At 49.2% G+C, this 116017-nt stretch overlaps 2 protein-coding genes across 2 annotated transcripts; one reads left to right on the forward strand and one right to left on the reverse strand.

The window, feature by feature from the left end:
- The first annotated feature begins 483 nt into the window (after positions 1-483).
- On the forward strand, positions 484-95208 carry ERN1 (endoplasmic reticulum to nucleus signaling 1). The gene is made up of 22 exons (XM_062215423.1): positions 484-595; positions 36166-36286; positions 50912-50945; positions 51923-51995; positions 56763-56835; positions 58981-59103; positions 65681-65782; positions 66539-66800; positions 68014-68092; positions 70145-70310; positions 74272-74390; positions 77769-77960; positions 79687-79954; positions 80651-80741; positions 81046-81235; positions 81858-81957; positions 82271-82470; positions 87398-87545; positions 89537-89664; positions 92236-92359; positions 92723-92790; positions 93802-95208. The coding sequence occupies exons 1-22, from the start codon at positions 542-544 to the stop codon at positions 94012-94014; spliced, it is 2928 nt and encodes a 975-aa protein (XP_062071407.1). The 5' UTR covers positions 484-541; the 3' UTR covers positions 94015-95208.
- A 4255-nt stretch (positions 95209-99463) lies between these two features.
- On the reverse strand, positions 99464-101734 carry LOC133747146 (proline-rich protein 29-like). Its single transcript, XM_062175347.1, has 6 exons — positions 101675-101734; positions 101352-101433; positions 101107-101213; positions 99839-100059; positions 99647-99717; positions 99464-99492 (listed from the first exon to the last, which is right to left on the reverse strand). The coding sequence occupies exons 1-6, from the start codon at positions 101732-101734 to the stop codon at positions 99464-99466; spliced, it is 570 nt and encodes a 189-aa protein (XP_062031331.1).
- Positions 101735-116017: the final 14283 nt, after the last annotated feature.

A 116017-nucleotide genomic window follows, 5' to 3' on the forward strand; every position in this document is an offset into this window, starting at 1 on the left:
CCGATCTCACCTCGGGAGGAAGATGGAGGCGGGGGTCCCGGCCTCTCCCGATCCAGTCACGCGGCGGGTCCCTGGGCGGAGTCAGTGGCGCCGCCTGAACTTGTTGCCGGTCTCCCCCAGTTCTCGGACGAGGCCCTGGAGCCGGCCGTCCAGCGCTCCCAGCCGCCTCAGGCCGCGGCCGGGTCCACCTCTTCAGCCGCCGCGGGCAGCCCGAGGCCCGGAGCATCCAGGCCCCGCCCCCTGGAGGCCTCGCCCAGGGCCCCGCCTTAGGCTCCGCCCCACCCGGCCATAGGTCCCACCCCTCGACAGGGCCCGCCCCGCCCCGCCTCTTAGCCCCGCCCCGACCGGAAGAAGCGGCGGTGCCGGGCGCTTATAGGGCCGGGAATGGGGGTGCCGCCGCCACCTAGTGAGCTGTGCGTCCGCTGAGGCGCCGCCGCCGCCGCCGCTGCCGCGCTGTCGTCTCGGCGCCCGCGCCCGTCCTCCGACCGCGCCGCCCCCGGAGCCGGCCAGCTGGGCCCGGAGCCAGGGCCGCGTCCCCACCATGCCGGCCCGGCGGTTGCTGCTGTTCCTGGCGCTGCTGCTGCCCAGCTCTGGGGTGAGTGACCCGGGAGGGAGAGCGGCGTGGGGGACCGCTCGCGGCGGGCCGGGTCGTGGCCGGGGGAGGGTCGCTGCGGCCGCCGGGGTCGGAGTTCGGGCTGGGAGGCCGTGTGTGTCCCGCCTGGCCGCTGGCGGGGCGTGGGCGGCGGCGCGGGCCGGAGCGCTGCCCCGGAGGAGTCGTGGCCGCCGCCGGCCACGCCGAGCGTCCGCCACCCCAGCGGCCTCGAGGCCGGCGCGGCTGTCACGGGCAGCGGCTCCAGGAGCAACTTCGTGGCGCTGTGGGCGGCACCTCGGTGTCTTCGGGAGGCCGGGGGCCCCCGCGAGGCCGCCCACCTGCCGGACCCTCCCCACACACAGGTGGGCGCCGGCTCTGCCCGGCAGTGGCCGCGGAAGAGGATGTCCTGTTTTCCAGTCCTTGACCGGACTTTGGGAGAGGGGCGCAGCGGGGCTGGGTGCGCATTCGGACTGGCGGACTGGGTCCTGCTGCCTGCCCTGCAGGTTTCTGGGGAGATTTCCTTATGTGCGCCTGGACTTCGGCGAGAGAGTGAAGAACTGGACCCTTTTAGGACCGCATAGGTCCCGGAGGTGAGGCGGCTCACAACTTCAAGTGCAAGAGCTCCGCGGGCCGCCAGAACTCTCTGGAGATAGGGGCCTGAGAGGGGCCTGGTGCGCCTTGATTTAGCTATTTGCGCCCTTCATTCAGGCTGTGCATTTGGGCACCAAGGCTAAGGAGGACATTTTGTGGACAGGTTGCCCCTCCCCACCCCCCTCTCTGGTTAAAGAACCTGGATCAGTGAGTGCCTTTTTAAAAAACCGTATTGTTCAGGATGTGGGTCTGGCACACGCGGACAGGTTCGGTTTAATGAGTTCTTGAAAGGCACTGTGTGCTCTTTAATATGGCATATCACGTACCAGGTGTCCAGGTGGAGAGCTAACATGTGTGTACCTGGGTGCCAGCGCCCCGGCGAACTCTTTGAACTGGTAAATAATTGTGCTCCTGGAGTAGCAAGCATTTGGAAGCAGCCAAAGTAATCCAGGGGAGCTTTTTCAAATTAAGGAATTTTTAAGACAAAAATTTGTAGATGTTTGTTCATAGTCAAACTTTGTAGGTTAAATTTTTTTTTTTTTTTTTAAATCCATTTTCACAGCTGGGTCAGGTTTGCAACTTGAATATTTCACCTTGGTTTGGTTAACTGCTGCCTGGCCTCTATTCACAACATTTGACATGGAAATCGACCATTTCGTGTCATCAGGGTCTACCCGTATGTGGTATTCTTTTCACATCTTTCTGAAATTTGCTGTTTTTCCATTGGATTCTAGTGTTTTAGTGAGCAAATCACTTAAGCCAAAGAGCCAGAAATAACGATTTAACTTTAGTTGGGGCTATAGTTTCTGTTCCTGTAAACATCTCCACATTGTTTTTAGAAATCCAAACTTCTCAGAGTTCATGGTAGAATATTTTTCAGATGCTTATCAAAAGGTTATGTTTTAGTATAGCAGATTTTTAGATAAAAGGTCAGAATTCCAGTGCTAGAATTTTCTCCCAGTGAAAGTTTAAGAATGATTATTTTAAAATGCTGAGTTAAAGCAAAGTTTGCAGTTAAACTAGGCTGCAGTAACGTGGAGAATGCAATTGCTATAGAATAGACAGACCCGAGTTCTACCTGGTCGCTTGCTAGCTGCACCCTCAGGCAAGTTATTTTACTTCTTAGAGACTCGGTTTCCTGATACTTGAAGTGGGAGGCATCTAATACGGGAAGGAAGGTGCCTTTCATATAGTAGATAATAAATATGCAGTCCCTTTCCCCCCGAGAATGCTTTTTACTCTGTCATCATTTTCTTAATGTTATACTAGGCTGCCTCTGGAAGGAATGTTTTTTGATTAAGAAAATTTGTTTTATTGATGTATTTGGGAGGGCAGGAGGACGAGAAGGGGGAGAGAAAGAGAGAGGGGGGAAAAAATGCTCCCATCCTCTAGATCACTCACCAAAGCCCACAGTGGCCTTGCCCAGGCCAAGGTGGGAGCTGGAGACGTAGTCCAGGCCTCCCACAGGAGTGGCAGGGGTCGAATCACTGGAGCCATCACTGCTGCCCCCGAGTCTGCATCAGCAGGAAGCTGGAGTTGGGAGCCAGAGCCAGGGATGGAACCTCAGATGGGTGCAGGTGTCCTAAGTGCTAGGCCAGATGCATGCTACTGATACACACACACACACACATTTTTAAAAGAGGTTTACTTATTTATTTATTTGAAAGGCAGAGTGACACAGAGAGTGAGAGAGAGAGAGAGATAGAGAGAGAGATAGAGAAAGAGAGAGAACCACCATCCACTGATTGACTTCCCAAATGACTGCAACAGCCAGGGCTGGGCCAGGCTGAAACCATGAGCCAGGAACTCCATCCTAGCCTCCCACGTGGGTGGCAGGGACCCAAGCCCTTGGGCCATGCTTCTTGCCTTCCCAGGTGCATTAGCAGGAACCAGGATCAGAAGTGGAGCAGCTGGAACTTGAACCTGCACTCCAGTGCGGACTGCTGGCAGTGTTTTAACTGGCTGGGCCACAGTAGCAGTCCCTGATACTGCTTTCTGATTGAAGTATCTCGTGCTGTGGAGGCAACACTGTGGTTTTCTTTCAGTGTGTATCTGAGCCATTGACTTACTATGGATAGAGGCTTTAGGCTACCAGAAGGTAATAACATCACATGAATATTAAGCACGTGAAGATGCCTTTTGTTAATCCAGAATGTGTTTATTTAATCAGTGTTTTCTCTTTCTTCCCAGGCCTGTATCTTGTTCCTAGTGTGTGTTAGTGCCACATCATCACTGTCATTAGGCTTCATTTTATGGTGGTGAAGTCCCATTTCTCTCAGTTATCAGAGATTGGTAGCATGTCAGGCCAGAGACTGATTTTTGGCTAGAATACATGAACTTGTTTTTATTTGGTCACTATTTTGGTTTTAGAGGAGGGGGAAAACTCACTGAAAACAGATCCTTGTGTGCATTGAAACAGACTGTATCTGACAGATGTGTCTTTCTTTTTTTAAGATTTATTTATTTTATTTGAAAGAGTTACAGAGAGGCTGAGGCAGAAAGTGAGAGAGAGAGAGACACAGAGAGACAGAGAGAGAGAGGTCTTCCATCTGCTGGTTCACTCCCCAGATGGCCACAATGGCTGGAGCTGCGCCAATCCGAAGCCAGGAGCCAGGGGCTTCTTCTGGGTCTCCCACGTGGGTATGTGGGCCCAAGCACTTGGGCCATCTTCTGCTTTCCCAGGCCATAGCAGAGAGCCGGATCAGAAGTGGAGCAGCTGGGACTCGGACTGCGCCCATATGGGATGCCGACACTGCAGGTGGTGGCTTTACCCGCTACACCACCGTGCTGGCCCCAGATGAGTCTTAAGTAGAAATGTCCTTTCTTATCATTTATTCTGGTATTTATCACTGCTTCATGAGTTATCTTAATGGATGATATCAAGCTACTAATACTGAGGCTATGGCTAAAATGTTTCATTATGTTTATGTCATAGGGGCTGCTGGTTGTAAAATTAAACTGTAGTTGTGCACCTGTGTATTGTATCCTTAATTCCTTTGCCAACACAGCTTTTGGCACTAGTATGGCTTCTCAGAGCACAGTAGAAAACATGTATGAGTATTACTCTTGAGTTCAGTGATAGACCATATTCCTGAATGTAGATCCAGTGAACCACGCAAAGCTTTTTTCATATCTGAATAGAATAGTGCCACCTACATGGAATTGCTGGATATAGGTTTGTTTGTTTTTTTTGCCTGCCTCAGGTTTTTCTTTTTCTTTCTTTTAAGATTTTTTGATTTTATTTGAAAAGAATAGTGACAGAGATCTTCCATCCCCTGGATCACTCCCCAAAATGCCTCCAACAGCCAAAGCTGGGCCAAGCTGAAGCTAGAAGCTAGGAACTCCATCTAGGTCTCCATGTAGGTGGCAGGGACCCAAGTACTTGAGCCATCACCTGCTAGATTATGCATTAGCAGGAAACTAGATCAGGAACGTGGAGTAACAGGGACTGGAACCAGGCACTCTGACATGGGATATAGGTGTCCCAAACAGGGGCTTAACCCACTGGGCCACAGCGCCCGCCCCTGCCTCAAGTTTTGACTCCACTTCTCATGTTGAACAATCATTGAATAACTATTCCATTGGAAACCCTTTTGGTTCAAGATCCAAAGTAATCTGTAGGTTTGATGTTTTGTGTGTTTTACTAATTACAAGATCTCCCTGAAGAAATGATAGTGGAGAAAGAACCTAATGTATCATTTTAAGGGATTTGGTTTTTATTATTCTCAAATAACTTGGGGCCTGTAACCTAGCAATGTGATTAGAGTATGATGCTAGCTTAAAAAATAGGAATGATGAATCATAGCCTGTGAATAATGAACCTACTGGGTGAATGTATTTCCCAGGAGCCGGAGATTTTTCCCCTATCCTTATCTTTACCCATATTCCATATTTGGTTTCAAGCTTCCCTGTCTCATTGTAGCGGGTTGTCAGAGATATACAGATGAGCATGATGGACCAGGTACAGACTGGAAAAACTGGGACTTAAACTAATTTTAAGGCTTTTGCATGCATTGCTTTTTAAAATTTTAAGTTAGTTTTGGATGGTCTCCATAACACTTGTTATCTAATGGTCTTTGTTCATGTACAAATACACAGCAATATAAAAGTGTAAAAATAGCTATTCTCTGTTTTGTTTAGTTTTATTCCCCCTAGTATTTCCTACAACCTGTTTGGAAACATTGTGAGAACAGCATCAAATTTGCCACTTTAGTATTGCCTTCATAAACCAGAATCAGTGCAAAAAGCAGTTGAGCTTCTGTGCCCAGCACACTGGGGCTGGAGTCAAAACTGATCAGGGTTGACTTGATAGTAAGTTGTGCTTGTCTAACGATTACCCCACAGGGCCTGTGGTCATGGATATTGTTTCCAGTTTTCAGCTATTATATGGAAAGGTGTATTTCTTTTTTTCAAATCTTTTGCATGTTTTATACTTTGTGTATAATTACATGGAGAGATTTAAAAATTCAAAGTAGTCATAATCATAGTAATTGTTAGGATAGATAAGCCTAAATTTAAAGAAAAAAACTAACCTCCTCTACTATCCAAATATTACCTCTGTTAACATTTTTAACAGCTTTACTGAGATACTGTACCTACAGTTCACACATTTAATGTGTATAATTCAGTAATTTTTAATATATCCACAGAATTTGCAGCATTACCACAGTCAGTTTTAGAATATTTTCATAATCCTACAAAGAAACTCCATACCCAGTACTGTTACTGCCATTTCTCCCACACCACCTAGTTGCTGGCAACCACTGATCCACTTTCTGTCTCTGTAGATTAGCCTATTCTGGACATTTCATATAGATCATATGTATGTGTGTTTTGTATCTGGCTTCTTTAGCATTGTATTGTCACTAGTCATCCATGTGTCAATACCTAATTCCTTTTTATTGTTGAGTAATATCCCGTAATATGGATGTGTCACATTGTGTTTATCCATTCAGCAGTTGATAGACACTTGAGTAATTTCTACTTTTTGACTATTAAGAATAATGCTGCTGTGAACATTTGGGTACAAGTTTTTGAATGGATGTATATTCATTTTTCTTGTGCATATGAGAGTTGTTTTAAAAAGTTCATGGGAGATGGAATTAAATGTTTATTTTGGAAAAAAATTTTGAAATCTGTGAATAATTGTTTGTCATACATGTTTTCCATGATCTTTTTTAATGCCTACATATGTGTGAATTTCAAAACTTTGGAACCAAAATAAACTTAACATTTTAATGTCATTTTCCATAACCTTGTTGTTTTTTTTTTCAAAGATATATTTACTTATGTGAAAGGCAGAGCTACAGAGAGAGAGGGAGAGACATAGGGCTCTTACATCCACTGGTTCATTCCCCAAATGACTACAACAGCTGGGGCTGGGCCGGGCTGGAGCCAGGAACTCCATCTGCATTTCCCACATGGGCGGCAGAGGCACAAGTACCTGGGCCATCTTCGCTGCCTTCCCAGACACACTAGTGGGAAGCTGAATTGGAAGTGAAGTGGCTAGAATTCGAACCAGTATTCCCATATGGGATGTTGGCATTGCAAGTGATGGCGTAACCCACTGCACCACAACACTGGCACCTTCCATGAATTTTTTGATGTAACCTTGTATACCTAGGAATGGGCTGGGTCAGATGGTAACTCTTTGTTTAAACGTTTGAGGAACTGCAAGACTGTTTTCCAAAGAAGCTGCACTATTTTCTATTTACAACACAGTGTATGAGGGCTCAGATTTTTCCATATCCTTAACTACACTTGTTATTATCTTTCTGATTTTATTATTGTCTTTCTTATTTGAGTCAGGCTAATGGGTGTAAACTGATAACTCGTTATGTTTTTTATTTTTCCATTGACTGTAGTAATTGTCCATATTTATGGGGCACAATATGGCATTTCTTTTTTTTTTTTTAATTTATTTATTTGGCACCCACATGGGATGCTGACGCTTCAGGCCAGGGCGTGAACCTGCTGTGCCACAGTGCCAGCCCCGTGACTTTGATTTGAGAGTAACCTACCTCCTAGTATTTAAGATTCTTTGTATGATCAGTTGTGAGGCCATTTGAAATTTTGCCTCAATACTGTTTATAAATCAAAGTTGATGCATGGGGCCCCATGGGAGACCTGGAAGAAGCTCCTAGCTCTTGGCTTCAGGTTGGCACAGCTCTGGCCATTGTGGCCGACTGGGGAGTGAACCATCGGATGGAAGACTCTCTCTGCCTCTCCTCTCTCTGTGTAACACTGACTTCAAATAAATAAATCTTTTAAAAAAAAGTTGATGCAGAGGACAATGTTGTGGTACAACAGGGTAAGTGCCACTTGTGCCACCAGCTTTCTGCGAGTGCTGGTTGGAGTCCCAGCTGTTCCACTTCCCATCTAGCTCCTTGTTAATGAGCCTGGGAAAGCAGCTCACGATGGCTCAGCACTTGGAGCTCTGCCACCCACCTGGGAGACCCAGATGGAGTTCCTGGCTCTTGACTTCCGCCTGGCCAAGTCCCAACTTGTGCTCATTTGGGGAGTGAACCAGTGGTTGTAAAATATCTTCCTCTCTCTCATTCTCCCTCTCAAATGAATGAATGAATAAATAAATAAGTAAATTTTAAAGCAAAAGAGTTGATGCGTTGTTTGTCTCTTTTGGAGGCTGTAGTTCTTAAAACATGTCACTTACCCATCATATTGCTATTTTTCCTAGGAATATTAAAGTAGCACCTGACGATAAGGTAATGCCTTTGGTGTTTTGTTTTGCTTTTGCCACAAACATGTCTGAATTTATTTTCCCAAAAGAATGTGTCCCTTTCAAAATAATTACCCCTTCAGGGTCAATTTAAATGTTATAAAAATAAGTCTTTTTAAAGTAGCTTTTCAGTTACTATTTAACCCACTTAAGGGCCCAGCGCTGTGGCCCAGTGGGTTGAGCCATCAGATACAGTGCCAGCATCCCATATAGTCACCGGTTCAAGTCCTGGCTGCTCTACTTCCAATCCAGCTCCCTGCTGATGTGCCTGGAAAAGCAGTGGAGGATGGTCTAAATCCTTGGGCCCCTGCACCCAAGTGGAAGACCCAGAAGAAGCTCCTGACTCTTGGCTTTGGCCTGGCCAGCCCAAGGTGTTGCTGCCATTTGGGGAATGAACCAGCAGATGAAAGATTCATTCTCTCTCTCTCTCCCCCCTCCCCCTTCTCTCTCTAACTCTGCCTTTCAAATAAATAAATAAATAAATAAAGTCTTAAAAATGAAACTTTTAAAAAATATTTATTCATAAGCCAATTGTCATACTACTTAAAACATTTCCCAATTCCTTCCAATCTTTGCTTCACTCTGCAGTTTTGATCAAAAATTACTCAGTTTAATTACATGATATATTGAGGGCAGTTGGATTTGATTTTCAGTTGTTTATTAAATGATCCATGCTGGGGCTGGCACTGTGGCATAGTGGGTAAAACTACTGCCTGCAGTGCTGGGATCCCATATGGGTGCTGGTTTGAGTTCTGGCTGCTCCACTTCCAATCCAGGTCTCTGCTATGGCCTGGGAAAGCAGTAGAAGATGGCTCAAGTCATTGGGCCCCTACATCTGTGTGGGAGGCCCAGAAGAAGCTCCTGGCTCCTGGCTTTGAATCGGCGCAGCTCCAGTTGTTGTGGCCATTTGGGGAATGAACCAGTGGATAGAAGACTTCTCTTTTTCTGCCTCTGCCTCTCTGTAACTCTGCCTTTCAAATAAATAAATATTAAAAAAAAAAAAAAAGAATTCATCCTCAAATGAGTGGGACTTTTTTTTTTAACCTCTTAGGGAATTCAAAAATATATTTTTTCAAGGGAATTAAAAAAAAAAAATCCAGAACAGTTTTAGCCATGGGGGCATATATAAATAAAGGTAAAGCTTCCCAAGGTAACTCTGGAGTGTTTTAGACTGAGATGGGGGCTTGGCCGTCTAGTCCAACAAGTCTCAAGTTTCCCCAGCAAAGTGCAAGAAAATACAGTGCACCTCCCTGGGTAACCCTGGTAGTGCACTAGAGCCTTGGAGGGTGATGTTTGGGGCATGTACCCCCTCGTGACCCTTCCCTCCCAAGATGGAGAAAGTCACTGTCCTGCCCTGCCACCCAGGGTAGACAGATGAGGAAGCTGAGCTGAGAGATGGCTGTGGCGTATCCCAGGTCATACATGAGGAACAGGACTGGACCTGGAGCGCAATTCTCCCGGTTCCCTCAGAAGAGCAGCCCCTGCAGTGCCTGTGTTCTGGTGCATTTGTTAGAACAAGTCAGTGCAGCTCTTCCAGTTGTACTGAGGGGCTGACCAAGCCAGATTGCCAAGAGGCGTGGAGTCTCAGGACCAGCCAGTGGGTTTCCTGTGAGTTCAGGGCAGTGCTCAGCCAATGCTCTGCCTCCGTCCACAGAAGCTGTGGTCTCCTCCCTTTGTGGCAGGACGATGACGATGCTGCTGCCTTCCTCTGAGAAGCTCTAGCAGAAACTGATCATTTTCAACTTTGAGGCCAACTCTTGAGAAAGGGGGGATTAAGAGGCCACCAAACCTAATTCACAGTTTGTTTGTTTCTTTGCCTGAGGTCTAATAATATCCAGGCAGGTGCGTGTTTTCCAGTAACTTCTCACCAGCTAGTATGTCTAAAACAGCAAAACTGAAAGTTCCTGTCTAGAAGCCTTTAACCAAAGTTACTGTTTCTTAGTACAGTCAGCCTTCACCAAGACGTCCTGAAAAGACAGAACTCTCTAGTTGTCAAGCTGCTTCCAGGTGTTGGCTTTTTGCTGGGCCAAGCATTTCTGGTACCAGGAGGGAGTCTGTGATGAAGAGAGAGGGACAGTCACGATAGAGGGATTCAGATGAACTTAAGTGGGTCTCAGAAGCAGAGTACAATGTGCTGGGTATGTGTCTCACTTCCCTTGCTGGTCTGTCCTGGAGGATGGGGACCTCCTTGCTTATCTTTGCACTATTGGTGCCATTTAGCGCAGTATGTTGGCCACACTCACTGTAGTGGGCACTTAGTAAATTCTTACTCAGTTCTTCTTTGTGGCCTCATTAAGACTAATAAAACAAGGTGTTTTTAATCGTCAAGCAAGTGGCCCGTAGGGTTGTTTTTTTGGGGGGGTGTGGCGGGGGGAGGGCAGTGTTACTTCAGCTGTATTCTATATTCTTTTATGGAGAATCTCACCAGGAGCATTTATTTCTGCAGGATTAGAGGAGCTTCTGGAATACTTGCTTGGGTGGACATGACCCTCTGGGTCATGTGTGATGTCATTTTGATGGTGCCTCATGTCCGTAATGAGATTATTTTTCCCATTGCCAGTCCCTGTGAGATAAATGGTTTGTGATCATTCCGTGTCAGTTTCATTTTTCACTCAGCATGATGTTTCACTGTTAAAAAATGAACCTTGATCCAGCGTTGTCCTCTTATGTATTAAACATGATTTCCTTAGTAGACTAATTTATAATCAATTCAAAAGCATCCTGTTCAACAGTGGATTATTCCCCACCTGCCACCTCATTTCACATGAGGGAATAATTGTTTGTCTAGGCCACAGGCGTATTTGTCATGGAAACTGAATTTTTTCATACATTTTTGAACCAACAGTGCTGTCAGATCCCTAGAACCTGACGTAGTCACTGATCTCTGGTTGAATTAGAGGAGTTTGTTGACTAAGATAAATCAGAGGTCTTTTCTCTTAAATGGGCCATGGCTTCTGGGGGTACCTCTGGGAGAGAGAGAAACACCTGTACAGAGGCCACCTCTGCAAGTCCCATTGATCACGGGGGCGCTGCCTCCTGGCTGGTAACCCGGAGTCACATGGGCGGCCTTTTACAGGCCCAGACTCCATCCAGTGAGTAAACTCAGAATCACTGCACTTGAGGCTCATGTCTTTTTTTTTTTTTTTTTTTTCTATTTAAAAAACGTTTTAAGCCCCAGGTAAAAAGAAAACCTGTCATTTGTGGCAACATGGATGAAACTAGGGGATGTTATGTTAGTGAAATAAGCCAGTCACAGAAAGACAAATATCACATATTCTCACTCATATGTGGAAGCTACATAAATTGATCTCATAGACGTAGAGAGTAGAATAGTGGTTACTAGAGGCTGAGAAGGGGTGGACTGAGAGCTGCCAGTGGTTGGGTACAAACGTACACTTAGGAGGAGAAAGTTCTAGTGTTCTGTAGCACAGATGGGTGACTATAGTTAACAATAATTGTAGATTTCAAAATTATCGGAAAGGCTTTTAAATGTTCCCAATGGAAAAATATTTGAGATGATGGAAATACTGATCACCCTGATTTGATCATTACATGTTGTATGCATGCATGTATTGAAATAACACACTGTATCCCTTAAATATGTACAATTATGTGTCTGTTTTTAAAAAAGGAACTTTCCTATCAGGGTGGGAATGTATGTGTTGGAAGCAAATGGTGGGAAGGTAGAGTTGGTGGCACTCCCTTCCGCTTTCCAAGTGACAGCTGCATAGCTGGGTGTTTACCAGTCAGCCAGAGCCCGGCAGCCTCCCTCCATGAGTACGTCCAGCCAAGGCAGAGTGGAGGGGCCTGAGCAGATTGTGGGAAATGACTGGTCAGTTGTCTCAGCACCTGGACTAATCCCAGTTGTTACTCAGAGAATCCAATTAGCTGATTTAGAAGCAAGAGGAAACTCAGTGCTAAGTATCACAGTGACTGAGCTAGACCAGATCTAAAGCTGTGCTGGGCCCAGGTAGACCAACGTCAGTAGAATTGAGAGCCCAGTGTTTGAGGACAGCCTGGGAACGGAGCCTGGCACCTGCCTTAAGACAGCTGTGTGTGTTCCAGCACCAAGGGTTTCCTGATAGAACTTTGTGGTGAAGGGGAATCCCAGCGGCAGCTCCAGGTCTGCACTCCTTGAGAGACCGGTAGACATAGCGGATCATCGTCATGGTTTTAAAATGTAATTTATAGGCACAGTCTCATGTAGACATGTGTAGACCCTGTCAAGGCAGTGTATTCTTTCAGTGAGGGGGAGTGGGGAGGTGAGGGGTTCTGTGCTAGCTGTGAGACTTTGGGCAAATAAATTGTTCTGACCACCCCTGCCTCATCTGTAAAACAAAGTGATGGATTGCACCAAAATAAACTTACCTTCTAATTCTGTTTTTCCTTGACTTTTCTGAAGTATGCTATTATAATACAAAGCATCATTATATGTTAATGAGCTACACAATGACCCTAGCCATATGGGGAGTGAACCAGCATTGGAAGTTCTGTATCTCTCTCTCTCTCTCTCCATTTCTGTACCTTTTAAATAAATAAATCTTAAAAAACAAAAACAAAAACCTACACTCCCCTTCACTTTAGGAGATGGTTAGTTTCAGAGCCTATAGCATGTATGTGTACTTGAAGTCAGCCTTCTGGTCCCATATACCATTAGTTTATTTCTGTGGTATTTCTTTTCCCTGCCCTGAATACAAAGTGAATCAGATTATTGCCAATACACAGTGTTACAGTATTTTGAGATAAGTGGAAACATTGGGATCTTGAAAGATGGGAATTGGAAATGACAGTATTCAAAGGCATCAAGACTTACAGACTCTCTCAAGCTCAGATGTGGATTTCGGACATGTTTTGATTGGTTGGAGCTAGAAGACTCCTCAGGATAGGCTGAGAGTAGATGAGGGCCTGATAAATTGTGGGCCATCAGACTGTAAGGCATCATCCAACTCAGTCTTCTTTATAGAACCAGAAACTGATGCCCAGACACACTTAACGACCCAGAGCCCAAACCAGGACACGTGTCGGTGTGCCTCACTCAGTCTTCTCTCAGCGTTATTCACCCCCCGCAAAGAAATCTATTGTATGTGCCAGGCTTGTGAGGATATCCAGGGACTTTGATATTTTTAAAAAACTTTGAGTTTCGAGTTTTGTGTACGTGGGCTAAGCCAAGGAATGAGAAAAGTTGACCTGAACAGGGAGGGTGCTGTGCGCTCAGAATCAGGGAATTTGGCTAGGCAGGGTGTGGGAATGCTGTCAAGGCAGGTTCAGGAGGTGTGGCTGCGGTCTTGCTGACCTTCCCCTGCCTGTATTTTCATAGTCCTCTACCAGATAGTAAACCCCATGGAGGCAGGCATTTTATAGGCCTTGGGGCTCCAGTGCCCATACTTTACAGGACCCTTCTTTCTGTATCTACACAGTCCAGTCTGTGGGTGGGGTCAAAGTCAGTGAACCTTAAGAAAGAGTTGGAACTGGAGGAGTCAGCCAACAAGAAGTGTGAGACAGGGAATGCCTGGAAGAGATTGAGAAATGGTTCCAGCCCTTGCCGGTCTGCCTGGGGAATGTGCAGCTGTGATCCAGTGACTGACTTCTCCGAAATGGTTCGTGCTCCCTGGATGCTGCAGCAAAATGGCGCAGGAACTGACTGCCGTTGTGGTGCCGATGGGGCACTTGGGAGATAAAGGGCTGGTTTGATTGCTTGAGCCTCAGAGGGAGCATTCTGATGCCAGGTGGATGTTTGGCCAAAGAAGGCCATTGACAGGGGCTCTGGGGAAGCAAGAGACCTCGCATTGGGTTTGTCCTGAAGTCCAGCTTTCGTCACAAAACAGTCTCTTTGTTAGCCTTTCCCATGGACTTTAGGTGTGCTGTGCTCTTTATTTCACTGTAAACCAGCTGAGTAACATCAGTCTAATGTTAGTATAAATTAAAACACTAGTGACAGCTCACCTAGGGTGTTAACACAGCGTCTGTGGTGCGTATGTCAAATGCTTCACCTTAAAGAAGTGGTTTTTTTTCCTTCCAGATTTGCTTTACAGTGTTAGGAGCAGCACACCTTCCATAAGCTGCATAGGAAACAAGAAGTGGCCGGCGCTGTGGCTCAACAGGCTAATCCTCTGCCTTGCGGCGCCGGCACACTGGGTTCTAGTCCTGGTCGGGGCACCGGATTCTGTCCCAGTTGCCCCTCTTCCAGGCCAGCTCTCTGCTATGGCCCGGGAAGGCAGTGGAGGATGGCCCAAGTGCTTGGGCCCTGCACCCCATGGGAGACCAGGAGAAGCACCTGGCTCCTGCCTTCGGATCAGCGCAGCGCGCCGGCTGTGCTGGCCATTGGAGGGTGAACCAATGGCAAAGGAAGACCTTTCTCTCTGTCTCTCTCTCTCACTGTCCACTCTGCCTGTCAAAAAAAAAAAAAAAAAAAAAAAAAAAAAAGGAAACAAGAAGTGTAAAACAAGATTCTGATTTTCAGGCCCACTCTGTCTCAGTGAACACTTGGGCTTTTGCCTGGTTCCCCAGGCTCTTGTTCCCTTCCCTCTCTGCTTTCACTCTGGCCAGTTTTGCTAAATCCTCAAACGTAGTCTTAGGGCCTTTGTGCAGGCTGTTCCCTCTGCCCAGGAAATTCTTCTCTACTTCCTAGAGATCTTAACTCAGTTGTTACTGTTTCAGGAAAAGCTTCTTCCATACTGTGAGTACTCTTCACTCCCAACACACACACATGTCATGAGACCAAATTATCTTCTCCTGGTATGCCCATGTTATTTTTTTAATGATTTATTTATTTGAAAAGCAGAGTGAAAGATTTTCTATCCATTGGTTTACTCTCCAGGTGGCCTCAACAGCCAGATCTGGGCCAGGCCAGAGCAAGGAGCCAGGAACTCAATTCTGATCTCCACATGGGTGGCGGGGGCCCAAGTGCTTGGACCACCATGCACTGCCTTCCTAGGTGTATTATCAGGAAGCTGCTTTGTAAAAGGAGTCGTTGGGATTGAACAGGTGCTCTGGTGTGGAATGCTGGCGTCACAAGTGCAGCTTAACTCTCTGAGGCAGAACACCTGCTCCATACTCACGGTTCCAATGTCTTTATAATATCTACTGCAGATTTTTCAGTCTGTGTTTGTGTGATTATTTGATTGCTGTGTTCTCTCTCAGACTATAAGCTCCGTGATGGTATTCAGATCTCTTGTGATTAAATGCTACTCCTCATAGAGTTCTTGATTGTTAATAGTGGTGTTCACTGTAAGCTAGGCACTATTCCCAGTGCTACTTGTGTTTTAACTCTTTCAGTAACCTTCTAAAGATTTATTTATTTATTTGAAAGGCAGCATGATGGAGAGAAGGAGAGAGAGTGAGAGAGAGAGAGAGAGATATCGAGAGATCTTCCATCCACTGGTTCACTCCCCAAATGTCTGCAATGGCTGGGGCTGGGCCAGGCTGAAACCAGGAGTCAGGAGCTACTTCTGAGTCTCCCAAGTGGGTACAGGGCCCCAAGGACTTGGGCCATCTTCCACTGTTTTCTCAGGTGCCTCAGCAGAGAGCTGGATTGGAAGTGGAGCAGCGAGGACTTGAACCAGTGCCCACATGGGATGCCAGTCTTGCAGGTGGTATCTTAATCTAGTATGCCACAATGCCAACCTCAAGATTTTTTTTTAATTTACTTGAAAGGCATAGTGACACACAGAGAGAGGGAGATGTAACAAGAGATATCCCATCTATTAGTTCACTCCTTGAATGGTCACAATAGCCAGGACTGGGCCAGGCTGAAGCCAGGAGCTAGGAGCTTCATCTGGGTCTCCTAAGTGGATGCAGGGATCCAAGGACTTGGGCCATCCTCTGCTGCTTTCCTAGCCACATCAGCAGGAAGCCGGATCAGAAGTGGAGCAGCCAGGGCTCTTCACTGGCACCCATATGGGATGCTGGCACTGCAGGGGGCAGCTTAACCCACCAAGCCACAGCACCACCCCCAGCACTGAGTCTGTTCTGTCTGCCCAGGGGAGTAACAGATAGGGAACAATTGAGATTTGAGACAGAGTAGATAATCAGGTTTTTGAGTTTTATTTACTTTCGATGATATCTTTGGCTGTCACTAGTTTCTTTTATTAAATGATCTTTGTTGATATTTATATAACTCTTGCTTTTGAAATTCTTAACATTTATTTTGCTTTCTTACTATGTAGAGAGATATTCCTGTTCTTTAGTTTTCAAAAGAAAAAACAGATTTGGGAGCTTAGCCCCCTTCCCCTCCAATCCAGATACCCACATAATTCACTTTTTGGACCCCAAAAAGTTGGCAGTAAGCCTGGATAGCCTGCAGAGTACAGAAGCTGACCAGGACGGTGCCTTCAGCAAGGAAGATTCTTGGGAAAATTGAGCCTGTTGTAGACTAAGTCCTGTAAAAATGCCCCCTGAGCTGTGCCTACCCTGGACAGCCGATTTTCCTTTTTCAGGAGGGAGTTATGTTTTCTGATGGCTTCTTCCTTGAGCCCAAACGTTTGCTATCTCCTTGTTGGTAATTCTTTCCTGCTCTGTTTCCTGCAGTCCCTTGATAAGCTGGAGAAAGCAGCGTTCTTTGATCTGGACCAGTTCCTCGTGCTTTCTCCCCACTTCTCAGTCTCGGTTTGTGAGTTGCGGCTCTGTCGAGGTAGTTTTGCCAGCAGTCTTCTAAGCAGTTTCTCATGCTTTCCTATCTCTTTCCAAATGTGTGAGAATTGAGTAAATATCACTTCTCAGTTGAGCCTAAAAACAGAAACCCTTGCTGAAGTTACGGAACTCTTTTCCACCTGAAGAAGTTGATAACTAAGCCTCCTTTTTTTGTGAGCATCTTATTCCTACGAAATAAAGCAATCGTAGTTTACTGTGTGAGGCCTGTTGATGGATGGTTGTTAAAATGGTCCTTGCCGTCCAAAGGTGTTTTTCCATGCTAATCAGTAATGTGTGCTTTCTTGGCACTGGCTTCATCATCATCATCATCATCTTTACCACAGAGCATCTTTTAAACCATTAGAACTGGTCTGTTTAGGACATTTATTGTACAACAGTTGACTATAGTTAATAAAAATGTATACTTGAGACTTGCTAAGCGATTTTAAATGTTCTCACCACACAAAAAATGTTTGTTAAATCATGATTTGTTTGTTTTAGCCACTCCATGGTGCTTCCGTCTATCAAAGCATCATGTTGTATACCATCAGTGTGTACACCTTTTGTATGCCAATTAAAAAATAGACTAAAAATTAAAAAAAGAGAGAACTGGGTTGGATGAATGTATATTGTAAGTTGTTGTTTTTTTTTTTTTTTTTTTTTTTTTTTTTTTTTTTTTTATGGTGGTTAAAATTGTGACCTTGAACTTTGAGGTGTTATTCCCTCCACTTAGATCTATAGTGGGATCTCAGAAATTTTCATCCAGAATATTTTAATTTTTTTAACCTTTTTTTTTTTTTTAAATTTATATGGAAGACAGATCTTCCAGTCACTGGTTTACTTCCCAAATGCCTGCAACAGCCAGAGCTGGACCAAGCTTCAGCTAGGAGCTAGGAACTCAGTCAAAGTTTCCTACATGAGTGATAGGAACCCAAGTACTTTTAGCTGTCACCTGCTGCCTTCCAGGATTCACATTAATAGGAAGCTGAAATCAGAAGTGGAAATGGGGCCTGGCATTGTGGCATAGTGGGCAAAGCTGCTACCTGCAATGCCAGCATCCCATATGGATGCCAGTTTGAGTCCCAGCTGCTCCACTTCTGATCCAGTCCCCTGCTAATGGCCTTGGAAAACATTGGAAGATGGCCTAAGTGTTTGGGCCCCTGCCACCCATGTGGGAGACCCGGGTGAAGCTCCTGGCTCCTAGCTTCAGTCTGGCTCAGTCCTGGCCATCTGGGGAATGAACCAACAGATGGAAGATCTCCCTCCCCCTCTCCCTCCCTCCCTCCCTCCCTCCCTCCTTCCCTCTCTGTCTCCTGTAGCTCTGTCAAATAAATAAATCAATCTTTAAAAAAAAAAAAGTAGAACTGGAACTCAAACCAAACACTCTGATGTGGGATGCAGGAGTTTCAAGTGGCATTTTATTTTATTTTAAAGATTTGTTTATTTATTTGAAAGGCAGAGTTACAGAGAAGCAGAGGCAGAGAGAGGTCTTCCATCTGCCGATTCACTCCCTAGATGGCCACAACGGCCGGAGCTGCGCCAATCCAAATCCAGGAGCCAGGAGCTTCTTCCAGGTCTCCTACAGGGGTGCAGGGACCCAAGGACTTGGCCCATAGCAGAGTTGGATCAGAAGTGGAGCAGCTGGGACTAGAACCAGCACCCATACGGGATGCTAGCACTGAGGTAGCGGCTCTACCTGCTACGCCACTGCGCAGGCCCCTCAAGTGGCATTTTAACCATTGCACCAAATACTTGCCCCCAAAACATTTTTAAAAGACTCCATTTTATGTAATTTACAAGGCCATTTGGTATATTGGGTATCTGTAGGTACTCTGCAAATTACATTTGGATCTCATCCAGAAGAGCCAACCCTCAAATCAGAACAGCGTGCTGATCTTCATCTACCTGCAGAGGGACTCAAAGGGGAGTGTCAGGCCTAAAATTATTTAAGCTTATGACTCTCAGAGAACCGTGATTTAAAGCAGTGAAATTATAGTGTGGTGTCCTGGGCAAAGAACCAGACTGGGAGGTGGAGACCTTTGTTCCAGCCCTGTGTCTATGGTTAACTATTTGTGATGCTTTGGGCAAGTCACTTCACCTCTCTGGGCCTTGCTTTTCTCTCCTGTGAAATGAGAGGGTTGGGGAAAGTGATCTTTTTGGCCCTTTTCATCTTGAAAATTACATATCCCAGAAGCTGCAAACAGTATCTCCTGTTTGATCTGTGTTATGTGGAGCCACATGGCCTTAACTTACTACCCAACTAATTGGAGAGGAGGAGGGGTGGACTGGGCCACTGGGGAAGTAGGTTATCTTCCAATGTACTTTAAACCACAGGGGTTCTGGCTAGGCTAGGAAGTCAGTCTGACTTCCCAACCAGACATGTGTGTTTCATGGTGTTTAACTTTTATCATAAAGCTTGGCAACATTTGGCAAGTGTAGGTGGCAATTATGTCATAAATACAGTTGTTTGTAGATAATTTTAATTTAACTGGCGCATTTATCCACTTTCTACTTGATCCCTTTGCTTTTTTTTTTTAACTTTGTATTATATCATTTCTGATTATTTTATTTATTTGAAAGACAGAGTGACACATACAGAGAGAGGAAAAGACAGATCTTCCATCTGCTGGTTCACTTGCCACATGGCTGCAATGGCTGGAGCTGGGCTGAAGCCAGGAACCAGGAACTCCATCTGGGTCTGCTGTGTGGGTGGCAAGGGCCTAAGTACTTAGGCCACCTTGCACTGCCTTTTCAAGCACATTAGCAGGGAGCTAGATCGGAAGCAGAGCAACCGGTGTTTTGATATGGATGCAGGGTCTCAGCAGTGACTTAACCCACTGTGCCTCGCCACCCCACCCACTTCCCTTTCCACTCTTTCTACACCTCCTCTGTTTCTCAGAGAAACTCTAAACAAGTGTAAAGAGAAAAGTGGACTGCTTCAGATTAATTGCTATTATCAGGATTAAAGCATTTGGTATCTTACTGAGTCTTTTCCCCCCTTAGGAATTCCACATAAGGACTTACTGATAATAGGTTTAACCATGCCTGTGTTAATGTACAATTTCAAATGAATGAAATTAGGGTTTTCGTAATTCTGCCAGTGTCCTTATGCATTTACAGTCTAAGTCGGACCTTTCTTCAAGATGTTCGTAAGTGAGCCTGGTAGGTTTCTCAGTTATGACTAGCTCTAAGTGGTTATTTTGCTTCAGTGAAGATAACAACATACAGTGGCAATACCTACATTCTAAAACTCAACTACTAGCTGGCTTTGTGGTGCAGTGGGTTATGCCACTGCCTGTGACGCTGGCATACCATGTGGTTCGAGTTCCAGCTGTTTCGATTCTAATCCAGCTCCCTGCTAATAGGCCTATGAAGGCAGCGCAAGATGGCCAGAGTACTTGGACCCCTGCCACCCATGTGGGAGACCTGGAAGGAGTTCAGCCTTCTGGCTTCAGCCTGGCCCAGCTCAGGCCATTATATCCATTTGGGGAGTGAACCAGCAGATGGAAGATCTCTTTCTCTCTTTCTGGGTCTTCCTCTCTCTTGGCAACTCTGCCTTTCAAACAAAATAAAATAAGTCATTAAATAAATAAAACTCAGCTACTACATGATTGTGTAACCTTGGTTTTTAGTTTTCGTTTCTATGGAACGTGGGACTTGGCCCAGCTCCCCGAGCATCCTCAGGGAGCTTAGGGACTTGATACCACCCCACAGACAAGGGCTTTTTTCTTCACTGGGGCATGGTAAAGGGTTTCACGTAGCAGCTTTCATGCCCAGATGTATTTCTGCCTCCTGTGGTGGCAGAGGATCATGAAGACAAACAGAACTGCAGTAGACCGAATTTAGACACTTAGCCTGGGGCCCCAGAACCAGTTTGGGGGGAATTAGATTCCACTTAGTGTGAAAATAACATAAACTTTTCACTCAAGAATAAAGTAGATTTAGGAAGTACCTTTTATCAGATCCATAAAAGAAGAGTAGCCTAAACTGAAGAATTGTAACTGTCTTGGTTGGTGGTTAATTACACCATACCCCAGAATTGCCACAAATACTAGTTTAACTCTCTCAGCTGCTTAGTTTAGAAACCACATGGTACTGTTCAGTTAGGCCTTGCCCTTTACTGTATCCCAAAAAGATACTTGACTCCCATCCAAAGCAAATGTCATGGTTACTTTTATTGACTTAATATCAGGAAACAACAGCCAGTAGACTGGTGGGAAGGAACTGTATGGTTGATGGATTATTGCTGACCTACACACAGGTAAACAAGGTAGAACAGAATTTGGAATGATTTAGAAGTAGACTGAAATCCTTAAAACATAGACCCAGTTAAGCAAGAAAAGCCCCTTCCTGTTGCCAGTGTTTTAATTCTATTCTTTATTCTAATTCAGTAGACCAAAGACTAAAAGCAATGACTGTTTACAGGCCTGCGCATTTGGAAATGAGTATTTTGATGTGTGATTGTGTGTACAGATGAGATGGGGTTTAGAGAGCAGGGTTTGAATAGAATAAAAATCTTTATTGTTTGGTATCTGTCTAATCAGGTCTTTCCTTAAGATACCTTCAAATGGGAACAGGCGTTTGGTGCAGCAGTTAGACACTGCCTGGAACAGCTACATCCCGTATCTGAGTGCTTGAATTTGAGTTCCAGTTTCGCCTCATCCAACTTCCTACTAATGTACCCTGGAAGGTAGCCAGTGATTTCTCAAGGACTTGGGTCTTTGACCCCACCCCACGTAGAAGACTCTGATGTCTGGGCTCTTGGCTTCAGCCTGGCCTAGCCCGTGGCTGTTACCATGGAATGAACCAAGGGGATGAAAGGCCTCACTCTATCTCTCCTCTGCCTTTCAAAAAAGAAGAGGAGGAGGAATTAGATACTTCAAGGCTTTATTTGTCTGGGCTTGCTTTACCCCTGAGAGACTTTGTATAATGGGCCTATGCTTATGTGCACTGGTTTTAGTATTATGTTGGTTTGGTGAGTCTTTGAGGTTCTCTGTCCTCATTGGGCACAGATTCCTACCATGTGATCAGATGCCATTAGAATAACAGTTTTGGGGCTGGCGCTGTGGTATAGCAGGTAAAGCCACCGTCTACAGTGCCAGCATCCCATATGGGCACCGGTTCAAGTCCAAACTGCTCTTCTTCTGATCCAGCTTTCTATTATGGCCTGGGAAAGCAGTGAAAGATGGCCCAAGTCCTTGGGCTCCTGCACCTGGGTGGGAGACCTGGAAGAAGCTCCTGGCTCTGGCTTCGGATTGGCGTAGTTCTGGTTGTTGTGGCCACCTGGGGAGTGAACGAGCAGATGGAAGACCTTTCTCTCTTCCTTTGCCTCTCTGTAACTCTGCCTTTCAAATACATAATGTACATATGTGCGAGAGTACATAATATGATTACAAAGAGATGACTTGTAGACACAGATGACTTTTTTTTTTTAAGGGGTATATTTTATTAGGGGAAACCTGACAAACAGGAGGGTAGGGTCGAAGAAGTAAAAGAGGAAGAAAGATAGCATAAGAGAGAGATCAAGAGAGAGAGAGATCGATAGAGACAGAGAGATGGAGAGAAAGAGAGCCACATGTTCAGGAACAGGTCCTCTTAAAACTTTGCCAGGGGCGGGCAGGGAGGTAGGAGCAGTGAATCCCATTAGGGGTGGGGGTGTGTGTAGCTGACACTGGTGGTTGGGCCATGTGGTCACCTGGCTTCCAGCAATGGCAATGGGAGCTAGAGCCTAGGATGGTGTCAGGGTGTAGATAGCACCATAGATAAGACTGTGCCATTTTACTAACATTCCCCCCTTTTGTTTTGATAAAGCAGGCATTGTATGGGATTTCATTAGTCCCAAAAGTCCAGGAGGGGTAGAGGGATGATGATCTTTCTTTAGAGCTACTTCCTGTTGACATGGGGCGACGAGGTACTCTCTGCTGGCATGAGGTGACGTCCCAAGCCGCTGTCTCCTGGGTGGGGAGCAGAGTATATTCCTGTAGCAGTGTTTAGTTGATTGCCTGGTTGGTGAAGGCCTTGGTTCGTTCCGTTATCACCTCCTGTAAACACTTAAACAGACACGGTAGTATAAAAGATAGGGTGAGAATAGCAACCAATGGTCCTAAGAATGACATTAACCAGGTAATGAGAGGATTTCATAGAGGAGAGGAAATGAGGGGCGGGGTGGGGGGTGTCTCTGGACCCTTGTGAAGATTGTTTGATGGATGTGGTTTAAAGTTGATCTCAACCAAGACTGGGAGAAAGGTCACTCATCTTTTGTGGGTAGAGGGGTTTGTCTGTAGAGAAATTCTGAACAATCTTACAACGTTAAGTAGGGGAGAGGACCATCAATACACACGGGTCGGGAGTAGAGCCATTGCTGTTAGGGTGGGGGCTATGATTACAAAGGAATGAGGCCCCAGATGGGTAGACAGGGTCTAGAACAAAAGACAGAGTCATTATTGGAGAACCTATGAGAGCTGCTGTCTAAACCACGACTAAGTTCTCTGAGAGGCAAATAGAAACTGACAGAAGGGCCCGATAATAATCAGGTGGGCTTTAAGGCCTTGTCAGTTATGAGAGCCAGACTTATCTCTTCACATGTGGTACATTTTAAGGAAGGTGTGACTCTCTTTGGGGAAGGCACTCTGTTGACATCCATTACCTAGCTGGCCTGGCAGGAGAGCTGGCCAGGTAAAGACAGGTGACATCTCTGGCTGGCGCCACGGCTCACTAGGCTAATCCTCCGCCTGCAGCGCCTGCACACCAGGTTCTTAGTCCCGGTCCGGGCGCCGGATTCTGTCCTGGTTGCCCCTCTTTCAGGCAAGCTCTCTGCTGAGGCTCGGGAGTGCAGTGGAGGATGGCCCAAGTGCTTGGGCCTTGCACCCGGTGGGAGACCAGGATAAGCACTTGGCTCCTGCCTTTGGTTCAGCGCAGCCCGCCGGAGGATGAACCAACGGCAAAGGAAGACCTTTCTCTTTGTCTCTCTCTCTTACTGTGCACTCTGCCGGTCAAAAAAAAAAAAAGACAGGTGACATCTCTAACAGAAAATTTATAGTTCTGCCTGCAATGTTACTGACCATACTTGGCTGTCCCCTCAACAGCAGTGGTCACTTTGGAAGCTGGGCCGAGTGAAGGGCTTTTCAGCTTAAGAGCTAGCAAGATCTGTGGCTTCGACCTGGGCGTCCTTCGACTCCAGGGCAGTTCCACTTCCGGTGATCCACCTCTTGACTGGCATAGCTGCCAGGGCTCTTCATAAGCTGACTACAGATGACATTTTAAAAAGAACATAATTTAATAAGGCCAGCATTGTGGTATAGTGGATAAAGCAGCCACCTGTGATGCCTGCATCCTATATGGGCGCCGGTTTGAATCCCAGCTGCTCCATTTCCAATCCAGCTCCATGCTGATATACCTAGGAAAACAGCAGAAAATGGCCCAAGCTCTTGGACTCCTGCACCCAAGTGCTTGGGCCCCTGCACCCATGGGAGACCCAGAGGAAGCTCTTGGCTTCTGCTTTCTCCTGGCCCAGCCTTGGCCTTTTCGGCCATCTGGGGAGTGAGCCATTGGAAGGAAGATCTCTCTCTCTGTGTGTCTCTCCCTTTCTTCCTCTTTCCGTAACTCTGACTTTCAAATAAATAAATCTTTAAAAAAATATAGGGGCCAGCACTGTGGCGTAGCAGGTTAAAGCCCTGGCCTGCAGTGCCAGCATCCCATATGGCACCAATTTGAGTGCCGGCTGCTCCACTTCTGATCTGGCTCTCTGCTATGGCATGGGAAAGCAGTGGAAGATGGCCCAAGTGCTTGGGCCCCTGCACCTGCGTGGGAGACCTGGAAGAAGTTCCTGGCTCCTGGCTTCGGATTGGTGCAGCTCCGGCCATTGTGGCCAATTGGGGAGTGAACCAGCGGATGGAAGACCAGATCTCGCACGTGCGCTCGCTCGCGCACTCTCTCTCTCTCTCTCTGCCTCTCCTTCTCTCTCTGTGTAACTCTGACTTTCAAATAAATAAATACATCTTTAAAAAAAATATATATATATATAATTTAATGCCTGCCAAGGGTCTCTATTAAAGAATATTAGTTTTTTAAATATTTTAAATCACATAGTCTTTTTAAATTTTATTTATTCATTTGAGAGGTAGAGTTACAGACAGAGAAAAGGAGAGACAGACAGAAAGATCTTCCCTCTGCTGGTTCATTCCCTAAATGGCTGCAACGGTCAGAGCTGGGCCAGTCCAAAGCCAGGAGCCAAGAACCTCCTCTGGGTCTCACATGGGTGCAGGGGTCCAAGCACTTGGACCATCATCTACTGCCCTTCCAGGCCATAAGAAGAGAACTGGATCGGAAGAGGAGCAGCCAGGACTTGAACTGGGTGCCCATATGGGATGCCAGCGCTGCAGGTGGAAACTTAGCCCACATAGTGCCAGCCCTATAGAATATTATGTTTGAGGAACTTCTTCCTGCTGGATTGACATTATTGTACTGGTTGATTTTTTTTTTTTCTTTTGATGAGAAACCCTGTAGGACTGATGCCGTGTTGAGACATACCAGCAAACATCTTTCTGATGTCTCCTAAGATCAGCTGATCTCTCCTGTGTCTTTCAGCCATTTATAGGAAACAGAAAAATCCAGTTTGTTTGTAGTACTTCTTACTAACCTTTATTTTTTTAAAATATTTTTGTGCCAAGTCATCTTTTAATACATTTCCATGAAATTTTTATTAAGATTTATTTATTTGAAAGAGTTACAGAGACAGATTTTTTTTTTAACGATTTATTTATTTCTTGGAAAGGTAGAGTTACAGAGAGGCAAAGGCAGAGAGAGAGAGGGGGCTTCCATCCACTAGTTCATTCCCCAAATGGCCACAACAGCCAGAGCTGGGCTGATCCGAATCCTGGAACCAGGAGCTTCATCCAGGGTTTCCACGGGGTGCAGGGGCCCAAGAACTGGATCAGAAGTGGAGCAGCCAGGTCTCAAACCAGCACCCATATGGAATGCTGGTGCTGCTGGCGGTGGCTTTAGCTGCTATGCCACAGCGCCAGCCCCCTAACCTTTTCTTTTAAAAGTTTGTTTATTTTTATATGAGAGGCAGAGACAGCAAGAGAGAGAGAGAGAAAGTTCTTTCATTTGCTGGTTCACTCCCCAAATGCCCACAGCAGCTGGGTCTGGGCCAGGCCAAAGCCAGGAATCAGGAACTCTTTGCATATCTCTAGTGTGGGTGGCAGGGTCCCAAGCACTTGGGTCATCATCTGTTGCCTCTCATTGTGTACATTAGCAGGAAGCTGGGTTGGAAGCAGAGATAGGATTTGATCCCAGTAACTCTGATGTCGGAAGTAGGCACCTTAAGCAGTGGCTTAACTGCTGGGCTCCAACACCTGCCCCATAACCTTTACTTTTTTATCTACACAAATGCATGTGTAGCTTAGCTTGCCTCCTCCCCTTTAGATCCTGTGGCATAGGCACATTCTCTGCAGAGGATGCCCTTCCCACCTCCAGACATTATGGCTAAGGTGAATCACTATGCTCTCTGGTTCCTTAGAACTTTTTAATCCACTTGAAATCTGTTGTTCTGCATTTATCAATATACAACTTTAATGATTCTCAAGATTCCATATGTCCTAAAGAGAAAGTAAAACAATAAAAAAAAAGTACCTTGGAAATCTTTCTTATGTGGCCTTGCCTCACTTGAATACCTGCTTCAGGTCTTACCTGTAAATGCAGTTGATATTCATTGGCCCACCAAAATCAACCCTTAAGTCAGGAAGCCTTCACTTCATCTCTGGCCAGCCTTCCAGTGGGTTCAAGCCGTGGCAAGGAGCCCCTGCGCTGCAAAAGACAGCTTGGTGGTTTTTATTTTTGTTGTTGTTGTTTTTTAATTTGTTTCCAGACCATATTTTTTATTTTATTTTATTTATTTATTTGAGAGGTAAAGTTACAGACAGTGAGAGGGAGAGACAGAGAGAGAGAGAAAGGTCTTCCTTCCGTTGGTTCACTCCCCAAATGGCCGCAAGGCCAGAGCTACGCCTATCCAAAACCAGGAGCCAGGAGCTTCTTCCTGGTCTCCCATGTGGGTGCAGGGGCCCAAGCACTTGGACCAACCTCTGCTGCCTTCCCGGGCCGCAGCAGAAAGCTGGACTGGAAGAGGAGCAGCTGGGACTAGAACTGGCATTCATATGGGATGCTGGCGCTGCATTAACCTACTGCGCCACGGTGCCAGCCCCTGTTGTTGTTTTTAAAGATTTATTTATTTATTTATTTGAATAGCAGAGTGACATCTGCTGATTCACTCCCCAAATGGCAGCAACAACTAGGTCTGGCCAAGTTGAAGCCAGGAGCCAAGAACTCCATCCTGGTTTTCCATATGAGTAACAGGGCCTCAAGATTTTGGGCCATCTCTGCTGCCTTCCCAGGAACATTAATAGGAAGCTGGATTGGAGGTGGAGCTGACAGCCTGGTTGGTGACAGCAGTTTGCTGTTTGCAGGAATCTAGGAGCACACTGGTGTAGTTCATAATGATGTTCTGTTGGTAACACACATGGCAGTGACATTGATAGCATTTTACAAGTATTTTTGGTTTGAAAGGAGTGTTTTCTTAATCCCAAATAAAGTTAAAATTATGCAATGTAAAAGTCATCCAATGAACATAGTAACAAAACAAAAGTACACATAGAGGGGCCAGTGCTGTAGCGTAGTTGGCTAAGCCTTTGCCTATAGCGCTGGCATCCCATATGGGCACTGGTTCTAGTCCTGGCTGCTCTACAGAGACAGATCTTCTTCGTCTTCGTCTTCGTCTTCGTCTTCTTCTTCTTCTTCTTCTTTTTTTTTTAAAGATTTATTTATTTATTTGAAAGGCAGAGTTACAGAGAGGCAGAAGCTGAGGCAGAAGCAGAGAGAGATCTTCCATCTACTGGTTCATTCCCCAAATAGCCACAATGGTCGGAGCTGGGTCGATCTGAAGCCTGGAGCCAGGAGCTTCCTCCAGTGTTTCCACGGGAGTGTAGGGGCCCAGCTCTCTGCTATGGCCTGGGAAAGCAGTAGAAGATGTCCAAGAGCTTGGCCCCTGCACCCACGTGGGAGACCCAGAAGAAGCTGCTGGATCCTGGCTTCAGATCAGCCCAGCTCTGGCTGTTGCAGCCATGTGGGGAGTGAACCAGTGGATGGAAGACCTTTTTCTCTCTCTTGCTCTCTCTTTATCTGTAACACTATCTTGTAAATAAATAAAATCTTTTTTTTTTAAAAAAAGAATAGTTTAATTAAAAAATGCACACAGAAAAAAAACCAAACCAGCCTCTGAACAAATCCTAGAAGTCAGTGTGATATTCCTAAAAGAAAATTGTTAACCAGATTATCGTGTTTTAATATTATTATTTTTTAAGATCTATTTATTTATTTGAAAGTCAGAGTTACATAGAGAAGGAGAGACACACAGAGAGAGAGAGAGAGAGATAAAGAGAGAGAGAGAGAGAGAGGTCTTCCATCCGCTGCTTCATTCCCCAATTGGCTGCAACAGCTGGAGCTGCACTGATCTGAAGCCAGGAGCCAGCAGCTTCTTCTGGGTCTTCCCACGTGGGTGCAGGGGCCCAAGGACCGGACCATATTCTACTGCTTTCCCGGGCCATAGCAGAGAGCTGGATCGGAAGTGGAGCAGCCAGGACCTGAACCAGCGCCTATATGGGATGCCGGCACTGCAGGCGATGGCTTTACCCGCTGTGCCACAGTGCCGGCCCCTTAATATTATTAAATACTGTATTCTGTTAGGGGTAGAGAAAGGAAGGGGAGAAGATTCTTAGAAAAGATTTTTATTTTAACTTTTTACTTATCCTAATAAAAAAAACATTACAGCATTGTCATTTGAATTTAACTTTCAGAGATAGACTGTTGGGTTGGACTTGATTGGTTTCCATGTCACCTGAAATGTAGTGTTGGTCACAGTGGTAGGTCTTCCTGAGTGTGTGTGCACCTTTGCAGGAATGGGATGCACTGGTGTTGTAAACAGAGCAGAGGTCATGGCCCTCATCCAGAGCAGGTCACTTTGGTAACCTGGATGTGAGGTGTTTGTGGGCGTGGCCCTGTTTCCCAGGGGCTTAGAGACGAGCCATCTCTGCTAGCTTTGGTACCCTCACTCCTGACCCTTTTTTATTAGTTAGTCCAGCTAATTCGAACAGTTCTTGAGATGAATGTCTAAAGTTTACGAATGACGTTTCTTTGGAAAACGAAACATTTCTGGCCCCCCTGAGGAGCACTCCGCTTCTGTCGGTTCTGTCTCAGAGGACTGAGTGCCTCCTGCTGCCCTGACGTGGGTGGCTGAGGGCAAGTGGCAAGAAGGCACAACTTCACCCGCAGATGTGGCCTGTGAAACCAAGCCCTGGTCTCCAGCCACTGGTGAGCTGCTCCTTGCCTGACTAGTTCCCAACTGCTTTTAGAAACTTAGATGGATTTTTGTTGGAGGCAATTTCATTTGTTTTGTGCTGTTTAAACACCTACCCACCCCTTGTGAATGTAATTCCCGTCACTTAAGACTCCCTAAACCATAGTTTCAGAAGATGTCTTAGAAAAGATTATTTTCTTTACCTGAAATATAAGTTAATTAATGCAAAAACAACTAATGATTAGCTGAGTTCTGAATGTTGAGAATAATTAAATTGTTGGTGACTTACTTACTTTTAATCATTTCTGCATTGGCAGTTGGTGAATGTCTTTGTAGTGAATGCAGTGAGTGGCATATTTTATGAAATGGTGAGGCCATTGGACTTTATGAAACACTGCTTTATTTTATTTTTAATATTTATTCATTTATTTGAAACGCAGAAATACAGAGAGAGAGAGAGAGAGAGAGAGAGAGAGAGAGACTGATTGATCTTCCATCTGCTTGTTCACTCCCCAAATGGCTGCAATGACCAGGGCTGGGCTGATCCAAAGCCAGGAGCCAGGAGCTTCCTCAGGGTCTCCCACAGGGGCGCAGGGGGCCCAAGTACATGGGCCATCTTCTGTTACTTTCCCCAGGCACATTAGCAGGGAGCTGGATCAGAAGTGGAACATCTGGGACTCAAGCCAGCCCCCAAAACACTGCTTTATAATCAGAACAATGAACATCAAGATCTAGCCCTGGCCTTACATTCATCCTCATGGAAGGGAGACTCTTGTTGAAGTCCTGGCTGAACAGGGCTGTGGTAAGGGGTAAGAGCGCTTTTTTTTTTTAAAGATGTATTTATTTGAAAAGCAGAGTTAGAGAGAGAGAAAGAGAGAATCTTCCATCTGTTGTTACTCCCCAAGTGGTTGCAATGGCTGAGGCTGGGTCAGGCCAAAGCCAGGAGCCAGGAGCTTCATCTGGGTCTCCCAAGTGAATGCAGGGGCCCAAGTACTTGGACCATCTTCTGCTATTTTCCCAGGCACATTAGCAGGGAGCTGGATTGAAAGTGGAACAGCCAGGTCTGTAACTGGTGCTCATTTGGGATGCTGGCACTGTAGGTGGTGGCTTTACCTGCTATGCTATAACCTGGCCCCAAGTGAGGGCTTTTCTGTCACTGAATCTTACTAAGTGAAATATGCTGTTTTATCAGCAGCTGTTTCCCCTGTATCCTCTGCTTTGAGTTACTAGGCTTCATGGTCCTCAGGCTGAACATTTCCAAGAGAATCTCTGGTCACCTCACTTGTGAGAGTTTATGTGGGCAAAGACTGTTCCCAGGAACCGGCCACTTCCATAACAGATGTTTAGTTTTAGGCTAAACTAGATTACCCGGCACTACCATTCTCTCCCTCTACAGTGTTTCTGTAGATTACTTCCTAGAAGTCTCCATCAAAGCTAAGAGTATGTATTTCAGTCGTTTTAACAATGAGTCAGATTCTGTATTGTCACCGTGAAGCGGATGCGCAGAATCAACATTGCCTTTCTGCTTTCAGACTGGAAACCAGCGTGTGTGGCTGGAGGGCCTGTTTCTCTGTCTCTTAGGGAAAGGTGAGCGCCGAGGAATGCAGTGAGTGAGCGCAGGCCATGTGCACGCTTGTTACCATGAAGCAGCATGGTTTTGATGTTCTCAACTGCGCGCATATCACAAAAAACATCTAGAAGCATATGCATGCACTTCACGTTGGTTATAGCATCCATATTTGAAAGACAAGCCTTCTCATGCTTTAAGAAATGCTGGAGCGAAGACCAGAGAATTAGTAATATTTACTTGCCTTACAAGAGAATAACACAGTTCAGAGGAGCTCCTCAGGCATTCTGATTTCAAACAGCCAAGAACCTTAAAAGGAAGCTTACCAGTTATGAGAGGATCAGCGCCATCGTCTTGGACACTGTGACTAGCCCTCAGGGCCCTCAGTTGCAGAATTCAACTTCTGTCTAATCCAGGGGTGGGGAACATCCAGCCCCTGGGCCCGGTAGGCTGAGAAATCATTTGCTGTGGCTGGCCCTGCCAAGACAACTGCAGGCAGGACTCGACAAACCCAGAGCAGGCTAATTTTTAAGTTGATAATTTTGTTTAGCGTGAGAATGATATTATAAACATCCCTTTGGTCCCTGGCAGAAAAAGGTTCCCCACCCCTATGTCTAACTAAACCTTTACAAGATTTTTAGAAAACTCTTAGTTTCATGAGTAGTTTCATAGATTTCATGGTTTCTTAGTTTCATAGTTGCTTTTCCTGTGGTTTCCAAGATGCTCAGACAAAGCAGGTGGCTTTTGTTTCTGAACTAGTAGTGAAGGAATACTGATGTTTTAGTAAATACTGACTCATTTAAATGTTAATATTGTAATAAAATAGATTTGGGGGACATTCATTAGAGTTATACCACAGGCTTTAATAATAGCACAAATTCTTGTATTCTTGGATGCATATGATCTTATTGGGATACCCCTGTGCCTTAAGTCTTTGTCCTGGAGCTGGCGTTGTGCTGCAGTGGGTTAAGCCATGGCTTACCATGCTGGCATCCCATATTGGAGTGCTTGTTCAAGTCCTAAATGCTTTGCTTCCAATCCAGCTCCTTGCTAATGTGCCCGAGAAGGCAGCAGAAATGTCTCAAGTACTTGAGCCCCTGCCACCCATGTGGGAGACCAGGATGGATTTCCTGGCTCCTGGCTTCAGACTGGCTCAGACCTGGCTATTGTGACCACTGGGGAGTGAACTAGCAGATGGAAAATTGATCTCCCTCTCCCTACTCCTTTCCCCTCTTTCTGTCATTCTGACGAAGGGAGGGAGGGAAGCCATCTTGAAAAATAAACCTGAAAAGATAAAATTTTCTCCCTTGCTTGGTGGATATTAATGCTCACAGGTGGTCCAGTTGTCTAATATCCTCAGATTGAAAGTGCTTCATCTGAAACTTGGCATTCATGGGCGATCCTTTAAATTCCAGCTTCTCCTCTACCTGCTCACTTGAGCATCTCCTTTCCATTTTACGAAAAATTCATTGCCGATTACATAATCATTCTACAGAAAATTTCGAGAAGTAAAATGAAAAGTATTGATATAATTTTGCAGTGTTCGTCTTTTCTTTTTGTAGAGGTTTGGGTATACGGGGTTGAGTGTGGGAGTGTGAGTAGTAGGGGTGTGGACAGTTTCAGGGGCAGTGGCAGGCTTAAGTGAAGAGGGGACTGTGTTGCAAGGGTGGTGTCTGAGCCGCAGGGAAGAACGTGGCTGGGCCTCAGGAGAGGTGTGGCCAGGCGCTCTGTCTCTCAGCCATGTTTCTGCTCAGGCTGCCTTCTCCGTTGTTTTTTTTCTTTTCTTTTTTTTTTTTTTTAAGATTTATTTTATTTATTTGAAAGAGTCACAGAGAGAGGTAGAGACAGAGAGAGAGGTCTTCCATCTGCTGGTTCACTCCCCTGATGGCCGCAACGGCTGGAGCTGCGTTGATCCGAAGCCAGGAACCAGAAGCTTCCTCTGGGTCTCCCACACGGGTGCAGGGGCCCAAGGACTTGGGTCATCCTCTACTTCTTTCCCAGGCCATAGCAGAGAGCTGGATCGGAAGAGGAGCAGCTGGGACTAGAACCGGCGCCCATGTGGAATGCCGGTGCTTCAGGCCAGGACGTTAACCTGCTGCGCCACAGTGCCGGCCCCTCTGCAGCTCTTTCCACATGGCAGAAAACACTCATTTTCACAGAAGTATCTCAGCTACCCAGAGAATTCGGCATAGTTCTTGTGTGGCTCCCAAGCTCTGTTGTACCAAATGGTCATCCCTGTGGTAATTATTTGATTGGTGAATAGAGGGGGCTCGGTATGGATTTCCCTGTCCTGGCCTTCAGGTCTGCACACATCTGTCCTTCCCACTGTTCTGTTTCCAGACTGCCCCACCTAACATGACGCACTGCATGTGCCACTGCCCACCCGGTCCCCTCTGTGGGAGGTGGCCCTGTCTCACTGTGCTGCAGGCCAGGGCCTGTAGGTGGGAGCAGGTCCAGATGTGGACCGTCACTCCCAGGACCCATGGGCTATAACAGCTCTAACTACTCCCCAGACAGTGACCTGAGGATGTGTGGTTGCAGCAGACACCACCTTGAGGATTCTGTTTTCCTGACTGGGCCTACTGTGACACTAAATGCCTAGTTCCAGAGGTAGAATTAAAAGCAGGCTCTTCCTCCTCCGACTTAGGGCTTTGCACAGAGAACAGCCCAGCCGGCAGCAGTACAGCTTGCTGTTGCTTCTCCCTTTCTAGTGGAGTGGCCAGGCCCCCGGCAGAAGGGAGAGCTGCTCTGCCTCTAGGCTGGGCACACCAAGACACTGGATGAGTGGAGTTCCACCCCCTCTGCCAGTGGATCCCCACCTTGGAAAATGAAAGCAGAGACGAGAGAGAGTTTGTCCTGCTACCTCGGGCTGTCCTGGAGAGAGCCACTGAGGTCTTCCCTTCTCAGAGAAGGTCTTACTGAGTGTGACCAGGCATTCTGGGGTCAGAGTCCTACGCACAAGTAACTCCCCATCCTTTTGTGTGTAACACTAAAAGCCAGCCATAATGTTATAGTATAAAAACAGCATTTGTGCCAAAATTCAAGCTGTTGCAGTGAAAGCAAGTTGCATTGCCTTGTTTTTATTCAAGACAGCTAATATTCAGCATAGTATTGTGTGACAAAGGAGGAGAAGATCTCATTATGAGGGTGACATTGCTAAATAGGCCCCTACCTCAAAAGGGAAGCCTTAGCGGTTGTCACCTAGAGGTATGTACACACACACACACACACACACACTGTCCCCACGGAAACCACAAATGAGGGAGGGCACAGTTCCTAGAAAAGCCAGAGGATAGTGTCTGTCTAGTGTGATTAATCATAATGTAAACAAAGTTAGGATTCTGTATTTTTCACTTGATAAAGTATGCAGTGTAGGCATTTTTCTGCATTGTAGGTTTTTCTAAGTATATGTGTATTTTAGTTTTTTAAAAAGATGTATTTATTTATTTGAAACAGTTACACAGAAGGAAGGAGAGGCAGAGAAAGAGAGGTCTTCCATCTGCTGGTTCACTCCCCAACTAGCCACAATGGCTGGAGTTGCGCTGATTTGGAGCCAGGAGCCAGGTGCTTCTCCTGGTCTCCCACATGGCTGCCAGGGCTGAAGGACTTGGGCCATCCTCCACTGCTTTCCCAGGTTATAGCAGAGAGCTGGATCGGAAGTGGAGCAGCCGGGACTTGAAGGTGCCCATATGGGATGCAGGCACTGCATGGGGCGGCTTTTCCCATGCTAAGCCACAATGCCAGCCCCAAATATGAGATATTATTGGAAATTTGGTTCTGTCAGGTTTTTTTTGTATGGATGTAGTGAGTATCATTGTGCATGGATCTTTTATCTATGATTCTTTAGGATATGGAAGTAGAATTATAGGATCAAAATGTACTGATATAAGCTATTTCATTGCTGTCTGAGAAGATTAGACTAACATAATTTCTAGTACCAGTAATAAAGGGTGATAAAGCTAATTTCACAGACTTTGGGCTATTTTCTTTTTAAAGATTTATTTATTTATTTGAAAGAGTTACACAGAGAGAAGGAGAGGCAGAGAGAGAGGTCTTCCATCCCATTGGTTCACTCCCCAGATGGCCGCAACAGCCGGAGCTACACTGATCTGAAGCCAGGAGCCAGGAGCTTCTTCCAGGTCTCCCACATGAATGTAGGGGCCCAAGGACTTGGACCATCTTGTACTGCTTTCCCAGGCCACAGCAGAGAGCTGGATCAGAAGTGGAGCAGCCGGGTCTTGAACCAGTGCCCATATAGGGTGCCGGCACTTCAGGCCAGGGCGTTAACTTGCTGCACCACAGTGCTGGCCCCTTGGGCTATTTTCTTTAAAATTTATTTAAAAATTCATTGAGGGAAAAAAAGTATATATTAATTTAAGCTGTGTTTTGTTTCTGAGTGAGGGTAGTCAGTGTTGTGGCAGAGTAAGCCATTGCTTGTGATGCTGGCATCTCATTTCAGAGCCTCTTCCACTTCCAATCCTGCTCCCTGCTAATGCGCCTGGAAAGGCACCAGAAGATGGCCCAATGCTTGAGTCCCTACTGCCCTTGTGGGAGACCTGGTTGGAGTTGCAGGTTCTACTTTAGCCTGGCCCAGCCTGAGTCGTTGCTACCATTTGGGGGAGTGAATCAGTGGATAGAAGATCAGTCTGTTTCTCTCTCTCTCAATCTTGTTGTCTCTCACTCTGAGAGAGAGTGAGACACCCTGTCTTTCAAATACATAAAATAAATATGTACATATAAATACATAAAATAAATAAATATGTACAAATAAGTGCATAAAATAAATATAAATATATATATATAAATAAATACAAATTTTATGTATTTGAAAGGTAGAGTTACAGAGAGAGAGGGAGTGAGAGAGAGAAGTCATCCATCTGCTGGTTCACTCCCCAAATGGCCACACAGCTGGGCCAACCCAGCTGAAGCCAGGAGCTTCTTCTGGGTCTCCCACGTGGGTACAGAGGCCCAAGCACTAGGGCTGTCTTCCTCTGCTTTCCTATGTACATTAACAGTGAGCTGGATCGGAAGTGGAGCAACCGGGACTTGAACCAGTGCCAGCCCCAGCACTGCAGGGGCTGCCAGCACCGCAGGCAGTGGCTGTACCCTCTACACCACAGCGCCAGCCCCAGTAAATCTTTTTAAAAATGAGGAACAGGTGGGGGTTATGCTATTCATTCCTTTTGTTTTATATCATGTCTTTATTGTAATCTTGATGTTTATTATTTAAGTTTTTTATATAATGAAAGCTTGTTTTCCTATTTTACTTTAAATATTTTCCCATAATTCATTGCTTTTTAAAATGTCTCCATAAGTGTGGGTTGTTAGCATTCTTTATCATAAAGACAAGATGATCAGGTTTTAGAGAGTAAAATAGATCCAAGAGAAGGAAGTCAGAAAGCTGAGCATACCATGCCCCTCTGTTTCAGCAGAGGCTGCCCGTGGGTTATTTCAGAATTCCTGGTTTGCCACATTAGATCATGAGCCTGTCTGTCTGCAGGTAGGATCTGTTTAGAGAGAGAAAGGCGACCTGTGTTCTAGGCCTGACTCAGCACTGTCTACACACGTGCCTGCTTGGGAATTTGGGGTCTCCTAAGCGGGAGATTTTCAAAGGATAACTTTGGGGATGGAGGTCTGTGATTGTACATACCCAAGGTGAGCAATCATGTTGATGTGAGGATTCTTCTCACCTCCCATTGCAGATATTTGGAAGTTCCAGCACAGTGACACTTCCTGAAACCTTGTTGTTTGTATCAACCCTGGATGGAAGTTTGCATGCTGTCAGCAAGAGGACAGGCTCAATCAAGTGGACTTTAAAGGAAGGTAAGTTGGGTGGTTGGATAACATGGACATTTGCATCAGCTGTTTACAAGTAAGCACATTCCAGGTAAAGAGAAAAAGGATGGTTCATTAATAAAATTTACAAGGAGAAGGAAATCAGAGAGGAATAGGACTTCTGGGCGGGTGTATTTACAGCGACAGTTGTTGTGATTATCCACTAAGTGCGTTAGTTGAAGAGGCATTATTTTTTCTTTTTTGATTTTGCTTTGGTCAGAATGTCGTGTTTAAATGGCTGTAGGCTGTTGTGTTAATAGCTCTGGTTGGTGGGTCTTTATGAAAGCATGCTACATTATTAAATTTGCTAAATTCTGATGATTAGAATCTTGTAATCATAATCATAAGAGGATATCTTGTCGACACCTCAAATTACTCTTTGTCTTGTAGAAGCTAAAATAATTGAGGGTGGTAAGATCTGGCATTCATCCAAGCCAACCACTTTATTGGGTTATTACAGTAAGAGCAGTAAATGACTGAACTTGTTTCTCATGAACTGCACGCGTCCATCTTATGATCTTACCTTCCTGGTGGTAGTTAGCAGAGTCGAGCCCCACAGCTGGAAAAGTGTATTTGATTTCCAGTGTAATCTTCCCAGATAAATCCATGCAAACCCAAGGGTTTGGGTCATCTCCACCAGAGATGTCTGGTCCGTAGTAATTCTCATTTGACCTTAGGCTTGCATCTGGCTGCCATGTTTTCTCCCATCTCTTACTCTGTGGCCCATTATTTTCATAAGCACACAAAGTGTTTTTCCTTTCTTAATAAAGTGTTCTGAGGCAGTATTCTACCTGGAAAAATATTGGTGTATGTCAGAAGGTCATCTTGTCAGTTCAGTAGCAAACCTGGTTACCACCAGTTGGTGGTAGCAAATGGGGTACCACGGGCATCCTGCCTCACCAATGTGGGCCCTGCCTAGGTCAGCCAGAACCTTAAGGACCAGCTCTCTTCTGGAGCAAGTACCACAAGAAGACTGTAGAGCTGGCTTTGGGCATTGCTTCATGGGCTCCAAGAACATCATCTGTACTGTGTCTCCTTCATGTTTTCTTAAAACACATGGAAGCAGAGTTCCTTAAATTTCAGCAGTTCCTATTTTGATAAAAATCAACAAGTCAGAAAAGGATTGAGAGAAACATTTTAGCTCTTGAATTGTTAGGGCCTGGCTCTTGGTTTCAGCATTCCTAGGCATGACGTCTGCCCCGAGCCACTTCATTCTTCTGCTTTACTTTTCCCTGTATGTTTTTTTTTAAACATTAAATATTTATTTATTTTCATTTACTTGAAAGGCAGAGAGACAAAGACAGAGACAGAGCTTCCATCTGCTGGTTCGTTCCCCAAATGCTCAAAACAGCCAGGAGCGGGCCAGGCTGAAGCCAAGAGCCTGGAACTCAGTCTGGGTTTCACATGTGGGTGGCCAGGTCCCAAGCACTTCAGCTACTTTTTGCTTCCTCCCAGGATGTATTAGCAGGAAGTTGGATCAGAAGTGAGTGTCCGGGGCCAGCGCCATGGTGTAGTGGGCTAAACCTCCACCTGTAGTGCCGGCATCCCATATGGGTGCTGGTTTGAGTCCTGGCTGCTCCTTTTCCTCTCTGCTTATGTCCTGGGAAAGCAGAGGAAGGTGGCCCAAGTGCTTGGGCCCCTGCATTCGTGTGGGAGACCGGAAGAAGCTCCTGGCTTCTGGCTTTGGATCAGCCCAGCTCTGGCTATTGTGGCCATTTAGGGAGTGAACTAGCTGATGGAAGACCTCTCTCTCTGTCTCTCCCTCTCTCTATCTGTAACTCTGCTTCTCAAATAAATAAATTAAAAAAAAAAAATTAAAAAAAGAGTATCCAGGACTCAAACTGGCACTTAGATTTAGAATGCAGGCACCCTACTTGGTAGCTTAATGTGTGCTATGGTGCCCACCCCAGCCTGCATGGTTTTAAGTTAACCTTCTCTTGAATTTTCATTTCTGTGTGTAGCCTCAGCTATATCCAGCAAAACTGTGCTGTCTTGTTTGTTACTTAGTCACACATAAAAATCAATCTGTTCTCTCTTGTAAATTAGAACTGAAAGAATTTGCCCTTTTTCTTCATATGATGTACTGTATGGGACACAAAGAAGAAAAAGGGAGACCATGTCCCCAGGGAGCCACAGGCTGATAGGGAGAGAAGAGAAGTGCACAGAACTCCAGCACAGAGAGATCACCTCAGAGAGGTACTAATACTGTGTGGTGAGCCCACACCCATCTGAAGGCTGTGGTATTGGTGCTGAGCCTTGGTGCTGAGCTGAGTTTCAGTTGGGAGTGAGGCCTAGGAAAGAGCAAAGGAAGCAGCAGTTCTGGGTGCAGGGACTGACCCTGTCAGCAGGAGCCTGGTGATATTTTGGAGGGGGAGAGGGAGGGAGGGAGGACCATGGGGTAGGTGAGCCCTACTGATAGGACAGGAAATTGACAGCCATTAACATGCGTAAGCAGGTGAGTGACTCAACCAGTGCTCCATTTTCAGATGAATCCAGCAGTGTGGGAGATGAGAGACAGCAAAGCAACCTGAGAAGGGGCCGGGGAAGGGCAGGCATGGAAAGGATGAGTGGTGTGCCTGAAGCCGGAGGTAGAATCCAGTGACCTGATTAGGGGCGGGGGTGGGGGTGGCAGTTAAAAGACCCATAGAGTATTCGAGAATTCTGATGTTAAAGTCTAGTAATTCAAGTATTGTTTGTTTATAAGCCTCATTGTTTTTCTTAGCATCAGCTGACTTTTTAAATTTAAATTCAGCCCTTGATACCAATAGCCTCAATTTATATTTCTGTATAAAGATGAGTGATGGTAATGCATGAACACCTGGAGTTTTCAAATTAGTCTTGTGGTTCTAACCAAAGATTTCAAAATCAATATTACTAAACTGTTAATATGTCGATAGATTATAAAGGTATCCAGAGAGACTGTTCTAGACCCTGAGAATACAGCAAGTGAACAAAACAGGCAAAATCCTTGCTCTTACCGATCTTTCATTCTAGTGGGGAAACGGCAGGAAGGAAATTTCTTAGTGGTGATAAGCACTGTGGAGAAGAACGAAGTGGGGAAGTGGAATGGGCAGTACCAGGGTGAGGGTGTGTGTGTGTGTGTGTGGATGTGGATGTGTGTGTGTTTGTGTGTGTGTGTTGGGGCCTGCAGTTTTAAACAAGGAAGGCCTCCGTGAGAAGGTGTCATTTGAGTAAGATCTTAGGGAGGCCAGGACGTCTTTCAGGCCAAAGGCACGGTGGGGGTATCCTTGGCATGGCAGAGGAGAGCAGAGGCTGTGGTTATGGTGGAGTGTCGGAGGCGAGATCAGCTCCAAGAGGTAATGGGACCAGCCAGATAGGGCAGGAGGGAGCCAGGACTCCCTTTGCACAGTATTTATTCTAAAGGTGCCCCTCTTACTGTCCTGAAACAAAATTCATAGACAATAACCTACATATACACACAGTTTCCACAAGAAACCAGTTGTTCCCTAGTAATCTAAAACCGATGCAATAGGAAAGTAATTTTTAATCACACATACATAATTTAATATTTAAATGCCCAGGCACGTGCTAACACTCCACCTGAGAGTGAATGCAGACAGGAACAAATGCAGGCTGGAACACCACCGTACCGATGGTAGTGGGATTCCCAAGCTGGTGAATGATCCTGGTCGTGTTCCAGACAAAAGTACAGCCACACCTGACTTACATGTACTTACATTCCAAGAAAATTCACTGCATGCAGCCATGAAAAGTACTTTTGTGCTTATGTGTAAAACAGGCTGAAGGTTTGGGTAATTTTTAAAGGTTTTTGGCTGTATCCGGCAGAACATCAGAGCAGGTACATATGTGGGATCATCTTCAGTTATGTCTCTGGCCCCCCACACTTAGTGCCTGAATCATACTGCAGTCCCACTGGCCACCAGGAAGTTCTCTCACTTCCTAAGTGCTTTTGCTAGTGAGCTGTGCCCTCCCCAGGGGCCACTGTAAAGATGTTATCAGCCGTTGGAAGAATCTGAGCAGAGGAGAGCTCCATGCCTGGTGTTACAGAATGAGTGTTTGTGTCTCCCTCCCTTCAAACTCCTATGTTGAATCCCTAACCCCTAAATGGTTTTGGAGGTGGGGACCCTTTGGGAGGCAGTCAGGAAGATGGGGTTGCCATGATAGGATTAGTGCCCTTATGAGAGATGCAGGAGAGACCAGATCTGCTCTGCGACTCTACCATGAGAAGGTGCCGTGCCGACAAGCCAGGAAGAGAGCCCTCAGCAGAATGCAGCAGAATGCTGGCGCCCTGAGCTCAGACTTCCCAGGCTCCAGGACCATGAGAAATAAATTTCTGTTGTTTGATCGCCTGTGTCTCCGCCAGGCCTGTGGTATTTCACTGTGGTAATGTGAGCTAGTGCGGATCCCTGGCTTCCAGTGTACAGGATCAGCAGGAACGTGTTGAGACTGAACTGATGGGCCAGGAGGAAGTTGGGAGGCTAGGCAAGAGTCTGCTGCACCCGTCCAGGCAAGGAAGGATCCTGGAGTGTGCCTGAGTTGCAACATGAGGAGTCAGAGTCAAAGGGAAGAAACTTGCTGATGCGAACAGATGACCTTTAATTCACCAAACTGAGGTTCTTCAGAATATACACCTGTGACTTCATTTCATGGTTTCCTAATTTACTTTTTTCAGGAACCAACAAACTAGGACTATTTTTGTTTGCTTGTTTTACTTTCTACCGTGGTTTTGACAGGTTTTTGTTTTTGTTTGTTTTATTCCTCAGCTAACCATGTATTGCTGCTTCCAGAAATGGAGGTTCTTTGTGAGTCAGAGTATGCCTCGTAGAGAAAATGAATCTCGTTTTCCAGGATGGACTTGAATTGTGACGTTTCACGTTAGGTGCAGATCTTTCTAAGCTGTTTTACTGTGATTCTGTAATTCTGGTAACATCACAGCCATTCTTTTCTCTGACGTTTCACCAGTGAATAGGCTTGAGTATGTTTCATGTCTGCAGTGCAAACCAAGAGTGGCACTGTGACGTTTGGTTTTAGATTAGCTTTACAACTCTGGCTGTGGTTTGGTGTGTTGAGAGGATTTTCTTCAGTATTTCTTGAAGGAAATACTAGTTATTGTTGATTTTTGTTTGTTTGTTTGTAATTGACATATAATAATTGTATATATTGGGGCTGGTGCTGTGGCCTAGTTAGTAAAAGCACCACCTGCGTGCTAGCATCCCATATGGGCACCGGTTTGGGTCCTGGCAGTCCCACTTCTAATCCAGCTCTCTACTGTGGCCTGGGAAAGCAGTAGAAGATGGCCCAAGCCTTTGGATCCCTGTACCCATGTGGGAGACCTGGAAGAAGCTCCAGGCTCATGGCTTTGGATCAGCCTACCTCCGGCCATTGCAGCTATTTGGGGAGTGAACGAGCGGATGGAAGACACCTCTCTTTGCCTCTTCTTAGAGTTACAGAGAGGCAGAGAGAGAGAGAGAGAGAGAGAGAGGTAGAGACAGAGAGAGAGGTCTTCCATCCGCTGGTTTACTCCCCAGATGGCTGCATTGGCTGGAGCTGAGCCAATCCGAAGTCAGGAGCCAGGAGCTTCTTCCCTAGACAAGCACTGGCAAACTCATTTTGTTTCCTAAAATTTTACAAATTGAAATCATACAGTAAGTACTCTTTTGTGTCTGCCTTCTTTCTCTTTGAATAATGATTTTGCTGATTATGTTATCACATTTTTCTCTTTTTTTAAATTGTTGAAATGTATTCCCCTGTACAAATATATTACAGTTTGTTTATTTACCTCTTTTTAATAAAAAATTATTTATTTAGTTGAAAGGCAGAGTTATGGGGCGAGGAGGGGAGGAGACAGACAGAGAAATCTTCCATCCACTGATGGAATGGCCGCAATGGTAAGAGCTGGGCCATTCCAAAGCCAGGAATAAGGAGCTTCTTCTGGGTCTCCCATGTGGGTGCTGGGGCCCAAGCAGTTGGGCCATCCTCCACTGCTTTCCCAGGTACATTAGCAGGGAGCTGGATCAGAAGTGGAACAACCAGAACTCAAATCAGTGCCCATAATGGGATGCTGGTGCCACAGGCAGCAGCTTTACCCACTATGCCAGAGCGCCAGCCCCTCTATTTACCTTTTGATAGATAACTGGGTTATTTCCATTTTTTGGCCATCATGAATAAAGCTGCTATCAACATTGTGTTTTTTTTTTCTCTAATTGGACTTGTTTTCATTCCACTTGAGAAAATATCTAAGGAGTAGAATGAATGGCTGAGCCCTACTGGTCACAGGGTAAGGAAGGGAAATCTATACCCAGAGTGAAGGACCCCATCAGAGCTATCACAGGCTTCCTGAAGACAAGTCTGCCCGCGGGCAGGGGAGCCATGGTGTGATAAGTCAGCTACATAGAGAACCATCTGCCAAGAGGTCAACCAAAATTTAACTAACTGCTCTGGGCAGATTGTTTTCCACGTAGGAAGAACTCAGATTCTTTTGATTACAGAAGCACAAGAACAGGTTGCTCACTTGACTGGAGCTCAGAGAGCCTTGTAAGATCATTGTCTTCTCTTCCCCAGATGAGCAATGGGATTTCTGGAACGCACTGCTTCTCCTGTGGAATCTAGATGAGCGCTGGTTTTATTGCCCTCTTCTATTTCACTCTTACTTCCAACCCCCATCTGACACTTACGTGACTGCCACACCCCCAACATTTAAAACCAGCTTCCTCTCTCACTGCAATACTTCTCTGTTCTCTGGCCCAACTAAGATGCCATGGTACAGTTAGAAATTCTCCAGACTGGGCCCTTCTAAATGGTCTGAAGCGTTCTGGGATGGCCCTTTAGAAAGGTATCTAAGGATCAAAGGACCACAGATGAAGTCCCAACTTCTTTTGTGTTCTCTAAGCCTCCCCATATACCAAATACTAACTTTGTTCTCCCTCTCCCTCTGGAGGAGGCAGACAATCCGCTATTGGCAGTTATCTGTTGAGATTTACTGCACTCGTCTCAAAGACATGTGTTGAGCATCTGCTATCAGCATGTTTCACGGTTACGTGCTGTGTGAGATAAAGACAGGAGCTGACACTTTGACTTATAAAGCTACTCTGAGACAAACAGGACACCATGAACTCCTCTAAAACACATGGTGTGAGCCACAGGATTTCCTGGGTGAGGGCTAGAATACTCAAGGCAGAAACGTTTCACACAGGCAGCTGACCCAGAGCAGAGAGAGACTGGACGACCTGAGTGAGGCACCTTCTCCCTGACGGGGGGAATACAGACCCAGGCCTGGCAAGGGTGAAGTGTTCCCACGAGAGAACAACACAAAGGCTGGCCTCGGGGCTGGTGCTGTGGTATAGTGGGTAAAGCTGCCACCTCTAGTGCCGGCATTCCATATGGGCGCTGGTTCAAGTCCTGGCTGCTCCACTTCCAATCCAGCTCTCTGCTATGGCCTGGGATAGCAGTAGAAGATGGCCCAAGTCCTTGGGCCCCTGCACCCATGTGGGAGACCTGGAAGAAGCTCTTCTCTAGAATAAGGAGTCTCCTAATGACGTTGGCCTGGCTGGCCATACCTGTATTACGGATCTACACAGGTGAGCACGGTTGTTTTCAGCAGTGCTCAGAAGCCTGGGTTTTGGAGAAGAGATTGTCAGGTAGAACCTGCATTGAAGGTTGATGGAGCAACACTGCTGGATTATAAACAGTGATCGACAGTGGATATCCAGGCTGGGTGGGATTTAAAGTAGGGAAATTTATTAATTGCTCCTTTGAACAGGTACCTTGAGCACCTCCTATGTGCCAGACATGGTTTTAGATGTTGGGAATGTAGCAGATAACAAAAGATAAACCCCAGAATCATGGAACTCACAGTAGCTGGAGTCAGACATTAAACAATAGGTAATAAAATATACAGTGCTTCCGAGGTGGGAAGTTATATAGAGGAAAATTAAGCAGAGGGACTGGCATTGTGGTGCAGTGGGTTAAAGCCCCGGCCTGTAGCTCTGACATTCCATATGGGCAGCTGCTCCATTTCCAATCCCAGTTCCCTGCTAATGTGCCTGGGAAAGCAGCAGAGGATGGCCCAAGTCCTTGGGCCCTGGCACCCACGTGGGAGACCCAGGAGAAGCTCCTGGCTTTGGATCAGCTCAGCTTCAACCATTGCAGCCATTTAGGGAGTGAACAAGCAGATGGAAGACCTCTCTCTCCCTGTCTCTACCTCTCTCTGTAACTCTTTCAAATAAATAAAATAAATCTTACAAAAAAAAAAAAAAAGAAGAAGAAAAGAAAACTAAGCAGAGAAGATTAGGAAATCCTGGTGGGTAGGAGGTGGCTGTGGAGGACCCCTTTGAGATGGTAACATTTGGTAGGATTGAGGAATACAAGGAGGCCAATGTAACTTTAAAAGAGTGAGCAAGAAATAATGGGAGATTGTTAGAGAATGACAGGGTAAGAGGGAGGGCTCGGGTGGGATTTGTAGGCCACTCTACTGAGTGAGATAGAGAACCACCAAAGGATTCTTCTGAGTGACAGAGAAATATAATCAGATTTTCCTTTAAAAAGATCACTCTTCTCTGTGTCAAGGCAGTGACTTACAGTCTTGACAAAAATTTGGTCCTTGTCTCATGCACACAGAGAGATGCCCCATGGGCTTGATGTCATTATCTCTATTTTTTTTTCTTTAGTGATGAGGACATTGAGGCTCATAGAGATTAAGTAACTTTGGCAAAGCCCCAAAGCCACTCAGATGGCAATTGGTAAAGCCAGGACTTTTTTTTTTTTTTTTTTTTTTTTTTTTTTTTTGAAGGAAAGACAGAGAAAGGGAGCAAGCTCTCACATCTGCTGGTTCATTTCTCAGATGCCCAAAACGGCAGGATCCAGGTCTCCCACGTTGGTGGCAGGAACCTATTACTTGAGCTGTCATCGCCGCCTCCCAAGGTCTGCCTCGGTGGGAAGTGGCATCTGGAATCAGAGCCAGGGATTGAACCCTAGGATGCAGGGATTGCTAGACTCACCGCCTGCTCTCCAGAGCCAGGATTTAGACTTAGGTTTGTCTGATTCCAAAGGCAGTGTTGACTAGGAGAAATGGGAGGGCTTGAAAGACAAAGGATTCCATGATGTTGAGGGGCTACTGGGAGTAGCAAAGAGAATGATAAAGCAGAGTTTGAGAGTTGATGGCATGAGATAGGGAGCCATAGGTGTCAGTACCATTTGAATTTTGGCCATGATTATGGAGAATGGTGGTTCTATTAACAAAATAGGTTAGTAAAGAGCAGATGCCAGTCTGACCGCAAAGATGGAGGGAGTGATGTGGACAAGAAGAGGCTGAGGTGCTGGTAGGAAAGAGTAAAAATGTGCAGTTGATCCAGAGAGAAAAGCTCAAGAGATGGGGCACTTCATATCCCCGCCGTGTGACCAGAGCAGATCCTATAAAATTGGGTGGGCTCTCCAAGAGACAGAAGAGAGGCTGAGAGGTGCTGGAGTAGAGAATGTGGACAAAAACTCGCTTCTTTTGGAGAAGTGTTTACAGTCTTATTCTTGTGTACTTGTCAGTTCTGCCCAGGTCTTACAGGAGGAGTAGATCGGCACAGTACAGTGGCAGTGAGTGTGTGCTAACCTGCGCAGAGTGTTGGCTTTTCCATTTCAGGCCTTGGCTGGCTATGCTAGGGGAAGGTGTGGAGTCCACTGACTCCTCCCAGGGAGCAAAGAGCAGGTTTGTTTCTTCTCCCTGTCAATTCTGGGAGACCAGATGTTGATTTTAGCTGTATTTTTCCCATATCTTTACCTGATAACCTCACCTTTACCTTGAATAATAACCATTTTTAAACTTGTGAAGGAACTCTTCCATCCTTTTTTCCCCCCCGAAAGTCAAATAGCTTGGTGAGTTTGGCTTTTATTCTCCCAGGCTGTGTACAGGCAGAGTGCCCTGTTTTGCAGCAGTATTTGTTCATAGCCTTACAGTTAGGTTGTTGCTTTTCACGTGACTGAAAACTTTTTTTAAAGCAAGAATCTTGCCTGAAACAAGTTCTCATTATTAATAAAAACAACCACCTTTTCATGTTGATCTCAGATGATGCTTTTTGGTTTTATTTTGCTGGCTTTCCGGAGATTTTTATCTTCAACTTTCATGAATGTGGAAAATTTCCATCATATGTGCGGACAATAGATAAAGCATAGATAACCTGTGTCCTCGTTTTCTTTCACAGCTCTCAGCAGTCTGCCACTTCTTCTTTTTTATTTTTTTAACCTGTCCCTCTACATTATTTTCTGTAGCATTTTAAAGTAAATCTTGGATTCGGATGATTCAAGAAGAAAACTGCCTGCAGACTAGATTGTTGTGGGGCCTCAGGCTGAGCAGTCCGTGCTCCTGTCTTGATGGCTGTCCATCTGTCTGGCCTGCACTTGGCAGAGGCTGCTTTACTGAGTGAGTGAGGAACGCAAGGCCAATCTGAGGCCCTCCTGTTGGAGTTTGTCTGCTCTGCAGCCAGGAAAAAGCATGGGTCTTCAATCCTAATGCAGTTGTCTTGGGAATCTTTCCTTGTCTCCTGCCTGTCCTGTGTCTTAACTGGAACCTGTGTGGTGCAGGACACATCTTGGAACCCGAGGCCTCAGTGTCAGGTGACCACCAAATAAACTGGCACACCAAGAAGATCTGCATCTGTAGAGAAGTCCATGACACTGAGTGAATACTGTATGGCAGAGATTAGATTATGGACAGGCATTAAAATCCTGTTGTTCTCTATGTCTGTTCCAGACATGGAGAAATGCAAGGATTGACAGTACCTTTTTTTTTTTTTAAATTTGAAAGGCAGAGTTAGAGCAGAAGAGATAGAGAGATCGTCCATCTGCTGGTTCACTCCCCTAAATGGCCACAATGGCCAGGGCTGGGCCAGGCCAAAGGCAGGAACTTCACCAGGTCTCCCACACGGGTGCAGGGGCCCAAGGACTTGGACCATCTCCTACTGCATTCCCAGGCCCATTAGCAGGGAGCTGGATTGGAAGTGGAGCAGCCAGGACTTGAATTGGTGCTCATTTAGGATGCAGGCATTGCAGGTGGCAGCTTAACCAGTTACACCATAATGCCAGCCCCAGGAGTACCTTCTTCTTCTTTTGTTTTTTTTAAAGATTTATTTTATTTATTTGAGAGAGTTACAGAGAGAGGTCGAGACAGAGAGAGAGGTCTTCCATCCGCTGGTTCACTCCCCAGATGGCTGCAATGGCCGAAGCTGTGCCAATCCGAAGCCAGGAGCCAGGAGTTTTTTCCAGGTCTCTCACGTGGGTGCAAGGGCCCAAGCACTTGGGCCATCTTCTACTGCTTTCCCAGGCCATAGCAGAGAGCCGGATCGGAAGAGGAGCAGCTGGGACTCGAACCGGCGCCCATATGGGATGCCGGTGCATCAGGCCAGGGCTTTAACCTGCTGCGCCACAGCTCTGGCCCCAGCAGTACCTTCTTAATTTGTGTTTAACTGTCATATCTTTAACAAAAAAGGTGCCCTTTTTATTGCTCTGTTTTCTTTAGAATATGGCATTCCTGCTTTTTCTGGCGTGTCTGGCTTCAGGGCTGCACTGAAGGAACTGGGTTATAAGTGCCCCTTGACTAGTTTGTTTCAGTAAAATGAATGTCGTATGCCTTATTTCCTGTCTCTTGCATCAGTCTGTTTGTGAGAGCCTACTGAGAGGTGATTAATGGGAAAGATAAACATATGCTTACTGACTGAAAGTTCATCCTGTTTCCTAAAGCATTTTTGGTTTAGTGGTGTTTGCTGCCCACAGACCACATATGGTGTGTCTGCCTCTATTGTTGTGAACACTGTGTGCCTTTGTGTAGGAGCTGGCTTTTAAAGCAGAGTCAACATATGATAAGGCTTGCACGATTTTCCTTCACCTGAGATCCCAAGTGACTAGAAGGATTGGACAGCTGCCTGTCACCATAAGCAGAGCCCATAGGATCTGGAACTCTATGTACAGAAATCCTCTTAGACTGTTCCGTCTCCCCCCAAGCTGTGAAGTTGTCCAGTGCATGATTGTGTAGTCTGTGAGCTTCAGACTGCTGGGAGTAGCTCAGCTTGAGCAGTCTGGTGCCCGTGGATTCCTGGTCCTGTTACAGCAGTGCTGTCCTGTGCCGGCCCTGTTACCTCCACTGCTGTCCATCCCTGCCAGTCAGGAGCTTTCTCTTGATGTGCCCAGGTGAATCATCTAAGGAGGGAAAAGTCAGCCATTTGTACTTGCTGCAAATACCAAGTTGAATTGGAGGGAGAAAAAAAAAACACCACAACTTTCTCCCAATTTAGAAAGCAACGCTCACGTAGAAATTTTTGGAAATATAGAGAAGGTAGGAGGAGTTGTTTATATTTCCAGCAAAGATAACTTACTACAATTAGCATTTTTGGCCTTTCTGTCTAGTTGTTGTTGTTGTTTTTTAGTGCACTGAAGCTTAGTTGCATTAATAATCCTATCTACAATGGTATCCTTTCCCCTGAACATAGTAGTGTAAAGATTTGTACATGTTTTGAAATTTATTGGTACTTCTAGAAGCCTTAATTTTCTGCTAAGGAGACATTTTATAATTTAACAATAATTAGTTAGACCATTGTTATGCCACTGTGAACATCTTTGTACAAAAAACGTTTTCTGCATATTTACACTAAATTTTACAGAAATGAAATTGATGGATTGAAGGCAGTCAGAGGAAATGAATACTTTGAAGGGTCTGTTGCCACAGACTGCTCCAAAGGGGTGTATCCGTTTACTGTCCAACAAAAATCAGTTTTTTGCTTAAGATTTGTTTATTTATTTGAAAGGCACAGTTACAGAGAGAGAGACAGAGAGACATCTTCCATCTGCTGGTTCATTCCCCAGATGGCCGCAATGGCCAGAGCTTGGTGGATTCAAAGTCAGGAGCCAGGAGCTTCTTCTGGGCCCAAGCACTTGGACCATCTTCCACTGCTTTCTCAGTCACATTAGTAGGGTTGGAAGTGGAGCAGCTGGGACTGGATCCAGCACCCATAAGGGATGCAGGCACCACAGTTGGCAGTTTCTCCAGCTGTGCCACAGCTCTGGCCTCCAAAATCCATTCTTAAGGAACAGTTTTGCTTTTCCTATTGGGGATATATAGTATTCCAGTTATCTGACAAGATACTGATTTAGGTATTAGAAGACATTGAGGGGCCGGTGCTGTGGCTCACTTGGTTATCCTCCGCCTGCATCCCATATGGGTGCCGAGTTCTAGTCCCGGCTGCTCCTCTTCCAGTCCAGCTCTCTACTGTGGCCTGGGAGGGCAGTGGAGGATGGCCCGGGTGCTTGGGCCCCTGCACCCACATGGGAGACCAGGAGGAGGCGCCTGGCTCCTGGCTTTGGATTGGCGTAGCTCCGGCTATAGCAGCCATTTGGAGAGTGAACCAACAGAAAGAAGACCTTTCTCTCTGTCTCTCTCTCTCACTGTCTGTAACTCTACCTGTCAAATAAATAAATAAAAATCTTAAAAAAAAAGAAGACGTTGATATGCCTTTTAGTAAAGTTATGTGCTTGTCCACTGTGAATTGTGACTAGTTTTTCCTTCTGTCTGTTTCCCAGGTTATATACAAGTTTCTTTTTTTTTTTTTCATTTTATTTTAGCATTTATTTATTTTAGGTTGCAGTAAAAATATGAGAAATATCAAATGGTGTGATCATTTTCAGTAAAAGGCACAAACATAAAGAAAATTTGTTATCTTTAGTTTACAATTATACAATATGAGCAAACTTTTTAAAAAACATACTATTTCACATTAATGCCTCAGTAGTGAACAACAAGTTCATTATGACTAAATTTATAGATTATATTATATATTTTATATATTTATATATGATTTTTATATATTTATATATAATTTATATATATTTTTATATATTTATATAATTTATAGATTATATTATATATATAATATATATTATAGTTCATTATGACTAAATTTATGTCACATAAACAAAATCACAGAAATCAAATGTCTTGTCAAACATTCTTAAATGTATGCTAATCTTTTTTCAGGCATATGCAAGTTCCTTCACAGCAGTTCTATGCTGGTCTCAGTGGCAATCATCAATGTTTGCATTTGGTTCTTTGTACATGTGTTTTCTTTTTAAAAAAAATTTTGTTTTTAGTTATTTGTAAGGCAGAATGACAGAGGGAGAAACAGGGAGAGAGAGAGCATGCAAACTGGGAGAGAGAGCACGTGCACAAGAGCAAGAGAGAGCTACCTCCCATCTGCTGGTTCACTCCCCACAAGGTTACAACAGCTGGGGTTGGGCCAGACAGAAACCAAGAGCCAGGAACTCCAACTTGGACTCCCACAGGGATGGCAGAGACCCAAGTACTTGGCCATGTTCCACTGCTTTCCAAGGTGCATTAGCAGGGAGCTGGATCAGAGGTGGAGCAGCCAGTACTTGAACTGGTGCTGTGATATGAGAAGGCCAACATCTCAAGCAGCGGCTCAACCCACTACGCCACAGTGCCGGCCCCTGTGTGTGTGTTTCCTAAAACGCCTTCACATACGTTGTCTCTTGCAGGTCAGCCTCCTTTCTAGGTACATTTCATGACTTGGTACTGGGAAGCCTTTGGGAATTTTGACACTTGAGAATGTCTGATGATGCCTTTGTTGTTCTTTTGCACAGATCCAGTCCTGCAGGTCCCAACACATGTGGAAGAGTAAGTTTTCTGATTTTCTCAATATTTCCCATGAATTCAATGTCTCAGTCATCAAACCAACATTATAGGGGTAGTTACTGGGATTACCTAAATGTGTAACTTAAGGCATCACAGGAATGGGTGAGCCATCTAAAACCTTATGGGTGCTGTGATAGACTCCCATTCAGGGAGGAGGCAGTCAGTTCCTTGGGAGAGGATAGTCATATTGAAAGGCCCTATTTAAGGTGAAACTGAAGTTGACTTTTGAACTTGAACTTCCAAAATCCTCAGGACAACTGGATCTCTCCCTCTTTGCTGTGTAATCATGGGAGGGAAGAGGTGACTGTGACCTGCTACTGGAGTATGTGTATTGGAGTGCACGTGGGACAGCACCAGTTGCAGCCTCAAATGCATCCTAAGGAGAGGCAGCTTTCAGCAGGGGGGTGTGAGGGGCCTGTGGCTGCAGCTCAGCAGGTTAATTGTACAGGATTCCACCTCACATCCACTTTGCAGGCATCTACCGACAGAGACCTTGAGCCTTCTCCTGGGCAGGCTCTCCAGTGCCAAGCTCTCAGCCCACCTTTATTAATAAATCCCATTAAAAAATAAATGTTTGTTGAAACTAAAGGTAATTTATTCTACCTGTTTATGTACTGTGTAATGCTATTAACTGTTGAAGGTCTATACACAATTGACATGGATTGAAAAGTAGACCTGCTGGGTCCTTTCCACTTACTTTGCCTCCATTCATAGTATTTTGAAGCAATAATGATTTATTCTCCCATGGACTTGTATGGTTTTTTCTTTTGGAGCTTGCTTTTCTTTACTCAGGTATAGTATATAGCACCTTAGGATTTTTTATTTATCTGTGACTGAAGCAAATTGTCTTCTAGACCTACACACAACCCACCCTTGCCCCTCCCCTGTCACGGCTTTGATATTTTGTTCTGTGCTCTGGGCTATAGTTTTTCAATGATATTTAACTATTTAATCTCTAGGCCTGCATTCCTCCCAGATCCTAACGATGGCAGCCTGTATACACTTGGAGGCAAGAATAATGAAGGCCTGACAGTGAGTATATTTAGTTCTTGTGGATATTTTAGAGGTCTAGACCAGCAGTCCTTAACTATTTATGTGGTGAGATCACCTTGGAGTTTGAAAAACAGACTTCCTGGGATTCTGGTTCAGCTCTCCTGGAGTAGGGCCTTGGTATGAGTGTCTTCAGAGCTTCCTACTTGAGCTTTTAAATGTCAGCCAGAGCTCGGAAACACAGGCCGAGACCCACAGATTCTCACAGCCCAGGCAGCACACTGAAAGACCCACTCCCTATAGCAGCAGGCTTTGCTGTAACTAGTGACCCTCAATTTGGGAGGGAAGCCGTGGGTTGAAACACCGTCTCCAGGGTGGGTGTTTGGCACAGCAGTTAAGACGCCATTTGGGAAGTCTGCATCTCACATCAGAGTGCTGGGGCTCAGGTGCTGGCTCCACTCCCAACCCCAGCTTCCTGGGAGGCGGCAGATGATGACTCGGGCTGGGTCCCCGTCACCCTTGTGGGAGACCCAGATGGAGTTCCTGGCTTCTGGGTTTGGCCTGGCTCAGCCCTAGCTTTTGTGGGCATTTTGAGGAGAGAACCAGTGGATGGCAAATCTCTCTGTACATTACTTTCTCTATCTCTCAAAAATAAACAAATAAATAAATTTTAAGGAAGAAAAGAAACACCACCTCCAACCCTGCTCCATCAGAGGCTTCCTTAGAGGGGGAGACTTGTGTTCCATCCCCACCTCCACTCAAGAATCTAGACCAGTAGTTTTCAACCTCAGCTACACATTGAAGTAAGCTAGGGGACTCTAAAATAATTCTGAGCATATGTCCCAGTCCCAGAAGGTCCCTATTTCATTGATCTCAGTCACCAGGAATTTTTAAAAGCTCCCCAGATAATTTAGAAATAGGCTCACACCTGCAGTCACCTGATTTATGACAAAGCTGACATTGCAGTTCAGTAAAGGAAGAGTAGTCTTTTCAATAAATGGTATAGGTCAACTTGGGATCTGCATATAGAAAAAAAAAATTGGGGGGCCGGCGCTGTGGCACAGTGGGTTAATGCCCTGGCCTGAAGTGCTGGCATCCCATATGGGTGCTGGTTCGAGTCCTGGCTGCTCCTCTTCTGATCCAGCTCTCTGCTATGGCCTGAGAAAGCAGTAGAAGATGGCCCAAGTGCTTGGGCCCTTGCACCCACTTGGGAGACCCAGAAGAAGCTCCTGGCTCCTGGCTTCAGATTGGTGCAGCTCTGGCTGTTGCAGCCATCTGGGGAGTGAACCAGCGGATGGAAGACCCCCCTCTCTCTCTGCCTCTCCTCTCTCTGTGTAACTCTTTCTTTTTTTTTTTATTATTTATTTATTTATTTATTTTTATTTTTGCCAGGCAGAGTGGACAGTGAGAGAGACACAGAGAGAAAGGTCTTCCTTTTGCCGTTGGTTCACCCTCCAATGGCCGCCGCGGTAGTGCGCTGCGGCTGGCACACGGTGCTGATCCAATGGCAGGAGCCAGGTGCTTCTCCTGGTCTCCCATGGGGTGCAGGGCCCAAGCACTTGGGCCATCCTCCACTGCACTCCCTGGCCACAGCAGAGAGCTGGCCTGGAAGAGGGGCAACCGGGACAGGATCGGTGCCCCGACCGGGACTAGAACCTGGTGTGCCGGCACCGCAAGGCGGAGGATTAGCCTAGTGAGCCGCAGCGCCGGCCAACTCTGACTTTCAAATAACTAAATAAATCTTTAAAAAAAAAATAAGAAAAAGAAAAAAAATTTTGATTCCTACTCTGCACCATACACATGAAAATCAGTTACAGATAGATCGTTTATCTAGATTTTAAATGCAAAATAATAAAAGTTCAAAGAAAAAAGTAGTGGAGGGGCTGGCACTGTAATGTATTGGGGTAAGCCGCTGTCTACAGTGCTGGCATCTCAAACGGGTGCCGGTTTGAGGTCCTGGCTGCTTCACTTCCAGTCTAGCTCCCCTTTAATGTGCCTGGAAAAGCAGCAGAAGATGGCCCAAATACTTGGGCCCCTGCACCCATATGGGAGATCCGGCAGAAGCTCCTGGCTCCTGGCTTTGGATCAGCCCAGCTCCAGCCATTGCAGCCATTTGAGGAATGAACCAACAGATGGAAGATCTCTCTCTCTCTCTGTAGCTCTGCCTTCAAATAAGTAAAAGTAAACCGTAAAAAAAAAATAGTGGGACAGTTTCATGACCTTAGAGTAGGTAAAGATTTCTTAAATAGGATATTTTTAAAAACTTAACACTAACCATAAATTTAGGGAAAAATTGATATAATGATTATATTAAACTTATGACCTTTTCTTCAATAAGAGGCCACAAAGTACTTGCAGTCCAGATATCTAACCAAGGATTCATATTCAGAATATATGAATTTTAAAAAAAAAGACAGCCCAACAGAATAACAGGAGAGGATATCCTGGTGGTCAGTGTACATATGAAAAGGTGCACAGCTTTGTGAATTTCAGAACGGCAAGTTAAAATCACAGTGCCATCCTGCTACCCAGTGTCTCAGGCTGCCAATTGTCAGAATGGTGAACAGAGCAGTAGGAAAAGAAAACCGTGTCGGCAGGGACATGTACCATCTGGGGCTCTCCTTCACTGTGGGTGAAGTACAAATGGGTCCAGCTGGTTTGGAGAACTGTTGGCCGTTTATAGGAAAATCCTCGAGAGCCTGAGCCACCCTTCAAGGTGATTACCCAACAGAAATACATGTCTGAAGAGACTTCAAAAAGTTCATGGAAAAATGGAATTGAAAAAGTTGAGTTAATAATTGTTATACTTAATAGATATTTTGCAATTAAAAGATAATTATACATCTGTAACTATACACATTTTAGATCTGTCTCACAAGCGTAGTGTTAAACAAAACATGATAGACAGAACAGGCTGCCCACTGAATGATTCATTTATATAAAGCGAAAAAACAGGAAAAACTTGTCTATGCTGTTTTGAGCTTAGGATAATAGTTACCCTGGAGAGCTAATGGCTAGAAAAGGAGAAACGAAGGGGCTTCCAGAGTGCTACAAATGCTCTGCTGCTTTATCCAGCTGCTGGCCCGTGGGTACGTTCACTCTGCAGAGATTAGCTGAGCTGTGTGATTCTGAGGGCTTTTCTGTTTGTGTTCTGCTGCCATAGAAAGTTTAAAAAGCCTGCAAGGGACTCTGATGTGCAAACCAAGGATGAGAACCAATGTAAGTGGATTGTGTCCTCTGATGCGGGCATTTTAAAATAATTTTATAAATGTCTAGGACTGAAAGAGATGGGAGAAAGGGCAAGCCTGTGTCGAGCTGTGGCCTCTTCCCCATCAGCCTTTCTCTTCACAGGTTCTTCTCCAGTGGTAGAGTCCATTTCTTAAACACTTTGCTGGAAACTGTTGAGTGACGTGTGTGGGTCATGTCGTTTGGTGTTGTCTGCATCCCAGGTGTGTCAGCCCCATGTTAGTGGTGTGGAGACCGAGCCTGGAGACATCAAGGAATGTGCACATCTGTGCTGGACTTGGGACTTAAGCAGGCCTGACTCCCAAAGGATGTTTGCCCTTAACCACTGCCTGCTCTCCTTCCTTGGTTGTGGTTTAGCTCCAGAAACAACATATTTCTTGGCTTTGGCCTTGAACCTGGAGAGCTGTGGCAGTGCCCAGCCAAGGCCATAGGACTCCAAACCGGAAGAATTTGCAGGGACCTTCTGGTTCTCAGAAACATCTGGCAGAAACCCAGTCCTTACAGCCTCTCTGGCACTTCTCCTCTTCCAAAGCTCAAGTCCGAAGGTTGGGATGATGGAAAAACCCAAATCATTGATTAGCATTAAAATTCTGTTGTGAAAGCTAGAGAAAAATCTTTTCCTTCTTGGAGGAAAGGGTAACAGTATAGTAGAAACCTGGAGTTTCTGTAAAAGCATGTATCTTTAGAACAGTTTCGAGAACACAGAATGTTCCAGAAATAAACTATACTGAAACAAACATTGACCAAAAAGGTCTTGTCAGATGTCAGCTGCAGACGGAGGAGAGTCAGCTTTATGATGAGATGCAGTTGAAACACTTGGATTCCTTTGAGTTTCTTTTCCTGGCATCTACCATAACTTCCTTTTTAAAACCGAAAGCCTCCATTTTCTTCTCTTCTACAGTAGAGAATTATTTACTGAAGAAAGCGTCAAAACTTCTTTTTCCACCTCAAACTTCTGTGTTGTCCATGTCGTGATGACTTCCGCTTTCCCTCAGAGCTCAAGGCTGGGTAGCAAGATGGTTTGTCTTCCGCGTTCGTGTCCTGGCTTCTTCCTCTGTAACAGTTGTGCCATTTTCCTCAGCCTGGCCATCTCTGGGTAGCACGATGGTTTATCTTCCGTGTTTGTCTCTTGGCTTCTTCCCACTCTAACAAGTTGTGTCCTTTTCCTCCACCCAGCCATCTCCGGGCCAGTGCTCACTTCTCTCCCACCTTTAGGGTTTCAAAGACTGTGTAAGTCGCTGTATTTGTTCAGTCTTTCCAGAAAAGGTTTGTGTCACCCCTGGAAAGTGCTCCAGGCCGGAGACCTGGGGAGGCCTCGACATCTCTTGTCAAGTAAACAAATTAGAGTTTAAAGAGCACAGTGACTTGGGAGCTCAGGGCTTGTTGGAATTTGGTGGAAGCCTAGCATAGCCCCCTGCCAAACCTGGTTTCTAATTAGTAAAACTCCCATCTGCCAAAGGCTTCTCTCTTTTTAGCAGAATTTGGTAACGAGAAAGACTTCCCAGTAATTGGAATTATTGCATAAGATTTGGTTAACTCATTTCTCCTTTTTTTTCTTTAAAGAAACTTCCCTTTACCATCCCAGAGTTGGTACAGGCATCCCCATGCCGAAGTTCAGATGGCATCCTATACATGGGTAAGACTCCCTGTTTTCAGCACTGACGCTTGTATCTCTTTGATAATGAATCCTGGAACCTGAGGAAGTGGCCTGTGGTGACGGTCGAATGCCAACACCCTTGCCTGGGGAAGGCCTTTCTTACCGTGGTTGTGCTGCAAGTGCTGCGCATGCTAGGATCAGCTGATCAATTAAGAAGGGGTTCCCCCAGCCTCGGAGAAGAAGTGACACCATTAATATTGTTACTCACTTAGCAAGCTTTCAGCTGCTGTGTTGACCTGCTCCTGTGATTTCGAGATTGTGACATACACAGCTGCAACTGGATGAAATTTAAAGTGAACACAATAGTCTGAGCCAAGAAAGGGAAGCCAGGCTCTGCCTATTAATTATAGAGCTTTCTTAGTATTTCCTGCTATCAGAATATTTGGTAGAAACAGCACTTAACAGCTTGCCTAGATAAGCAGCCTTCATACCTATGGGGTCACAGCTTTCAAAGCGTCAGATCACCTGCTTTTCTTTTACCATGTTGCTGCCAAAATGTCAATAAAAATGCATTTGTAGCACAAAGGAGACCTCTGTTTATCTTGAAATCAGAGGAGTAATAATAGCCTGTATTTATGTAGCAGCTTTTTTAAAGGAACTGAAAGTACTTATTGCCTGTTCACGTCTCAGCAGCTTTATGTGTAGTCTGGGTCTCAGATGCAGGCCGGCTTTTGAGTTTTTGCTAAGGACGTTGGGGCTCTTGCTCCCATCCCCTTCAGAATGAGGAACCCCAGCCTAGAGATTCCGCGGAAGCGGTCAGCACAGGCTTTCTCTTGCCTCTTGGCCGTTCCGTGGGCTCACCCGTGTCCCTGGTTCCTATCTGGTCTTCCAGCTTTTGCTGGTGATTCATCACTTAAAATCTGCTTAGGATATTGTGTTTCCATCATCTGTGTGTGTTGCCCCTGGAGAGAGTTCATTAAGCATATTTAAGAGCGTGACTGTTGCTTGGTCCATCCATTAAAGTGGTAGCTAGGCCGTGCAGGCTGAAATAACCAGGTATGTGTCATGCCAGATAGGAAGGGCTCATGGACCCAGCGGTTTGGGGACATTTCTGCTCTATCTGCAGATCTAATCATGTTAAGGTTTTTATCATTGAGAACAAGATACAGTCCGCGGACAAGTTGTACACATGTGAATAGGCTTGCATGCTGAACCTGTTAGAACTAAGTGTATGTAGCGTTGGCAAATTCTAGTGTCCCGTGACCTTCCCCCAGCATCTCAGTTTTCTGCTTCCAAGAGTCCCTGGAAGTAGGAAACTTTTCCAGTAAGTTAGGAAGACCTGGATGGTGAGAGACCATGCCATACAAAACAGAACTATACACATCACCGTGAGTATGTCAGCCTTCGGGTCAGCGGCCTGCGCTCCTGACTCACCACTACCAGGAAGCTCTGGAGTATATACCATAGATCCATATGCTGTGGGTTTGCCTAATTGTGTTGTTTGGCTGTGTGTCCAGCTGTTCATATCTTTTAATCAGCAGACTGAGGTAAGGGGTATGGCTTGTGACCAGGGAGTAACTTACTGGCTGCAGACAGAGGCTGAGATAACTTTGGCCTCGTTAGCATCAGGTTGCAGTTGACCCCACTGACCAGTCACAGGTACTAGCTAATTATACTTACAAACAGTAAGTGTAGAGCCTATTCACAAGTGGGCTAATTAGTAGGGATGTTGAGAAATATGAATGATGGTTACCAGGGAGATGAAGCTCTGGGTACATTTCTGTTTGTTTGCATTCGAGTCCGTGGGAAAAGGCTTGCCCTTTACAGATAAAACTTCATATTTAGGACCACTAGTCAAAGCAATAAAGTCTAACTTGAAAGTTTAGAGGATCTTTAAAAAAAAAAAGTTGTGATTAGGCTCCTTAGGTCTAGAGAGAGTTTAATACTATGATTAGGTTATTAAATTATTAGAAGACCCAGTAGCCCAAGAAGTTTTATGATCTCCACATTACTGTTTACATTGTGGCTTTCAGAGCATTATAGAAATATCTCCAGTTTCCTAAGAATTGCAGGTCCACCCCTCTCAGAACAGAACACCTCGGGCTGCTTGTTTGTCAGTGATATTTATTTGTTACACCCACATAGGATGGGTGTAAACAGCAGGGTATCCTTGTGATCTGCCAGGTAAAAAGCAGGACATCTGGTACGTCATCGATCTCCTGACCGGGGAAAAGCAGCAGACTTTGTCGTCGGCCTTTGCAGACAGTCTCTGCCCATCAACTTCACTTCTGTATCTTGGGCGAACAGGTAAGAAGTAAACCTTTCTCGGGTTTAACTTGCCCGTCTCCATAAAGGACCTTAAAAAGCTTCCCCGCTGGTCTCTGGCTCCAGAGCTACCTTCTCCAAACACAGGTCTGATCACGCCATTCCCTCTCCTCCTGCACCCCACTTCGAATTTATTTATTTATTTACTCGAAAGCAGAGTGGCAGAGAGGGAGAGACAGATGGAGATCTTCCATCTGCTGATTGATTCCTTAAATGGCTGCAACAGCTGGGACCAGGTAAGGCCAGGAGTCTGGAACTCCATCCATCCGGATGGCAGGGGCTGAAGTACTTAGGCCATCTCCCGTAGCTTTCCCAGGCGCGTTAGCAGGGGGCTGGATCTGAGGCGGTTAAGACCTTTCGCCAGCCCCCTTATTGGCCAAGGGATTCAGTGCATACTGTACCCGGACCCACAAAGCAAGCCCCTGTGATGCAGCTGCTGCCTCTCATACCTGATCCCTCCTTCCGTTCTTACAGAAAAGTTTTTCAATTAGAATGAACCACCGGCAGTTTCCAGAATGGCTTGATTCTTTTTATTTACTTTTAAAGATTTATTTATTTATTTGAAAGAGTTACAGAGAGGCAGAGAGAACGAGAGAGAGAGAGAGGTCTTCCATCTACTGATTCACTTCCCAGATGGCTGAATCAGCCAGAGCTGCACCGATCCAAAGCCAGGAGCCAGGAGATTCTTCTGGTCTCCCATACGGGGGGGCAGGGGCCCAAGGACTTGGGCCATCTTCTACTGCTTTCCCAGGCCATAGCACAGAGCTGGATCAGAACTGGAGCAGCCAGGATTGGAACTGACGTCCATATGGGATGCCGGCACTGCAGGCGGTGGCTTTACCCGCTGTGCCACAGTGCCAGCCCCATCATGATTCTTTATAAAGACAGAAGGAGCTGTCTCGGGGCCGGTGCTGTGGCTCAGCAGGTTAACGCCCTGGCCTGAAGCCCCGGCATCCCATATAGGCACCGCTTCTAGTCCCGCTGCTCCTCTTCCAATCCAGCTCTCTGCCGTGGCCTGGGAAAGCAGTACAAGATGGCCTAAATGCCATCTTGGGCTCCTGCATCCACATGGAGACCCGGAAGAAGCTCCTGGCTCCTGGTTTCGGATCGGTGCAGCTCTGGTCGTTGCGGCCAACTGGGTGGGGAGTGATCCATCGGATGGAAGACCTCTCTCTCTGCCTATCTTCTCTCTGAGTAACTCTGACTTTCAAGTAAAAAAAAAAAAGAAGAAGGAGCTGTCTGTCCCCACCAGGAATGCCTGTTTTTGCCTATCTGACAAATGTCCCCTTTTTTCACACAACTCTGCTCAAAAGCCAGCTTCTTTGAGAAGCCTTTTCCCTAGCCTCAGCTTCCACCCTGGTCAGGGTGCCCAGGTCTCCTGGAGGCTCAGCGTGGCAGTGCCAGGCCTGTGGCAGCAGCCATCTCGCCACCCGTCATTGTCCCTTTTCAGACAGGAGTCCTTCTTCACCACGCCGTCTTCTGTTCCCACTTGTGTTAGCCTTCTTCATGCTTGTTACCACATATTTGCACATCTGTGTGCCTGTTTTCTGCCTTCGCCACTGGAACATCAGACTCCGGTTCACCTGCCGTGTCTCCCCGGGCCGTGTCGCCTGACAAGTAGACATTGTGCAGATGTTTGAGTGAGTGAATGGATGAGCCCTGTTCCCGCAGAGAATCTGCTTTGTTCATTTTCACATGTGCAGCAACACACATGTACCGGGGAGGTCACAAACCCTTTTGACAATAGTTGAAGCTAAAAGGAGAAACAAGGAAACGTCGCAAAAGATCATGCCCAAAACCTGGGATACATTATTATACTTGAACATAGACTTAGATCTAAGTATTCAGGTAACCAAGACTTTGAGAAGAGAGACAGCCAGCCTTGCGTCAGGTGCTGTGGCAAACAGAGCTGTTCTGCAGACCTGGGGCCCTGTTGAAGCTGGCCGGGCTCTCCTGGACCTGGCAGGAAGGGCTTGGACCCACGGCTCTCCTCCCTGCTCCAATAAAAGTCCCAGTATTCCAGCTCGCTCCTGTAATGACTGCTTTGAGATTTGTTTGTCTGTCATTTCTGTGAAGTAAAAGCTTACTATGGCTTCAGCTTCACCCAGGTATAAAATTGGTGGTTTTCAGGTAGAATTGTGGTGTTTGAGGAGTTGGGATGTGTTGTGCTTTCAGATGAAATGTATGGCCCTAGGTTTGTAAAGCTGTTGTTTCCATTATCTCCTGCTGTTTAACAAAGCACCCTTGGTGCCTTGGAACAACCCTCACTTTCTTGTTCATGATTCTGTGGGTAGGGAATTCAGGAAGAGCCCAACAAGGAGGGATTGTCTGTATTTCACATGCTGTTGTTTGGGCGCACTCATGTGTCTAAGAACTTGATTCATTTCCAGGCAGCCTTGGACTGCTTTTACTAGTTTTTTTTTTGTTTTGTTTTGTTTTTTTTTTTAATTTAAAAAGAGAGCACTCTCTCATCTGCTGGTTCACTCCCCAGATGTTCACAACAGCCAGGCGTAGGCCAGACTGATACTGGGAACCAAGAACTCAATCCAAGTCTTCCACATGGGTGTCAGGGACCCAATCTCTTGGGCTGTTACCACTTTCCCCAGAGTATACATTGGCAGGAGGCAGAATTAGCGGGAGCTGGGATTTGAACTCAGGCTCTACTATAAGGAATAAGGACATCCCAACTAGCATCTTAACTACAAGACCAAATGCCCATCTGTAGCTTGGAGTTCTTTACAGGGCAGCTGAGTTTCCTGTTGAGAAAAAGTGTCTGATACAACGTCTCATAAGATCTGAGCTCAGACCTGACTTCCATCGCTGTCTGTTGGCTCATGAGGCCAGCCCAGAATTCAGGTTAGAGATAGACTCGGCTGTTGAAGGGAACAGTGCCATTCATTTTATAGGGATGAATTGTCGGCAGTTAAAAGCTGTTGGTGATATTTTCAGACATGCTGCCACAGGCCTGCCCCCAGCGGCAGTAGTTTACATTCGTCACACTCAGAATATATGTGTCCTCTCCCAGGATGACTGCAGTCCACTCCCAGCATCGGTCTCACAGGGCAGCATCTTGTGATCTGCGTCAAGGTTGGAGATGGATGTGGCTTCGCAGGTGCAGCTTCTCTTGATCTGGAGACCTGTACATTAAAGACACAGGTTGTCATTCTACCACCTGTCCCCTCTCCCCACCCGACATACAGTGGGGAGACAGTAAATACTGCCATTCAAAAAGGGAAGGAAAAAGAGGCATATAGCAGACACTGGTTCTCAGTAGTTTATTGTTATTGTTTTGTTTTAGATTTATTTATTTATTTGAATTCAGTGTTAGGGCTAGAATGAGCGAGTGCAAAAGATTGATCAATCTGTTGATGCATTCCTCAAATGGCTGCAATGGCTGGGGCTGGGCCAGGCCAAAGCCAGGAGCCTAGAACCCTATCCTGGTCTGCATGGGTATAGGGTTCCAAGCAGTTGGGCCATCTTTGGCTGCTTTCTCAGGTACATTAACAGGGAGCTGATTCAAAAGTGGAACAGCCAGGACTTGAACCTGGTGCTCATATGGGATATAGTGTTGCAGAAAGTAACTTAACCTGTTGTGCCACGATGCCAACCCTCTCCATAGTTCTGAAATCCAGTGAGGCACGTTTTCAGACTCCCCTATTTGGGACCAAGGAATATTCTGACTGGGGCCTAGTTTTGTCCTCTTGGATTGATTCCCTAATGCATTGTTCTCAGCAACTCTTTTTTTTTGAAAGGCAGAGTGGACAGTGAGAGAGAGAGAGAGAGACAGAGAGAAAGGTCTTCTTTTTCCGTTGGTTCACCCCCCAATGGCTGCTGCAGCCGGCGCGCTGCGCTGATCCGAAGCCAAGAGCCAGGTACTTCTCCTGGTCTCCCATGTGGGTGCAGGGCCCAAGCACTTGGGCCATCCTCCACTGCCTTCCTGGGCCACAGCAGAGAGCTGGCCTGGAAGAGGAGCAACCGGGACAGAATCCGGCACCCTGACTGGGACTAGAACCCGGGGTTCCGGCGCCGCAGGCGGAAGATTAGGATTCTCAGCAACTCTTGATTCTACCTTCTGAGAAGTCCTTTCTTTTCTTTTTTTAAGATTTATTTTTATTTATTTGAAAGAGTTGCAGAGAGGCAGAAGCAGAGAGAAAGAAGTCTTCCATCCACTGATTGACTCCCCAGATGGCCACAATGGCCGGAGCTGCGCCAATCCAAAGCCAGGAGCCAGGAGCTTCCTCTGGGTCTCCCATGTGGGTGCAGGGGCCCAAGAACTTGGGCCATCCTCCACTGCTTTCCCAGACCATGGCAGAGAGCTGGATTGGAAGTGGAGCAGCCAGGTCTCAACCTGGCACCTATATGGGAGGCCGGCATTGCAGGCGGCAGCTTTACCCACTACGCCACAGTGCCGGCCTCAAGAAGCCCTTTCCTTTCTATAAGATGATTTGTTAGTTTTTTCAATCTGTTCCCTGTCTGTTGGAAGTCTAGAGCCCGTATTTTTCATTTTGACTGTCTCTGAGCCTTTTAATCTGTGCTGATATTACTCTTCTAAAGTCTTTTTGAATTTCCCATGTATCAAATTATAGTCTGCTCCATTAAAATAAAAGTTAGGGTCTGGTATCATGATGTGATATCCCATATTGCAACACTGACATCCCATATTGGAGCACCGGTTTGAGTTCCAGCTGCTTCACTTCTAGTCCAGCTCCCTGCTAATACACCTGGAAAAGCAGCGGAAGACGACCTGAGTACTTGGGCCCCATCACCCATGCCTGAGAACAAGATGGGATTCCTGGCTTCTGACCTTGGCCTTGGCTGTTGTAGCCATTTGGGGAGTGAACCTGCAGTTGGGACATCTTTCTAGCTCTTATTCTCGCCCTTCCCCTCCTTCTGCCTTCCCTGCCTTCTTCTCTATCACGCTTTCAAATAAACAATTCTTTAAAAAAAAAGATAAAGATTGTACCCACAAATCCCTCTGATTTGGATTGTGAGAGGGTCTGTGAGGTGCCATCTTAAGTCTTTCTAAAGGTTTCGGAGAAGGATCTCATAGCCTCACCCTTGATTTTATCTGAGCCCTGATCTGAAGTTATTTTTCACTGGCACTTTCCTGGGTTTGATCTTTGATCTAAGGCCATTTTTTCCCCATTGGGAATCTTTTCCAACTGGAGAGTTAGCCCTGGACCTTATATATTTCCTCTAAATTCTGCTTGAAAACAGAATGGTTTCTTCTCTGGGTCATGGTCTTGCAGTGTTTCATATACACCCAGGGCAACCATTCAGCATGCCTTCTGCCTGCAAGTCTCCCTAGTCAGCTTCCCGAGCTCATTAGACACGTTTTCTGTCGTTGAGGTTTACTGCAGTACAGTGCCACTGTATGTGAACCATGTGCCAGTCACCTCTTCAGCTTCCAGTGAGCGTTTCCTCACTGCTGTTTTTGAAGTCTCCACTAATAGTCATCTTAATTGACCTTTCACCCTCCACCCGCCAGCTGGTCCCGAAGTCTGTGCCACATGATTTAGGTTTTTGTTAGACACCACTCCACTTCTAGATGCCAGCTTCTGATATCATTGGTCTAGAGCTTTGTGACAAAGCATCCCAGAACTGTGTGGCTAGAAGCAGCCCTCCCACTGCTCACAGTTCGTGAGCCGTGAGTTCAGGGACACAGCAGGAGTAGCTTGTGTCTGCTCCTCGTGCTGTTGGCCAGGTCTGCTCGTGTGCCTAGGACTGTAGTTCTCCATGTGGCCTTTTTCTTTACACATGAATAGCCTGGACTTTTATTATTATTATCATTGTTATTGTTATTATCATTGATCTCATTTTATTTAGAAGACAGAGAGACAGAGGGAGATATTCCATCTGCTGTTTCACTTTCTAAATACCCACAACAGCCAGCACTGAGCCAGGAGCTCATCTCTGCATGCTGGTCTCCCACAAGGGTGGCAGGTATTTGAGCCATCACCTGCTGCCTTCCGGGGTGGGCATTAGCAGACAGCTGGATCCGAAGCAGACTGCCTGGGACTCCAACCGGGCTCCCCAGTACGCGATACAGATGTCCCAAGCAGCAACTTAAGTCACCACATCAATCTCCTGCCCCACCTGGACTTTCTGATGTATAGTTTAGGGAGGATTTGTTTCTTGTAATTACATGAGGTAGGGGCCAGCACTTTGGCGTAGTGGGTAAAGCCGCCGCCTGCAGTGCTGGCATCCCATATGGGCGCCAGTTTGAGTCCTGGCTGCTCCACTTCCGATCCAGCTCTCTGCTATGGCCTGGGACAGTAGTAGAAGATGCCCCAAGTCCTTGGGCCCCTGCACTCACGTGGGAGACCCAGAAGAAGTACCTGGCTCCTGGCTTTGGAGTGGCACGGCTCTGGCTGTTGCAGCCAATTGAGAAGTGAACCAGTGGATGGAAGACCTGTCTCTCTCTCTGCCTCTCCTTTTCTCTCTGTGTAACTCTGACTTTCAAATAAATAAATAAATCTTAAAAAACAATTATATGAGGTCAGCACCTTCGTAGATGCCATGACCTCTCTGTGGTAACAGGCTGGTCTGTGTTCTCCAGAATATACCATCACCATGTATGACACCAAAACCAGAGAGCTCCGGTGGAACGCCACCTACTTTGACTATGCAGCCTCACTTCCTGAAGACGACATGGACTACAGTAAGTGCTCCGGGTGGGGCTTGCAGGGCCAGGCTGTGCTTTCTACCTGTGTGGAAATAGTCGGTCCAGAAAGGAGGACTTGGTGGCTAGAGAAGGGGACGGGGCACCTTGCTGCATCCCTTTGTGTCACAGAGGAGTTCATTGCAAGCCCTTAGAGAAGAGAATTAAAAACCAGCACATGGCGTTACCAGCCCCAGCACATGGCATTACCAGCCCCGTCAGAGGGCCACTCTCTACTGCGGCTCATCCTGCACTCATTTCCCCAGTTCAAGTGGAGGCTGCAGTTCTGTCAGTGTAGCACTGGTGTCTGGAAGCCTGGCTGCCTCCTCTGGACATTTCTGTGCCTCTCTGAGCTCTCCTTTGTGAGTCTGATGAGGTGACAGTGACAGCGGCTCAGGCCCTTGACAAGTTTTCAGTTTGAATCCTGGGTTTTAAACGATTGCTGTGAAATGCTGGCTGGCTGTGTCCCCTGGCTGCTCTCTTCTCAGCGTGTACTCTCACTTATTGAATAAAATGCTAAAGAACATCACCAACGAGATTGCCTTTGTGAGAGTGACGTTTACAAGCCGGGCAGCTCTCAGTGTCTGCTGTTTTAGACACTTGAGTTCATTGGAAGCAAGGGAAACTGTTTAAGGAGATCTGAGAATACTCCAGAAGTCTCATTTCCCCCGAGAGACGGCTGCTTGTCAGGAGAGTAGAGGATGTGGTTGCACGCGGGGGTGGACTTCACACGCTGTCTTTGTTTGATCTGTATAGAGATGTCCCACTTTGTGTCCAACGGTGATGGGCTTGTGGTGACCGTCGACAGTGAATCTGGAGACGTCCTGTGGATCCAAAACTATGGCTCCCCTGTGGTGGCCTTCTATGTGTGGCAGCGGGAGGGTCTGCGGAAGGTGATGCACATCAACGTGGCCGTGGAGACCCTGCGCTACCTGACCTTCATGTCTGGGGAGGTGGGGCGCATCACCAAGTGGAAATACCCGTTCCCCAAGGAGACGGAGGCCAAGAGCAAGCTGACGTGAGTCGGGGAGCTCAGGGCAGCTGCAGCCCTGGTGCTTCGGCACTGCTGCAGCACAGCCCACCCTGTACTGGAGGCCAGGGGTCGGGGCAGACATCTGAAGCCACAGGAATGTCCAGGGCCAGACAGGCTCATTCGGACACCTCAGGGTGTAAGGACTGGCGGGCACCCCGTGGGCTCCGGAGTTGTTGAATGTGAACTGTGAATCATGGATGAAGACAGGAGAGAGGCTTGCCGATAGAACTCTAGTACAGGCACTAGGCATCCTGACTTTTTTTTTTTTTAAACTTTCTGTATTTTCTGAGTTCTTACTGTGAATGATACTCATTTTAAAAACGAGGAAAAACATGTTCCAGTGTACTTGTGTCCAAGACCCAGTAGGCTGTGTTCCCTGTCTCCCCATGAGTAGCCTGTCATGTTGCCAAGCCTCGGGTTCCTGCTCTACAGAGCTGCGAGGAAGATCAAATAAGATGATGTATGTGAGGTGTTGCCTAAGCTGTTCACACGGAAGGTGTTTGTTGAGAGGGAGTTCAGAGGGCTTGGTGGGTGACTGATCCCACACAGGCTGCGGCAGTAGCCAGGAGAGCCTGGAGGTGCGGCTTCCACTGTGTCTGTGCTGACACCACAGACAGAGCCACAACCCCATTCTCTCCCAGTGCCTCAGGCAGGGCCAGACCACCCAGCTCAGGCCTCAGGAATCTTACCTAGTTTGGAATTTCTTTCCTATCCCTTTGTCTCAGCATCTAGTTGCCCTTCTCTGGGGCTTCTGTGGAACCTCCGGAATCCCTGCAGAGCACAGATAGAATGGTGGTGATGCTGGGTAGCCTGGGATGAGGGGTGCTGGCTGGACAGGGTCATTGGAGAGGCTTTGGCAATGTTAAGCATTCAGTCCTCTGGATGTAGGCCTACAGGGCGTTGTGGGCCTGGTCCAGTTCAACCCTGCCATTTTGAAGATGGGCAACCTGAGGCTTGCCACTAGGTGGCTTGTCCATGTTTTAGTACACAGTAGGTAACGGCTGGGCTTGAAGTCCTGCTGTCTTATTCCCAGGCAGCACCCCTACCTTCATACCCCTATTGCTTTCCTCCATGCCAGGGAATCAGTGCAGTTATTCCTGGGAGTGGTATCTGGTCCTATGATTTTTCTCTCCAAAAGTCCCACCTCTGTGGGATTCAGAAATTAACTTTGGAATGCATGTATCTGTTTTCTCCCTAGGCCCACTCTGTATGTTGGGAAATACTCGACCAGCCTGTACGCCTCCCCGTCAATGGTACATGAAGGGGTTGCTGTTGTGGTAAGTCCACTATGGGACACTGGCTCCCAGCACAGCCTGCTAACCACTGTGTTTTTGCAAAGAATGATTGAGTCATATGTGAACATCTTGCTTGTTGCAGATGCAAAACACAGATCTTGAATTCTCAAAAACAGTTTGTGTACGTAACCACATTCTCCTTTGTAAAATCATTTATTTATTTATTTAAAAGGCAAAGAGACACAGAAATCTTCCATCCATTGGTTTTAAGTGATCTACATTGTGGTATACCAGTTAAGCCTCCTGTTGCAATGCCAGCATCCCATATCAGAGTACCTGTTTGAGTCTCTGCTGTTTCTTTCTTTCTTTTTTTTTTTTTTTTTTTATTTTTGACAGGCAGAGTGGACAGTGAGAGAGAGACAGAGAGAAAGGTCTTCCTTTTGCCGTTGGTTCACCCTCCAATGGCCGCCGCGGTAGCGCACTGTGGCCGGCGCACCGCGCTGTTCCGATGGCAGAAGCCAGGTGCTTATCCTGGTCTCCCATGGGGTGCAGAGCCCAAACACTTGGGCCATCCTCCACTGCACTCCCTGGCCACAGCAGAGAGCTGGCCTGGAAGAGGGGCAACCGGGACAGGATCGGTGCCCCGACCGGGACTAGAACCCGGTGTGCCGGCGCTGCAAGGATCTGCTGTTTCTGATCCACCTTCTGCCAAGGTGCCTTGGAAGGCAGTGGAAGATGGCGTAAATGTTTCGACTCCTGCCATCCACATGGGATCCAGGATGGGGTTCCTGGTTCCTGGCTTTAGCCTGGCCCAGACCTGCCTGTAGTGTCCACTTGGGAAGTGAACTAGCAGACAGAAGGCCTCTCTCTTGTGCTCTCCAACACTGTGCCTTTCAAAAAAAAAAAAAAAAAAAAAGAATATTTTTATTTATTTGAAAAGCAGACAGACAGAAAGAAATCTTCCATCCATTGGTTTATTCCCCAAATGTCTGCAGTAGCCAGGGCTGGGCTAGGCTGAAGCCAGGATCCAGGACCTCATTCCCTGGCCTCCCGTGTGGGTGGCAGGAATTCACCTACTTGAGTCATCACTGCGTTCGGGAGCTTGAATTCGAAGCAGAGGCACAGCTCAAACCAGGCACTCCGTCTGGGATGCAGGAGTCCCAAGAGGCATCCTAGCCACTGCCTCAAATGTCCACTCCCGCGTCCTTAGAGACATGGCGGGAGCAGCCCCACAGCCCAGGAAGCCCTGGTTACTGCCCTTTTATGTTAAAATCTGAACTCCACAGGTCCTTCCTCTTCAAGCCAGGTCCACGGTGACCTCCCACTGCCCTTTAATTTCGCTGTAAGAGTTGACAGTCCAACCAAATGCATCTTCTCTCTGACTTCCAAATGGCCCCTGCTTATCTTTCCTCTTGCTTTTACTTGGGCTGCTCTCACACTTCAAATGCCCTTCCATCCTCTTCCCTCCTCAAATCCTTTCTATTCTTTGGTGACTCATGGGTGCCTCCTCGGACCTCACCAGCCTGCCTTGAGCAGGCTGAATGTCTGAATGTCTGAAGCAGTGTGATCCTGCCCACTGGTCTTGATCCTCAACAGTGTCTGGACCGTTCATTGGTATCTTTTGTCTTCCCCATGAGTTCATCAGCTGCTCCCCCAAGTAGGACAGCGCCCGCCTCAGTTGGAGCTCTAGCAGTGCCTGTACCAGCTCTAGGCATGTAATTTATTCCACCCTTATTAATTACATTGATTGTGGCTACTAGACACCGCTTGTTTTCCTTCACTTAAACTGCATCTCAGAACAGCTCCCTGGACTTGTGTTCACTCACCTTCTGTCCCCCGTACCCAGAACTGGGATCTAAAGTTGTCCGCGTTAAAAGATGCCAGTGCAGGCTTGTCACATCCAGGGGGAGGAGCTTCTCTGGCCCGTCCTAGGGCGCTGTGTCCTTCCCTGCCCGAACTAGCCCACACTAGTAATTGCTTACCTGGGGGCAAGGCAGTTCCTGTGGGCGCGGCACTGTGGCTGGGAATGAGTGTGGGACTGATGAACCTGCCCTCCCGAGAGCCTCCGGGCTCACCTCAGCCCTCTCTCCACAGCCCCGAGGCAGCACTCTTCCTTTGCTGGAAGGCCCCCAGACCGATGGTGTCACCATTGGGGACAAAGGGGAGTGTGTGATCACGCCCAGCACGGACCTCAAGTTCGACCCCGGACTCAAAGGGAAAAACAAACTTAACTACTTGAGGAATTACTGGCTTCTGATAGGTAAGAGTTGTTCTCTTCTGGTAGTCTCGGTGATGGTATACTGCCTCCTGGTGGGCAAAAGCCGGCCCTGTTGGCTTGCGCCATTCTTAATTCTAAACATCTTGTGCTCCATTCATGTCCAAGCTCATTGTTTAGACATTTACCCCCAAGGAAAATAAACAGGACTGCTTTGTTACCAAGGCAGTTCTCAAAGTTGTTGAATGTTCCCAAACTCAAGCACTACGTGATGTAAACTTTGTGTAATTAATCTGATACAGTGCATGTCAGTTATGTTCCAGCCTTGGCACTAAGAACTTTAGAGTACATTTCCTTTTTCTTCACAGAGACCCTGTGTGAGATCAGTGTCCAGTTAATAGTCAAGGAAACCGAGGCCATTTCTATGGCGGAATTCACTTAGGCTTGGTGTGGGCTTAGGTGGAGGGCAGGAGGCAGGCGGCGGGGGTTGGGAGAGGCTGAGGAACCAGGAGGGACTGAGAGTTGTGAAGAGCCAGAGGCTGGCCACGGGTTCTGGGCAGGATTACCCCAGGTGTGAATGGGGAAGTCCCTTTTTTTCCTTCCTCTTCCTCGGTTGCTGCCTTCACTAGTGACCCTGGGGTTGACCAAGAGGCCCAGTTCTGGAGAGCAGTCAGAAGTCGAGAGGACACCCAGAGGCAGAAGGGAGAGACGCTGTGTCTCTAGCAAGCGTCCCAAGTAATCAGAGCTTGTTGACGTTTTCATGCTTCCTGTATCCCCTCGCCCACTGATCCTGCTGCCTTCCATCGCTGAGAGCTGGTGAGGGAGAAGGGACCAGTCGTTGTGGGGGAAGAGGTCATGGTGCCCCTGTGGTCTGGGGAGGGCCCTTCCCCCATTCCTTTCCTCTTGGTGCTTGCCGCTGGCTGGTGTGGGGCAGGAGGTCAGTGCTGGGGTTCTGGAAGAGTGCTGTGGGGTGGCGAGGAGAGTATGGGTGCCAGAAGCAACAGCACCTGCCAGGAGGTGCAGCCTGGGTGGGGACCTGCACTGCAGCAGACAGGCCTTGTGGGGAGGAACCTGGGTAGACCATGCTTTTTGGAGGTTGTTGAGAGCCTGTTCTGTTCATTCTGGTTCCTTATAGCAGTTTGTATTTTGATTACTGTTTTTAGCAGATTACAGGTGAAGGATGACAAAATAATTCTCTTTTTTTAAAAAAATTTATTTATTTACTTGGAAGTCAGAGTTACACAGAGAGAGAAGGAGAGGCAGAGAGACAGAGAGAGAGAGGTCTTACATCCACCGGTTCACTCCCCAGATGGCCTCATTGGCTGGAACTGCGCCGCTCCAAAGCCAGGAGCCAGGAGCTTCCTCTGGGTCTCCCACATGGGTGCAGGGGCCCAAAGGCCTGGGCCATCCTCTACCTGTTTCCCAGGCCATAGCAGAAAGCTGGATCGGAAGTGGAGCAGCCAGGACTTAAACCAGCGCCCATATGGGATGCCGGCACTGCAGGCGGCGACCCCACCCACTACGCCACAGCGCCAGCCACCCCCCCCCTTTTTTTTTTTTAAAACAGAAGTAGTTCGGAAAGCAAGCAGCATGATCTATGGTGGGGAGAAAGTAGCTGAGGAGCAGAGGTCCTTAAATTACAAGGTTACTTGGTTTTACATACCAGTTAAGGGCAACGTAAACCACCTACCAGTGGTTGAGAGTGGAAACTAAGGACATGTGTGTGCAAGAATCCAAACAAATGAGGAAGAGTCTTCTTGGCTAAGCTGGAAAATGAGATCCTTTAAAATGGAAAGGTCCAAGTAAGAAAACTGGGAAATCCAAAATGTACAGAGAAGTAATTTAGAATCCTGCAACTCTGAAGTCCTTTTTGAGGAACTCCAAATCCAGTCATTTTAAAATAAGATCGTGGGACTATTTGATACTTTTACTGTAGATTGAGACCACAGGTTAAAGGATATTTCTTTAATGTCCAAATATGTCCTTTGACTTGGTTTTTATGGAAGAGTGAAGGATATCCCACATTTACATTCATCTTGACAGTAAAATGGGTCTGATTTGCACGAGAGCTGTTGTCTGTGGTTGGCCCTGAGCAGTGGCCCTGACCTGGGTGCTCTCAGCAGCACCAGGAGCTTTGTCAGAGACACGTGCACATCCCCTGGGAGCCTGATGCAGGAGGTCACGGCGGGGGCTTTAGTGCTCTGGAGTCTGGACCTAACTGATGATGATAGACGAATAAATCAGGAAGATCAGGTAGCATTTGTATAAAAATGTTTGGGGCTCTGGTGAGGGACTGTGTAGAACGGTTGGTTGAAAGCCTGCAGATAGCCCTAAGAGCTGAGCTACAGGGGCAGCCCGTTTATAAGGAGGACTGCAGGAGGAAGAGTGGAGATTTGGGCAAGTGGCTGCTGTCGCAGTCTTGTAGCAGGTGCCCTACCAGACTGGTAGGACTTTGAGCATCGAGATGGGTGTTGGGATGATGGAGCAGGCAGGACACTGCAGCACCAGGTGGCATATGGAAGGACCGCCTCTTTCTTAGACCACAGGTCTCTTGTTAGTGACTCTTTAATAAAGTTTCCCACAGTCATATCCCTGGGCCCCAGCAAGTCTGATTCAGGGATCTGAAGTGGGCAGACCACATATAGGGAAGCCATACTTCAAAGCATAGCGTGTCTCATAGCTCCCTGTACACAAGGGAGACTGGTACTAGTTCAGAACTGAAGAGGCCTCCTTGAAGACTTGTGTTGTATTGTGACATAGAATGCACCTAAAGATGGACAATTAAAGAAGATTTTTCCAGATCAAGAAACAGTCACAGCCTGGACTAGTGCTTGTATTTTCATATTGCCACACATGTCATATGATCTCAGATAATTTGGGAAAGCAATAAAGAGCATGGGGTGGAGAGGCTGGATCAGGGTGAGATCTGATCCCAGTGGGAGAAAGGAAAGTGTCAGGTGAGAAGGTGACCTGGATCCTCCCACAGTGTGTGTGGAATCATTTAATTTTAGGGCTCAGCAGATTATCAAGCCATATCAAATTCCAGTTCTGTGTTTTAGCCAACTTTGTCTCTCTTAGGATACTTTGCATGCAAAAGGTGCTCAATAAATGTGTAATGACTACTAGGTAGTCATGAAATAGTAGTATAGAGAACATTGAGTGACATTGAGGGAGCTGTGACACCCAGCCCCACCATCCACCCAGCAAATATGTCCTTTGCTTTCTTAGGAGTAACTCACTGCTTCTTGTGTTTAAATAACAGGAGTAGAACACCTCCTGAGAGTTCTACCAAGATGGGACTGGGTAGCCTTAGTACAGTGATGGTACAGGAAAAAGCATTGAAATAACTCCTCGGACTTTGGATGAAGCTCCCTAATGCTTCACCTGTCTGTTGGGTATGTGCAGCCACACAAGTCTTGCTTCTGAAATACCGCCCAAGTGTCCCAAACCCCTTGTGGCATGGACATACTCTTTGCTTCTTATCCAGGGATCAGAAAACTGTATTCTGTCATCAAGTAATACAATTTCCATCTTAATGAAATTCTTTTGGTAGCTAAATAAATAAATAAATATTTATGTATTTATTTATTTGAAAAGAGTTAAAGAAGGAGAGACCCAGAGATATTCCATCTCCTGTTTCACTCCCCAAATGGCCATGATGGCCAGGGCCGGGCCAGGCCGAAGCCAGGAACTTTTTCTGGATCTCCCAGGAGCAGGGGCCCAAAGACTTGGGCCATCTTCCACTGGTTTCCTAGGCACATTAGCAAGGAGCTGGATCAGAATCAGAGCAACCGGGACTTGAACTGGTATCTGTATGGGATGCCATGCCTGCAGACAGCAGCTTAACCCGCTGTACCACAGCACCGGCCCCTTCTTCTCTCTTAACTTTCTAAGTGGGGTGATTTACAGAGGACCCCTTGGGGTAGTGACTGTTGCCTGTTTAGTATGGAATGCTACCACTGCTTGGGAGACTGTTCTCATGAAACAATTTTGTTTCCTCTTGCAGGACACCATGAAACCCCACTGTCTGCCTCTACCAAGATGCTGGAGAGATTCCCCAACAATCTGCCCAAACATCGGGAAAATGTGATTCCTGCTGATTCTGAGAAAAAGAGCTTCGAGGAAGTGAGTAAGGGAGTGAACTGATGAGCTCATGACGGTTCCTTCAGACGTGAGGGGAGAAGGCGTTGACTTTGCCCTTGCAGTTTAGAGCTCATAGTTTATCACGGAGAGAAGAGGAATGCACCAGAACCCATAACCAGCAACGTAGACATTAAAGGCTGACTGGAAGAAGAGGAAGCAAGGTGTGGGAGAGCAAGGCCAGGACAAGGAGTGGGATTTGGTCTGGTGGGTAGGAGCTAGAGGCCATCAAGGGGCGAGAACAGCAGAGAGCCTGGAAGTGAGTGCCATGCTGCTGGGCCCAGCTCTCAGAGTGTGAAGAGATGGGTCCGACTGGATCGGAGGCCACCAGGTAGGCAGTAGTGGGAAATGAGCTCATGGGTAAAAAGGACCCACGTTACTAAGCCTTGAACAAGCCTGGCAGAAGAGTTAAGAGCTGATGAGGAAGTTTCCTGTAGTTTTATGAAGCCAAGAGTGGCCTGATTTGGCCACTTGGTCTAACAGGGCTCCAGGTCACTTGGAGAATGGAGCATTAGGCAGCAGAGAGACCAACCAGGTGGTAGTTGCTGTGAGGTTCTGATGTGGGCTGTGGGAGACAGGGTGCAGACTCTTAGCTGGACACGGATGGCCCACCCCATTAGGATTTTTCCAGGAAAGATCACCAGCAGTGCTGTTCACACAGATGTGGACAGTGCCAAGGGTTCTGAACGCATACCTTGGCCTGAAGCCAAAGGTGAGGAGTAGAAAGGGCCCCACACCAGGAGCTGAGACTTGGGTTTAGTGGTTCAGCAGCCCTACAGAGCTTATCCCCATTCTCTTCCATCTCTCTCAGCTGCAGCTGTCTCTGGTTGGCTTTACCCAGTAAGAAACCAGCAGGCTGGGGAGACCACTGCTCTGGCCCATATGAGTCAGCCTTCTGGGACATAACAGGTCGAGGAGGCTGGGGCGTGGCTCTGCAGGAGGGTACCCCACTTGAACAGCAAGGCACTGGGGGTATCTGAAGGCTTTGGTGGACCATTCAGGCTTGACCACTCCTATAGCTCTGTCACGGGGGGCCCAGGGATGAAGAAGGGGCCGGGGTAGGGGCAGAGTTAGACAAGGATGAGAGTGGCCAACTGATGTGGAGACACAGTCGCCACAAATTCACTTTAGAGACTTAGTGAAAAGTCTAGACTTTTAAGGGTCCAGGCACAGTATTTGTGTTGTTTATCATCTCTGCATATGGCCAGGATAGAGAAATATACTAATTCCTGAAGCAGTGATCTTGAATAGCATTGCCCTAAAATCTTATTAAAGTCATGCATATTCATTGTTGAGTACTTAGAAAATAAAAATGTAAAGAATAGAACAATACCCTTAATCTGATACCCAGAGGTAGCCAGAGTCTAGATTTTTATATTTAACCATTTGATATTTAAGGATTTTTTTTAAAGATTTTATTTATTTATTTGAGAGGTAGAGTTACAGACAGTGAGAGGGAGAGACAGAGAGAAAGGTCCTCCCTCCGTTGGTTCACTCCCTCAAATGGCCACAATGGCTGGAGCTGTGCCGATCCAAAGCCAGGAGCCAGGTTCTTCTTCCTGGTCTCCCACGCGGGTGCAGAGGCCCAAGCACTTGGGCCATCCTCCACTGCACTCCCGGGCCACAGCAGAGAGCTGGACTGGAAGAGGAGCAACCGGGACTAGAACCCGGTGCCCGTATGGAATGCTGGCACCGCAGGTGGAGGATTAACCCACTGCAGTATGGCCCACTCTGCCATGGTGCTGGCCCCTAAGGATCTTTTTAAAAAAATACATTAAAATGGATACTCTGAGGTGCATCTGTGTGATAATGACTTTTCTAACATCTTTGAGCTGATAGATCCAAATGAGTGTTGTCTGTGGCCACGTTCTTAGCAAACATTCCTCATGTCATGCACATCACACACGCCCGCAGCAGGAGACACTGTGATAGTGGCATGAAGCAAAAGGGCATGCTTGGAGGAAGAGGAATCCACAGGACGAGGTGGGAAGGACCTGGAAGCAGATCTCTTGAGTGGGTGGTGGGGCAGTAACCCCAGCACGTAGGGAATCTAGTGCTCATGGCCAGGAGACCATGTTCATTCGTTTACTTGGGCAAACTAATGGCAGATCTGGCATACTAGGTGTTTAAGAATGGTTCTATGTATTTTTCTTTATTTTTTAAAAAGATTTATTTATTTGAAAGAGTTTCAAAGGGAGGAGAGAGAGAGAGAGAAAGCAATCTTCCATCTACTGGTTCTCTCCCCAAATGACTATAATAGCCAGGTCTGAGCCAGAAATGAAGCCAAGAGCTGGTCACTCCATCAGAGTCTCCCGCATCGTGGCAGAGGCCCTAGGACTTAGGCCATCTTCCATTGCTTTCCCAAGCACATTAGCAGGGAGCTGGATTGGAAGTAGAGCAGCCAGTACTCTAACCAACACTCATATGAGATGCCAACACAGGCTGTGGCTTAACCTGCTGCACCACAAAGCTGGCACTGACCCATGCATTTTTCTGAACCATCCATGAAGGCCTAGAGATTTTGAGTACTTGGAGGGAAGTTGCATTTTTTATCTGCTTTAATTTAGGGCTTCTAAATAAGATTTCCTTTTTTTTCTTTGCAAAATTATTGAATTTATATTTTACTTTTTTAAAAAAAAGTAAAAGAGATTTTTCCATCCGTTGGTTCACTCCCTAAATGCCCACAACAGCCAGGAGCCCAGCATTCAATCTGGGCCTCCCACGTGAGCGGCAGGAACCTCACTACTGGAGTCGCCTCCTGCTGCCTCCTAGGATGTGAACCAGCAGGAAACCAGATGAGAAGCTGAGCCGGGACTCGGGCTGGGCGCTCTGACATGGGATGTGGTTGTTCCACGTGGGCCTTGACCACTGCAGAACTGCTGTGCCAGACACCTTCCCCCAAGATGTCTCAACAAAGGTTCTGTTGCTTTCGAAACATTAGACAGGCAGCAGAATATGTGAATAAAGGGTTTTGTTTTCGAGCTGCAACGTAAGAAAGCTGCGTTGTTATTTCTGCAGTAGCCACATGGCTGTGCACACGCAGCTCTCCTCCCCAGTAATACCAAATCCACCTTCAAAGGGGAGGAGGCTTTGCCTTGGAAGATTTTCAAAATACGAGGACCTGAAAAGTCTCTCTGAAATCTGTTTTTGAGCCATGGTAACATCGCAGCAGGTATGCCAATGATTTCTCAGAGCAGCTGTGTGGACAGAGGCAATGATGATCAGGCTGCGTGACCTTTGGTGAGCTTGAAAAACTTCCAGCGTGTTACAGTATAGTCAGGCCGTGTGAACAGGGACTGCCTCTCTTGTTCAGCTCGTCTGTTCCTGCTAGAGTCAGCAGTGGTGGAATGCTTCCCATGCTAGGTCATCAACATGGTTGACCAGACTTCAGAGAACACACCGACCACCGTGTCTCCGGACATGGAAGAGAAACTGGCTCGTGCCCCTGCCAAGGCCGAGGCCCCTGTGGACTCCATGCTCAAGGACATGGCCACCATCATCCTGAGCACCTTTCTGCTGATCGGCTGGGTGGCCTTCATCATCACGTACCCCCTGGTAACGCTCTTTCCTTCCTTCTGCCCTCTTGTGTGTTTCTGAACTTCGCTGCCTCTCACCTCATGTCAGTGAGGTCCAGACAAAAACAGCCAACACATTTGATTTCATATTTGGACATCAGTATTGGCTTGTTTTCCTAAACCTTTTAAAGAGACACTAGCTTCTTGGACCATTTTGTACCTAACCTTTAGAGCTTTTCAGATAACAGACTATAAAGCTGATTTGTACACCTTGCTTGCAGCTCATTTTGAACGGGTAAATTTATTATTATTATTATTTTAAGAATAGGGACAGTAGGTAGAAACCCTTACAGACTGCCTTCTAGACCAGCTAGAGAGGGAAGGGCAGTGTGGTGCTTCTCTTGACTTCCTGTTTGGACCTAGGTGAGCAGAAAATTGCATAGATAGTTGAGTAGTCAGGGGTGGGCGAAAACATTCCAGGGGAATCCTCCTTCATTACGTTGCACCACACATGGAGATGTTTTAGCGCCTCCGCACTCAAATGCTTAACGGGAATAAACCTTTTGTGTGGTGCTTCCTAGAGGCAGATATGTTCACTTGTTCTCCTCATGCAGTCCTATGTGAGGTCGTTATTATTCATCCCTGCCCATGGAAGAAGAAAACAGGTTCCCAAAAGCTAAGGAACCCTCCCGGGGTACTCAGCAAGCAGATGGCATTTCCAGGACTTCCTCCCAAGGTGGTGGTGGGGGAGTGGTTACAAAACTCCCCAGTGGGTTGTCGGCTGTAAACCAGTTCTTTTAAGCTGCCACACATGGGCAGACCTAATACAGATTGCTGCCACTTGGAATGATGATGGTGTTAGGAAAAGAGTTGCAGAATTGGTGCCTCCTCACAAGGGCCGCCATAAATGTTAGGAAAAGAGGCACAGAATAGAGAGGAGGCACTGTACGAATTTACAGCCAGATTGAATTTATTCAAAGAAAATAAATTTTTGGAGGTGCCAGCATGCACGTGATGGAACACGTGGCAGAAGGCCCTGACCCCTACACATTTATGGTGCCCTGTGTGAGGAGGCTCCAGTCTGCAACTCTTCCTAACAGATAGAGTGAGCCTTCCAGAATGAGCAGCATGGAGGGGGGCAGCATGACAAATGGGCCAGCAGCACCCTGGCCTGAACCCCACCCTGCTACATGCTGGCTGCATGGCTCTGGGTGGATGGTGGATGGTTCTGAGCCCCACCCTGCTCTCTCCTGGCTGCATGGCTCTGGTGGATGGTGGATGGTTCTGAGCCCCAGATTCCAAATCTGCTCTCTAGACTGCCAGCCATCTCTGTGCCAGCTTTACAAAGCACAAAGCCCTAGTGGACAGGGGACAGGTTATCTGTACCCATTCTGCTTCCAGCTACCTGGTGCAGTTCTTCCTGTTTGGCTTAATTTTTTGCAACAATTCCCAGACTTGATGGAAGTCACAGAATTTTTGACTTGAATGGAACATTTTCTGCCTGGGCCCAACCCTCCACCTTGGCAGAGTCCCTCCTCTGGTGCTCCTGCCTGGTGGCCATACAGCTCTTTCTGGGCCCCTCCAGGGTTGGGGAGTGAGCCATGCTGGGAAGGGTCACACTAGCAAGAAGGCCTGCCACCTGGGCTCATCGTGCCCTGTGGCATCGTGTCAAGCGCAGCTCTGCCATGAGGGGCCGCTCGTCTCCTGGCTCCTTGTCTCTTGGCGGACGCGGATGCACCTGTCTGCACGTGGGTTTCTCTCTCCAGAGCATGCATCAGCAGCAGCAGCTCCAGCACCAGCAGTTCCAGAAGGAGCTGGAGAAGATCCAGCTCCTGCAGCAGCAGCAGCTGCCCTTCCCCCCACCCGGAGATGTGACACAGGACGCGGACCTCCTGGACGCCTGCAGCCCATACTCGGAGAGCTCGGGCACCAGCAGCCCCAGCACGTCCCCCAGGGCCTCCAACCACTCACTGCACTCCAGCGGCTCTGCCTCCAGGGCTGGTGCCAGCCTCTCCCTGGAGCCAGATGATGAGGGTACGGCTGTTGGCTTTTATTTTTCATTTGAACGTCACTTGAGAACTATACGGCTCCATGGTCCTCCTTGGAATCTCCATGAGATTATCAAGTGCCATTCTCAAGGGCTCACTGTGCTGTCCCCTAACGTCCTCCCTCCTGTGGGGTCTTTGTGGGAGGGGCACCTACCCCCAGAGGGCCTTTGGGAAGTCTCCTTATTCCTCCCTCCAGTGTGCTCCATGAGGGCTGAGAATTGATACTGCTCAGAGGTGAGCTGCCTGTTAAACTTGGGAGAATTACTGAGGACAGCCAGTGGCCAGGTACAAAGTGCAGCTCTGGATCCCCGTCCTCTCCTGCTGGTTGTCAGGGGGAGCCAGTGTTCTGAGCGTATTAACACTGACCTTGTGCAGGGACCACCGAGCCCCAGGTCCCGCTGCCGCTCGACTCTGAGCTGCACATCCTTCAGGTGGTCTTTCTTTGCGTTATGTGTTGCATAGGTCCAACTGCATTTGAACATGAAGTTTGTGGAGAATCCCAATCTTTAAGAAAGTTTCAGACACACATGGTAATATAGAATAAAGTATATAAAGGCAGAGACAGTGTTGGGGCAGGGGGAGGGAGGGCTCTTGTCTGTAGGATTTGGTGCCATTTTAACCTCAAGGTCCTTTTGGGTGTTGTCTGCTTGAAATGCCCTCTTCTTATTCCCTTTTGTTATAGATGAGGAAGCCAGCATGGTGATGGTTGGGAAGATTTCATTCTGTCCTAAAGACGTCCTGGGCCACGGAGCTGAGGGCACAATTGTGTACCGGTGAGTGGATGAGCCAGGCCCACCCCACACCTCGTAGTAGGTGCATGCCTGTCGGGTTGTAGACTGAGTGCCAGGCTTCAGAGGCACAGCAGGGCCAGAGCCATGACCCAGGCACGTGACCTCTCGGGAGCCTCCTGCGCAGAGAGAAATGGTGACCCCAGGGCTACCTGGCGGTCAGTGAAGGTCGCGGCTGCAAGGCTGGCAGGGTGGCCGCTGTGTCACAGGCAGAGGAGTGCCGCAGGCCTCGTTGCGTTTCCTCAGCCCGTCCGCACTTCCAGACCCCAGCCCCGCTGCTTGTCCCCAGGGGCATGTTTGACAACCGCGATGTGGCCGTGAAGAGGATCCTCCCCGAGTGTTTCAGCTTCGCCGACCGTGAGGTGCAGCTGCTGCGAGAATCAGACGAGCATCCGAACGTGATCCGCTACTTCTGCACGGAGAGAGACCGGCAGTTCCAGTACATCGCCATCGAGCTGTGCGCGGCCACCCTGCAGGAGGTGAGTCCGTGCTGGGGCCGCCGCCTTCTTCCTCCCCCCGGCTCTGGTTTTAGAGACTACAGGATTATTTTTATGTCACTTTACTAATGTTACTGAAGTGACAATACAATGAAATGTACAGTTTGCTTCATTTTGACAAGTGTGTATACTCACGAACCACAAACACAGTCACCCCGGTTTTAATGGGGTGGTCTCCTCAGCCTGCCTGGTGGTCTTTGGTCGTGAGTCTTTTCCTGTCTGTCTCCGGGGGATCTGGGCCATTGTCCCTGTCTCTGGTCAAGGCCAGTCGGGGGTTGGAAGATGCTGGTTGATGGCTCTAGGCTTTGATATCATCCAGCAGCCTCCTGCTGCGTTTCCAGGCCTACCATGACGCCATCTCACTCACGTGGATTCCCTTGCAGGTTTATCTATGAGACGGTGAACCTGATTATCATCTTGTCCTTCTCTTTATAAATTAGCGAACTGGGGCTCTGTTGATTTGTTTAAGTCACCTGATAACTTCAGGGGGCTGTTGGAGACTGTGGACTTGGACAGAGATTGTTGTCAGTAAAACTTAGCTTTTCCTTCTTAAAACGGGTTCAGCAGAAGTGAACTGAGGGCCTTGCCATCGTGTGTCTTGCAGTATGTGGAGCAGAAGGACTTCTTCCACCTTGGCCTGGAGCCCATCACCTTGCTGCAGCAGACCACCTCGGGCCTGGCCCACCTGCACTCGCTCAACATTGGTGAGAGTCTGCTCTTTGCCAGGCCAGGGGCCAGGGGCCAGGGGCCCGGGTGCGGGTTGCTGACTGCTCAGGCGGCCTTGCCTCTGTTTGAGTCCTTTGCTGCATCACTGATGTGTAGGGCATGGAGGGTGGGTTTAGGTGGTCTTAGTAGAGCTGTGTAAGAATTTGAGGAAGAATCTTACATAGTTGGCAACCAGAATGTTTAGAGCAGCAGCAGATACCCTGGAAGTCTGACGAGGACACACTCCCCCTTATAGAGAGAGACCTGGGTTCTTCGAGGCACACATTGTGCTAATGTGGAGTTTTATCCTAGTTCACAGAGACCTGAAACCCCACAACATTCTCCTCTCCATGCCCAATGCACATGGCAAGATCAAGGCTATGATCTCTGACTTCGGCCTCTGTAAGAAGCTGGCAGTGGGCAGGCACAGCTTCAGCCGCCGTTCCGGGGTGCCCGGCACAGAAGGCTGGATCGCCCCGGAGATGCTGAGTGAAGACTGCAAGGAGAACCCTGTGAGTAATGGCACAGCCCTGTGACCCTGCAGAGCCGCCTTTCGCACCCAGGATGTCGCTGGAGAACGCCACTCCTGTCACAAAGGCTTCTGTGCGAACCTCCCGTACTGTACTGAACGGAGGGAGTGCCGGCGGTTGTCTACTCTTTTTCCTACTCTTACCATCATTTTTAACCCCTTTTTTATTTGGGGAGCAGAGAAATCAGGATTTGGGTAAGGTGAGCAGAACTGTGGATTCCGTTCTGTTAAAATCTGCTTGTTTTTTGTTTTCTCAGCTTTTTATTTTGAGAATTTTTGAACATGCAAAATATTGAGAGAGTGTTATCAGGACCTGTGTACCTCCTCTTAGATTCAACATCTGTTAAAATTTATGCTACATTTGCTTTATCTTTCTCCATTGCTGACCTATTTGAATATAGTAGCAGGCGACCTGGCCCTTCACCTGTAAATACTTCAGCATGAGTCTACTTTTATTGTTCTTGTTGTTAAAGATTTATTTGAAAAGCAGAGAGAGATATTTCCATCCACTAGTTCACTCCCCAAATGGCTGCAACAGGTGGGGCTTTTTTTTTTTTTAAGATTTTATTTATTTGCCCGGTGCCGCGGCTCAATAGGCTAATCCTCTGCCTGCGGCGCCGGCACACCGGGTTCTAGTCCCGGTTGGGGCGCCGGATTCTGTCCCGGTTGCCCCTCTTCCAGGCCAGCTCTCTGCTGTGGCCAGGGAGTGCAGTGGAGGATGGCCCAAGTGCTTGGGCCCTGCACCCCATGGGAGACCAGGATAAGCACCTGGCTCCTGCCTTCGGATCAGCGTGGTGTGCCGGCCGCAGTGCGCCAGCTGCGGCGGCCATTGGAGGGTGAACCAACAGCAAAGGAAGACCTTTCTCTCTGTCGCTCTCTCTCTCACTGTCCACTCTGCCTGTTTAAAAAAATATATATATTTTATTTATTTATTTATTTGAGAGGTAGAGTTACAGACAGTGAGAGGGAGAGACAGAGAGAAAGGTCTTCCATCTGTTGGTTTGCTCCCCAGATGGCTGTAACGGCTGGAGCTACACCAGTCCGAAGCCAGGAGCCAGGTGCTTCTTCCTGGTCTCCCATGCGGGTGCAGGGGCCCAAGGACTTGGGCCATCCTCTAATGCTTTCCCAGGCCATAGCAGAGAGCTGGATTGGAAGAGGGGCAGCCGGGACTAGAACTGGTGTCCATATGGGATGCCGGTGCCATGGGCGGAGGATTAACCTACTGCACCATAGTGCCGGCCCCAAGAGTTGGGGCTTGAACCAGGGTTTGAAACCAGGAGCCAGTAACTCCATCCGGGTCTGCCACATGGGTGGCAGGGACTCAAATATGTGAGCCATTAGCCCTTGCTTCCCAGGCTAGATCCAAAGTGGAGCAGCTGGGACTCAAACTGGTACCCAGATACAGAATGCAGCCGTCTCAAGCAGGCTGTGCCGGAACCCGTGTCCCAGCATGAGTCTGCTTCCTAACCACCATACGAGTATCACACCTAAACAGTTACTGCTGTTTCTGTCTCTTAATATTCAGCCCATATCCACGTTTCCCCCGTTCCCAAATGTCTTGTGTAGAGCTTGTTTTCTCACCCTAGGACCCAGTCAGGCGTCTTGCACTACATTTGGTCATCCTCCGAAACCAGGATACTGACATTTTAAAGAGCCTCGGCACTTTTTTGCAGAATACCGCATTCTGGATTTGTTTGCTGAGTTTCTCATGGCAGTGTTTTGACATTTCTCTCTATTCTTTCTATCTCCTGTGAACTAGAAGTTATTAGGTCTAGAGGCTTGATTAGATTCAAGGTAAATGTTTTTAGCAAGAAAAGGCCATAGGTCACTGCATCAGGAGGCATGTGATGGCAGAGTATTCCTCTATCAGAGATGCTAACTTGGTGCCAACTGATCTCTCCACCGTGAAGTTCATTTCTCCTTTTGTTGTTAGCAAGTGACATGCGGTGTGGTACTTGGCACAGTGTGAATATCCTATTTACCAATAGTCATTCACCCAGGACTTAGAAACTGTTGACCATCTTTGCCTAAAGCGCTCAGTTCGGTGGAATTGTTTTCCATTTATTAGTGGACATTTTCTGTAAAGAAGTGCTTTATTTTTATTATTTTTTTCTCTTATTTTTTTCCCCTTAATCCCTGTGGACTCAAAGATTTTTTTTTTTTAAGGTTATTTATTTATTTGAAAGAGTTGCAGAGAGATTGAAGAAAAGACACAGAGAGCTCTTACATTTGCTGGTTCACAACCCAGATGGCCACAATAGCCAGGAGGAGCCAGGAGCTTCTTCCAGGTCCCCACGTGGGTGCAGGGGCCCAAGCACTTGGATCATCTTCTGCTGCTTTTTCCAGGGCATTAGCTGGGAGCTGGATTGGAAGTGGAGCAGCTGAGACACAAACCAGTACCCAGATGGGATTCTGGTGTTGCAGGTGCCAGCTTTTCATGCCTCAGTGCTGAGCTCTCAAGCATTTATTATTATTATTATTTTTAAGATTCATTCATTTATTTGAAAGCCAGAGTTACACAGAGAGGAGAGGCAGAGAGGGAGAGGGAGAGAGAGAAAGAAAAAGAAGAGAGGTCTTCCATCCGCTGTTTCATTCCCCAACTGGCCGCAATGGCCGGAGTTGTGCTGATCCGAAGCCAGGAGCCAAGAGCTTCCTCCAGGTCTCCCACGTGGGTGCAGGGACCCAAGGACTTGGGCCATCTTCTACTGCTATCCCAGGCCATAGCAGAGAGCTGGATCAGAAGAGGAGCAGCCGGGACTAAAACTGGCACCCATATGGGATGCTGGCGCTTCAGGCAGCGGCCTTACCCAGTGCCACCCCCTCAAGTATTCTTAAAAATGCATTAGAAGGTCAGCGCCGCGGCTCACTTGGCCTACGGCACTGGCACCCCAGGTTCTAGTCTCAGTTGGGGTGCCGGATTCTGTCTCGGTTGCTCCTTTTCCAATCCAGCTCTCTACTGTGGCCCGGGAAGGCAGTGGAGGATGGCCCAGGTGCTTGGGCCCTGCACTCGCATGGGAGACCAGGAGGAAGCACCTGGCTCCTGGCTTCGGATCAGTGCTTCGGATCGGCACAGCGCATCGGCCGTGGTGGCCATTTGGGGGGGTGAACCAATGGAAGGAAGACCTTTCTCTCTGCCTCTCTCTCTCTCACTGTCTAACTGCCTGTCCAAAAAAAAATAGCATTAGAACCCATAGCAGTCCTCTACGTGTGTATATGTGTGTGTGTATTGTGTATTCCTTTTCTTGATACTCATATACTCATTTTTTTGTTTGTTTGTTTGTTTTTAAGATTTCATTTATTTGAAAGACAGAGTTACAGAGAGAGGTAGAGACTGAGAGAGCGGTCTTCCATCCGCTGGTTCACTCCCCAGATGGCTGCAATGGCCAGATCTGTGCTGATCCGAAGCCAGGAGCCAGGAGCTTCTCCCGGGTCTCCCATGCGGGTGCAGGGGCCCATGGACTCGGGCCATCTTCTACTGCTTTCCCAGGCCATAGCAGAGAGCTGGATCAGAAGAGGAGCAGCTGAGACTAGAACTGGCACCCATATGGGATGCCAGCACTTCAGGCCAGGGCTTTAACCCACTGTGCCACAACACCAGCCCCTCTTATTATTTTGTCTTGAAGATTATTTATTTGAAAGGCAGATTTGGGGGACCAGGGGGAGAGAGAAAGGTGTCAATTTTCCTTCTGCTGGTTTACTCCCCAAATGGCCACAACAGCTGGAATTGGGCTGATATGAAGCCAAGAGCCAGGAGCTTCTTCCGGGTCTCCCACATGGGTGCAGGGGCCCAAGGAATTGTTGAGCCATCTTCTACTGCTTTCCCAGGCCATTAGCAGAGAGCTGGATCAAAAATGGAGCAGCCGGGAATCAGAGTTTCTTGTTGTTAAAGGTGTGTTTCTTCCCATGTGGAAAGTGATGAGACCCTCCTTTCTCTCATGACATCCTCATGTTGTCTGGTGGAGTCATGTACTTATTTATTTGAAAGTCAGAGTTGTGGGGGCGTGGAGTAGGGGTAGATACCTCCCATCTGCTGGTTCACTCTCCAAATGGCCACAACGGCTAAGGCTGGTTCAGGCTGCAGCCAGATGCCTGGAACCCCATCTGGATCACCCACATGGATGGAGGGGACACGAGTACTTGGTCTCTCATCTGCTGCCTTCCCAGGCATGTTAGCGGGGAGTTGGATCAGAAATGAAGCAGCCAGGACTCAAATGGGGCCCTGGTGGAGAACCTAAGAGGTGGGGCCAAGCAGTGGGGACCCAAGCCATGCCCAGAAGATTAGTGTTACAGCCCCAACAGCATGAGCTAGAAATCACATCTGCACATTTTCCTAAAAGGACGCTCCTCCAGAGACATTGAATGGTGTTGTGGGGTAAGTGCGAAGTGCAAGTAACCTCACACATGGCCTCACTGAAAACTTGTCAGGTAGTTGCTGTCTGGGGCTGATTTTGAATCTAAAACGGTGTTAGTTGCTTACAAATAAGGTTGGATCCCTACTGTGTGCAGACACCATTCAGGCCCTGGGGGTACAGGAGGGAGGCCAGTAAGTAGAGTCCCTCCGAGGGACTGGTGTTGGGTGGGCGATGGCTCGGAGAGCTTCCTCTGGCCCAGGGCTGTCTTCAGAACCATGTTCCTGTCTGATTGCAGCCTCCACAGCCACCTGCGGGGAGCAGACCACACTGTTCTCTTAGACCTGAGGAGGCCAAGGCACGGGGCGTCGTGGGCTTGCCGCTGGCCCCTGTCCTCCGCTGTGACCATGACCCCCCATGTGGTGCTGCAGGGTGCCCTTCCCTGCCCGGGCAGGTCACCGCCACCAGCTGATGCTCCCAAGATGCACTGCTCCTGCCTTCCCTGGCCGCTGTGAGATGGGAGCGCTGCTTGAAGGCCCCCTGTGCTCTGCTTCGTTTCAGACCTACACAGTGGACATCTTCTCTGCGGGCTGCGTCTTTTACTACGTCATCTCTGAGGGCAGCCACCCCTTTGGCAAGTCCCTGCAGCGGCAGGCCAACATCCTCCTGGGTGCCTACAGCCTCGACTGCTTCCACCCAGAGAAGCACGGTGAGCGGGCTGGGGGTCGAGAGGGCCTCCTTGGCTGCTTGAGTGCCCTGCTGGAGCTGGCTGCTCCTCCCCTGCACTTCCAGAGGCCCTGCCGTCCAGCTGCTCGCTGAGGGCCTCGTTCCCGGCCTGCTTGGGCACAGCTTGCGGAGGGCTGCCTCGGGTTATCTGTGAAGAACCAAGAAGCTCCAGAGTTCCTCTGGTCACCAGCTGTCTGTGTGCCTGGCAAGGCCCCGTCCTGGAGACCTGAGTTGCAGCTTGTGACGCAAGGGTTAAATATCTGAGATCCCAGGCCGGCGCCATGGCTCAACAGGCTAATCCTCCACCTTGCGGTGCTGGCACACCGGGTTCTAGTCCTGGTCGGGGTGCCAGATTCTGTCCCAGTTGCCCCTCTTCCAGGCCAGCTCTCTGCTATGGCCTGGGAGTGCAGTGGAAGATGGCCCAAGTGCTTGGGCCCTGCACCCCATGGGAGACCAGAAGCACCTGGCTCCTGCCTGCGGATCAGTGCGGTGCGCCGGCCTCAGCGCGCCAGCCACGGCGGCCATTGGAGGGTGAACCAACGGCAAAAGGAAGACCTTTCTCTCTGTCTCTCTCTCACTGTCCACTCTGCCTGTCAAAAATTAGATAAATAAATAAATAAATAAATAAATATCTGAGATCCCTTCCTGCAGTGGCCTGGCAGGGACAAACTGTCCACAAAGTGGCCCCTCTGTGAGGGCCTGTGGTCAGTGGGGGACAGTCTGCTGGGTCAGGCTGGACGGGCTCTCTTCTCACTCCTCTTGTGTGAGTCCAGCGAGTCTTTCTTCTGGACTTCAGAGAAAAACCTGAAACTAAATAATTGTTTTACTTATGGGTTGATTTATTCATTGTGGGGAAAAAAACCCAGATTACTGTAAAGGCCAATAATTCATGATACAGGAACGAATGCTGTTAATACCTTGGCATGTATTATCCTGATCATTTATCTAGATACATATGTACATTTTTATAAAAATGGGGTTAATCACACATTGCTTTGCAAAGGGCTTTTCAAATTTTTGTAAAAAGATATATTTATTTCTAGTGCAGAGTAACAAAGAGAGGGGGAGAGACAGAGATCTTCTGTCTACTGGTTTACTTCCCAGATGGTCATACTTCCCAGAGATGGGCCAGGCCAAAGCCAGGAGCCCAGAGCTTCTTCCAGGTCTCTCATGACCTGGAATGGTGCAGGGGTCCAAGGACTTGGGCTGTCTCCCCTTGCTTTCCCAAGTGCATTAGCAGGGAGTGGATCGGAAGTGGAGCAGCTGGGACACAAACTGGTGCCCTCATGGGATGCTGGTGTCACAGGCGGCAGCTTTACCTGCTACACCACAGTGCTGGCCCCTCAATTAATTTCATCTTCTTTTCCTTTTTTTTTTTTTTTTTTTTTAAGATGTGTTAACTTGTTTGAGAGGCACAGTTACAAACAGAAAGAGAAAGGTCTTCCATCAGCTGGTTCACTCCCCAAATGGCTACAATGGCTGGAGCTGAGCTGATCTGAAGCCAGGAGCTAGGAGCTTCTTCCAGGGCTCCTATGTTGTGGGTGTAGGGATCCAAGCACTTAGGCCATCTTCCACTGCCTTCCGGGGCCATAAGTAGAGAGCTGGATTGGAAGAGGAGCAGCTGGGACACGAACTGGAGCCCATAAGGGATGCTGGCACTGCAGGCGGAGGCTTAACCTACTATGCCAAAGCGCCAGCCCCTCAATTTCATCTTGAATGTCTCTGCACGTCAATCCATTTTTAGTCACAGCATCATTTATTAAAAATTTGTATTTATTTATTTGGAAGGCAGACAGAGATCTTCCATCTGTTGTTCACTTCCCAAATGCTCAGAACAGTCAGGGCTGGGCCAGGCCAAAGCCGGAACTGAAGCTCAGTGCGAGTCCTGAGTCCCAGGGAAGGCAGATCTTGAGGACTTTGTTAGGGCTTCCAGCTGGAGACAGTGATTTGCGTGTTCATTTTCCTGCTTTGCAGAGGATGTCGTTGCACGGGAGCTGATCGAGAACATGATCGCCATGGACCCTCAGAAGCGCCCCTCGGCGAAGCACGTGCTCAAACACCCGTTCTTCTGGAGCCTGGAGAAGCAGCTCCAGTTCTTTCAGGTCAGGACGCCCGTCTCCTGTATCAGAAATCTCCGCTCAGTGTTTTCTGCCAGACTTTGAAACTACAGAAAAAAAGAAACTGAAGAATAACTGACTCCCAGTCCTACGACTGAGAGCTAAATAACTGTGGTTAGCATTTTAATGTATTTTCTTCATGTAGGTAAAAATGTTAATTGGAATCAAACTGAATGTTCAGCTTTGTTTCCTGCTCCTTGTCTCTCTTTTTACAGGCTATTTTAAATATCTTATTTAAAGTTCTACAATTTTAATACCTAGAGTATTCATTCTATCATGCAGATGGGCCATGCTTTTTTTTTTTTTTTTTTTTTTGAAAGGAAGAGTTAGAGGGAAAGGTCTTCCTTCTGTTGGTTCACCCCCAAATGGCCCCCACGGCCAGCGCGCTGCGCTGATCCAAAGCCAGGAGCCAGGTGCTTCTCCTGGTCTCCCATGCGGGTGCAGGGCCCAAGGACTTGGGCCATCTTCCACTGCCTTCCCGGGCCATAGCAGAGAGCTGGATTGGAAGAGGAGCAACCAGGACAGAATCTGGCACCCCAACTGGGACTAGAACCCAGGGTGCCAGCGCTGCAGGCAGAGGATTAGCCTAGTGAGCTGTGGCGCCGGCTGGGCCATACTTTTTAAACTTGATTTTACAAAATTTCCACGTATACCCACAGCAGAGCAAACGCTACACTAAGCTCTCCTTTACCCTTCCCCGATGTCAGCATTACCTCGGCCTCTCTCCACTGCCAATGAAGCAAATCTCTGGCAGCATATAATTTTCACTCAGGTGTCATGAGTTTTAGCATTTCCTTATATTGGGTTTTTTCTCTGTCACTTAATCTTTGCTCAGCTCTCATTTAACCAGCGCCGTGCACTCCTCTGCTGTTTCACAGCTTTGCAACACTGCTACTGTGGCGAGGCCATGGGTTTCTGTCTTCTGGGCTGTGACTGAGCAGACCCCCATCACCCACCCCCAGATGCACCTTGGAAGAGCAGGCTCATGGGGGCAGGGCTTTTCCACCTGGGTCTGGGCAGCGACAGCTTGGTGAGCACCGTGGTTCAGAAGTGACCAGCAGGGGCTGGCGCCGTGGCTCAACAGGCTAATCCTCCACCTTGTGGCGCCGGCACACTAGGTTCTAGTCCCGGTTGGGGTGTCGGATTCTATCCCGGTTGCCCCTCTTCCAGGCCAGCTCTCTGCTATGGCCCGGGAAGGCAGTGGAGGATGGCCCAAGTCCTTGGGCCCTGCACCCGCGTGGGAGACCAGGAGAAGCACCTGGCTCCTGCTTTCAGATCAGCGTGGTGCGCCGTCCGCAGCGGCCATTGGGGGGTGAACCAATGGAGAAGGAAGACCTTTCTCTCTCTCTCTCTCACTGTCCACTCTGCCTGTCAAAAAAAAAAAAAAAAAAGAAGTGACCAGCAGGCTGTCCCGGAGGCTGACCGGGCGCTGCGCTGTCGTGAAACCCCCAGAGCAGAAGCTCCTTGAGGGCAGGGTGCTTGGTGCCTTCACTGCGTTGTTAGCACTGCCTCCGCGTGGCCTAGGGCAGGGGCTCCAGCAGCCATTAGACGGTCGCCGTGATGGAGTTGGGTACTGTCCTTCGTGACAGCAGTGGGTGGGCGTGCCAGTGGGGCTGATCGCTGTGTCCTAGAGGATGGAGTGTGAAAATTCTCCCATCCCCGTCATCACTTCATAGGAGTGTAACCTTCAGTTACACTCAAAGGAGCCTTCAGTCCGTGATGTTAGGATTTAAACACTTGGTATCTCAAAGTTTTATTTTGTAAACACACCTGGCTTCTCTCCATGTCAACTAGCTGTGACCGCCTTGGCTCAGAGACAGGCCCCAGGACACCCAGGACTGTCGTCCCATCTCTCCAGGTCTTTTCTCCAGCAGTCGCAAGTGAGGTGTTCAGCTGGTGTGGCTTTCTCATTGTCAAAGGACATGACGATGGGTCTCGAGGCTGCTAGACATTGAGGCACGTGGGCCGTTGCTCTGTTTGCTCAGACAGGAATCTGTCCAGGCAGGAGCTCGGGGCGCTGGTCCTCAGGTGCAGCCTGGACCCCGCTGCAGCCAAACCCGAGTGTAGAGCAGGGCTGAGCCCAGACAGGGCCTGCAGCGCTCTCTCCGTCGAGTCTCTCTCCCCGCGAGGGCTCCCCTGCCTTTCCCGCGTGGATGGGCTGGGACAGCCCCCCGCTGCCCTTGGGTGGGCCCAGGATACAAGGAGAGATTGAGCCTTCCCCCCCTTTCTGGCAGATACCACACACATGGCTCTGTGGATGCACTGTGTGTGTGTGTGCATTTGTGAAGTTCCTGGTTGCGTGAGTGCACAGGGGTGTCCCTGCGACACTGCTGTCTGTTGTGGTGGGGCCCTGCAGGCTGTCCCCAGGGGGCAGCAGACAGCTGCTCACAGTGCGCTTGCTGCCTGGCCCATATCAGGTTTCGGCCTGGGCTGGAGAGGACCGGCCGACCCCTTAGGCCTCTCGTGGTAGTGGCTGTTCTGTGACTTTGTGTCTGTCCTGAGGCGCTCAGCCTCTCTGACCCTGACCGTCTTTTGTTGCCCTTGTCTCCCTCACAGGATGTGAGTGACCGGATAGAAAAGGAGGCCCTGGATGGCCCGATAGTGAGGCAGTTGGAGCGAGGCGGGAGAGCTGTGGTGAAGATGGACTGGCGGGAGAACATCACCGTCCCCCTGCAGACAGGTGGCCGTGCGGAGCCCGAGGGAGGAGTGTTTCTTAGAGATCAGCGTGGAAACGGCACACCAGGCCCCTCCGCCTGCAGTGCTGCCCGGGTCTGGCGCTCTGGGGATGTGTCCTGTGCGATTTGCTTACGCTGATGTCTCATTTTCATCCCTTAGACGTCTTAGTGAGAGGTCATGCCAGGGATGGCCAGTTCTGATGTGGGTGTGGCCAGGAGGTGGGGTTCAGATCCCAGCCTGGGCTCCCTGTGGGGGACCCACCCCTGAGAGCATGTGCAGTCCCACTGCTTAACCCCGGGGCCCCAGGAGTTGTTCTCTTTAAAAGTTTTGTGTCACTTGTGTCACCAGTGCCTCCTTGTTGTTCTAGATCTGCGTAAATTCAGAACCTATAAAGGTGGCTCCATCAGAGACCTCCTCCGAGCCATGAGAAATAAGGTAAAGTGTCTGTGGGCACCGGGCCGGGCAGCCAGTGCCCAGCGCGGATTCCTCTTCCTCCTAGCCCTTCCGCACTGGTCCCCCGCGTCTGCTGGCGTTCTGCGCTCTCCCAGGCAAGGCGGCTCCGCTGCACCTGGCAGGCTGGAGGCCCCTTCTTCCTCACACAGCACTCACACACGCTGAGGTCTGGAGGTCAGCTCCGGGAGCGGCCTCGTGGAGCCTTGTGGCGTCTCCCAGCTGCCCACTTGACAGGGTCGCTACACAAACACACCTCTAATGAGGAGCCCTTGGGCACCTTCATAGATGGGGCCTGGGCTCCAGGGGCTCGGCAGGGGCCCTGTCTGTCCTCTGGGGGCCCCGGGGCTCTTGGCCTCTGCCGTCATCATGCAGCCTTCAACCAGGACCTGTCCCCTGGGACAGGCATTGTGGCGCAGCAGGTTAGGGCACTAGCCTGTGATGCTGGGGTACCATCCCATATGGGTGCCAGTTTGAGTCCCGGCTACTCCACTTCTGATCCAGCCCCTGCTACTGTGCCTGGGAAAGCATCCTGCTACCTGCGTGGAGGACCAGGATGGCGTTCTTGGCTCCTGGCTTCAGCCTGGTCGAGCCCTGGCCTGTTGAAGTTATTTGGGGAGTGGACCAGCAGATGAAAGAGCTCTGTATCTCTCCTCTCTGTGTCACCTGCCTTTCAAATAAATAAACCTTAAAACAGGGCCTGCCCCAGATACAAAAGGGGTCTCCACACACATTGGGACAGATACCTCAATTCCGGGCAGTTTGTTTTCCTTGTGGTTGCTGGGAGTCCCTCTAGGTCCTGACATCACAGAAGGCCTGTCCGTCCGCTGCCCAGGCAGGCCTCACGTGCTCAGAGGCCTCTCCCTGAGTGGGGCGCGCGGGCCGGATGACCGGGAGGGAGTGCTGGCCGCACGAAGCTGTTTCCTTTCTTTGCAGAGACCCCGCTAACACCCTGCCCCCCACCTGCTAACCCTGTGTCTCTGTGCCTGCCTGCAGAAGCACCACTACCGGGAGCTCCCGCCGGAGGTGCGCGAGACACTGGGCTCCCTCCCCGACGACTTCGTGCGCTACTTCACGTCGCGCTTCCCCCACCTCCTCTCACACACTTACCGGGCCATGGAGCTCTGCAGCCAGGAGAGACTCTTCCAGCCCTACTACTCCCATGAGCCCCCGGAGCTCCGGCCCCCAGTGACTCCGGACGCCCTCTGAGCCGGGGCCGCCCCTCCGTTTGGTGGCTGCAGTCATGACTCCACAGTCCGGGGCTGGGCGCCTCCCAGCTTCGCAGGGAACCCAGGCTTCCCAAACAAGTGCCTTGAGCTGCCCACTCCGTGGTCAAAGGATAACGCCGGCCCCAGAAGAGGGGCCGCTGGGGGCTGTCTACACAGGAAGGCCGTCCCAGAGGCCGGAAGGAGCACCGCCTGCCTTCCGCTGGATAAACTCGCTTCGACTTTCTTTTTAAAATCCCTGTTTGCTATCAGTCTGGGCCTTTCAGGAGGGGCAGGAGAGGGGCCTCAGTTCCGCCTGGGGCCAGGAGCAGCCGGGCTGAGCTCTGTCCGTCAGTCCGCCGGCCCAGGGCTGGAGCAGTGTGTGGCCGAGGCAGAGGTTCAGAAAGTGCCGCCTGGGGACAGGGGTGCCTCACCCATCACACGTGGTGGCCAGAGGCAGCGAGCATGGCCTGCGAGCCGTGTGCAGGTCTCTTGGAGACTGGGGGTTGCTGTGTCAGGAGGCAAACTGAGTGGATTGTGTCCTGGGCCGGTAGGCACATTGAGCAGCACTTGGAGCGAGAGTGGAGTCCCTGGCCTGCAGAGAGGGTCCCTGAGATTCACCAAGACCTGTGGGGAGTGGTGCGGTGGAGCCCCTGGGTGGGCGGTGAGGCCCCCTGTCCCTGAGCCCCGCAGAGCAGGAGCACTTGGTGTCGGGGCCCAGGCAGGGAACCCTCAGGCCTTGTGGGCAGCTTGTCTGTTCCTCTTGGCGAGGGCTAGTAAGTGTTTTGATCAGACTGTAGAATGCTTCGATAGCCTAAGTAACCCAAAGCTGAAGCTTACTCGGAAAGAAGAAATGCGGGATGTAGCACATCCTGTCAGCGTGGCGCCACAGTCGCCGTCCCCTCCAGAGGCGCGCTCCCGTTCAGCACATTGCAGCGCCGGGCGGGGACGCACGTTCAGGCAGCACCGTGGGTGTGTTCACGTCCAAGTCGTGTTCTCTGAATTGTGCCAGTACCATGTGATTTTTTTTCTAAAATTAATATAATTTGAAGCATCCGCTTCAGTCAGAAATTCCTGTTCGTCTCCCAGGAGCCTTAGTGGGGGTACAGTCAGGGGCCGTGGGAGGCAGCACTGTCCCTCCTCAGCCCAGCGGACGGGTCCTCGCGGCTCAGGCCTGAGAACCGAGACTCGGGGGGGGGGGGGGGGGGTCCTGCCCTGCCGGCTCACAGAGACGTTGCTGTTCTTCCCAGGAGCTTCTGCTTGCATGGCTGTGCCGGCGCTGCTCACCGCAAGCTCACACCCTGCCTTTGCGGAGTCTCCTTTCCTTTCGCAGTGGCTGACGGGGCCACGAGCCTACATCTGTAAACCTCAACGGCGACCATGTTCAGACCGACCATGTTCAGACCTTGAACAGCCCTGTGCTTGGCGTCCCCGGTGCCTCCCACCGTGTGTGTGTGTGTCCGGGAGCACGGCCAGCCCGGCTTTCCACAGAAGTGCCTGGGCCCGCCGTGGGCGCTGCTCTGCTCCGTCTGCCTGGGGCCCGGTGGGGACAGCGCCCACAGGTCTGGCCAGGCCTGCTGCGGTGCCTGCCGCCGTGCTGTGCTCGGGGCTGTTCGCCCTCGGGGAAGTATGAGGCGATTCCCAGTCTGGTCTGCCGCCACACCCCAGATCTTTGAGTTGCCTTTCCTGCTGATCACTCTGGTTCCTACCTGCGCCCGCTTTCTTCAGTGTTTCATTGGCGCACATAACTGTGTTGAGGTGGGCAGGACGCGGGCTGCCGGCGCTGCAGAGAAACCCAGGTGGGGGGGGGGGCAGAGCAGGCGTTTGGGATGTGCACCCCTTCGTCTCTCCGTCACTCAGTGCTCCAGGCGGCGCGGCTGACCAGGCCTTGGCTGGACGCCGTGTGCTGTCTGCAGTTCTAGTCTTGAGGACTTGGCTCCGCCAGCGGGTGCTGCCCCTGAGGCCAGAGCAGCTCTGCCGCGTGCCGCCTTGTGCTGCGGCTGAGCTGTTTGGCCTTTAGTCCAAGCCGTGGACTTCCATAATTCTGGAAAGCTGTGTAACTTTAAAATGGAATGTAGTCACATCTGTTAGGAACCCAGAGGACTCTATAATGTATTTAGGCCTTGCCCAAACCTTGTGTTGGACCCATCTTTGGCCCACACACCGAATGTACCTTGTCACCACTTTGCTCTCTTTGTTTTTGAAGAGCTCCAAAGCATTTGCATCTGGGGGAACACAGGTGTGGCTGGGTAAGTCCCTCGGCCGCCAGAGTCCTGGGCACAAAGTTCTCCCCACCGCCGGCCCTGCGCCTTCACCTCCCAGGTCTTTCCAGTGAGACCCTGCTCTGCCACTACAGGTGGGTGCTGTATTGCAGGATCTGCAGGTTAAGGGAACGCAGCCAGGATCTTCTTCCCGCCCATGCTAGGAGGAAGGTGCTTGTCAGAGCGCCCGGTCCTTGGGTGCGGTGTTGGGAAAATGCGAGTCGGCTGTCATGGGCAGTTGCCCCGTGCTGCGGCAGCAGGGGTCACTGGCGGCTGACGGAGCCCTCACGGCTGCGGGCCTCCGCGCTGTAGGCCTCGCTCCGGGTGGCTGCTGTCTTTCTGAAAGCTGAACTTCAGCCAAGTTTGGTTTTCCTGAGACTGTCCCATGCTCTGTTCCCAGCATCCCCTTTGTCTTCCCTGTTCGTCGGCTCCCAGCCTTGGGGTTCCCTTAGCGGGCGGGCCAGCTCCACCTGCAGCCCTCTGTCCTCGGAGAGCTGGGGAGCGCGCGCCCGTGCCCCTCTCCCGCCGCCATGCTCTTTGCTTTTCTTCCCAGCTGCTGTTTCCCTCACACCCTGGCCCGGCCCAGCCCGGCTCGCCCAGGAAGGTTTACCAGGTGTCCCCTCAGGGCCGTTCTCCTTTAAACCAAAGTATCTGTTCTCGTGCAAGACTTTGTTTTCTTCATGAAACAGTAGCTCTGGCCGTGACGGGCCCTGCAGTGAGCCTTCCCCTGGAGCAGCCCCGCCTGTCGCCGCTGTGCTCTGTGTGGTTTGGGGAATGCAGTATTCCTCTTCAGGAGTCAAGCTGTGATGGGGGCTTCCCGCCTACCTAAGCATTACTGTCAACTGCGCGCGTCGGCAGGTGCAGACCTTGTGTAGTGTTCTTTTTGCAATGACCTCTATTTATTTAACCTATTTATATGTATTTAATTTTTACTCTGAAGTGTATCCAGTTACAATTGCACTTGCTCAAAGCATATCAGAATTGTTTTAGACAACACCCCTAACCATGTCAGAACTGGAAAAGTTACCCTGTGCCCTTCCCTGAGATGGATGCCTTACAGCAAGTGGTCTTGTCCTTTAAAGGGTGAATAATTTGGTCGGGGTAAACTGTTAATTTTTAGATTTTTTAGAAATCTCTGTGCCGTTGTGTCTTCTCGGGTTAATTGTTTAATTGGTATATGTTAGTTGTGTGATATAATCCTTTTTGTCAAACCTAAAATCCTTTTTAGCTTTATATTTTATAAACTGCCAGATTGTACACCTTCTACATGTATTTTTAAAGCTTGGTGATGCGAGGGTCATTATCAGAGTTAATGGCCTATTTTTGTACCTCCTGTACAGTTTTATAATTCTGCTGATTGATATGGCACCTTCTGAGCCAATCACAAATAAAGTAGTTTTAGATTTGGGAGTTTGTGCTTTGTTTCATCAGAAAGCCTGAGGCACCGCACCCGGATGGGTATCTGGGTGTCTGCTGTCTCGCTGTTGCAGGGTGTGGCTGGTGAGGCCTGTGGCAGGCCCACGCACTGGGAGGAGAGGGTCCTGGTGTCCACAGCAGGGCAGGGCCGGGAATATCCTCCTTGCTGGCCATTTGGGGAAAGGCTTCTTTGAGACAGCCGGTGAGAGGTTCCTGAGCGTTGATGTGGGCTGACCTGCAGTGGAGTTCCAGGCTGAGATGCCTTGAGGGGAAAAAACCCACAGAGGTAGCTCAACAGAGCAGTGGGCACACCACGCTGGAGTCTCCCCTGCAGGGCCCACCAGCCCCACCAGTGCTGAACAGGGGCTGCTGGGAGGCTGCCCGCCCAGTCCCCGCTCCTCTCCCCCTCAGCCCCCAGGGGCCACCAGGAGCAACACTTGGACCTAGGGCCCCAGGAGATGGTCTTGAAATGGTACAGGCCAGGAAGGAGAGCAGCCCATAGCACCCTTTGCTACCTGTTAGAAGATGAGTGGGGTCTTCAGGAGGGAGGCTGACGTGTGGAAGAGACGCTTCCTTCCCACCCCACGCTGGCACAGGCCAGGGTTCTGTGGCCTTGCACGGGGGTCAGTGTGGGACGGCCAGGAAGATGCCTTTTTCTGAATATCTGATGCATTTCATTCATTAAACACGGCCAAAGAAACAGAACGGGCCCCGGCTGTTCCAACAGTCTGCACCATGCACAGAGCTCGCGCAAACAGCAAACCTGCCGCCTGTCTCCCAGGAGGCCATACTGAAAGATGATGGGGGCTGGAGGAGTGGGGCTGGCAGGGCAGTCACTGTAGACTTGGCCTTGGACAGAGGTTCGGTGGGTGAGGCCTGTAAGCCCTGGCTGTCATGTTCTGCCCCTCTCCTCCAATCCACCCTCCTGCCCAGCCCAGCCCTGTGATTCGGATGAAGGCCGTTTGTTTACAGGAGACTCAAAGCTGGAAAGAGTTCACTGTGACCACTGTGGTTCAATGTCCCGGGAGAAGATAACGCAAAGGATGGCGGGGAGTCCTTCCTGGAGTGCAAGGCGGGCGAGGGGAACTCACTGGCCACAGTGACAGGTGAGATGCGGTCTGTGTGCAGGCTGGGGCAGACTCCATGTCCCCTTCCAGAGCTGCAGGGCTGGGGGTGGAGGGCAGGGCCACGAGGGACTGGGAACGCTGCTCCTGTTGGAAGTGGCTTGGCTGTGCTGCCCCAGGGCCTTGCAGCTGGGATGCAGGGGAGCCGGGACCAGGAGGAAGCACTCCCCGGCACAGGGGCTGGGGTTTGGAAGGAATCCGCAGGGGCCACACTCCTTTCTGCCAACTCGGCTTCCTGTGGCGAGGAGCCCCCACAGGAGCTAGCTGGGCTCCAGGCCTCTCCCTTTGGGCCCTTCAAAGACCCAGGGTAACAGAAGCAGCCCTGACTCCATCCTTGGGCCAAAAGGAGACATCCCAGCATGAGCTCCTGTCATCCCAGGCTGCGGACTGGAAGAAGAGCCAAAGCTCTGGTGCCCAGGCCTCTCCTGGTCAGGCGGGCAGCAGTGGGCGGAGTTGGGCATCCGTGGTTTCCAGGCCCTGCACGGGGCTCTAGGGAGCTCCTGCAGAACTCAGTGGGGTGGGGGCCCTGAGCCAGCAGGAGCAGAGGCCTGGCAGGGGCAGAGAGGTAGGGAGGGCCGCCGGGCATGGGTGCAGTCAGCAGGCGACAAGGGGCAGCAGGACGACACAGGCGAGGCCGTGGGTGTCTCGCTCCTCAGGGTAGGCTCTCAGCATCGTAGTAGTCTGGGGAGACAGCGCGTGAATTGTGACTCCCTCTCGCCTCACTGGACCCCGAGGAGGAAAAGGGAAGGGGCAGGCCATTGCCCGCAGCAGCAATGGCAGGAGGCCCCCTGGCCCCGACTACCCATAGGCCCTGGATTTGTGGCCTGCTCCCTACCTGAAGCTGGAGGTACATCTGCGCCCACAGTCCCTATGGCACTGGGGGGTGGGGGTGGGGGCACGGCTCTCCTGAGATGGGAGAAAAGAAAGACCCCCATCAAAGGCCCAGGGCTGGCCTCTGGGGTTCCCCCTCCAGCTCCAGAGTGGGAACCTGACCACTCCCAGACCCCTTCCACGCAGCCTCACTTACCCCTCCCTCTTCCCAGAGGCGGGAGGACGGTGCTGAATCCTGGGTGCATCCTGCCAGTGGTGCTGACGTGGTGGAGGGGGCAGGAGAGGGGCTGGCCAGGTTGACAGGGGGCCCAGGGAGGGCAGTGGGCAGGGCAGGTAGTGATGGTGGAACACCAGGGGCCTTTTGTCCTGGGTGCCCAGCTCCTCCTCCAGCTCTTCCTGCTGCGCCTCCAGGAAGACCTGGGCAGTGTGCACACCAGGGAGGGGAGACGGATGGGCTCAGGCTCCTCCCACTGCACTGACCTGCTCCCTAAACTACTTTCTCCAGATAGGCGTGTGCATACGGCCACCTTGAGTGCGCATCTACAGCAGCGTGAAAGGCGCCAGGAGACATTTGCTCCCTCTTGCAGACAGGAACACAGGGTCAGAGGTGGAGCAACTTGCCTGAGGCCACCCAGCCAGTAAGTGGCAGAGCAGGGCCTGGGGGAAGCCAGATGTGACTGCTGCACTGGGGTTGGGAGTCCACTCAGCTGCCCCTGGCCTCACCCAGCCCTGGACCACCTGTGCCCCATCAGTGAGGTGGGCTGCTCATCCCAAGGGCCCCTGAGGGTGTGAGGGGCCCCAGCAGCACCACCTTGAACCCCTGTCTCTTCTGTCCTCCAAGCCTCCTTTCTCCCAATCTCTCAGGACGCCCAGGGTTGGCAGAGGAAGGCTCAGCCTTAGAATCCCCCTCGCCCCTCCCTCCATCCTGTCAGCCCCTTGGCCAGGATGGTGGACACACCCCTCGGCTCCTCCAAGGGTCAGAATCCTACCTGGCTGTCTGGGGCAGGCTCCAAGACCACCCATTCCCCCTGCACAGCACCTGACTCAGCCCACAGTCAGCTGTGCATTTCATTTTGTGCCACTCATGCCAGCCACAGCCCCCGTGCCTTTATGTTCAGCCAGTCCTTTATCCATTACGTGCCCAGCAAACACCTCAGTCAGCGTCAGCACAGGCCTGGCACGTACGACCTGCTGGTGCGGGACCCAGGTCCAATGTGCCTGCGCTCCCAGGGCCTCAAGTCCAGCTGGGGTGCCCTGCGGGGAACCTCCTTGAAATCCAATCCCCGGTGGTCTGGACTTGGGGGCAAGGGCGCCCTCTCCTGGGCCCCTGGAGACTGCCACCGGTAGACCCAGGCAGAAAGGTGTGGGCTGGCTTCCTGCTCCTTTTCCTCCAGGGATGACCCCCGATGCATCTCAATACCGGGGCCCCAGGTGGGCGGCCTCCGTGGCCACACCCCCACGCACCTGCGGGTCGAATGAAGTGGGCGCGAAGTCCAGCGCCCCCTCGGCCAGGCGGCAGAGCAGCAGCTGGTGCACCTGCGCGTTCTGCAACAGCAGCAGCTCCAGCAGCCCTGGGCGGGATTCAGGGAGACACCGGGTCTGCGCGCGCTCTCCCCTCCCCGCCACCCTGCGCGACCCCACCAGCCGTGGGCGAGGACTGCGAGAGAATGTGCGGGCCAAGGAGGGCGGGGGAGTGACCGGAGTCTCACCTTCCTTCACGCGGCCCGGCTGCGGCGGCTGCGGCTGCGGCGGGGCGGCCCACGGCGGGGGCTGCAGGACGGTCACCCAGGGCTGGGGCGGGCGGTGGGGACTCAGCCGGCGGCGAAGGGATCGGGTGGACCGCCAGCTCCAACCCCCCACTCCGCCGCCGCAAGGTGCCCCAACCCCGCAGGCGCCCGGCTCTGCCCTTCCCGCCTCGGGTCCTTTCCTCTGTCTAGGGTCGCTCCTCACCCCCTCCCCACCATTTCTCCCAGGGTGCAGCCCCTCCAGAGGCCGCCCCCAACTCTGTCGTCCCGCCCAGCGCAGCCCTCACCGTCGGGGCTGCACCCGGTGGCGTGGCGCGACCCCAGCTCCCGCCGGCCCCGGAGGCCATGGCCCGCAGCGCTGGGTCGGGGTTACCCTGGCTACACTGGCGACGCCGAGAGCTCCTGCCACGCAGGCGCGGTGCCTGTCCCGGCCCCTGGGGCCCCAGGCATGGGCCCAGGTCGTACCCCGCCCTCCTCTCCTCCTCCCAGGCCCCTGGGTCCCCGAGGGGTGCCACTCCCCGCAGGAGGCCCGTCTCCCCGACGTCCGCCTCTACCCGTGGGTCGGGGCTCCCCGGGCATCTGGCGCACACCTGCCCGCACCTGCGGCCCCTGCTGGTCCCCAGCGGGCCCGCGTTTGCTGAGTGAATGACCGATTGCCTGGAGAGGTTTGGTTTCTGGGTCGAGGAGCCTGACCTCAGCCCGTGGGCTCAGCGCGAGTGGAGAATCTGTAGCCACAGGCTTGGGGCGAGGTGCGGGTGGGGAGGGGGCCCGGGACCCGCTCCCTGCCGAGAGGCGTCCTCGGGCAGAGTGGTTTCTGGGGGGACCGAGGGAGGAAACACCAGCCCATCTCCCCCAGAGTCTGGGTCCAGGAGCTCGGGGGCTCCTCGTGCCCCCTCTGCGGCCCTGTGCTCCCTGGTTCCCGGCCGCGGTCACTGCTCTTCCGAGGCCCGGAGGCTGGGGGTTCAGCAGCAGCACCCTCGGACTGGAAAGTTCCCGAAGCCAGCATTCTTCTGAGCGGAAGCTGGCCAGCTCGGCATTGCTTAGGAACAGGTGAGCGGGGAGATCCGTTTCCGCAGCTGTGGCCATCCTAAGATAGGCCCTGAGCAGCAGACAGGGAGAATCCGGACAGGAAGCTGGGATTAGCACCCCGAGGCGCTCCCCCCCCCCCCTTCTGGTCAACTCCGCTTCCTGGCATCCTGAACCAGAAAGCCCTTTCTCAGCTCCTCCAGGCTCCTACACCCTGGCTGCAGGGCAGGGCCTGTGGCAGGGCATGAGCCGTCCCCGGGGGGACCGGGGCTTACCCCTTGGGCAGCGTGGGCAAGTGAGATGCGGGCCCTGTGGTCGCAGGCCCACGGTGAGTGGCACAGAGAAGTGTGTCTCTGGGTGCACCCTCAGTCCAGGTAGCAAGAGGAAGGAGACCAACCAGTGTGCATTGTGCTCCCCCCACCCAGCACCCCCAACAAACCTCTGCCAGGGAAGAGCCCGTGTGTGAGGCCGCCCCGCTCATCTGCGGGGACACAGCATTGTGATGGGGATTTATCTGGTGTCTGGTGTGGCCCAGGCTGTGAGGATGCCCTCAGCGCTTCCCAGGTAACGGGAGCTTCATGGACCTCAGCCAGGGAAGCATCTCCCGTAGCCTTACACCTTCGGGCCGATGTAGGAGAAGTGGCCTCGGCCTCGTTCATGCCTCTCCCTTCCTGGGAGACTGAGGAGAAATATAATGTACCTCCTTAGTCAGCATCCCGTCTGTTAGCTTTTCCAAGGTTCTTCAATATTTTAAAAAATTTATTTATCTGAAAGGCAGAGTGACAAACATCTTCCATCTGCTGGTCACTCCCCAAGTGGCCACACATAAGCCTGGAGTATGGACCTTCATCCATGTCTCCCACATGGGTGGCAGGGGCCCAAGCACTTGGGGTGTCTTCTGCTGCTTTCCCAGGTGGGTTGGGAGGGAGTTGGATCAGAAGCAGAACAGCTGGGAAACTGAACCAGCACAATTACCGGGTGTCGACATTCTAAGGGGCGGCTTAACCCACTGTATTGTTGAGACCTGATTCAACGCACGTGCCTAGCCTCCACGTGTGGCAATTCCCTCCAATTACTCCAATCCTTTCATCAGAGAATCTTACCCAACAGAGCTTTAGGCAGTGATGAGGTAGAGACCAACAGAGCTTTAGGCAGAGGTGTAAATGGGAATGTCAGGATACCGTTGGGGACTCACATGCCACACCAGAGTCCTGGCTCTGTTCCCATCCAGCTTCCCACTAGTGCACACCCTGGGAGGAGCAGGTGATGGCTCAGTACTTGGTCCCCTGTCACCCACATGGGAGACCTGAATGGAGGTCCTGGCTCCTGGCTATTGTGCTATTAGGGAATAAATTAGTGTACTGAAGTTTTCTGTCTCTGTCCTTCTCAGCCTTACAAATATATTTTTTTTAATTTTTAATGGAAATGGCAGCTGGCTCCCACCCCCTCTCCTCCAGTGCCAGCAGAAAAGGAGCAGTGTGAAATCAGGGGGATATGGGCCAGCAGCAAAGTGACCTGGAGCCCCTGCAGGGCTGGTAGCGATGAGAGGGACTCTGAGAAGCAGCTTTGGGAGACAGCTCAGGAAGGTGGAGAGGAAATGTTTGCTTTTCCTCATGATGCTGGAGGAAGCAGGCCTCTGCCAGGAGATGGTAGGGGTAGGCAAAGGTGGTGTGGGTGGGCAGATGCTTGCAAGTCATGAAGCTCCAAGGGGAACACTTAGAAAGGTCGGGGATGGGGCTGGCATAGTGGTGCAGTGTGTTGAACAGCCACCTGTGACACAGGCATCCCATATGTGCACCTGTTCAATTCCCAGCTGCTTCATTTCCCATCCAGTTCCCTGCTAATGTGCCTGGGAAGGCAGCAGAATGTGGCCCAAGTGCTTGGGCCCCTGCCACCCATGTGGGAGACCCAGATGGAGTTCTAGGCACCTGGCTTCAGCCTGGCCTGGCCCTAGCCATTGTGGCCATTTAGGCAATGATCCAGTGAATGGACAATCTCTGTCTTCCTCCCTCCCTCCCTCTGTAACTCTGCCAATTAAAAAATAATTAAATAACTAAGTCTTAAAAACAACAACAACAACAATAATAATAATAAAATGGTCGGTGAGCAAAGCAGGAAGAAGACGTGTCCCTGAGAGAGCAGCAATGCTCACATCTAGTTTCAGGAAACACCTGTGGGGCAGGTGTTTACACAGATCAAGACATCCCCATCCACAACACAGTCCCTGGGGTTGATTCCTGAGTCCTGCTCCTGAACCCAGCTTCCTGCTAATGTTGACGCTGAGAGGCATCAGTGATGACTCATGTAGTCGGGCCCTTACCATCCATGTGGGAGACCTGGATTGAGTTCTGGGCTCCAGCTTCAGGCTGGTGCCCCAGACCATTATGTTGGCATTTGAGGGGTGAGCCAGTGGATGGAAGATCTCTGTTATCCTACCTCTCCTTCTCAAATAAAAATAAATGTTTAAAAAAGCCAGGGGCCTGAAGCGTAGTGAGTAAAGCTGCCGCCTGCAGTGCTAGCATCCCATGTGGGTGCCAGTTTGTGTCCCAGCTGCTCCACTTCTGATCCAGCTCTCTACTATGGCCTGGGAAAGCAGAAGATGGCCCAACCTTGGGCTCCTACACCTGCATGGGAGACCAGGAAGAGGCTCCTGTCTTTGGATCAGTGCAGCTCTGGCCGTTGCGGCCAATTGGGGAGTGAACCAATGGATGGAAGACCTCTCTCTCTCTCTCTGCCTCTCATTCTGTGTAACTCAAATAAATAAATCTTTAAAAAAAATAAAGTCAATGAAGTTGGGGTCATGAGGAAGGCTCAGGAAGACCTTGCGTATAAGGCTACCATGACAGGTGGGATGTAGGGAACTATGAGGAAGGGCCGTTACAAGAAGGTGAAGGTGCTGGACTCTGGCACAGGCACTCAGTGAGACCAGGACATGGCAGTGTCTCACGTCTGCAGGAACAGAGATCACAAATGGTGGTGTTCCTTTTGCACAGTTGAGCTGTGTAAGTTTCTGATTCAAAGATTGAACTGTGCCTGTAGTTAAGTTTGGGTGCTGAGCATGGACCTGGCCTGGCTGTAGAACTGTAGTCGTCTTTGGGGCTGTAGGATGTTCAGCTTCTATAGTGGCTCCTGGTGTTTTGGTCAGCTTCAGCTTCAAAGGCTGAACTGTGACACTGGGCAGATGCTGAACTTGATCTGGAGCCAGTGTTGGAACTGCCATCCCATAATACACTGGGGGTTGAATTACAACCACCTTATATGGTTCAGGAGGCTGAGCTAGGGTCTCCTGCATGGTTGTAGCAGTTTAAATTATACAGTAGGTTGTGGAGTTAAGGTAATTTCTGGGTCCAGGTTTAGATGCTGAGTCTGGATCTAGTCTGGATATGGAAGTCATCTTTGGGTACGTCACATATGGAACTGTAGACTTCACAGCTGCAGAATGTATCTATACTAAGCAAAGGGGCCTTGGTAAGCTCCAGCTTCAAAAGTTGAACTGTTACATTGGGAAATTTGGATGCTAAGTTTGATCTCGATTTGGTGTTAGAACTGTTGCCTCATTAATACACCAGGGGCGGAGCTACAATCTTTTTAGGTGGCTCTAGAGGCTGATTTGGGCCATCCTACATGACTAGAGGTGGTTCAATGTCCATATTTGATTATGGATTAAGTCCAAATGTTGAACTGTGACTTGAGTTGATTTGGATGCCAGGTCTGAATCTTGTCTGGATTTGGAGCTGTAGTTGTCTTGAGGGCTGTAGAATGTTCAGACTCTGTAGTGGGTCTTGGAGTAATGGTGGGTGCAGGGTTGGTACTGTGGCATAGCAGGTAAAGCCACTGCCTGCATTGCTGGCATCCCATATGGGCACCGGGTTGAGTCCTGGCTGCCCTACTTCTGATCCAGCTCTCTGCTATGGCCTGGAAAGCAATGGAAGATGGCCCAAGTCCTTGGGCCCCTACATGCACATGGGAGACCCAGAAGAAGCTCCCAGCTCCTAGCTTTAGATTAGTTCAGCTTCAGCCGTTGTGGCCATTTGGGGAGTGAACCAGCAGATGGAACACTTCTCTCTCTCTGCCTTTCAAATAAATAAATAAATATATATTTTTTTAAGTATTGGTAGATGCTAGGTCCAAAGGTTGATCTGTGACATTGGATGACACTAGAGACTGAGCTTGATCCTGACCTGGTGTTGGAACATAATACACTGGAGGCTGAGCTACAATCTCTCTCAGCTACAACCTCTTTAGGTGGCTCTGCAAGCCAAGTTTGAGTCTCCTGCATGTTTGGAGAAGGTTCAATCTCTTCACTGGGTTCTGGGGTTATGATAAGTCCCAGGTCCAGATGTTGAACTGTGCCTTGAGTCTGGTTTGGATGTTGAGTTTGAACCTGGCCAGGGGATGGAAGTGTCACTGCAGGCTGTTTTGGAGGAAACATGGTCTTCTTCAGAGTGACAGAATGTTCAGCCTCCATAGTGGGTTCTGGAGGAATAGTAAGCTCCAGGTCCAAAGGTATGTATGTGATGTTGGGTGACACTGGATACTGAGCTTGATTTTGACCTGGTGTTTGAACTGTCACCTCCTGATATAGAGGAAATTGAGGTACAACTCCCTTAGGTGGCTCTGGAGATTGAACTGGGGTCTCCTGCATGGTTGAGAAAGTTCAACGTCTTCAGTGAGTTGTGAGGTTACGGTAAATTTCAGTCTAAAGGCTGAAATGTAATGCTGGGGGGCCAGCGCCATGGCTCACTAAGCTAATCCTCTGCCTGTGGCGCCAGCACCCCGGGTTTTAGTCCCAGTTGGGGCACCGGGTACTAGTCCCGGTTGCTCCTCTTCCAGTCCAGCTCTCTGCTGTGGCCCAGGAGGGCAGTGGAGGATGGCCCAAGTGCTTGGGTCCCTGCACCCGCATGGGAGAATGGGAGGAAGTACCCAGCTCCTGGCTTCAGATCGGCGCAGTGCCAGCCATAGCAGCCATTAGGGAAGTGAACCAATGGAAGGAAGACCTTCCTCTCTGTCTCTCTCTGTCTATAACTCTCTCTCTGTCTCTCTCACTGTCTAACTCTGCCTGGCAAAAAAAAAAAAAAATTAAATTAAAAAACTTAAAAAAAAAGAAGTGTAATGCTGGGAAACTCCGAATATGGAGCTTGATCCTAAGCTGGTGTTGGAATTCTCACCTCCTGATATACTGGGGTTTTGAGCTTCAACCTCCTTAGGTGCCTCCAGAAGCTGAACAGGGGTCACTTGTTGAGCTGGAGAAAGTTCAGCTGGTGCCTTTTCTGGGTTAAAGATTCCACCACCTCAGTGAGCTCTGTAGTCTGAGCTGAGTACTCTTGTGTGAAGAGATTTCAACCTTATTAGATGGTTCTAAAGGCAGAGATAAGGGCTACTTGGTGGGTTGGGGAGGGTTGCTCCAGCAGTAGAAGATGGCCCAAGGCCTTAGGCCCCTGCACCTGCATGGGAGACCCAGAAGAAATTCTTGGCTCCTGGCTTCAGATCAGTGCAGCTCCGGTCATTGCTGTCAATTGGGGAGTGAACCACCGGATGGAAGACCTCTCTTTCTCTCTCTCTCTCACTTTCTCTCTCTATCTCTCCTCTCTGTGTAACTCTTTCAAATAAATAAATCTTTTTTTTTTTTTAAAGTCAATGAGGTTGGGGACATGAGGCAGGCTCAGGAAGACTATGAGGATAAGGATACCATGACAGGCAGGATGTAGGGAACCATGAGCTACTAGCTGGACTGGAGGTTTACGTACTAAGATGGCTTTGCAGGCTGCAATGGGGCTTCTAGAATGTTCAATCTCCTGGGGAGACTCAGAATGTTGAAGTGGCTATTTCTGCCCACTGGAGGAAGGCACAGTGTCCCGAAGAATACCTGGAGGGGCTGGCGCTGTGGTGTAGCACATGGGGCTGCTGCCTGTGGTGCTGGTATCCCACATGGGCACTGGTTTGGGTCCTGGCTGCTCCACTTCCGACCTAGCTCTCTGCTTTGGCCTGGCAAAGCAGTGGAAGATAGCCCAGGTCCTTGGGCCCTTGCACCTGCGTGGGAGATCTGGAAGAGGCTCTTGGCTTTGGATCAGTGCACCTTCGGCCACTGCAGCCATCTGGGGAGTAAACCAGTGGATGGAAGATCCCTCTCTCTCTCTGTAACTCTTTCAAGTAAATAAATAAATCTCTCTCTCTCAAAAAAAAAAGTGCCTGTAGGCTGACCTAGGTTTCTTGCTGAAATGGAGAAATTTCAACCTCCTTGAAGGTTCTGAAATTTTGCCGTGTTCCACATCTGCTGGCTTACTTATAAAGCTGCACAAGATATAACGATGAACCTGATCCTGACTTGGAGGTTGGAATGTCACCTCAAGATTTGGTGGAGTTTGAGTTGTACTCTCCAAAGGGAATTCTGGAGTTGGAGCTGTGAACTAGTCCTGGGCCAGAGGTTTGTTCTCCTGATGGGGCATTGCAATGTGTGCTGGAGTTTCCAGCTGACTTCCAGAAGGTTCCGTTTTCTCAGAAGACAAAGTTGAATTGGGCACTCCTGCTGAGAGAGGGTTCAGTATAGACAGGAGGGCCTGGAGTCTGAGTTGGGGTCCCCTGCTGAGTTGGAAATAATTTAACTTCCTTAGTAGGCTGTGGTGTTATGGCAATTTCCACACCCACAGGTTTGACTACAACAGTGGGCAGGTGGTTATAATGACCCTGGTCCCAAGCTGGAGGCTGACCGGTCACCTCATGCCCAGTGGAGTTTGATATACTCTGACAGGGGACTCCTGGCTTGGGCTGTGACCTTTTGCTAGATTAGAGGTTTGACTTCCTCACTGTATTCTGCAGGCTGCTGTGGGGCTTCCAGTTTCCTCAGGAGACTCAGAAGGTTGAGCTGGCTGCTCCTGCTCCCTGTGAGGTTCAGTGTCCACAGCAGGGCCAGGAGGCTGAGCTGGGGCTCCTCCCACTCCCTGTGAGGTTCAGTGTCCACACAGGGCCAGGAGGTTGAGCTGGGGCTTCCTGCTGGTCTGAAGAAGATTCAGCCTCCTCAGGAGACTCCGCATACTGAGGTGGTTGCTCCTGTTCAGTGAAAGATTCTGTGTCCCAAGGATGGCCTGGAGTTTGAACAAAGGCCTTATGCTAGGCTGGAAATGATTCAACCTCTTGGTAGGCTCTGGTGACATCCCCATCTGTAGGTTTTATTTTGTACTATTGGACAGGTTATGACGATGAGCTTGATCCTGACTTGGAACTTGGATGTCAGCTAATGACTCGATGGAGTTTGAGCTGTACTGTCTACAGGGGACTCTGGAATTTGAGCTGGGGACCCTTTGCTGGGCTGGAGGTTCAACTTCCTCAGGGGGCTTTGCAGGCTATACTAGAGCTTCCACTTGGCTTCTTCAAAGTTCAGTCTCCTCAGATGATGCAGAAGGTTGATGTGACTGCTCCTACTCACTGTGAGAAGTTCAGTGTCCACACAAGGGCCTGTATTCCAACTCAAGCCTTCCTGCTGGGCTGGACAAAGTTCATCCTTGGGAGACTCGGCATACTGAGCAGACTGTTCCTGTTCTCGGGAAGAGTGTGGGAGCCTCTCGCTGAGCTTCAGAAGTTTCAGCATCCTTGGAAGGCTCTGAAGTTATTATAACTTCCACATCTACAGCCATAGTCATTACACTGCACAAGCTATAATGATGATCCTGCATTGGGGACTGAACTGTCGCCTCATGAGTTGGTGATTGTCTCCACAGGGGATTCTGGAGCTTGAGCTGGAACCTCTAGCTCGACTAGAAATTTTAATCCCTCAGCAAGCTTTTCAGGTAGTTTTGAGCTAGTTTCCAGAAGGTTCAGTCCCCCCAGGAGACTCAGAAGGTTGAACTGGCTGTTCCTGCTCACTGGGATAAGCGTCAGTGTCCACAGGAGGTCTAAAGTTTGAGCCTGGGTCTCCTGCTGAGCTGAAAATTTAACCTCTTTGTAGGCTTTTAAGTTATGGTAACTTCCACACTGGAAGGCACAACTGAAACAGTGGGTAAGGTACAATGATGACAAGCTTGATCCTTAGAGACCAAGCTGCTACGGCATGACTCGGCGGAGTCTGAGCTATACTATCCATATCGGATTCAAGAGCTGGAGCTGGAACCTCTTGCGAGATTGGAGGCTTAGCTTCTCAGGACACTTCCTAGGCTGCACTGGGGCTTCTTGGTTTCCAGAGGATTCAGTCTCCTCAAAAGACACTGAAGGTTGAGCTAAGGCCTCCTGCGGGACTGCAGGTGATTTCTCCTACTACACAGACTATGGAGGCTGAGTCAGGCCTCTTGTGTTGAGGAAGGCTCAACATTCTCAGGGAGCTCTAGAGGCTGAGCTGGGCCTCTTGTTGGGCTGAGGAAGTTGCCACCCGCTAAGGAGTTCTAGAGGCTGACTGGGGCCTGCTGCAGGTCTGGAGTAGGCTGGACTTCCTTACCTACCTCTGACATTGTTGGTAGCCCCAGATTTGCACTTTTAACTGCGACACTGGGCAAATCTGAGGGGACAGCTTCATTCTGACTTGGGAGATGGGGCATTTACCTCATGTTGGGCACTGAAGTTGACCTACAACTTCTTCAGTAGCTGTAAATGGTGAGCTGTGGCCTCCTCCTGGGTTGGAGAGCTTACCCCATGGCCTCCCGTGAGCGATGAGGACTGAGCTGGACCTTCTTGCTGGGGTGAGGACGGGACCTCCTCCAGCGTCTCCAGACTTTTTTGGCCTTATAGCTGGAATTGAGGTGGTTCCATTTGCTCAGAGGAGTCCAAGAGGACTCCCCTGGGTTCTCTAGAATTTCAAGGTAATCTGCCAGTACAAACTCTATCCATCCTTGGATGTATACAATCATCCCATACAATCTGCTTTTGTAGCAGTCTTTGCAAATGGGTCTGGAGTTCCAATAAGAACCTCAGCAAGTCACTGGTGCCGAGCCAGAACAATATGAATTTTGTTGCTTTTGAACCCCACCTAGAGGTGGAACAAGTGTGTCAGATGACTGACGACCCGGAGCCTGATCCAGGCCTGCAGTTCGAGTCCAGGAGGCAGAGCTACAGCCTGATTCAGATTCCCATCCAGCACTGGACCCACCTCTGAGGGTCACTGTTTCCAGGTTAGCCTGTCCTTGAGAACCCGACAGGAAACAGGAAATTGATCTGGGAGGTGGGGGGTGGGGAAGGGCTTGTGAGCTGAATACCACGTCCGGAATAAAGAACCAAACTCACAGTGGACCCTGAGGTGGGGCCAACACCTCGGAAGGAGTAAGGGGCCCCCTGGTCTGCTGGGCTCGTGAATCCATCGGGCTTAAGGTTGGAATCCCGAGTGAGGGTGAGGCAGGAAGGGGAGGCGAGGCCCGCCCCGCCCCGCCGCCCCTGCGCTGCCCTCCTAACTCACCCAGGGGAGCGCGGGGCCGGGCGCGGGGTATTTTCGTCCAGCGCTGCCCGAAGTTTGGTACCCAGGCTGCGGCCTCCACTCACTGGCATCAGGAAGTGGCGTCCGTGGCGCCTGACGCGGTCACGTTAGCTGTCCTCTGGCCCCACCCCCCCCAGCCCGCGGAGCCAATCGCAGGTCCCCGACGAGCGCGAGGCGGGACCAACGGCTCTCATAGGCTCAAGCCCCAAGATAAGCAGCTCGCGGGCGGGAAATCTGGGGACGGCGCTTCTGTGCCGCCAACTCCTGCTGGTCGGCGCCCTGCTGGATCCTGGCTTCTGGGTTCCTGCCCTCGCTTGGCCTCAGCACCATCTGCGTGACGTTGGGGCTGCCGTTTCGCCTCCCTCGGCCGACGGTCGCCCCCCAGCGCGCCAGCCTCGTTTTTGCCTCCCCGGGCGCGTCAGCGCGCAGCCCAGGGCCGTGTCCGAGCCGCCCACCCCGCTTTCGGGGACACGCGTGCACACAGCTTGGGGCACGGGCGCGCCTGGAGGTCCCCTAGGGCGCTGTCCTCTGGGTAACTCTGGCGGTGCAAGGGCGAGGCTCAGGGGCCGCTTCTTCGTGTCTGGCCCGTATGTGGCTGGTTTTTGTCCATTTAGTGGGTGCATATACTTTTTTTTCCTTCTCTTTTATTTATTTATTTATTTGAAAAGTAGAAGTAGAGAAGGAGAGAGAGCTATCTTCCATCCGCTGGTTCACTCCGGCGGGGCTGGGCCCGGTGGGAGCCAGGAGCTTCTTCTAGGTCTCCCGCTTGGGTGTAGGAGTCCAGGGACTGGACCACCTTCCGCTTTCCCAGCAGAATCGGAAGTGGAGCAGTCAGTACTGGAACCAGGGCCCACATGAGATGCCTGCGCTGTAGGCGGAGGCTTAACCTTCTACCCTACAGCACTGGCACCTTCTTTTTTTTTTTTTTTTTTTTTTTTTTTAAGATTTGTTTATTTATTTGAAAGGCAGAGAGAGTAAGTCGGCCAGTCGGTCTTCCATCCACTGGTTGACTCCTCAAATGGCTGCAACAGCCTGAGCTGGGCCAATTGGAAGCCAGGAACCAGGAGCTTCTTCCGGGTCTCACAGGTGGGTGCAGGGGTCCAAGGACTTGGGCCATCCTCTACTGCTATCCCAGGCCACAGCAGAGAGCTGGATTGGAAGTAGAACAACCAGGACCTGAACTGGCACCCATATGGGATGTTGGCACTGCAGACGGCGGCTTTACCCACCTCACCACAGCGCTAACCACCCCCACACACATAAACTTTCAAATGGCCTCCGAGCAAAATGTCCGGATTACTGACTACAGCCAGTGAAGGATAGCGCAGGGGTGTTGGCAGGGACTGTGTTCCGGGCACTTGACTTGCTGGCAGACCATGGCCAAATGGAAGCCTGGGGCCTGAGTGTGTGTGTATGGGGGGGGGGGGGAGCCGCCATGTGCAAATGCTAAGGGGATAGGGGTGGCTGGGAACAGCCCAGTTCTTGGACCCAACCTCCACTGACCTTGGCCGGGGGTCCTGTGTTCCCAGCTTCTCCAGGAAGGATGGTGTCCCTCAACTCTCCAGCAAGGTTGGGGCCCCATGGCCTACCTCAGTTTATAAAGCTGGCCTTTGAAGTTGGGGCTGGGTAATTCTCTCTAGGAGTGAAGTCCTCTCCTGCTCGGATTGAGGCTGGGTGAGTCTGTGGGCGTTCCGTGTGATGGTTGAGCACAATGGTTCCAAATAAGGATGCAGAGACAAGCTGTTCTTGTACTGTTACACTCATTTTGAACAAAGTGGAGAGTAAGGGATTTTTCTAGGAAAACCCAGTTACTATGGCAAAAGGACTTCCTGTCATAATTAGTGCAGCAGGAGCAGTGCAGGCTTGTCCTGCACCCCAACTTAGCACATAATGTCCTTAGGTCGTTCTACTGAATCTGCACAGCCACCATCTGCTGGGGCGGGGAACCCCTTGATGTAACCTCATCTGCTTTTCAAGAGCCCCTCGTCTTCTGGTTTTTGCTTCCTCCCCAGTTCTCTTGACCTCTCTGAAAACTGCAGGCTTCTCTCTCTCTCTTCTCATCTTCCTCTTTAGGCCTTTTTAAAGCTGCATAAGGGTATGGGTCCTGGGAGCAGATGGATAGTGAACAAATTTTCACAAAATATTGGACCATGAGCTCACCAGGTAGACTCCAGATGGGAAATAGTCTTTTTTTTAAAAAGATTTATTTTATTTTATTTGAAAGACAGTTACAGAGAGGTAGAGACAGAGAGAAAGGTCTTCCATCTGCTGGTTCACTCCCCAGATGGGCGCAATGGCTGGAGCTCTGCCAATCCGAATCCAGGAGCCAGGAGCTTCTTCTGGGTCTCCCACATGGGTGCAGGGGCCCAAGGACTTGGGCCATCTCATACTGCTTTCCCAGGCCATAGCAGAGAGCTGGATTGGAAGAGGAGCAGCTGGGTCTAGAACCGGCGCCCATATGGGATGCCGGTGCTTCAGGCCAGGGCGTTAACCCACTGCACCACAGCACTGGCCCCGGGAAATAGTCTTATGTCCCCATATGACTTGAGCAATAATAAAAGGCCCCTGCAAACTGCTATGGGACCTGGAAGAAGAACCTGGGAGGTACCCAGGAGGGCAGCAGCATCTGGGAACTTGGAGAGCTCTAGGAGTGGAAGCTGAAGGTTAGTTCAGTCTGGTTTGCCTCTCTGGTCCTCCCTTGCTCATCTCACTCCTTTGGCTTCCAGTAGCAGAACCTCCCTCTTGTTTTACTTTTGGGAGGAGCCCCCTCTACTCCGTGTGATTTTACTGGGATCGAGTTGTTGATTTAAAATCCCCCACCCCAAGAAGTGCATGTGACCATGGCTGTCCCTTGAGAACCTTCTGAGGACTGCTTTTTCTCCGGGATGTCTCTTCTGTCCAGCAGTACTGAGTTGGAATCATCATTGCAGATACAGGACATGAATCCACCCAAAGCCAAACGCATCACAGAGAAAAGCAGAGTCAAGAGATAGCTGGAGAGGAGAACACTGATTCTAGGATGCAACCATATGTGGTATTATTTTTTTGAACTTGGGTAGTCATCTATCCCCAAACGGCAGCTTCTTCATCTATTAACTGGGGAGAATAAGTGGCTATAAGATTTAAATGAGGGGCTGGTGTTGTGGCACGGCGGGTTAAAGCTGTCGCCTGAAGTGCGAGCATCTTATATGGGCACCGGTTCTAGTCCCAGCTGCTCCTCTTTTGATCCAGCTCTCTGCTATGGCCTAGGAAAGCAGTAGAAGATGGTCCAAGTGCTTGGGCGCCTTTACGCGCGTAGGAGACCTGGAAGAAGCTCCTGGCTCCTGGCTTCAGATCGATGCAGCTCCAGCTGTTGCAGCCATCGGGGAGTGAATCAGCAAATAGAAGATCAATCTCTCTCTCTCTCTCTCTCTCTGCCTCTGCCTCTTTGTAATTCTGCCTTTCAAATAAATAAATAAATCCTATAAAAAAGCTTTGATTGAGATAACATGCATATACCCTGCATATGTGATTGTTGTTAGTGATATAATGGATTTATTGTCTCTGCAAACAGTACTTGCTGCACATGGGCTTCAGAGGCCCTCCAGGGATCTGTAGCCAAGGGTTGGAAGTCACTGCTCCAGACATTGCCTTTTGGGCTGGGCAATTTGTGTTCTCCTGTCCCTGTGGGACCGGTGTGATTCCTCTCTCAGGGAGCGTGGTCTGGTGTGGCACAGTTACTTCCAATCCACTCCCACCTTAACTGGCCTGGATGTGGGTTACTTACAAGCAGGATCCCCATCCCCTACTACCCCAACCTCAGGCTGGCTCCGGAGGCAGGTGCTTGGAAGTTGTGCATGCGACAGAACGTTCATCTCTAGGAACTAGGGACAGCTTTGCCAGCAGGGATTATAGCTGCTGTTCATTCATGTGGAAAGAATTTCTGGGGGAGAAAATACTTATCAACAACTAGTTGAGTTTTTCCTTATACTTGCAAACTCGCTTTGTTGCTTTGAGCTTCTCAGAGCAGACAGTATGGCAGGAGCTAAAAAAGTTCACATTATGAAAAAAATTAAATGTGAAATCGTAATATGTTAGCTTATTTTGTTTTAGGCAAACTGCAAAGTGATTTCCTAAGAACCAGTGCCCAAGTAGTGATCTCATGTAGGGATTCTCAATTCCTAATTATTTTCTCAAATTCATTTAAAAATACATAATACAAAACATGATA

The sequence above is a fragment of the Lepus europaeus genome, chromosome 18 (assembly GCF_033115175.1).
Source record: "Lepus europaeus isolate LE1 chromosome 18, mLepTim1.pri, whole genome shotgun sequence".
In the NCBI taxonomy this organism is placed as follows: Eukaryota; Metazoa; Chordata; class Mammalia; order Lagomorpha; family Leporidae; genus Lepus; species Lepus europaeus.

What these genes read in the sequence shown, in the direction of transcription:
- LOC133747146 (XM_062175347.1), bottom strand. Translation starts at nt 101,734, where the DNA reads ATGGCCTCCGGGGCCGGCGGGAGCTGGGGTCGCGCCACGCCACCGGGT. An exon ending in GCCGGGCCGCGTGAAGGAAG is followed by an intron (nt 101,214 to 101,351) that starts GTGAGACTCCGG and finishes AATCCCGCCCAG; the next exon opens with GGCTGCTGGAGCTGCTGCTG. An exon ending in AGATGTACCTCCAGCTTCAG is followed by an intron (nt 99,493 to 99,646) that starts GTAGGGAGCAGG and finishes CTGTCTCCCCAG; the next exon opens with ACTACTACGATGCTGAGAGC.
- ERN1 (XM_062215423.1), top strand. Translation starts at nt 542, where the DNA reads ATGCCGGCCCGGCGGTTGCTGCTGTTCCTGGCGCTGCTGCTGCCCAGC. An exon ending in CAAGTGGACTTTAAAGGAAG is followed by an intron (nt 36,287 to 50,911) that starts GTAAGTTGGGTG and finishes TCTTTTGCACAG; the next exon opens with ATCCAGTCCTGCAGGTCCCA. An exon ending in TCTGTATCTTGGGCGAACAG is followed by an intron (nt 59,104 to 65,680) that starts GTAAGAAGTAAA and finishes TGTGTTCTCCAG; the next exon opens with AATATACCATCACCATGTAT.